Below are 130,000 nucleotides of genomic sequence, written 5' to 3' on the forward strand. Positions count from 1 at the left end.
CAAACCACCCCGAGCCAGGGACAGGGAGCGTTACAATCCTCTCCCATCACTACTTCCTCCTCCTCTCCGGTCCCTGGCAGACCTCCTCTCTCTCTCCATCAGCACCCCGCCCCCCTCCTCGGCCGCCCCTTGCCCCGCGCCCCCCACCTTCAGACAGAGGCGGAGAGAAAGACTGCTCAAACGCAAGCAAAGGTCGAAGGGCACTGAGGACCCCATGGAAGTCATCACACTGACATGACGCCACTGACTGATGTTGAACACTGTGTTCTAATCACGTCACAGGAACGTGAAGCCAAGGCAGAAGCATTAAAACACTGTAGAATGGTCACCGTATGTCCCTGGTTAAGATGCTGTTATCACTGTGAACCAGAGGCAATGCAGCATGATTCCTCCTCAGTGCCTCCTGGGTTTTGACCAGAGTGATGTCTGTCTGTGAATTCAGCTGAAGTGCTGCTCGATCTCTCTCTCACTGTAATCAACTCCACTGAAGACGAGAAATAGGCCAGTAAATTAGTTTTGAGCTGCTGAATTGGGAACAGTGGTATGACTTGTTATAAGCAGACATACCAGTGAGTTGAAGATGCAATGTCACTTGCTATGTCTGTGTGTGTGTATTAGAGATATATATATATATCACTCTTATGACACTGAATAACTTGATTATGTCACTAAGTGCTACAGGGAGCCCTCTGAGAATTCCTACCCATAATCCTCAATGGATGGGGAGGCCAGAGTTCATTGTTCTGTCACTGCAGAGGAATTCCACAGTTAACATACCTGTCATGTTTTGGTTCTCTTCCCATCCTCCTTCCTTTTTGAGCGAGAGGGTGTATTAATGTAGCATTCTAATTCTATGCTTGGAACTTTGTTGATGTGTACATAATGACATGCTGCTGCCGTCTCTATGAACTGATGGTTCTGTGTGAGCTGAAGACTTGTTTCCATCAACCACAGTGTATATCAGGGACTTGATGTAACAGATTACTTGAATACGATGCCATTGAAACGTGACGTAACTTTTAATTTAAGTTGTTGCTTTATTTTGTATTCCTTGGTTGTTTTTGTTTTGTACTGGTGTGAAACACATTTTTAATTATTTTATTTTTTATTTTTTTATGTAAAAAGCCATTGTATAGCAACTGAATATTCAGGCTCAGGTTGTTAGGCGGAGGATATCCAATCAGCTGTTTTCTTACTATTTTGTGTGCTTTATGTAGATGCTAGCATGGCACCCGGGAGGGTTTCTCACTTCTCTCCCAGAGGAAGAGGACCTGCCTTTTTTAAATGACATACTAAGATCTATAAAACACACTGTTTTGCATCCTGATGGAATCCGTGACCTCGCGGTCGATGAAACACACAAGCCCATCTGCAGCTTATCACTAATTGCTTCCCACATTTCCAAAACTTCCACTTCCTGCTGGAACGTAAACACATCCAGATTCCCCTTCTGCGTCACAGGCGGTCTCGCTGGTTACTCGATGGCCGAAAATCTAAATCAGGGGCTCACTCAGAAGGACAGTTAGAAGGTTACAGAATGTTTAGATGCCCATAACTGATCTAAACAGCACGTTTCTATCTGTTGTGCAGAGCAGGGAATGATGGAAGCTCTAGAAATCACATTTCTATCTGCAACAGTGTTAACTTCTGGTCCTTTTCTGTCGGTATGCTTTGAATGTGTACATTTTTACTATGGTTGTACCTTGTCCCCAACAGTTTTCATACTTGAACTATGCTGATACTACTACGGCTGTGTTCTGATTCTCAATGTTCTGGGCTTAGATATCGAGACACTTCCATTGAACACTGTGAAGCCTGGCTTTAGTGAGATATCTGGCAAGCATCTGAAATGTGTCTAAACTTATTATAGCATAAACATACCTTACTGTCGTCTAGTATTTTACTACAAATGGAATGAAGGGCTTAGTAGGAACCAAATGCATCTTCCTGACTGATCTCTTCTGAACTGTCAATCCCACTCACTGTATGGTCATCACTACTTTTATAGACAAAAGGATTCTTCCTTTCAACTTTGTATAGTTTTTTTTTTAAAGTGCATTTTATTTAGTCTTGTTCTTGCTGTGTTAATAAAGATGGATGCGGTCGGTGTGGAGTACTAGGTCATATTCATTAGGCACCAAACGGAAGTGGAGTACTAGGTCATATTCATTAGACACCAAACAGAAGTGGAGTACTAGGTCATATTCATTAGGCACCAAACAGAAGTGGAGTACTAGGTCATATTCATTAGGCACCAAACAGAAGTGGAGTACTAGGTCATATTCATTAGGCACCAAACGGAAGTGGAGTACTAGGTCATATTCATTAGGCACCAAACAGAAGTGGAGTACTAGGTCATATTCATTAGGCACCAAACAGAAGTGGAGTACTAGGTCATATTCATTAGGCACCAAACAGAAGTGGAGTACTAGGTCATATTCATTAGACACCAAACGGAAGTGGAGTACTAGGTCATATTCATTAGGCACCAAACAGAAGTGGAGTACTAGGTCATATTCATTAGGCACCAAACAGAAGTGGAGTACTAGGTCATATTCATTAGGCACCAAACGGAAGTGGAGTACTAGGTCATATTCATTAGACACCAAACGGAAGTGGAGTACTAGGTCATATTCATTAGGCACCAAACGGAAGTGGAGTACTAGGTCATATTCATTAGACACCAAACGGAAGTGGAGTACTAGGTCATATTCATTAGGCACCAAACAGAAGTGGAGTACTAGGTCATATTCATTAGACACCAAACGGAAGTGGAGTACTAGGTCATATTCATTTGACACCAAACGGAAGTGGAGTACTAGGTCATATTCATTAGGCACCAAACTAGGTCATATTCATTAGGCACCAAACGGAAGTGGAGTACTAGGTCATATTCATTAGACACCAAACGGAAGTGGAGTACTAGGTCATATTCATTAGACACCAAACGGAAGTGGAGTACTAGGTCATATTCATTTGACACCAAACGGAAGTGGAGTACTAGGTCATATTCATTAGGCACCAAACGGAAGTGGAGTACTAGGTCATATTCATTTGACACCAAACGGAAGTGGAGTACTAGGTCATATTCATTAGACACCAAACGGAAGTGGAGTACTAGGTCATATTCATTAGACACCAAACGGAAGTGGAGTACTAGGTCATATTCATTAGGCACCAAACGGAAGTGGAGTACTAGGTCATATTCATTTGACACCAAACGGAAGTGGAGTACTAGGTCATATTCATTAGACACCAAACGGAAGTGGAGTACTAGGTCATATTCATTTGACACCAAACGGAAGTGGAGTACTAGGTCATATTCATTAGACACCAAACGGAAGTGGAGTACTAGGTCATATTCATTAGGCACCAAACGGAAGTGGAGTACTAGGTCATATTCATTAGGCACCAAACGGAAGTGGAGTACTAGGTCATATTCATTAGACACCAAACGGAAGTGGAGTACTAGGTCATATTCATTAGGCACCAAACGGAAGTGGAGTACTAGGTCATATTCATTAGGCACCAAACGGAAGTGGAGTACTAGGTCATATTCATTAGGCACCAAACGGAAGTGGAGTACTAGGTCATATTCATTTGACACCAAACGGAAGTGGAGTACTAGGTCATATTCATTAGACACCAAACGGAAGTGGAGTACTAGGTCATATTCATTAGGCACCAAACGGAAGTGGAGTACTAGGTCATATTCATTAGGCACCAAACAGAAGTGGAGTACTAGGTCATATTCATTAGACACCAAACGGAAGTGGAGTACTAGGTCATATTCATTAGGCACCAAACGGAAGTGGAGTACTAGGTCATATTCATTAGACACCAAACGGAAGTGGAGTACTAGGTCATATTCATTAGACACCAAACGGAAGTGGAGTACTAGGTCATATTCATTAGACACCAAACGGAAGTGGAGTACTAGGTCATATTCATTAGACACCAAACGGAAGTGGAGTACTAGGTCATATTCATTAGGCACCAAACGGAAGTGGAGTACTAGGTCATATTCATTAGCACCAAACGGAAGTGGAGTACTAGGTCATATTCATTAGACACCAAACGGAAGTGGAGTACTAGGTCATATTCATTAGACACCAAACGGAAGTGGAGTACTAGGTCATATTCATTAGGCACCAAACGGAAGTGGAGTACTAGGTCATATTCATTAGGCACCAAACGGAAGTGGAGTACTAGGTCATATTCATTAGGCACCAAACGGAAGAAGACTGACACAGGGAGGGACTAAATAAGCTTTTTCTTTATTGGACAAGTTAGTTTTGGCTACGATATGACCTATTGAATAAGACCCTGTTTTATAAGTAAAAGTACTCTCTTCCCTCACTAAAAAGCTACTTCTCTCACTGAGGTCTCAAGCTGTTTTTGTTGGTAGAACCATAGCATTAGAATAATTCATTCTGTTTATGGCTCGAACTCTTCTCACAGCCATCACTGTCTAGCCCTCACTACTGGTTCATCTTTTAGGACTTATTCTTTGACATTATTTTGTGATTTGACTCCATTTTGGTCCTTGCTGCCAGAAAGCAGAGAGCTCTGAACACATAACTATGTTGCATATTGTAGCCTTGACTGGTGTACTGCACATGTTTCTATAGCGATACTGCACATGTTTCTATAGCGATACTGCACATGTTTCTATAGCGATACTGTGCATTTTTCTATGTACACAGAACTGTGCTGATACCAAACAACCACACTACTTGTCATTTCATTGGACATGAGAAATGTCCCAGTATTTTTGTTTATAAAGGGGCTTCTTTTATCAGATGAGCCATTGAAATAAACAACAAACGGAATATCTTCACTGAGTTGGTGTTTGTTTTTGTGCACCGGGGGGGCAGAAACCCTGGTCTAGCTGACTTAAACTGAGGGGGAGGAATATGAAGTGTCCCCCAGACATTTTTCTACAAATCAACTCTTCTCTTCAGTCCTCACACTCCACCCCCTCGTCTCATTCATCATTCAGCGTGGTCCGTGTTCTACGACATTCTGTCATGGAGGCCTATTCATCACACACTCAGACAAGAGTGTTTTATGAATGTTAACACACAGACGTCACACAGTGAAACATTACCATCCAATTAATTCCTTCCAAAATAATTGTCCATTATTTATATTTTTTCACATATACTATAGCTTCTGATGGGATCACTGGAGGAGGATATAGTGAGATCAAGTAGCAGGAGACACCAGACACACAGTGCATCTGTAGACTAGTGAAGAGACCAGCCACACAGTCCATCTGTAGACTAGTGAAGAGAACAGCTACACAGTCCATCTGTAGACTAGTGAAGACACCAGCCACACAGTCCATCTGTAGACTAGTGAAGACACCAGCCACACAGTCCATCTGTAGACTAGTGAAGAGACCAGCTACACAGTCCATCTGTAGACTAGTGAAGACACCAGCCACACAGTCCATCTGTAGACTAGTGAAGACACCAGCCACACAGTCCATCTGTAGACTAGTGAAGACACCAGCCACACAGTCCATCTGTAGACTAGTGAAGACACCAGCCACACAGTCCATCTGTAGACTAGTGAAGAGACCAGCCACACAGTCCATCTGTAGACTAGTGAAGAGACCCGCCACACAATCCATCTGTAGACTAGTGAAGAGACCAGCCACACAGTCCATCTGTAGACTAGTGAAGAGACCAGCTACACAGTCCATCTGTAGACTAGTGAAGACACCAGCCACACAGTCCATCTGTAGACTAGTGAAGACACCAGCCACACAGTCCATCTGTAGACTAGTGAAGAGACCAGCCACACAGTCCATCTGTAGACGAGAGATCTGTAGACGAGAGAAGACACACCAGCCACACAGTCCATCTGTAGACTTGTGAAGAGACCAGCCACACAATCCATCTGTAGACTAGTGAAGAGACCAGCCACACAGCCCATCTGTAGACTAGTGAAGATACCAGCCACACAGTCCATCTGTAGACTAGTGAAGAGACCAGCTACACAGTCCATCTGTAGACTAGTGAAGACACCAGCCACACAGTCCATCTGTAGACTAGTGAAGACACCAGCCACACAGTCCATCTGTAGACTAGTGAAGACACCAGCCACACAGTCCATCTGTAGACTAGTGAAGACACCAGCCACACAGTCCATCTGTAGACTAGTGAAGAGACCAGCCACACAATCCATCTGTAGACTAGTGAAGAGACCAGCCACACAGTCCATCTGTAGACAAGTGAAGACACCAGCCACACAGCCCATCTGTAGACTAGTGAAGACACCAGCCACACAGTCCATCTGTAGACTAGTGAAGAGACCAGCTACACAATCCATCTGTAGACTAGTGAAGAGACCAGCCACACAGCCCATCTGTGGAGACTAGTGAAGACACCATCCACACAGTCCATCTGTAGACTAGTGAAGACACCAGCCACACAGTCCATCTGTAGACTAGTGAAGAGACCGGCCACACAGCCCATCTGTGGAGACTAGTGAAGAGACCAGCCACACAGTCCATCTGTAGACTAGTGAAGAGACCAGCCACACAGCCCATCTGTAGACTAGTGAAGACACCAGCCACACAGTCCATCTGTAGACTAGTGAAGAGACCAGCCACACAGCCCATCTGTGGAGACTAGTGAAGACACCGGCCACACAGCCAATCTATGGAGAATAGTGAAGATACCGGCCACACAGTCTATCTGTAGACTAGTGAAGACACCAGCCACACAGCCCATCTGTAGAAACTAGTGAAGACCTCAGCCACACAGCCCATCTGTGGAGACTAGTGAAGACACCAGCCACACAGCCCATCTGTAGAAACTAGTGAAGACCTCAGCCACACAGCCCATCTGTGGAGACTAGTGAAGACACCAGCCACACAGCCCATCTTTAGAAACTAGCGAAGACACCAGCCACACAGCCCATCTGTAGAAACTAGTGAAGACACCAGCCACATAGCCCATCTGTAGAAACTAGTGAAGACACCAGCCACACAGCCCATCTGTAGAAACTAGTGAAGACACCAGCCACACAGCCCATCTGTGGAGACTAGTGAAGACACCAGCCACACAGCCCATCTGTAGAAACTAGTGAAGACACCAGCCACACAGCCCATCTGTGGAGACTAGTGAAGACACCAGCCACACAGCCCATCTGTGGAGACTAGTGAAGACACCAGCCACACAGCCCATCTGTGGAGACTAGTACAGTGGCGATTGGAGAAGCAGGGTGGGATGTGAAATAATGGTGCACATTTTTTTTTTTAAACAATCCAAATGACCTCAATGGCTCCTTCAGTTATCCCGGCCTTCCATAGTTCTGTTGGAGGATATGGTAGTCAGGTCAAATAACCCCGCTGTAGGGAGTGCAGTGGGAGGTATTGTGGGGTTGGTGTTAGAGCCAGTAGTGGATCATTGTCTCCAGGCTTTGTGTGTGAAGCTAAGACGCAGTGTGGCCGGCTTCCTTTTCATTTGTCTGTTGATGGAGAGGGTGTGTGTGTGTGTATATATACAGTGGGGAGAACAAGTATTTGATACACTGACGATTTTGCAGGTTTTCCTACTTACAAAGCATGTAGAGGTCTGTATTTTTTTTATCATAGGAATATATATATATCATAGGAATATATATATTCATGTTGGAGATTCCTCACCCTGTAATTGTCTTCATTGGGTGGCTGGTGTCTGTGTCCACATGCTTCTGAGGAATTTACTGGGGCTTCTTGAAGACACGCTGGGCAGGATCAGATGAATGTATTGTCCCAGGGATTAGATGTATTTAAAAGTTAAACCAACATTGACTACTAACATACATGTAAACAGTTTTGTTGATAATTCTGTGACTGTCCAGTTCATAAAACCAGTGGCCAAGCCTCTGGTGGGACCAGGGTTGGGTAAGTTACTTTTTAAATGTAATCCATAACACTTACTAGTTAGGCCTACCTGTCCAAAATTGTAATCAATAGCGTAGTTGTTTTGGTTTACGCAAAATTAGTATCGTAATGTCATTACTTTCATGCCGAGCCAGCCTTCAGCTGTCTCGAGACATTTCAAGATGCTTTGAGACATGTCTTGAGACATTTGCTGTTTTTAAGACGTGTCTTGAGACAGCCCATGCCATTTTGTGCCATGTCTTGAAGACATGCAATTCTATAGGACGTCTCAAGACACTGTTGTTATTTAGGTCTACATATATTGGGCTCCTGAGTGGCGCAGCGGTCTAAGGCACTACATCTCGGTGCTAGAGGCGTCACTACAGACACCCTGGTTCGATTCCAGGCTGTATCACAACTGGCCGTGATTGGGAGTCCCATAGGGCGGCCCAGCGTCGTCCGGGTTTGGCCGTCATTGTAAATAAAAATTTGTTCTTAACTGACTTGCCTAGCTAAATTAAATAAATTGACAGTACCTGACACATTTTATTCATGTCTATATAATTGAAAAAGAAGAAAATATTAAGGAAACATAAGATAAAAATAAAGAAAAGAATGAAAACCACTGACAGAGAGACAGAGAATACTCCAGAGAAGGCTGCCTAGATTGACTCTCTCTCTGGTTGGACAGCCTCATGTGGAGCCCTTCTCAGGGTCAAGGACACTCTTTTACATTTGAATGCAAAACCTTATCACAAAAGGCAAACAAAACATCATTAAAATACATGTGAGGATCACTCTGGCCTGCACTCATACTTCTGTTCATAATGTTTGGAATTTAGGATTGTTCAACATATTACATTCACGGAACATTCTTTAGTCAGCTGACAGTTGTTGCAAGTATCCAAACAGTCTGGCAAACCTGGAGGATTGACCATCAGATTTTCAACTTGAGGTAAGGAAGCAAAGCATTTGAATGTATACTGAACAAAAAAAAAACAACATTCAACAATTTTACTGAGTTACAGTTCATATAAGGAAATCAGTGAATTGAAATTAATTAATTAAACCCTAATCTATGGATTTCACATGACTGGGCAGGGGCGAAGCCATGGGTGGGCCTGGGAGGGCATAGGCCCGACCACTTGGGAGCCTAGCCCAGCCAATCAGAATGAGTTTTTCCCCACAAAAGGGCTTTATTACAGACAGAAATACTCTGTTTCATCAGCTGTACGGGTCGCTGGTCTCAGGTGATTCTGCAGGTAAAAAAGAAGGATGTGGAGGTCCTGGGCTGGTGTGGTTACACGTGGTCTGCGGTTGTGAGGCCGGTTGGGAAAAAAACTACATTGTTAGAGAAATTAACATTAAGTTACCTGGCAACAGTTCTGGTGGACATTCCTGTAGTCAGCATGCCAAGTGTATGCTCCCTCAAAACTTGAGACATCTGTGGCGTTGTGTTGTGAGAAATAAGCTTTTTGTGCGTATGGAAGATTTCTGGGATCTTTTATTTCAGCTCATGAAACCAAAGCTTTACATGTTGCGTTTGTACTTGTGTTCAGTACATGTTACTCCAGAATAATATTTTGTCAATATTAAGAATTATGTTGTTAACATCTTGTTTTAGCAATGCCACGATTTATATTGAAGACTCTGTTTAGCTAACAACTGTCATTAGCTTAGCTAAATAAACACAACATCTCTAATTCCAGGTTGATACATTGTTTAATTTGCCTATGGAATCCATGGGAGATCAGAGAGAGGAAGGGATCATGTCAAATTTTTCAACTTCAATGATATCTCAGCATTATCACCACCTTCAATCTTAAAGGTCATGAACAGTCAAAATAATGTTAAATTAAATCAGATGATATTTGGATGAAACCAGATCAAAGTATGATGACCGAAGTATGAATAATGACTGTTGCTTCTACATTGATAAAGTTAAATCATAAAGTTACTGGTTCCATCTAGAGGAAACTGCGTGGCAGGCTGACTACCTGTTATGCGAGTGCAGCAAGGAGCCAAGGTAAGGTGCTAGCTAGCATTAAACTTACCATATAAAAAACAATCTATCTTAACATAATCACTAGTTAACTACACATGGTTGATGATATTACTAGTTTATCTAGTTTGTCCTGCGTTGCATATAATTGATGCGGTGCCTGTTAATTTATCATTGATTCACAGCCTACTTCGCCAAAAGGGTGATTTAACAAGCGCATTCACGAAAAAAAGCACTAACGTTGCACCAATGTGTAACCATAAACATCAATGCCTTTCTTAAAATCAATACACAAGTATGTATTTTTAAACCTGCATATTTAGTTAATATTGCCTGCTCACAAGAATTTAATATTAACTCGGGAAATTGTGTCACTTCTCTTGCGTTCTTTGCAAGCAGAATCAGGGTATATGCAGCAGTTTGGGCCGCCTGGCTCGTTGCACACTGTGTGAAGACCATTTCTTCCTAACAAAGACAGTAATTAATTTGCCAGAATTGTACATAATTATGACATAACATTGAATGTTGTGCAATGTAAGAGCAATATTTAGACTGATGGATTCCATCCGATAGATAAAATACAGAACGGTTCCGTATTTCACTGAAAGAATAAAGGTTTTGTTTTCAAAATGATCGTTTCCGGATTTGACCATATTATTAATGACCTAAGGCTCGTATTTCTGTGTGCTATTATATTATAATTAAGTGTATGATTTGATAGAGCAGTCTGCCTGAGCGGTGGTAGGCAGCAGCAGGCTCGAAAGCATTAATTCAAACAGCACTTTCCTGCATTTGCCAGCAGCTCTTCGCTGTGCTTCAAGCATTGCGCTGTTTATGACTTCAAGCCTATCAACTCCCGAGATTAGGCTGGCAATACTAAAGTACCTATTAGAACATCCAATAGTCAAAGGTATATGAAATACAAATGGTATAGAGATAAATAGTCCTATAATAACTACAACCTAAAACTTCTTAACTGGTGCGGCAGGGTAGCCTAGTGGTTAGAGTGTTGGACTAGTAACTGGAAGGTTGCAAGTTCAAACCCCTGAGCTGACAAGGTACAAATCTGTCGTTCTGCCCCTGAACAGGCAGCTAACCCACTGTTCCTAGGCCGTCATTGAAAATAAGAATTTGTTCTTAACTGACTTGCCTAATTAAATAAAGGTTAAAAATAAAAAAGGAACCACCAGCTTTCATATGTTCTGAGCAAGGAACTTAAACATGATCTTTTTTACATGGCACTTTTACTTTTGCATTATTTTGAACATGTTTCATTATTTATTTGAGACTAAATTGATTTTATTGATGTATTATATTAAGTTAAAATAAGTATTCAGTATTCAGTATTGTTGTAATTGTCTTTATTACAAATATATATATTATATATTTTTTAAATCAGCCGATTAAATCGGTACCGGCTTTTTTTGGTCCTCCAAGAATCAGTATCGGATCTAATTTAAATAAGTACCAACATCGGAGAAGGCGTGTTTGCAAAGGGGCATGGTATATATGGCTAGATAGCTATGCTACTTGTGCTAAAATTTGACTGTAGAGTGTCAGCAAATATAATTGAAAGTTTACACTATTCATCAATGGCAAAGATACTTATATGTTTCTCCTTTCATCTGTGTCTGGTGTTAGTTACTGGCTAGCTAGGTCTTCATCTGTGTCTGGTGTTAGCTAGGTCTTCATCTGTGTCTGGTGTTAGCTAGGTCTTCATCTGTGTCTGGTGTTAGCTAGGTCTTCATCTGTGTCTGGTGTTAGTTTAATGGCTAGCTAGGTCTTCATCCAGCATGGAACAAAATTGTGTGGGGGGAGGGGGTTCCTTCAAAACTCTGACCCAGTTGTCATGCCAACACCTCAGTCAGCGCTGCTGTGAACCGCATCACAAGAGACTTACCAAACGGGAGATGTGTGTATATATATATAAAAAATAAAGAGCCTGCCTTTTCAAACTTCCTAGTAGTTAGTCGTGAGATAAAAAGCACTTAGTCAAATGTATCATTTCTATCCCCCCCAAAAAATATTATGGGTGATATTGGAGTCAATCAAAAGGCTATTTTACATGGGAATTAGAGTGACTGTCCAGGACCTTTAACATGCCTCAAGACATCAAGTTTATCTACTCTTGCTTAACAGTTGAGACTGCAATTCTGGGCTATTTTGTTCCATTATTTTAAAATAGAGAATACAATCTACATGTTATGTCAAATAAATCGCTGACATAAATGACAGAGAAATGTCTGGTGCATTTATGGATGACTTTGTCTTGTTGATCAGGGATCAACCAACCCTAGATACTGCAGAGTAGATTGGATTTATTTAGATTCATTGAGAGAAGTCATGACTATACATGAATCTGACTTTTTTATTTTTACATGTGGTTTGATAGTTATTGTGTAATGAACGCGGCCTGTTTCTCTTTAGTCAGGATACGAGGATGGAAGACATCAGCACCTCAAGGTAAGCTGTCAACTAGCAAATAAATCAAATGATATTTGTCACATGTGCCGAAAACAACAGGTGTAGATCTCATCGTGAAAATTCTTACTTACAAGCCCTTAACAATGTAGTCTAAAAAATAAAAAATAGAGTTAAGAACAAAAAAATGGCAATAAAATATGCTATATACAGGGGGTGCCGGTGTTGAGTCAATGTGCGGGGAGGGGGGAAGTGGAGGTAATATGTACATGTAGGTAGGGGTAAAGTGACTATGCATAGATAATAAACAGCGAGAAGCAGATCACTGCGTTGCAAAAAATAATGTAACACATGCAATGTTTGTTTCTTCCCATAAGAACAGACCGAGTGCTTAACTGATTAATTCTATTTTCAGACTGGACATACGATAAAGCTGGAGTCCTCTCTAGTGTCAAACATTATTCAGCCCTCATGGATGGTAGGCCTTTCTGCTTAAGGTGAGCTCTTTATAATTGAAGTACAAAAACATAACAGGATAGTCATGGTTTTGTTATTGATGTTGCTGAATGATATGATCGCTACGCTGAACAAAAATATAAAATATATTTACTGAGTTACAGCTCATATAAGGAAATCAGTCAAATTAAATAGATTATTTAGGCCCTAATTTACAGATTTCACATCACTGGGAATAAAAATAAATGTAAATTTAAAAACATTTAAAAAGTAGGGGTGTGCATCAGAAAACCAGTCAGTACCTGGTGACCTCCATTTGCCTCATGCAGCTCGACACATTTCCGTCGCATAGAGTTGATCAGGCTGTTGATTTTGGACTGTGGAATGTTGTCCCACTCCTTGTCAATGGCGGTGTGAAGTTGCTGGATATTGGCTGGAACTGGAACACGCTGTTGTACACGTCGATCCAGAGCATCCCGAACATGCTCAATGTGTGACATGTCTGGTGAGTATGCAGGCCATAGAAGAACTCAGATGTTTTCAGCTTCCAGGAATTGTGTACAGATCCTTGCGACATGGGGCTATGCATTCATGCTGAAATATGAGGTGATGCTGGCAGATGAATGGAACGACAATGGGCATCAGGATCTCGTCACGGTATCTCTGTTTATTCAAATTGACAAAAATGAAATTGTGTACATTGTCCGTAGCTTATGCATGTCCATACCACAACCCCACCTTCACCATGGGGAACATTGTTCACAACGTTGACATCAGCAAACCACTCGCCCACACGATGCCATACACGCTCGCTATCTGCCAGGAACAGTTGAAACCTGGATTAATCCGTGAAGAGCACACTTCTCCAGCATGCTAGTGGCCATCGAAGGGGAGCATTTGCCCACTGAGGTCAGTTACGACTCCGACCTGCAGTCAGGTCAAGACCCTGGTGAGGACGAAGAGCACACAGATTAGTCTTCCTGAGATGTTTTCCGACAGTTTGTGCAGAAATTCTTCGGTTATGAAAACCCACAGTTTCATCAGTTGTCCGGGTGGCTGGTCTCAGATGATACCGCAGGTGAAGAAGCTGGATGTGGAGGTCCTGGGCTGGCGTGGTTACAGGTGGTGTGCGGTAGTGAGGCCGGTTGGATGCACTCCCAAATTCTATTAAAAAAAACATGAAGAGTAGCTGCTGCCTTGGCAGGAACTACTGGGGATCCTTGATAAATGTTGTCAGTCCTGGGGGCCCCCCCGGGTGCAGTGGTAGGACCCCTTCTTTATTGTTTTGATGTTAAATCTGAAGACAAAGTAGAAAAGTAAGTCACTGTGTCTAGAGAGCAAACATACAAAGCTTTAATATAATAGGAATTATACTGAACAAAAATATAAACAAAACATGTAAAGTGTTGGTCCCATGTTTCATGAGCTGAAACAAAAGATCCTAGAAATGTTCCATACGCACAAAAAGCTTATACCTCTCAAATGTTGTGCACAAATTTGTTTACATCCCTGTTAGTGAGCATTTCTCCTTTGCCAAGATAATCCATCCACCTGACAGGTGTGGCATATCATGAAGCTGATTAAAACAGCATGATCATTATATAGGTGAACCTTGTGCTGGGGGACAATAAAAGGACACTAAAATGTGCAATTGGGATGCTGACGGCAGGAATGGCTGGGCCTGGCTCCTCCGTGACTGGGCCTATGCCCTCTCAGGCCCACCCATGGCGGTGCCCCTGCCGTCATGTGAAATCCATAGATTAGAGCCTCATGAATTTATTTCAATTGACTGATGTCCTTTATATGAACTGTAACTCTATACAATTGTTGCATGCTGCATTTATGTTAACCTTTGGCAGCGTTATCAGAAAGCACAGAATTTATTGTCATTGCTACGCAGACGATACATAACTTTATGTTGCCGTGTCACCAGAGGACTTATTAGACCGTATTAGTTATTTAAATACTTGGCTGGTTGACAACTTCCTCCAGCTAAATCCAGACAAGACTGAGGTACTTATTGTTGGAGCCAAAGCATAGAGAGATAATCTAGCCACACAATCGAATTCACAGGCAATAAAGATAAAACCAGGTTTTTAAAAAACTAGGTGTTATTTTAAATTTTGAACTAAATTTCAAATCACACATTAGGAATGTGACCAAAATGGCTTTTTACCACCTGAGTAATTTTGTCAAGGTGGGGCCTTTTCTCTCTTATGCATGGATGAGTCTCTCTGTATCAGCCTAGTGGTTAGAGCGTTGGGCCGTCATTGAAAATAAGAATTTGTTCTTAACTGACTTGCCTAGTTTAATATATGTTAAATCATAAAAAAATACAAGCAGGCTTGACTACTGTAATGCTCTGTCTGGTCTACCCAAGAAAGCCATTGGTCAACTTCAAACCCTACAGAATGCTGCAGCACAGGTACTGTCCAAGACCAGATGGAGAGGACACATTACATCGGTTGAGGTCTCTGCCTGTGAGTTTTAGAATTCATTTTAAGATTAAAGGCAGCCTTTAGTTATTACGCCCCCAGCCTCTGGAAGAGCAGCACTGCTGCTTGTAAGTAAATATTTCACGGTAAGGTCTACACTTGTTGTATTCGGCGAATGTGACAAATAAAGTTTGATTTGATCTGTGGACAAATTGAAAAGAGAGCTTAAAACATTTTTAGCTTTGCTTTTCCTTAGGGTGCTTTTTAATTGTTCCGTTTGTGTAATTTCGTTTTTGTTATACTTAATTTGGTTGTGAAGTCAATATTTCAGCTTTATTGTCATAGTTTTTATTTGCGACCTTGTGGGCCGACACGGTAGGAAGTTACGAACTCTTCAAATAAACAAACTGATGTAGTGGCACCATCTAGTGGAGAAAAAGAAACGTCAGTCGTGCCATTTGCAAAGTTGTGAACATTTGCATACTTCGAACGTTCCAACTACAACCAAGCCCCTGATTGGTCGTTTTTGTTGTCTTTAACTATGTGGTCGTCCATGATTGGCTGTAGTAATTTTTACCAACTATGAAAACATTATTTACAACTACAAGTTCAAAGCGATAATTTAAAAAAACGCTGTTTGAACTTAAGGTAACAATGAAAATATTACTTTCATATAGACGGTTATTTCAACAACAACAAAAATAGGACACGGTTAAAGTTCCTGAACTGAAAAGTAACATAGGAACTATTTTAGTGGGAGTTGCTGTGTCCTACCCGGATCAGGAAGATGGTTATCCAGGACCCATGGTGTCTTTCCCAGGCAGCAAAATGAGAGGTGTTGGTACATTTATCAGCAGACCACTGCCTTTCCTATTACTTCACTTTACTTTATTGAAATGCGATATAACAGACGGCAATGTAGAGCACTTAAAGCGGGAGCATTCGCTCATGAAACCGTACCAGGGTAAGTACGCTAACGGCATGTGATAATGATAGCTAACTTCTATATTGTCAATAACGTTAGCTGCAAGGAGCCAGTTATACTAATTAACTAGATAGTTTGCTAACTAGCCAAATAGTGTGCAACTGCAGCCCGCAATTCGGGGCGTTCCTGCATCCCATTGGTTCCGTCATAACATGCTGACCAGACCGCTCGCGCAAGTTGATTTTGACGCAATCAGGACACGCAGGTTGAAATATCAAAACGAACTTTGAACCAAACTAAATTAATTTAGGGACAGGTCGAAAAGCATTAAACATATGTCAATTTAGCTAACTAGCTTGCTGTAGCTAACTAGTTTTCACCACCCTAACCCCACTCTACAGATGAAACTCACCACCCTATACAGTGGAAACTGACCACCCTAACCCCACTCTATACAGAGGAAACTCACCACCCTATACAGGGGAAACTCACCACCCTAACCCCACTCTATACAGAGGAAACTCACCACCCTATACAGTGGAAACTGACCACCCTAACACCACTCTATACAGGGGAAACTCACCACCCTAACCCCACTCTATACAGAGGAAACTCACCACCCTATGCAGGGGAAACTCACCACCCTAACCCCACTCTATACAGAGGAAACTCACCACCCTATGCAGGGAAACTCACCACCCTAACCCCACTCTATACAGAGGAAACTCACCACCCTATGCAGAGGAAACTCACCACCCTATGCAGGGGAAACTCACCACCCTAACCCCACTCTATACAGAGGAAACTCACCACCCTATGCAGGGGAAACTCACCAACCTGACTCCACTCTATGCAGGGGAAACTCACCACCCTAACACCAAATCAAATCAAATTTTATTTGTCACATACACATGGTTAGCAGATGTTAATGCGAGTGTAGCGAAATGCTTGTGCTTCTAGTTCCGACAATGCAGTAATAACCAACAAGTAATCTAACTAACAATTCCAAAACTACTGTCTTATACACAGTGTAAGGGGATAAAGAATATGTACATAAGGATATATGAATGAGTGATGGTACAGAGCAGCATAGGCAAGATACAGTAGCTGATATCGAGTACAGTATATACATATGAGATGAGTATGTAAACAAAGTGGCATAGTTAGTGGCTAGTGATACATGTATTACATAAGGATGCAGTCGATGATATAGAGTACAGTATATACGTATGCATATGAGATGAATAATGTAGGGTATGTAAACATTATATAAGGTAGCATTGTTTAAAGTGGCTAGTGATATATTTACATCATTTCCCATCAATTCCCATTATTAAAGTGGCTGGAGTTGAGTCAGTGTCAGTGTCAGTGTGTTGGCAGCAGCCACTCAATGTTAGTGGTGGCTGTTTAACAGTCTGATGGCCTTGAGATAGAAGCTGTTTTTCAGTCTCTCGGTCCCAGCTTTGATGCACCTGTACTGACCTCGCCTTCTGGATGATAGCGGGGTGAACAGGCAGTGGCTCGGGTGGTTGATGTCCTTGATGATCTTTATGGCCTTCCTGTAACATCGGGTGGTGTAGGTGTCCTGGAGGGCAGGTAGTTTGCCCCCGGTGATGCGTTGTGCAGACCTCACTACCCTCTGGAGAGCCTTACGGTTGTGGGCGGAGCAGTTGCCGTACCAGGCGGTGATACAGCCCGCCAGGATGCTCTCGATTGTGCATCTGTAGAAGTTTGGGAGTGCTTTTGGTGACAAGCTGAATTTCTTCAGCCTCCTGAGGTTGAAGAGGCGCTGCTGCGCCTTCTTCACGATGCTGTCTGTGTGAGTGGACCAATTCAGTTTGTCTGTGATGTGTATGCCGAGGAACTTAAAACTTGTTACCCTCTCCACTACTGTTCCATCGATGTGGATAGGGGGGTGTTCCCTCTGCTGTTTCCTGAAGTCCACAATCATCTCCTTAGTTTTGTTGACGTTGAGTGTGAGGTTGTTTTCCTGACACCACACTCCGAGGGCCCTCACCTCCTCCCTGTAGGCCGTCTCGTCGTTGTTGGTAATCAAGCCTACCACTGTTGTGTCGTCCGCAAACTTGATGATTGAGTTGGAGGCGTGCGTGGCCACGCAGTCGTGGGTGAACAGGGAGTACAGGAGAGGGCTCAGAACGCACCCTTGTGGGGCCCCAGTGTTGAGGATCAGCGGGGAGGAGATGTTGTTGCCTACCCTCACCACCTGGGGCGGCCCGTCAGGAAGTCCAGTACCCAGTTGCACAGGGCGGGGTCGAGACCCAGGGTCTCGAGCTTGATGACGAGCTTGGAGGGTACTATGGTGTTGAATGCCGAGCTGTAGTCGATGAACAGCATTCTCACATAGGTATTCCTCTTGTCCAGATGGGTTAGGGCAGTGTGCAGTGTGGTTGAGATTGCATCGTCTGTGGACCTATTTGGGCGGTAAGCAAATTGGAGTGGGTCTAGGGTGTCAGGTAGGGTGGAGGTGATATGGTCCTTGACTAGTCTCTCAAAGCACTTCATGATGACGGATGTGAGTGCTACGGGCGGTAGTCGTTTAGCTCAGTTACCTTAGCTTTCTTGGGAACAGGAACAATGGTGGCCCTCTTGAAGCATGTGGGAACAGCAGACTGGTATAGGGATTGATTGAATATGTCCGTAAACACACCGGCCAGCTGGTCTGCGCATGCTCTGAGGGCGCGGCTGGGGATGCCGTCTGGGCCTGCAGCCTTGCGAGGGTTAACACGTTTAAATGTCTTACTCACCTCGGCTGCAGTGAAGGAGAGACCGCATGTTTTCATTGCAGGCCGTGTCAGTGGCACTGTATTGTCCTCAAAGCGGGCAAAAAAGTTATTTAGTCTGCCTGGGAGCAAGACATCCTGGTCCGTGACTGGGCTGGATTTCTTCCTGTAGTCCGTGATTGACTGTAGACCCTGCCACATGCCTCTTGTGTCTGAGCTGTTGAATTGAGATTCTACTTTGTCTCTGTACTGACGCGTAGCTTGTTTAATAGCCTTGCGGAGGGAATAGCTGCACTGTTTGTATTCAGTCATGTCACCAGACACCTTGCCCTGATTAAAAGCAGTGGTTCGCGCTTTCAGTTTCACACGAATGCTGCCATCAATCCACTGTTTCTGGTTAGGGAATGTTTTAATCGTTGCTATGGGAACGACATCTTCAACGCACGTTCTAATGAACTCGCACACCGAATCAGCGTATTCGTCAATGTTGTTGTCTGACGCAATACGAAACATCTCCCAGTCCACGTGATGGAAGCAGTCTTGGAGTGTGGAGTCAGCTTGATCAGACCAGCGTTGAACAGACCTCAGCGTGGGAGCTTCTTGTTTTAGTTTCTGTCTGTAGGCAGGGATCAACAAAATGGAGTCGTGGTCAGCTTTTCCGAAAGGGGGGCGGGGCAGGGCCTTATATGCGTCGCGGAAGTTAGAGTAACAATGATCCAAGGTCTTTCCACCCCTGGTTGCGCAATCAATATGCTGATAAAATTTAGGGAGTCTTGTTTTCAGATTAGCCTTGTTAAAATCCCCAGCTACAATGAATGTAGCCTCCGGATAAATCGTTTCCAGTTTGCAGAGAGTTAAATAAAGTTCGTTCAGAGCCATCGATGTGTCTGCTTGGGGGGATATATACGGCTGTGATTATAATCGAAGAGAATTCTCTTGGTAGATAATGCGGTCTACATTTGATTGTGAGGAATTCTAAATCAGGTGAACAGAAGGATTTGAGTTCCTGTATGTTTCTTTCATCACACCATGTCACGTTAGTCATAAGGCATACGCCCCCGCCCGTCTTCTTACCAGAAAGATGTTTGTCTCTGTCACCACTCTATACAGGGGAGACTCACCACTCTATACAGGGGAGACTCACCACTCTATACAGGGGAGACTCACCACTCTATACAGGGGGTTATTATTATTCAAATTAAATGAATGTTATAAAAGTGTATAGTATAAATGACAGTGATTTGTATTTGAACTTACTGCCTTCTCCTTATCTCTTTCAGCAGCATCTTTGTCTTTGGCTTTGTTTGCCTGTGCCCTGGTGGCATTCATACAACGTTGTGCCCACGTCTTGAAACGGTTACTCTCCCTACTCAGTTTTTTCCCCCCTGCCAAAGCCTTTGCATCTATTGCAGGTCAAAAATATGATATTTTACTATTAGGATGGGATAGAATATATTACCTTTAGGACGGGATAGAATATATTACCTTTAGGACGGGATAGAATATATTACCTTTAGGACGGGATAGAATATATTACCTTTAGGACGGGATAGAATATATTACCTTTAGGACGGGATAGAATATATTACCTTTAGGACGGGATAGAATATATTACCTTTAGGACGGGATAGAATATATTACCTTTAGGACGGGATAGAATATATTACCTTTAGGACGGGATAGAATATATTACCTTTAGGACGGGATAGAATATATTACCTTTAGGACTGGATAGAATATATTACCTTTAGGACGGGATAGAATATATTACCTTTAGGACGGGATAGCATATATTACCTTTAGGACGGGATAGCATATAATACCTTTAGGACGGGATAGCATATATTACCTTTAGGACGGGATAGAATATATTACCTTTAGGACGGGATAGCATATATTACCTTTAGGACGGGATAGCATATAATACCTTTAGGACGGGATAGCATATATTACCTTTAGGACGGGATAGCATATATTACCTTTAGGACGGGATGTCATTATTACTATTAGGATGAGATCATATATTACTATTAGGATATTATATATTACTATTAGGATGAGATATCATATTACTATTAGGATATTATATATTACTATTAAGATGATATTATATATTACTATTAAGATGAGATCATATATTACTATTAGGATACTATATATTACTATTAGGATGAGATCATATATTACTATTAGGATATTATATATTACTATTAGGATGAGATCATATATTACTATTAGGATGAGATCATATATTACTATTAGGATATTATATATTACTATTAGGATATCATATGGGGCGGCAGGTAGCCTAGTGGTTCGAGCGTTGGTAACCGGAAGGTTGCAAGATGGAATCCCCGAGCTGACAAGGTACAAATCTGTCGTTCTGCCCCTGAACAAGGCAGTTAACCCACCGTTCCTAGTCCGTCATTGAAAATAAGAATTTGTCCTTAACTGACTTGCCTAGTTTAATAAAGATAAAATAAAATAAATGATAAGGTCCTTGGACCTTGAGGAGTAACGGTAGGCTCCTCCTTAGCAGTACATCTTGGGCCCTGCTTGGGGTAGCCAACTCCACTCAACTCTGTTTTGTCTGCGTGGCTAATTCATAACTCTTAATTACATTGCATTACATTGAGCCATTGACCATTACATTGAGCCAAATGACCATTCCACTTGTGAGGGGAATGGTCTTTTGCCAAACTGCGCATAGTAATTTTGTATTTGAAAGATTCTTTCTTGTTTATATGAAAGTTAAGTTTCAAAGGTTTCCAAAACTATATTGCTAGTGAGGATTAATAATGTTTCTAAATGTTAAAACAGAGTGTTGGGATTGTAGTTCACATGGAGCCAGCTGTCCTCCATACCATCAACTGAGAACCCAAGAATGGGACCGGCTGTGGGCCCCCTTGGGTTCTTGAGAGCTGGGCAAGGGGTGGCAATGTGTAATTGATGAACAACGGAATTCTTCACATTCTTCTCCCATGTGTCCCTAAAATCCTGCTTGACTCTTCACCAAAATGTTGTACAGGTGTTGGAAGCAGCCCATCCAGTCAGTGGGACTTCTGGGGGAGCACGCTAGTCACCAGCTCGTATGTGCGCCTGACACCCGATGAGAGAAGTAAACAGGGATCCATATGGAACACAGTGGTGAGTAAGGAACTAGCTTCTATGAAATGTATTCTGTTAGGCATTACAGACAGATACACAAACAATAGTCCACTCCCAAATCCATTATAGCTTGATTGGAGAATATCTACATTTTAAACTGAATAGATAGGTCCAATTCATGGTTGAATTGATGATCCAATGTCATTGTGTTTTCTCTGTGAAGCCTGTTCATCTGAAAGACTGGGAGATGCACGTGCAGTACAAGATCCACGGGTCGGGGAAGAAAAATCTCCATGGAGACGGCATCGCCATCTGGTACACGAAGGAGAGACTTCATCCAGGTAATACTTCATCTTGCCAAAATAGAATCTTTGTCATCAATCACTTCCTCATTCCAGTACAAAGCTTTGGCAATCAAATCAGTAGACTAGTCTATGTGATGTGGTAGCACTGGGTTGCATTTGCCGTAATCACTTTAAGTCTCAGTCATGTGCTCATCATATCTCGAACTCTTTGCCTTCCATTCAGGCCCAGTCTTTGGAAACCAAGATCATTTTGTTGGCCTGGCTTTATTTGTGGATACCTTCTGCAATGATCTCCATGGGATGGATGTAAGTGCAGCGATCTGGCTGGTTGACTTGACGTGATTCTTCCCTTTGCAGGGTCTGTGTTTGGCAGCAATGCTAAGTTCCACGGTCTCGCCCTTTTTATAGACACGTACCATAACGATGAGGCGGCTGACGTGAGTTGATGCAGCTACATTTATCATTATTCTCCTGCGTTTCATGTCAATGTGATGGAAGGATTTTAATGTGATGTATTTTCTTTTGAGTTTCTTTCCGAAAATGACCTTTTTGTAGCATCTCCTTTAATATGTTGCATTCTGCTTATTAAACATTTTGAAATGCATGTACAAATATTTTTGCATCCGGCCGCGACTGGGAGGTCCGTGGGGCAACGCACAATTGGCCTAGCGTCGTCCGGGTTAGGGAGGGCTTGGTCGGTAGGGATGTCCTTGTCTCATCGCGCACCAGCGACTCCTGTGGCGGTGTTTCCTCAGAGACATTGGTGCACAAGATAGTAGCTACTAAAAACAATTGGATACCATGAAATTGGAGAGGAAAAAGGGGTAAAATTAAAAAACGAATAATTATATATATATTTTTGCATCACAGCGTAAGCTGTATTGATTGGTAACTGAGTCAGGACTAGGATCAAATAATTGATTCAAAATGTCTTATCTTTATTGAATATTGTTTTCTGTTACATCCCTTGTGTTTTACACTAGCGTTCCTTTCCCTACATCTCTGCCATGGTGAATAATGGTTCTCTGCCCTATGACCATGGGAATGATGGACGTACCTCTGAACTGGGAGGCTGCTCTTCTGAGATCAGGAACAAAGACCATGACACCTACCTCGCCATTCGCTACTCCAAGGGCAGACTCACGGTGGGAATCCCTTTTTAAGTGATATAAATTACTATAGTCTAGACATCTTGGACTGGTATCCTAAACACAGATGAGGCTTAACCCAGTCCTGTATGAAACGGCATGCTTTAATAGAGATGCTTCTTGGAGCATGCTTTTTGGTCCAGGACTACGCTTCATCTTTGTCTGGGAACCTGGCCTCTTGTGTTGTATATACATTTAATATTTTTTCTTCTTCTTTTATAAGTATAAGTTATGTAATTGACATGATACAATTCTATTCAAATAATGGCAATTGCTGAATTGTGCCATTCTGATCTCTACAGGTGATGATTGACATTGATGATAAGAATGAATGGAAAGAGTGCATTGACATTGGGGGTGTCCGCCTCCCCACGGGGTACTACTTTGGGGCTTCTGCTGCTACAGGAGATCTCTCTGGTAGGTTGGATATCAGGTTGTGGAGACTGATTATTGCTACAGTGGATCTCTGGTAGGTTGGATCAGGTTGTGGAGACTGATTATTGCTACCGTGGATCTCTGGTAGGTTGGATCAGGTTGTGGAGACTGATTATTGCTACAGTGGATCTCTGGTAGGTTGGGTCAGAGTGGATTAAATAGAGACTGATTCTTTCAAGATGTAGATCACATTTCTTTTTAGGTCTCGAACACAAATTTAAAAACTGCATGCTGAGAAAGATAATGCCTGACCTTGATTAAATTCTTATTAAAAAAAAACCTTGCTGTGCAGAGGAGTACACACAGATTGAACCAATTACTTGTTTGTCATTTCACAGTCTGGCGTTGTACATTTGAAGTCTATGGTGATTCATGCTAACACAACTCTCATGTTGCAGATAACCATGACATCATCTCTATGAAGATGTATCAACTGATGGTGGAACACGCACCTGATGAGGACAGTCTGGACTGGACCAAGATTGAGCCAAGCGTCAGCCTGCTGAAGTCCCCCAAAGGTAGGTTGATTTTATTCGATAAAGAAAACCCATTTCTGTTCTAACCAAATAGACAAAGATGGTATTCCATTTGACCACCGTTAAGTATTTGTCATCTTACTATAAATCATCTACGGTAGGTGAGTAGACTTGTTAGATTAAGAGTTAACCATGATCATTCTTCTTTAATTTTTCTCTTTCAAAGACAACATTGATGATCCTACTGGTAACTTCCGAAGCACACCTCTTACTGGCTGGAAGGTCTTCCTGCTTCTGCTGTGTGCTCTACTGGGAATTGTAGTTTGTGGTGTTGTAGGGGCTGTAGTCTTTCAGAAGCGCCAGGAAAGAAACAGGAGGTTTTACTGAGAGGAAAAACATATTTTTGTATGCGAGAGGTATTTGTAAAATGAACTGTTGTGAAAAATACAGATTCAGAAACACATCCAAAGTGAATTTTCTAAAGATTGTACAAATGTTTATATCTGCTGAAGCACCGCGATGATTACAGTCACTTATGGTATCGTCCAATGTTTGTGAAATAACCATGACTAATGGTTACTACCACGTATATGACGTGACCTTTTGATGGAGGCAGTTTGTTTTTATTCACACCCTTTCCCCTGTTATTTTTGTTTTCACGGTACAGGGGATACTTGTGAATTTGGATCAACCTGTAAAAAACACTGATTTGTTAAATAACTTTCAAATGAGATTTACTTTCACAACATTTTCTGTATGAGTTGATTTATTTTCACCTCGTCTTTTTATACCATTGGATTCTGAGTGATTGGACTGATTTTAAATATGTTTAGGATTTCATTTTGTTTTTTACATTGCTCTCTAACTGCTCTTGACTTTGAATTCAATATGGATGTTGGTAAGGATTTTGGGTACATTTACATTCGGTAAGGCCTACCTTGGGGGCTTTACAAATCTCTCCATGTGAGATTGCATCACATTTGACATTAGATCCATGGGAAGTGGTGTTTTTAACGATTCTGCATAAAGTGTCTCTTTCCTTTTGAGGTGGCTGCTTAAACACGGATTATTTGAGTAGTAAATGTCCCTTTACCGTGATTGAATGATTCAAACTGAACAAGGCCGTGTTGCGTTATCCTGTAAGACTCAATAAAACTGGTCTCCCCAAATTATTAAACTCCAGTGTCTTCTAATGTGTAGTCCTAAAGCTTTCATATCATTTTGTGTGACAGACGGTACACGTTAGCCCTGCACTTTTTCTAGTGAAGCTCTACTACTGATTAAACTATTTGATGTCTAAATTGAAGACGTAACCTATCGCTTATCATCGTCCAATCAACACTCGAGTTAGACTTGTGGTTATGGTAGTTCTAAGTAATGTTCTTCCGGTTTCATGATTATGCATACATTATTATTATTTTTAAATCCGACACTAACAATGCGAATGAAAATAATTAAGCCATCTAATTAACTGACTATCAGTTAATTATTTTCATTCGCATTGTTAGTGTCGGATTTAAAAATAATAATAATATATGCATAATCATGAAACCGGAAGAACATTACTTAGAACTACCATAACCACAAGTCTAACTCGAGTGTTGATTGGACGATGATAAGCGATAGGTTACGTGGCATTGGTGTCCGCGCAGACTCAGATCACAACATCCTTCGTCTATCATCGCCTGGAAGATGGTGGCAGTCAAAATGCAGTCTTGTGTGTTGTTAGTTTTGCTTTTGAACGTTTATTACACCTTTGTCTCCTCGCTGTACTTTCACATCGGGGAGACTGAGAAGAAATGCTTCATAGAGGAAATTCCGGATGAAACCATGATCATCGGTCAGTAACGTTATCTTGGGATTGCTATGCTATTTAGCCTCGGGAAGTCAGCTAACGTTAACCAGCAATCTAGTTAGTTAGCTAGAAAGCTAGCCAGCCAACATTAAATGTGTCTGTAAACTTACTTTTCAGTTGACTTGTTGACAGACTTGGCTAGCTAGCTTCTCAAATTCATGAGCAGGTTAGCTAACTAAGTTAACCAGCTAGCTAACGTTAGCTATACAAATCAAATACAGTTTTATTAGTGGCGTACACATTTGCAGATGTTATCACAGGTGCGAAATGCTCATGTTTCTAGCTCCAACAGTGCAGTTATATCTAACAAAAACCTGACACATGTCATATTGATGTCCTCAACTAGCTACAACTATCATGATGTGGATACTTTTAATAAATATAAACCATATCTAGTGTAACTACATTTTACTGTCGTACCATCCATATTGTAGGTCCTGAAACGACACCCTGACCTATCAGTTTACCCTCTAGCTAGGCACTTGTAAGGATAAGACCGGTAGAAGCAGTCATTGGCTGGCATGTGTAAACAATTACATTTTTGTCTCTTTTTTTTTAAAGGAAATTATCGTACACAATTGTACGACAAACAGAAAGAAGAGTACCTTCCTGCCACACAGGGTCTGGGGATGTTTGTTGAGGTGAAAGACCCTGATGAGAAGGTAGGATGCTACACTGCAACCAGTATCATTCACATCATATGGTATTCTCTTGAGAGAAGCCTGTGAGAATAATTAAAAACCAACCTACATTAAATTGAATAGTAATTATACTGAAAAAGTGTTGCTTTCTGTGTGTTTCCTGTTTGGACTCTAGGTGATCCTGTCTCGTCAGTATGGATCAGAGGGAAGATTCACCTTCTTTCTTCTTTCTGTGTGTTTCCTGTTTGGACTCTAGGTGATCCTGTCTCGTCAGTATGGATCAGAGGGAAGATTCACCTTCTCCTCTCACACCCCAGGAGAACATCAGATCTGCCTTCACTCCAACTCCTCCAAGTTTGCCCTCTTCGCTGGAGGAATGCTTGTAAGTACATTAGTGGGACAAATGTGGGGGGGAAAAGGCTATTGCACTCACAATGTGGGTCAATAAGAAAAGCTGATGGCAGGATACAATATGGGATGGGGGTGGTGTAAGTGTTTTGAAAGGGACAAATGTGGGGGGAAAAGGCTATTGCACTCACAATGTGGGTCAATAAGAAAAGCTGATGGCAGGATACAATATGGGATGGGGGTGGTGTAAGTGTTTTGAAAATACCCATGTTTATGTTCCTCTGAATTGCTGTGAACCACCCTCAGAGAGTTCACCTGGACATCCAAGTGGGAGAGCACACCAATAACTATGCAGAGATTGCAGCTAAAGACAAGCTGACAGAGCTGCAGCTGAGAGTGAGACAGCTGGTGGAGCAAGTGGACCAGATCCAGAAGGAGCAGAACTATCAGAGGGTGAGTACATTTTTAAATGTTTTTTTTTTTAAATTGAAGCTTTATTTAACTAGGCAAGTCAGTTAAGAACAAATTCTTCTTTACCACGGCGGCCTACTCCGGCCTAACCCAAATCAAATCAAATTAAATTTTATTTGTCACTGACACATGGTTAGCAGATGTTAATGCGAGTGTAGCGAAATGCTTGTGCTTCTAGTTCCGACAATGCAGTAATAACCAACGAGTAATCTAACCTAACAATTCCACAACTACTACCTTATACACACAAATGTAAAGGGATAAAGAATATGTACATAAAGATATATGAATGAGTGATGGTACAGAACGGCACAGGCAAGATGCAGTAGATGGTATGGAGTACAGTATATACATATGAGATGAGTAATGTAGGGTATGTAAACATTATAATAAGTGGCATTGTTTAAAGTGGCTAGTGATACATTTTTTACATCAATTCCCATTATTAAAGTGGCTGGAGTTGAGTCATTATGTTGGCAGCAGCCACTCAATGTTAGTGGTGGCTGTTTAACAGTCTGATGGCCTTGAGATAGAAGCTGTTTTTCAGTCTCTCGGTCCCTGCTTTGATGCACATGTACTGACCTCGCCTTTTGGATGATAGCGGGGTGAACAGGCAGTGGCTCGGGGTGGCAATGGTTGAGATGTTGTTGTCCTTGATGATCTTTATGGCCTTCCTGTGACATCAGGTGGTTTAGGTGTCCTGGAGGGCAGGTGGTTTGCCCCCGGTGATGCGTTGTGCAGACCTCACTACCCTCTGGAGAGCCTTATGGTTGTGGGCTGAGCAGTTGCCGTACCAGGCGGTGATACAGCCCAACAGGATGCTCTCGATTGAGCATCTGTAGAAGTTTGTGAGTGCTTTTGGTGACAAGCTGAATTTCTTCAGCCTCCTGAGGTTGAAGAGGCGCTGTTGCTCCTTCTTCACGATGCTGTCTGTGTGGGTGGACCAATTCAGTTTGTCCGTGTGTACGCCGAGGAACATAAAACTTACTACCCTCTCCACTACTGTCCCGTCGATGTGGATAGAGGGCTGCTCCATCTGCTGTTTCCTGAAGTCCACCCACGACCATCTCCTTTGTTTTGTTGATGTTGAGTGTGAGGTTATTTTCCAGACACCACACTCCGAGGGCCCTCACCTCCTCCCTGTAGGCTGTCTCGTCGCTGTTGGTAATCAAGCCTACCACTGTAGTGTCGTCCGCAAACTTGATGATTGAGTTGGAGGCGTGCATGGCCACGCAGTCGTGGGTGAACAGGGAGTACAGGAGAGGGCTCAGAATGCACCCTTGTGGGGCCCCCAGTAGTCGTTTAGCTCAGTTACCTTAGCTTTCTTGGGAACAGGAACAATGGTGGCCCTCATGAAGCATGTGGGAACAGCAGACTGTGATAAGGGTTGATTAAATATGTCCGTAATATGACGCTGGGCCAATTGTGCCCCGCTCTATGGGACTTTCGATGACGGCTGGTTGTGATACAGCCCGGGATCTAACCAGGGTCTGTAGTGAAGCCTCTAGCACTGCTTAGACCGCTGTGTCACTTGGGAGCCCAATTCTAACTCAAGTCTACATCAGCTCTTGAGTAAAGCCCTTGACACATTGGTAGTGTTTGCTTGCCATGAGTTCTTGGCACCTCTGAAAAGAGAGCTGGCTGTAATTTACAAACTGATTCTACATGTAGAAAAATACTAAAATAATGTCAGATGTCTACCGACAGGTGGTCCGTAAAACACAATGAGCAAAACGAACCATTTGGTGCAATGTTTTCTCCTTAAAATACCAGTCTTTTCAAGGCAGTTTGATTTAAGACATTTGCTGAATTCCATATTTACCTCTAGTTCAGATATCGATTGCCTTGGCTTGTGTGCTACTATTTGTATTTATAATTGCTCTGTCTTTTCCAGTACCGCGAGGAGCGCTTCAGGCAGACCAGTGAGAGCACAAACCAGAGGGTTCTGTGGTGGTCCATCGTTCAGACATTGATCCTGGTGGCCATTGGCTTCTGGCAGATGAGACATCTCAAGAGTTTCTTCGAAGCCAAGAAATTAGTGTAGACCTGCACTCTCATTTTGTTGTTTACCTGAGTCTGGGTTGGGGATCAAATCAGTAAACTCAGGAAGTGAACTTTAACTCTATTCAATTGAAAATTCTCCCATTGTTTTCTATGAGGCATTTTTCATTCATCAATTCAGGTTTTAAATTCACTTCCTGAATTGATAAGTGAAATGAACCCAACCCTGGTCTGAATGCAGTACTCAAACATCAGTCAGAATGTGTGTTTGCTCCCAGAAGTATATGTGCAGACTGGTGAAGTTACCATCCTATCAGTGAAAACCACCCAATTACTTTGCATTTTGATAGGGCTCTGCTTTTGGATTTTTAAGACCCTTTTATGACCTTGATATTCCCCATCCCTGTTTCTATAAGGTATCAGTCTGCAATTAGTTTTATTTATGATCCTCTACATAATGTTTTACTTTAGGCTGGGGAAAAAAATGTTTTTTTTACTATTGATGATATCAAACATTGTTCTTCGGAAAGTTAAAACCACTTGTATTTTTTTTTCAACACATGCTTCCCCCCATAATATATTTCTGTTTGTGACTGCCAGTCATATTATAGGCTGCATCTTTTCTCTCAAAATAACAGGTGTGTTTTCAAACTAATTAGATGATGTTCTCACTCTACATGCATTGTAATGGGTTTTTTGTTACTAGCTGAGAGAGAGCACCTATTTTTAGTTTAGAGCTGTACAACAGAAATGGTGACTTGATTTATGAAATGTATTTTTGGTCATGTGTGCATACTGGTCTTTGTATCTGGATGTTTTTTTATTTAGATTCAAATTAATTTACGTTTCAACCCCTGATGTATTTAGTGTCAGTCATGGTCTGTGTGTTTAGAAACAGAAAGACATCCAGCATATTTTTTTTTTTTTATGGAGATCTTGAAAATGTGGAACCTTCTCCTGTCTTGTTAGCCAGTATCTGTATTCACAAAGCACCTTGGAGTAGGCTTGCTGATCTAGTATCTGTTACCCCTTGCTATTCATTTTGATTTAGAAGTCTAAGCTGATCCTAGCTCAGCACTTCTATTCTGAGACGCTTACTGAATACGGGCTCGGTCTGTGTTTTATTTAATGGTCCATTTATAAAGCTGGAAAGTGAAACAAGAAACATGACATTTTAGTTAAAGGGTGGTGATAGTGTCTGTTAATATGGTAGTTCTATGGAAGAAAAAAAAGTAATGTGAAATACTAGCTATGCATTTGCTTAAGTGAGCAGTTCACACAGTTTCTCCCTAACTTGCTGAATACACTGCCAAAGATGTTCACTTATCACAATCCATTGACTTGATGATGGTCAAGTAAATATTGATTTAAAGAGATTTGCTTGTTTTTTTTCCCCCCATCTATACTGCATATCTAAGTGAACCAGGAGAGATGGTGTTTTTGGCTTCTGTTTTGTCCATTTCCTTTCTACAAATTCTCAAGTAGAGTTTTGAAGACACTGATTTAATTCAATAAAGAACTGCTGTCCAGTTAAACAGTTTGCTCCAGTTCTCATCATATACAAGGAGTTGATTTGTGGGTAAATATCAATTGTACACTTAAAGTATTTAGCCAGAAAGCAGTCTTTGCTTCTTGTCTATCATAAAACAATAAGAACTATACTGGATCATTTTTGCAAAAAATAAATGCTTTGTTCAGTTAATCTTTTTTTGTTTATCCATGATTATCCTAAAATTATTCCTAATTGTGTTAGTTCATTGGTGCTTTTTGTTGTTGCCTTTTGTTATGGTTAGATGTCAGAGGTTGAGTATGATATTAATTTAATTGATTTTAATGGTTTATTTTGGGTGGGGATATTTCAGATTCTGTCAATTTGAAAACTTGTCTAAATTGCACTCAAATATAAAGTTTTGTGACCTTTGGCTAGCTAGCTTGAATTACTATTTCCCTAGACACTTTGCCAAATAAAAATAGATCAGACGAAGGTCCATCCATAGGGAATGCGTTCTGTAGTTCCCCAAATGCATGGGAATGTTTAGTCTTGATCATGTGTTTCTCCCGGAGCAATGTCTTAGGCGAACTTTAGAAAAACAGGTTGTGATATTTTCTTGAGTAGAAGCTCTTTAGTCAACTAACGAATGATGTCAATGTAACTTTCGTATGGTAGTGTGTGAAACACACCGTTAATTATCGAAACAAATTATATTTGTATAGTTTGTTGCTAGACTTCTTTTGTTTCCCGAAATCCACGGGTCTCACTGTGCAGTAGGTCATGGAGGGTAGGAACAACATTTCCCTTGCTCCTCTATGTTGCCACGTGTCCACCCGGGTGCGTCTTCATTACGCCGATTCTGTTGCAAAACGTTTCTTAAACGGGACTGGACCTACCCGAATGTGTCCAATATAAACACCCGTTTTTTTAGCTGTAAAACTGTTTACAACAGTTTGGACTAATTATTACACCCCTGCTAGACAGCTCACTAGTCATTAGCCAGCGTCAAGCTAAAGCTTTGCCAATGTAACAAGAAAATGGACACGGGATGTCAGTAACCAAAGGCATATTGTGACATTTCGAGGAAAAATATGACAAGAATATCAGTTGGACATCGAAATCCGACTGCAAAGGAGAGAGCCAGGAAGAATGGAGAAGTTCGCTTGTAGAATCACGACAACAACATCCTCTTGTTTCACGAGTAGCTAACTTCTGTGCAACCTTGAAAGCTGTTGTCATTTGCAACTTTGAAAATGATGTATTCATCAAGAAGAAAACCAGTCCTCTATTTCAAAGAAGACAGAAGGTAAAACATAACGGTATCTCTAATGTTAACAATGAGAGATTATCCAATCCTAGACTGATTAGGCTAGACGAGGGAACAGATGTATGCATTTCAAGACATTAGCAAACTAGTCAAATGTGTCATTTTTTTAATCTACTAGTGAGGCCTATGTGAATCATAAAAAATACACTACTACTGTAGGTACACTAAAGCCTTAAATCTCTATTACATTGGGCCACTAGCCTATTTCTCAAAAACGTGTGAGAATTGCAGCCGGTGTAGATGGATTGCAGTCAGGTGTAGATGGATTGCAGTCAGGTGTAGATGGATTGCAGTCAGGTGTAGATGGATTGCAGTCAGGTGTAGATGGATTGCAGTCAGGAGTAGATGGATTGCAGTCAGGAGTAGATGGATTGCAGTCAGGAGTAGATGGATTGCAGTCAGGTGTAGATGGATTGCAGTCAGGAGTAGATGGATTGCAGTCAGGAGTAGATGGAGTCAGGAGTAGATGGATTGCAGTCATGGATTGCAGTCAGGTAGATGGATTGCAGTCATTGCAGAGTAGATGGATTGCAGTCAGATTGCAGTAGATGGATTGCAGTCAGGTGTAGATGGATTGCAGTCAGGAGTAGATGGATTGCAGTCAGGTGTAGATGGATTGCAGTCAGGTGTAGATGGATTGCAGTCAGGTGTAGATGGATTGCAGTCAGGTGTAGATGGATTGCAGTCAGGTGTAGATGGATTGCAGTCAGGAGTAGATGGATTGCAGTCAGGTGTTGAAGATGGTGCAAATATTTCACATCATTTCTTGGTATTGTTCAACCTCAAAGAAATGAAACACCAAAAGCACCTCGTCCAGAAGAGCGTAATCCGTGAGTAGTTGACTACAATAGAAGTGTGTTGCTCTCAGATTTGGTTGTGTGAAATAATCTCGGTGCATTGATTTTAGTTTGTTTTCTGGTAAAATTGCACGATAATATTTGAAATCAGCCATTCCTTATAATCTGGACGTAGCCAATGCATACAGTGTGTGTGGGTTTGGTTGTGCAAGCGTTTTAATGTACAATACTAATGCCTAACTTGAGTTATTGAAACATTTTAACTATTAGCTGTTTTCCAATGGCAATGTGATGTGTCTTTCAGCTACTAAACCGCTCACTTTTACATGCATGGCACTTGATCAATTTGTGGTTAAGGTGTGCATCATAGCATTGATTGACTATACTACATTTCTCAATATGAGACTTGCTATTACTTCTACTTTCAGATTCTGTTCTGAGAAATGCACAGTCTACAAACTATTTGGTCTGTGTGTGGTGCTGGTACTGGTCTCCCTCCTATGGCTCCAACTCAGCTGTACAGGAGACATGAGCCGGGTTGTAGTGGATGACGGACGCATCCCCCATCAGCCTTGTCCGCTGGAGAGACAGGCATCCGCTGCGGACGACCCTTCCTGGGGTCCTCACAAGCTGGCCCTCCTGATACCTTTCAGGGAGAGGTTTGAGGAGCTGCTGGTGTTTGTCCCCTTCATGCACACCTTCTTGAACAACAAGAAAATACTGCATAAGATCTTTGTAATCAACCAGATGGATCACTATCGGTAAGTGATGGAAGACGTTATGTTGCCCTGTTAGTTATTAGGCCTACAACAGAAGTGTTGTCTAATCTGAAGGCCACAACATATTCTATTCTGTTCTATCCTGTTCTATTCTATTTCAGTCCAATGGTTGTTGATGAATTCTGCTTGGCACAGGGGAACTATAGTCTGGATGTGTGCCTAGTTGATTTGCGCCTTACCAAAGAAATATTGACTCCTCCTGGAAGTAAATAATGAGTTCCACCCATATCTCACCGCAGGTTCAACAGAGCCTCTCTCATTAACGTTGGTTACACGGAGAGTGGTAACGACACTGATTACATCGCCATGCATGATGTGGACTTGTTACCTCTGAATGAAGCTCTGGACTATGGTTTCCCAGAGGAGGGCCCGTTCCACGTGGCCTCACCAGAGCTGCACCCCCTGTATCACTACAAGGCATACGTGGGAGGAATCCTGCTGCTCACCAAACAGCATTATCACATGGTAGGTTAGCCAATTGTTAAGTTAATCATTCGTTATCCATAATAATAGACAGCACTTCAAATCTCCAATATGTTCTTTTTTTTTCATGTACATATTAAAATAAAATTATTTGTCACATGCACTGAATACAACTGGTGTAGACATTAGAGGTCGACCGATTAATCGGATTGGCCGATTAATTTGGGCCGATTTCAAGGTTTCATAACAACAGGAAATTGGTATTTTTGGACACCGATTTTATTATCATTTTTTTTTACAACTTTATTTAACGAGGCAAGTCAGTTAATTTAAGAACACATTCTTATTTTCCATGACGGCCTAGGAACGGTGGGTTAACTGCCTTGTTCAGGGGTAGAACGACAGATTTTTACCTTGTTAGCTCAGGGATTCAATCTTGCAACCTTACGGTTAACTAGTCCAACGCTCTAACCACCTGCCTCACGAGGAGCCTGCCTGTTACGCGAATGCAGTAAGAAGCTAAGGTAAGTTGCTAGTTAGCATTAAACTTCTTATAAAAAACAATCAATCAATCATAATCACTAGTTAACTACACATGGTTGATGATATTACTAGTTTATCTAGCGTGTCCTGCGTTGCATTTAATCGGTGCGTATTCACGAAAAAGGACTGTACCTAACGTGTACCTAACCATAAACACCAATGCCTTTCTTAAAATCAATACACAGAAGTATATATTTTTAAACCTGCATATTTAGCTAAAATAAAGGTTAGCAGGTAATATTAACCAGGTGAAATTGTGTCACTTCTCTTGCGTTCATTGCACGCAGAGTCAGGGTATATGCAACAGTTTGGGCCGCCTGGCTCATTGCAAACTGTGAACTAATTTGCCAGAATTTTACGTAATTATGACATAACATTAAAGGTTGTGCAATGTAACAGCAATATTTAGACTTAGGGATGCCATCCATTAGATAGAATACGGAACGGTTCCGTATTTCATTGAAAGAATAAAAGTTTTGTTTTCGCGATAGTTTCTGGATTCAACCATATTAATGACCTAAGGCTCGTATTTCTGTGTGTTATTATAATTATGTGTATGATTTGATAGAGCAGTCTGACTGAGTGATGGTAGGCAGCAGCAGGCTCGTAAGCATTCATTCAAACAGCACTTTTGTGCATTTTGCCAGCAGCTCTGTTTATGACTTCAAGCCTATCAACTCCCGAGATTAGGCTGGTCTAACCGATGTGAAATGGCTAGCTAGTTAGCGGGGTGCGCGCTAATAGAGTTTCAAACGGTGACGTAACTCGCTCTGAGACTTGGGAGTAGTTGTTCCCCTTGCTCTGCATGGGTAACGCTGCTTCGAGGGTGGCTGTTGTCGATGTGTTCCTGGTTCGAGCCCAGGTAGCGGCAAGTAGAGGGATGGAAGCTATACTGTTACACTGGCAATACTAAAGTGCCTATAAGAACATCCAATAGTCAAAGGTTAATGAAATACAAATCGTATAGAGACAAATAGTCCTATAATTCCTATAATAACTACAACCTAACTTCTTACCTGGGAATATTGAAGACTCATGTTAAAAGGAACCACCAGCTTTCATATGTTTTCATGTTCTGAGCAAGGAACTTAAACGTTAGCTTTTTTACATGGCACATATTGCACTTTTACGTTCTTCTCCAACACTTTGTTTTTTCATTATTTAAACCAAATTGAACATGTTTCATTATTTATTTGAGGCTAAATTGATTTGTATTTATGTATTATATTAAGTTAAAATAAGTGTTCATTCAGTATTGTTGTAATTGTCATTATTACAAATACATTTTAAAAATCGGCCGATTAATCGGTAGCAGCTTTTTTGGCCCTGCAATAATCGGTATCGGCGTTGAAAAATCATAATCGGTCGACCTCTAGTAGACATTATCGTGAAATGCTTACTTAAGAGCCCTTACCAATGATGCAGAGTTTAAAAATAGTAACACAAGATAAATAAAATAAACAAATGTAGCTTTATACAGGGAATACCAGTACCAGATCAATGTGCAGAGATATGTACATGAAGGCAGGGCGAAGTGACTCGGCATCAGGATAGATCATAATAATTGTATGATTGTGGTGTGTTGTTTTAGCTGTGTCGTGTTCTGTGTTCCTAAAGTGCAACGGCATGTCCAACCGGTTCTGGGGATGGGGGAGAGAAGACGATGAATTCTACAGGAGACTAAGAACTGCTGGATTACAGGTAAACCAGGACGGTCCTTTACGTGTCACAAAGAGACAGAGATCGCTAAGAATTTGGGTTAATCCCTGAAAATACTCCAAAAATAATGATAAAGCCAATGAATGATTAGCGCCAGTATCTGACACCTCTCCCTACGTAGTAGAACAACTCAAGAGTACGTTTGCATGTAGATCAGCAAAACCGCTACCGCCACGTCTCTAAATACTATGAATAATATAATCAATCTGTCATTTTCTGTTTGCCAGCTCTTCAGGCCCAGTGGGATAAAAACAGGGTATAAAACCTTTCGCCACATCCATGACCCTGCCTGGAGGAAGAGAGACCAGAAGAGAGTGGCTGCACAGAAACAGGTAGAGATGCATTCACCTCCTACCGTGTTGTATTGCATTCTCAGATAGACAGATACTGGATTTATCTCTTTGGTTGTATTTCTAATCACAGTACTGACATTGTTTTTCTCTCCTCGTTTTTTGGAAGGAACAATTCAAGGTTGACCCTGAGGGCGGGTTGACTAACTTGCAGTACAAGCTGGAGTCGAGACAGGAGCTGACTATTAGTGGAGCCCCTGTCACTGTCCTCAACACCAAACTGGAGTGTGACACAGACAAGACTCCCTGGTGTCTGTTGAACTAAGATGGCCCCCATGATAGACCTATGCTGCCTCTCATCTGGGTTATGTTCATTATCTACCAAACGGAATAAAACAGGGAGGGACTACCTGAGCTTCTCCAATGAGAAACACTTGTTTTTGTGTGCCCTTATGAATATGACCCCGGTGCTACAGAGGGGTGCTGTTAACCCCTGCATGCTGTGCTACTTCGGGACAGTTTCTGGTCCTGAGGACATGGCTAAAACAAACAACCGCACCAGGAGACATGGGTACCATATTCTGTCCGGTCCAGAGAAGAGCCTTTGACCTTTGAACCCAGCAACGCCTTCCCTCATCGGAGAGATGGAATGTATTTATAAACTAGCTAAATGATATTGTCCTTTAGAACTGTGGTGTAGTCGTCTGACTTGCTTTCAGAACTGTGAGTGACTGGATCTCAAGCAGGCCTAACTTCAGGGTCTTTTAAACTACAGACACTTTGCCAATATTGACGACACACGAAAGGTGTACTGAAATCGTAAGCAAAGGCCTTTGTGTCTGTTTATCCAGGTGACCGACCAGGACCAACCCTGCTTAGCTTCAGAGGCCAACCAGCAGTGGGATGTTGGGTGGTCTGGCTCCTGGGTGTGGTACTAGTGGACCATTGCCTCTCCTTCAGTTGAAGTCTGCTATACTGTCTGGATTAATGTCTTATCATCAGAGTTAGTTTGCTATGAAAGGGTTTTCTTTCTGACATTGTAATGCACCGGGATTGGCATGCCACCTCCATGGTACATAGCGCTGTATTCTCATCCGGTATCCATTGTGACCCATCATGTACTCAACTAGTAGTGAGTTGAGTATCAGAGTGCCCTTTTAGATTTGTTGTTGATGGTAAAATCAGCTTTTAAGGTTTACAGTTGTGCTTTAGAAAGTTTTTAGAGAACGACTAGATATTATGAAAGTATGTTTAGGTAATGTCAAGCATATGTTACAACAGTTTGGCCATATACCATACTGCTGTAATGTCAAGCGTACAGTTGAAGTCAGAAGTTTACATACACCTTAGCCAAATACATCTAAACTCGGTTTTTCACAATTCCTGACATTCAATCCCAGTAAAAAATGCCCTGTCTTAGGTCAGTTAGGATCACCACTTTATTTTAAGAATGTGAAACGTCAGAATAACAGTAGAGAGAATGATTTATTTCAGCTTTTATTTCTTTCATCACATTCCCAGTGGGTCAGAAGTTTACATACACTCAATTAGTATTTGGCAGCATTGCCTTTAAATTGTTGGGTCAAACGTTTCGGGTAGCCTTCCACAAGCTTTCCACAATAAGTTGGGGGAATTTTGGCCCATTCGTCCTGACAGAGCTGGTGTAACGGAGTCAGGCTTGTAGGCCTCCTTGCTCGCACACGCTCTTTCAGTTCTGCCCACAAATGTTCTATGGGATTGAGTTCAGGGCTTTGTGATGGCCACTCCAATACCTTGACTTTGTTGTCCTTAAGCCTTTTTGCCACAACTTTGGAAGTATGCTTGGGGTCATTGTCCATTTACGACCAAGCTTTAACTTCCTGACTGATGTCTTGAGCTGTTGCTTCAATATATCCACATAATTTCCCTGCCTCATGATGCCATCTATTTTGTGAAGTGCACCAGTCTCTCCTGCAGCAAAGCACCCCCACAACATGATGCTGCCACCCCCGTGCTTCACAGTTGGGATGGTGTTCTTTGGCTTGCAAGCCTCCCCCTTTTTCCTACAAACATAACAATGGTTATTATGGCCAAACAGTTCTAATTTTGTTTCATCAGACCAGAGGACATTTCTCCAAAAAGTACGATCTTTGTCCCCATGTGCAGTTGCAAACCGTAGTCTGGCTTTTATATGGAGGTTTTGGATCAGTGGCTTCTTCATTGCTGAGCGGCCTTTCAGGTTATGTCGATATAGGACTCGTTTTTACTGTGGATATAGATACTTTTGTACCTGTTTCCTCCAGCATCTTCACAAGGTCCTTTGCTGTTGTTCTGGAATTGATTTGCACTTTTCGCACCAAAGTACGTTCATCTCTAGGAGACGGAACGCGTCTCCTTCCTGAGAGGTATGACGGCTGCGTGGTCCCATGGTGTTTATACTTGCGTACTATTGTTTGTACAGATGAACGTGGTACCTTCAGGTGTTTTGAAATTGCTCCCAAGGAAGAACGAGACTTGTGGAGGTCTACAATGTTTTTTTCTGAGGTCTTTGCTGATTTCTTTTGATTTTTCCCATGATGTCAAGCCAAGAGGCACTGAGTTTGAAGGTAGGCCTTGAAATACATCCACAGGTACACCTCCAATTCACTCAAATGATGTAAATTAGCCTATCAGAAGCTTCTAAAGCCATGACATAATTTTCTTGAATTTTCCAAGCTGTTTAAAGGCACAGTCAACTTAGTGTATGTAAACTTCTGACCCACTGAAATTGTGATACAGTGAATTATAAGTGAAATAATATGTCTGTAAACAATTTTTGGAAAAATGACTTGTCATGCACAATTTATTTTACCTTTTACAAGGTAGATGTCCTAACCGACTTGCCAAAACCATAGTTTGTTTAACAAGCAATCTGTGGAGTGGTTGAAAAACTAGTCTTAAGTACTCCAACCTAAGTGTATGTAAACTTCTGACTTCAACTGTATCGTACTGCTGTAATGTCATGCGTATGTTACAACAGTTTGGCCATATATCATACTGCTGCAATGTCTTTTTGAATGATTCGACAAGTCAATGGTACCCGAAAAATGTATTTGTACAATATTCAGTATTTATATAAAGTTATGACTCAAAACCCTGGGAAAAACTTGCACGTTGTCTTATTCTCATTATAAATGTCTTCATTGTACATATAATCAACACATCTGTATCGTATTTTCAATACTGAACATGATCCAATTGATCCATTTCAAGATCTGTATGACAGACCATTGTGCTTAGACTTTGTTATGTTGACGAATCTCACTATAATTGACATTGAAAAGTACTTGCTCCAGTTGAAACCTTCTGAGGAAATGCTAATAAGGATTCGTTAATAACTGATGGCACTTTTGCATGACAGTGTAAATGAAGTTGTGTCACCTCTTGTTTAGATTTCAGGTGCTTAAAGTGACCAGTGGCCTGTCATTCCTGGTGTGTCTTTTAATCTTCCTGGTCCAGTAAAACAGCCTTTGAAGTCAACCCTGCATTGTCCCGCTGGTTATAGACAAGCCACATTTTTGAATCCACTAGATACTTGTATCACTGCCCCAGAAGTCTACAATAAGCCTGTCTGAAATGTAGTATATGGTATTCTAGGTTTATAAAATCAGGCATAACTTGTTATGCATTTAAAGTCAGCTCAGGACTGCAGGAGTTAGGCCTATTTCTGCTTCATGACCATGAAACGTTTCATTATTGCATTTAAATAGCCTAGGGAGCAAGCTACCATAAATCCTGTCCATATGCGATTATCGTTGTATGCCTTGTTGTAGCCTAATAATTATAGAAAAGACTATAGCATATTTATTTCAGAAGCACAAACTAAGTCTTACTCAATGGCAACTTTGCCTAATTCTGGGGGCAGACGTTTCCCAAAACCCAATGGCATTCGTTTTCGATTAGATCGTGATTTCATTTGAATATCACAATGAAAACCTTTAGGCTTGTCTACTGAATCATGACTGGTGATTTGTCACTTCAGCCCCGCATGTAAAGCTCCTGTCTGAAGTATTTTGTCAGGTCATAATTGATCCATCGGCTCTTGGTCGACCAGAACACTGCACCATTTAGGAAAGGTTTACACTAATCTCCTCAAAGTAGTTTCTGACTCGATGCGACAATACCTCTCAGGCCCTCTGATCTATCTGTCGAGACGGGGTATAAAAGTCCTCGCCTCCCGCCTGGAGAAGGAGCCACATTGAGCCACACTCAACCGCGCAGCATGACGAGAGGAAGCCTGAGCGCGAGTTCCCTCAACGGGACATCTTCTTTCTCATTACCATCATACTTTCCTTTTTATGGTGGAGCAGCAGACATCTCCTCATGCTTGACAAACACGATTCCATCAACAACACAGACAAAAAAAGCGCGATCCTTCAGTATAGAAGTGATTAATTCCGTGGGTCCTTCCGGGGAAGCAGCCGCACAACAAGCCATGCACATCCAGCAACCAGACGGAGGCGCACTGCACCATCCGGCGATGCTGACTTGGGCGCATTTTGGAGACACAAATTCACTTCACCCAGTTTACTAGAGGCGTCTAAGTGGTTATAATCAAGTTCTGTAGAACGGTAAGATTTAAAGTTTAATTTATCTCGTAAATGTTTTTGACTTTTATTGTTATGGTCCAAGGGAGAGTAGCATACATTATAGGTCTCGCGTCGAATTGTTTTGTAAAACGGATGATCTGACTCCTCTATTAATTCCAAATGGAATAGGGGTCATTGGGATAATGTATAATTAAGAATATATAGCAAATTAATGTTTGTTTTCTCTCTGCAGGACAACCGGACAGTCTATAGGGGAACCTTCGTGCGGAGATCCCGCACTATCTACACACCGACAACCAGCTGACTAAACTAGAAGAGGTGTGCAGTAAGCAGCGGTACATGACCGGGACGGAGAAGATTCTTCTGGCCTCATCGCTGAGACTGGCCGAGACACGGGTCAAGGTCTGGTTCCAGGACAGGAGAACGCGGTGGAGGAAGGCCCACGGGGACATGGTCGGTGTACAGGAGAGACACGCTCACGGTGAAAAGTCGAGCAAGGAGGAGGATGAGTTGATTTCCGTGGACAATGACGAGTCATGGGTGTATTTTTTAAATATGTTTTATATTAGTAAATGCCTTGAGCCCACCACACACATTCATGGTGATTCTTGAATTCTTATTCTTGTCAAACAAGAGAGAATATAGCCGATATTTTACCACTGCGTGGCCTGGCATGGTATGCTTGTGCTCATCAGCTGACAACTAGGCTATGAGTCACTGAAGATTTAGCCATATAATTTGTGTAATGTATTTTATATTCCCCATATCACAACATTCCTTATGTGATTTAATTTTCCCCTGCATTCCTTTTACACCTGCAGTTTTTATTGGGTTTCCTTTCAGTTTTTGTGGCGGCATTTATCCACGTACCGAACCCAGGATATAGGCCTAGCTTTATACCGAACACAGGATATAGGCCTAGCTTTATACCGAACCCAGGATATAGGCCTAGCTTTATACCGAACCCAGGATATAGGCCTAGCTTTATACCGAACTCAGGATATAGGCCTAGCTTTATACCGAACACAGGATATAGGCCAGCTTTACGAACTCAGGATATAGGCCTAGCTTTATACCGAACTCAGGATATAGGCCTAGCTTTATACCGAACCCAGGATATAGGCCTAGCTTTATACCAAACCCAGGATATAACTACCGAACCCAGGATATAGGCCTAGCTTTATACCGAACTCAGGATATAGGCCTAGCTTTATACCGAACACAGGATATAGGCCTAGCTTTATACCAAACCCAGGATATAGGCCTAGCTTTATACCGAACCCAGGATATAGGCCTAGCTTTATACCGAACACAGGGTGTAAGCCTTCTGTACCAAACCCAGGATATAGGCTTAGCTTTATACTGAACACAGGATATAGGCCTAGCCTTGTACCGAACCCAGGATATAGGCATAGCCTTGCTGTTGTTTCTGTTCTTAAAATGTGGAATATTTTGTACTGATCACTGTCGCTATATTGTTGTTTTGACTGATATTCTTTAGCTACTTGATATGTAATTGTCTTGTATTTAAAAAAAATAAAAAATAAACCTTTGGCTTATAGATGTGAAATGATTAATAATATATAGGAAATGCCGAGTCCAAAACAGCAAGTTTGGATTTATTAAAGAACACACTATTTGCTGCAAATAATTATAGGCTACATAAATACATCATCCAAATCGACTAATTCTAATATACTCGGATGACAATAGTGTGATGGACACAAGACTGCAGATATAGCACCAAACTGAGTGACTAATGCATTATGGGCCACTACAGACTGTTTATTCGTTTTCAATGAGTTAAGAAGTCCCCCCGGGCATACTGGCCTTCACTTAACCAGGTATTATGTTCCTAGAAGCCAGGTGTGTGGAGGTAAAAGCTTAAAGTCAGACCCAGCACTGACATTCTTCTCCCTAATTGACCTTTATGGACTCGAGCTGACAGAGACAGGAAATGTTTGTCCGCGAGAGTAAATAAATCAGACAGTCCGGAGAGAGAGAGAGACAGCCATAAGGGGCACAAAACGTTCCACAATTTGAGCCTAAATATGCTTCAAGGTTAAATTCCTCCTCACGCCATTTGCACACACTGTACATAGACGTTTTTTTTCTATTGTGTTATTGACTGTACGCTTGTTTATTCCATGTGTAACTCTGTGTTGTTGTTTGTGTCGCACTGCTTTGCTTTATCTTGGCCATGTCGCAGTTGTAAATGAGAACTTGTTCTCAACTGGCCCACCTGGTTAAATAAAGGTGAAATAAAAAAAAATTAAAAAAAATGGCAATTAGGTAGTAGATGAAAGTTTACATTATGTAGTTATTAAAAAATAATACGTGTGAAATTAATTAACATTATATAATTAATAACTAATAAAGTTAAAGTAATTCGGGGTAAATAAAATAAAAAATAATATTGTTGAATTTAATTAGACTTTTTTTTTTGCTAATAGGTAATTATAGAGAATATCATGAATTCTATCCCAGATCTGATTTGAACAGAATATCAATATTATCTTAAAAAGTAAAAGTTTTTACTCAGCCCGCACTGACCTTTACTGAGACCATTAAAATCCACTAGAGGGCATTGACCACATAATAGTTTGTGTGAATGCATTGACATGGAGGCTACATGTGCCCTTTAAAAAGAAATGTATGTAGTTCTGTCATTGAGCTGTTCTTGTCTATTAATGTTCTGTATTAGGTCATGTTTCATGTTTTGTGTGGATCCCAGGAAGAGTAGCTGATGCTTTTGCAACAGATACTGGGGATCCTAATTAAATGCAAAATAAATAGAGCTCCCAAAGTAACTAATTAATTCACTTGAAATCATTCATTCACCACCAAATTAAATGCAAATGAAAATAAATTATTAAACCAGCACAAGATTTGACAAAATGATGCCCCTCAACTTTACCCTTGACAAATGTACTTAACTAGGGCAATACTGTAACTATTTGAATTGATAAAGTTATTATTAAAATACTGATTTAATATCATCAACAACAATGTATATTTAATAAGGGGACTGTTTTCTTCATTCCATTTCTCATTCAATGTACTGAAACCATGAAGGTAATCTGTAATGACCTGATGTTGTCCAAGAACGTTCCATTCATCAGAGTTCTATAAACTGCAAAAAAAAAAAAAATGTTTTTCATGTCTTTTATACTGTAGCTTACTATGTATAATAAAGTAAATGACAGGCATTTCCTATAACACATCCTATTTCTGTTCCTTTCTGAATAGAGTAACCTCATTCCTTGTAAAAGGGACTTAACTCCAGTTAGCTGATTCAAGGCCTACCATGCAGGGGGACAATAATCATATTTTAACTCAGCTTCACACCCCTGCGTGCCTACAAAAACTCCAGCTGCTTAATACCTCCTTTCAGACCAGCAAATTCTGTCATTAATTGCCAGAGGCAAAATTAATAGTTGTTAATGGCCACCTGAATCAAAGGCTCCGGGGCTAGATCTGCCAGTAAAACCTATTCATTCTATACAGGCGGATTGGGCGGTATAGGATTGGTATAGGGAACAAGAGGGGTGGAGAGTAAACTCCTTTGGGACTCAAAGGGCTCTTTGGCCCTTGGTGGTTCACATCAGCTTCCACAGAGCAGATCATGAAAGATGGAAGCAGGGGGCTTTTGTGGTTCGTCCTGATTATTTCTCCCCTGAAAGGACTGACATCTGTCCTGGGTTCCTGGGACTGGCTGTTCCTCTGATCTACTGGTACCCCCTCCTCTCCCTCAACAACATCTAAGATGGTAACTACCAAAAGAGGGAGGGAAGGTACCCTGGACATAATGTAAAGAGGACATATTTCCCAGACCTTTGACCTTAGTAAAACAATACCTCTTTAACTGACCTATTCTCAAAAGGAGTTTCATTTAGCAGACCTATAGGCCTATTCTGTAAAGGAGTATCAAATATCAGATCTATAGGCCTATTCTGTAAAGGACTTAAATGATTTTCAGTCATCAGTGGTTTTGGATGCCTTGACTAAAAAAAAATCATAGTAAACCTCAGAGATATTTTGTAGTTAATCCCTAGAATTATCAGGGACTAGTCTGATGACTAGTCTGATTTTTGATCTAGAATTAAATTGATCAATAAACCTACAGGTGCCACTGTCAGATATGGGCTATAAGATAGGAAATAGCAGAATGACTCATTTGTGTGAGAATCTTTTTTATGGTTTTCTATTACAAGGCTAATTTCCTAGATTTTAGGGACCATTTGGGGGACGGGACATAGGGAATAATAAACTTGTTATGAGTAAGTTATAATTAGTCAATCATTAACAAGAACATCTCATATTATGGTGCTTCTGATTTAATATGATATCACTTTGCAACATTTAAATAAACGTATATGGATAGGCTATTATTAGTCACAAGTCAATTCAATAGAGCATAAGTCACTCATTCAGACTAACAAAATGGCTGTCATCCGCTAGGCTACACGGTCATATCTGCGCATGCCCACCACACCTCTGTCACCGACAGTAGAGACCAGGTATTGAGTCTGACGAGTGACAGGCTCTTTCTCAAAGGCTTAGCCTACTGATCCTGGCTCCTAATACAGCACAGTCCAACAATGGTTTCCAGGAGTGATGAGACCGAGACAAGAGCCAGGCTGTCATAAACCTAAAGTAATCACAGACTAATAGATCTGACGTTGCAGTGGTAACTAGAACCGAAACTTGATTTTTGGCATATTGTTACAGCAGAGAAAACCGGACGATATCCTGAGACAAGTGACGGAGACAACTGAACCGGCTCTACAGGCAACCCGCTTCCAGACGTCCACTGATATTGGCAACGAGGTTTGCACGCGCAAGGAACTGCGAGTTATGGATTTCCCGGGAACTGTCCTACTGCTTCTGTTGTGAGGTTTTCTTCTGCATCACCTGTTTTATAACAGTGTTATTGAATATATTATTAGAAAGATATAAACTACAACCTATTTGATCATGTACCAACATAGTAAGAAATGTTTTACCATCGAATCCCTGGTTGGGAAAGATGTGAACTCTTCGACTACCGGCGACGAACCGATCAGACCTACAGCGCTGAGGTTCACGGAATCAATTCACCCGGCGCCCTTTGGGAGTTGTTTCCAGAACTCCGGCAGGACTTTATACAGCAGTCCAGACATGATGTTCCCTGACCCGGGCACACACACAGGGAACACCGGTCTGCCCCTGCATCCCCTCCAGCTTCCATCTCAGCCTTTCTTCAACCCGCATCAGAGAGACACGTTGAATTTCTACCCGTGGGTTCTTCGAAACAGATATCTCGGACACAGGTTCCAAGGTAAGCGAACAAGTACTTTAATTGAACGAATATTGCTAAATTATTTTAAATAATATTATATGTTTGTGCATATGCTTGTTATTGCACACGTATGGGGACATATTACGCACGAGCTAAATTACAATGACTGTAAGCATTAGAATTGAGAACTCACTCTATAGTTCCGTGATGGAAGAAATGTCCTCATGATCCCTGAACATGCAACATGTTGGTAGGGATGGTAATTTATTCAGGAAACAAAAAATGTCTAAAAACGTCGTAAACAAAGCAACAAAAACAGGATCAATGCAAATGACTGAAACTACTGTTTGCAGAGGACATCGTTTCAACATCCAACTATAGTTATTTTACTGATTAAGTTATAGGTCTATTCATTATTGCTACATTTTCTGAGATTGGATGCATTAAAATAAGCATAAAACAACGCACCCAGGCGTTGAACCCGCCGGTAGCTTAAAAAGCCTGTAAAAAAACATAAATGCATACTTTTCGTCCATTTCCAGTAGTGATTTTAAAAAAACCATTAATATATGTTTTAATTAAATGAAAGTAGACTATATTGTTTATTTTTATTAATTTACACATCGAAGCCATTGCACTTTCTTATAATACATGTTCCGATAAATTTAGGAGATCAATAGTCTAATATGTTTAATAATAATAATAATAATAGGGTAAATTCAATTAAATGTGTAAGTTGTATGCAATTATTGAAATAAAATAGGCCTATAATCAAGAATTATTTCACTTTTGCCTAACCATTCGTTTTAGGTTTTGCATCATTCAAAAAGTTAATTATAAGGAGTCGTGCAAAAAGTACCCAATTATCATACTTGAGTAAAAGTAAAGATATCTTAACAGAAAATTACTAACGTAAAAGTAAAATACGACTTGAATAAAAGTCTAAAAGTATTTGTTTTTTTTAAATATACTTAAGTATCAAAAGCACAAATATAAATGATTTCACATTCCTTATATTAAGCAACCTGGACGGCACGATTTTCTTGATTTTTAAATGTACGTATAGCCAGGGGCACACTTCAACACTCAGACATAGTTTACAAACGAAGCATTGTGTTTAGTGAGTCTGCCAGATCAGTGGCAGTAGGGATAACCAGGGATGTTCTCTTGAGAAGTGCGTGAATTGGACCATTTTCCTGTCCTGCTAAGCATTCGAAATGTAACGAGTACTTTTTAGGTGTCAGAAAATGTATGGAGTAAAAAGTACATTATTTTATTTAGGAATGTAGTGGAGTAAAAGTAAAAAAATATATAAATAGTAAAGTGAAGTACAAATACCCCAAAAAACTACTTAGTAGTACTTTAAAGTATTTTTACACCACTGATTATAAGGATTTTTGTTTCTCAAATATTTAGATATAATTACCGTAACTAATATTTAATTAGACAATTTAATGTTCAAAGTTATGGATTAAAAGTAACAAAAGACAGGAATAATGTAATATTATTAATTTCTAATCATAATAACAGAAATAATAAACAATAAACAAATAATAACAATATTATTTTATTGAAATTTGCTTTGTGTTCAAATTTTGATTTAAGGGCTAGATATTTCTGATAAGACAATGGACCAGATACAAAAGTCTTTAGGAACCAAATAAATCCATGAGAGAAATTGAATATTGGAAAATCTCAGGATTCAGTGACCAAAACTTAAAATCTTCTTACTCAAGCTATGTGCAGTGCATTCATGCAATATATGTTGAACATCCTTAATAACTGATGCTGGGTGGTCCTCAAAAAACAAAGCAATTTGTTAAACCAGACAGATCAATAACTTTCAACGCTCATCTCGTTAACTCAGTGGACAGCAGTAGTTAGCCACATCAGGTGTGCTCTCAGGTATGTTACACTCTGACCAATCAGCCCAGGGCTGTATTCACAGTGTCTCGGGGTATTAGTGCTGATCTAGGATCAGCCTTTTAGATCATTAATGAATGAGATTATGAGGACAAAGGAGGGAATCTGATCCTAGATCAGCACTCCTCTTCTTTACGGTCCTGTCCAGGCAACCTTCAGGGTGTACCTCAGTCAGGTAATCAGTGGGAGTCAGAGGTTGTTGTCACTGTTGCTCAGATCAGGATCTCAGATAAAGTGGCTTTGTTTACAGACACAGCCGATCCACTCACTGATGGTGTCCAATAACCATGAAAACTAGTGTTTAGACAAGGCTAACTACAGACCGGAGGAGTGAGAGGAGAGGATTAGCCATCATGACTGTCACTTACTGTTAGGGATGGATGGGAGATTTATTTTCTTTCATACTCCCCACACTTCTTGAGAGACTGAGAGACAGAGAGAGACAGAGAGAGAGAGAGAGAGAGAGAGAGAGAGAGAGAGAGAGAGAGACAGAGAGAGAGAGAGAGAAGTACAATATAAACAGGTTCGTAGGTCTTACACATGTGAGCAGCTCTTTATATTGGGGTGCATTTCAGTGTGTAATCTCTGGGGTACATTTGAGTGTGTATGAGATTGTTATGGGATTGTTATCATCAGGAAGGAGGGCAGACAGTTCATTCACCCATCTCATCTCCCAATGGTCTGATGGTCTGGAGGTTTGCTTTGACACATTTTTATTCATTAGGAGGTGTTGAATGTCAGGAGGTTAACTGATAGGATAACAGGGCATTGTAAACATTATTTTCCAAACATATTGGATAGTTCATAGAATACTCCTCTTTTGTTTTTGTTTCAGTCTTTGGTTTATAATCAGACAGAAAAACAATCAATCAATCAATCACTGAAATAAAGACGGACTGTGTGAGGAGGATAAAACATTATGATTACTTGCATATAAAATCTCATTATGATTACTTGCACATAAAATCTCATTATGATTACTTGCATATAAAATCTCATTATGATTACTTGCATATAAAATCCTAATAGATAAAAATGTTGTATGTAAAGAATCATTTATGCAGGAATTGATAGTTTCCTTTTCACATTCATTCATTAGCTCTCTACACGTATACTTTATAGTCCATTTAGTGATAAACGGAAATAGACCATCCTAGTCCTTAATAACAGCCATCCGGCTCCCTCTGTATTCATCCATCCAGGGTTAGAATGAGAGATTGGCCCCCACCACTACCCAGTGTGTAGCTGACTGCTGACAAGACCATTCTTGTTGGTGCCAAGGGACTGGTGTTATTGGTGATGAACACAGCTCTCTGGCTGGCGCTGCCATCTGCTCCCTGGTAGTCATGTTGGAGGCATGTTCCCCCATGTTCCCCCACCCGCTGACTACAGGCCAGAGTGTTGAAGGCTCATCGCCTGGAGGGTATTCCCTCTGTGGTTGGGGCTGAGCCTTACAGTTTAGGGTTAATATTCACAAAGAGTCTCGGAGTCGGAGTGTTGATTTAGGATCAGGTCCCCGAGTCCATATAATTATATTTATTATGCTCTATAAGGCTATATTGATCCTAGATCAGCACTCTTACTGAGTGGAGGTCTGAGCAGAACCAGCATTAGCGTTCAGGCCTAGTGTTCAGCCTGGTGAGTTCCTCCCCAGTCTCAGTCTTCTTCAGGGGGATGTGAGTGGAGGTGACGCCACTAACGCCATACAACAGCTGATGCCAGTCTGACTGTCTATCTGAGTGGCTAAACCACCAGCCAGAACTAGCATGGGGTTCACCAGTGTGTGATAGGAGGGAAAATTCTCAAGGAAAATCATATTGTTTATTTCCTTATCAATGCATTACTATATTAGATGAAAACTACAATAGTTACTGCTGTTAAAAATTAAGACTTTAATACGAGATATATTACATTACATTCTCCTAAATGTATTTAATTCGGCCTAATGCTGAGATTTACAAAATAAATGTACCACAAAATGGAGATACTATTTAGTTGTTTTATTTTAGGGCATGGACCCTAAAACCTTTATATCCTGTGACTTCTGTGACAGTATGGCTTGTTGGTGTTCAGTGCCCCTTGAGAAGCATTAAGCCCAAAGTTTTCATCACCTGCAGCTGCAGTGGATCTCTTTTTACATTCTCCTGTTCTACCAGAGTCGCGCTCCTCACATTCTCTCTCTTCAGAGGTGTCTCTATTGTTATCTTCTCTGATGTTCAAAGCATTTTCAGCACGCCAGCTGAAGATGGTTGTTAACGACAGTCCTGTGGCAGAAAATATGCATTCTTTAGTTAGCTAACACAGCTGAAGTGCTGGAGAGCATACCGTATTTGGTGCCGGACCCCAATATACTGTTATCCTTGGCATTGTTAGTGCTATAGCCTATTTATTGTAGCAGTAAGGGGTGCTACAGTGCCTTCAGAAGTATTCACACCCCTTGAGTTTTTCCACATTTTGTTGTGTTACAGCCTGAATTTAAAATGTATTACATTAAGATTTTGTGACACTGGCCTACATACAATAGCCCAAAATGCCAAAGTGGAATTATGTTTTTAGAATTTTTTACAAATGAATTAAAAATGAAAAGCTGAAATGTCTTGAGTCAATAATTATTCAACCCCTTTGTTATGGCAAGACTAAATCAGTTCAGGAGTTAACATTTGCTTAACAAGTCACATAATAATAGTGTTGAACATTATTTTTGAATGACTACCTCATCTCTGTACCCCACATACAATTATCTATAAGGTCCCTCACTTCGAGCAGTGAATTTCAAAAACAGAATCAACCACAAAGACCAGGGAGGTTTTTCAATGCCTTGCAAAGAAGGGTGCCTATTGGGTAAAAAAAAACACACAAAAAACAGACATTGAATATCCCTTTGAGCCTGGTGATGTTATTAATTACACTTTGGATGGTGTATCAATACACCCAGAACCCTACAAAGATACCATGAGGCCAATGTTGACTTTAAAACAGTTGCAGAGTTTAATGGCTGTGATAGGAGAAAACTAAGGATGGATCAACAACATTGTAGTTACTCCACAATACTAACCTAATTGACTGAGTGAAGAGAAGGAAGCCTGTACAGAATAAAAATATTCAATTTTTTTTATTAAAATAATTATTTTTCTTATTTACAATGACGGCCTGTGAACAGTGGGTGAAAGGCCTTGTTCAGGGGCAGAAAACAACTTTTTTTTTTACATTGTCAGCTCAGGGATTCGATCTAGCTACCTTTCGGTTGCACTCCCAACGCTCCAACCACTAGGCTACCTGCCGCCCAAAACATGCATCCTGTTTGCAACAAGGCACTAAAGTAAAACTGCATAACATTTGACTAAGAAATGTCCTGAATAAAAAGCGTTATGTTTGGGGCAAATCAAACACAACACATCACTGACTACCACTCTTCATATTTTCAAGCATGGTGGTGGTTGCCTCATGTTATGGGTATGCTTGTCATCGGCAAGGACTAGGGAGTTTGGAGCTAACCATGGAGCTAAGCATAGTCAAACTCCTAGTGGAAAACCTGGTTCAGTCAGCTTTCCAACAGACACTGGGAAACAAATTCACCTTTCAGCAGGACAGTAACCTAAGACATACGGCCAAATATACACTGCATTGACTTAACATGACGACATTGACTGTTCCTGAGTGGCCTAGTTACAGTGTTGACATAAATCTATGTCAAGTCTTGAAAATGGCTGTCTAGCAATGATCAACAACAAACTTAACAAAGCTTGATGAATTAAAAAATATATATATTATGCAAATATTGTACAATCCAGGTGTGCAAAGCTTTTAGAGGCTTACCCAGAAAGACTCACAGCTGTAATCACTGCCAAATGTTATTCTGACATGTATTGACTCAGGGGTGTGAATACTTATGGAAATGAAAGATTTCTGTATTTCATTTTCAATACATTTACAAAAATGTCTAAGAACCTGTTTTCACTTTGTCATTATGGGGTATTGTATGTATGTAGATGTGTGAGGATTTTTTATATTTTTTATCCATTTTGAATTTAGGCTGTAACACAACAAAATGTGGAATAAGTCAAGGGGTATGAATACTTTCTGAAGGCACCGAGTTTACAAAACATTATGAATGGCTTTTTCCATGACATAGAGCAATGGTCTCCAACCTTTTCTAGCATAAGAGCTACTTCAAAAAAAATGTAACATGTCACAAGTTACACATTTTTTTCCTAGTCATTACATAGGCCCATTCTTCTCTTCTCCCCTGCAACTCTTCCACGGCTCCTTGGTGTACAAGATGTGTTTTCTGTCAATATAGGTGGTAATATAATGGTTAATAAACAACTCTTCCCCGGGTCCTTGGTGTACAAGAGAAAGTAGTGCGCTGATTTTTGGGCAATATACCTTGTAAAATAACGGTTCACAAACAACTCTAAGGGAGGCCTTATAAAATCTGTGATTTTTTTCTCCCACATTCTGTTTAATATTTTCCCAAATTCAATATACCTTTCTCAGTTTTAGTTTTCCTGGTTTTAGTTTAGTTTTTCGCAATCAAAAATACAATTGTTCATAGAGAAACAACGAAATTTGACGTTCTGTGTTGATGGCAATGCTAAAATCATATCACATTTGTTTTAGGTCTGGAAGAAAACAAACAGATTCCGATTTTTTGTTGTTGTAATTCCCCTTTAATTGCGCATCTAGCGAGTGAGGATTGTGCCATCTAATGTGCTGCTCTAGCGATGGTTCTGGTGGCAAAGTTAGTAAATAACAAATAATAGATACAAATGATATACTCATGATATACTTCTGCCAGGTAAGCAAGCCTACTTTGCAGTTAACATTTAATTGAGAAGGTTTGGGGGAAAGTATTTCTGTCAACCCACAAGATGTTTATCACATCAAATCGCCACACACGGAGTGATTAAGAAACACGTGCACCACACAGGCATACAGGGGCAATATTGCTGGACATTAATTGTGTTAGGTTTGCCTTTTTAAACCAGTAGTAGCTATCCAGGGGTGGGATAATGTCAATCTTGCGTCGATAAGATAGTAGCTTGGAACTTGCTGTGTCTGATGTTTGTGAGATTTGTTAATGACAGTATGCGGTGGAACACATGAAAATCACTTTCAGAATTGTTTGGCAAACTACTCAGCGATTGACCTGTTGGAGACCCCTGAGACACAGACTGTCCAGGTGAATCCAGGTGAAAGCTATGGTCCCATATTCATGTCACTTGTTAAATCCACTTCAATCCGTGTAGATGAAGGGCAGGAGACAGGTTAAAGAAGGATTTTTAAGCCTTGAGTCAATTGAGTATGTGTGCCATTCAGAGGGTGAATGGGCAAGACAAAATATTTAACTACCTTTGAACGGGGTATGGTAGGAGGAGCTAGGCACACCGGTTTGTGTGAAGAACTGCAGCGCTGCTGAGTTTTTCGCGCTCAACAGTTTCCTGTATGTATCAAGAATGGTTCACCACCCAAAGGACATCCAGCCAATTTGACACAACTGTGGGAAGCATTGGAGTCAACATGGGCCAGCATCCCTGTGGAACGCTTTCGACACCTTGTAGAGTCCATGCCCAGAGGAATTGAATCTGTTCTGATGGGAACATGGGGGAGGGGAACATGGGGGAGGGGAACATGGGGGAGGGGTACATGGGGAGGGGAACATGGGGGAGGGGTACATGGGGGAGGGGAACATGGGGGAGGGGTACATGGGGGAGGGGAACATGGGGGAGGGGTACATGGGGGAGGGGAACATGGGGGAGGGGAACATGGGGGAGGGGTACATGGGGAGGGGAACATGGGGGAGGGAACATGGGGGAGGGGTACGTGGGGAGTGGAACATGGGGGAGTGGAACATGGGGGAGGGGAACATGGGGGAGGGGTACATGGGGGAGGGGAACATGGGGGAGGGGAACATGGGGGAGGGGTACATGGGGAGGGGTACATGGGGAGGGGTACATGGGGAGGGTACATGGGGGAGGGGAACATGGGGGAGGGGAACAACGCAATAGGACGGTGTTCTTAATGCTTTATACACTTGGTGTATATTCATCTGTGCATGTAGAAAAACATTGTTGTAGCATTGTTTTGAATAGAAGCTGAGGAAACCTGCTATTAGCTATTATTACCTGGTGCTAATAAGAAAGATTATTTCTTTATTTGATATATTAGGATCCCCATTAGTCGATGGCGACAGCTAGTCTTACTGGGGTCTGACACATAACCAAAAAGACATTACAGACAAAAGACTTTACAATTGACACACATTTGGGGCGGCAGGTAGCCTAGTGGTTAGAGCGTTGGGCCAGTTGCTGAATCTAATCCCTGAGCTGACAAGGTAAAAATCTGGCCTTCTGCCCATGAACAAGGCGGTTTACACACTGTTCCCCGGTAGGCCGTCATTGTAAATAATAATTTGTTCTTAACTGACTAGCCAGGTTAAATAAATGTAAAACATTAATGTGTGTGTGCATCTATCAGTTACACATACATGTCAGTTCATACACACAACAAGTAGGTCACATGGGGGAGAGGTGGTGTTGCTGTTCACTTCCGCTACATAAGATGGAAGGAAGTTCCATGCACTCATGGCTCTGTATAATACTGTACCTTTCCTTGAATTTGTCCTGGACCTGGGGACTGTGAAAAGACCCCTTGTGGCATATCTGGTGGGGTAACTATGTGTGTCAGTGCTGTGTGTAAGTTGACTATGCAAACCATTTGGAATTTCCAACCCGTTAATGTTTCCTATAAAAACAAGAAGTGACGAAGTCATTGTTTCCTCAACTTTCAGCCAAAAGAGACTAGCATGCACAGTATTAATATTAGCCCTCTACAACGAAGAGCAAGACGTGCCGCTCTGTTCTGGGCCAGCTGCATCTTAACTAGGTCTTTCTTTGCAGCTCATATGACTGGACAATAATCAAGACAAGATAAAACTAGAGCCTGCAGGACTTGCTTTGTGGAGTGTGGTGTCAAAAAAGCAGAGTATCTCTTTATTACAGACAGACCTCTCCCCATCTTTACAACTATAGAACCTTTTGACCATGACAGTTTACAATCTAGTAATTTAGTCTCCTCAACTTATTCAACAGCCACACAATTCATTACCAGATTCAGCTGAGGTCTAGAACTTAGGGAATGATTTATACCAAATATAATGCTCTTAGGTTTAGAGATGTTCAGGACCAGTTTATTACTGGCCACCCATTCTAAAACTGATTGCAACTCTTTGACTTTTATTAGCTGTGGTTGTTGATGCGTATATGGTTGAATAATCAGCATACATGGACACACATGTTTTGTTTAATGCCAGTGGCATGTCATTGGTAAAAATATAAAAGAATAGAGGGCCTAGAGAGCTGCCCTGCAGTACACCACACGTTACATGTTTGACATTAGGGAGGTTTTCATTAAAGAAAACCCTCAGAGTTCTATTTGATAGCTCTGAATCCACTATATGGCAGAGGTTGAAAAGCCATAACATACGTTTTCTCAACAACAGTTTATGGTCAATAATATAAAAGGCTGCACTGCAGTCTAACAGTCCTTTGGAAATGTTTTTTTTGCAGCAATTCAACCGTGAAGGCCTGATTCACACAGTCTCCTCTGAACAGTTGATGTTGAGATGTGTCTGTTACTTGAACTCTGTGAAGCATTTATTTGGGCTGCAAATTCTGAGGATGGTAACTCTAATGAACTTATCCTCTGCAGCAGAGGTAACTCTGAGTCTTCCATTCCTGTGAGGGTCCTCATGAGAGCGAGTGTCATCATAGCGCTTGATAGTTTTTGTGACTGCACTTGAAGAAAGTTTCAAAGTTCTTGAAATATTATGTATTGTCTGACCTTCATGCCCTAAGGTAATGATGAACTGTCATTCTCTTGAATTATTCGAGCTGTTCTTGCCATAATATGGACTTGGTGTTTTACCAAATAGGGCTAACTTCTGTATACCACCCCTACCTTGTCACAACAGAACTGATTGGTTCAAACGCATTAAGAAGGAAAGAAATTCCACAACTTTTAAGCAGGCACACCTGCTCATTGAAATGCATTCTAGGTGACTACCTCATGAAGCTGGTTGAGAGAATGCTGAGAGTGTGCAAATCTGTCATCAAGATAAAGGGGGGCTATTTGAAGAATCTCAAATCTCAAATCTATTTTTATTTGTTTAACACCTTTTTGGTTACTATATGATTCCATATGTGTTATTTCATAGTTTTGATGTCTTCACTATTATTCTACAATGTATAAAATAGTTAAAAATTAAAAATAAAAACCCTTGAATGAGTAGCTGTTCTAAAACTTTTAGTGTTGTGAAACGGTAGAGTATATGCATCTGTTGGTCACAGATACCTTAATAAAAAGGTAGGGGCGTGGATCAGAAAACCAGTCAGTGTCTGGTGTGACCACCATATGATGCATGCAGCACGACACATCTCCTTCGCATACAGTTGATCAGGCTGTTCATTGTGCCACTTCAATGTTGTCCCACTTCAATGGCTGTGCTAAGTTGCTGGATATTGGTGGGAACTGGAACATGCTGTTGTACATGTCGATCCAGAGCATCCCAAACATGTTCAATGGGTGACATGTCTGGTGAGTATGCAGGCCATGGAAGAACTGGGACATTTTCAGCTTCCAGGAATTATGTACTGATCATTGAGACATGGGGCCGTGCATTATCAAGCTGAAACATGAGGTGATGGTGGTGGATGAATGGCACGACAATAGGCCTCAAGATCTCATCAAGGTCTCATCAAGGTATCTCTATGGATTTAAATTGCCATCAATGAAAGGCAATTGTGTGCATTGTCCGTAGCTTATGCCTGCCCATACCATTACCCCACCCCCACCATGGGGCACTTTGTTAACAACGTTGACATAAGCAAACCACTTGCCCACACACACTGTCTGCCATCTGCCCGGTACAGTTGAAACCGGGATTCGTCCGTGAAGAGCACACTTCTCCAGCGTGCCAGCGGCCATCGAAGGTGAGCATTTGCCCACTTACATACGTTGACGACGCCAAACTCCAGTCAGGTCAAGATCCCGGTGAGGACGACGAGCATGAAGATGGTTTCTGAAAGTTTGTGCAGAAATTCTTTGGTTGTGCAAACAAAACAGTTTCATCAGCCCTCCGGGTGGCTGGTCTCAGATGATCCCGCAAGGGAAGAAGCCGGATGTTGAGGTCCTGGGCTGGCTTGGTTACATGTGGTCTGCGGTTGTGAGGGCGGTGGGACATACTGCCAAATCTTCTAAAACGACATTGGTGGCAGCTTTTAGTAGAGAAATTAACATTCAGTTTTCTGGTTACAGCTCTGATGGGCATTCCTGCAGTCAGCATTCCAATTCTCTTGTGCACAAACTTGTGCACAATTTTTGTTTTGTGCATTTGGAACGTATCTGAGCTCTTTAATTTCAGCCCATGAAACATGGGAACACTTTACATGTGGCGTTTATATTTTTGTTTAGTATACTTGGGGCTCCCAAGTGGCGCAGCGGTCTAAGGCACTGTATCTCAGTGCTAGAGGCATCACTACAGACACACTGGTTCAAATCCAGGCTTTATCACAACCGGCCGTGATCCCATAGGGTCTCACAATTGGCCCAGTTTGGCCGGTGTAGGCTGTCATTGTAAATAAGAATTTGTTCTTAACTGACTTCCTTGGTTAAATAAAAAAAATACTTCAAGAGGTTTTATTGAGTCTAGCCTAAGAAAAGTATTCACAAAGATTTATGGAATAACTCACTTTAAATTACAGTACTATTAAAATGTGATTCATGTCTTGGTTACGTTGGCACACCTATGCAATGTCCTATTTAAAGTTTCTTATTTTGAAACACTTTGATCTGAATAGCAAACATACATTTCTCTCACAATAAACATATGCTTATAAAAAATTAGGCACTTGAGCAAATTTCAGGTTTGCTGAGTGCAAACTTCTGTGCAACTTCCAGCACACGTTTGCTGAGGCTGTACCCACTTTAAGTTACTGTTTCAAAAAGTATTCTACTGTGGCTATTTGATCATAATGTAGGCTTAACAGAGTAGCCTACCATCAACAACAATTGAGAAATTGTATGTTGTTCAATATAGGACTACACTCCGTGAGTAAAAATAAATAAATAGACATTACCCTGTTTATCCACTTCTCCTTCAGACAAGGAGGTGACTGAACATGTTGTGGTGTCGATGCAGGAAACCACTTTACAAAATTAAAGATCTTTATTATTCCCATACTATAATTACAGAGAATCAGACAAATGATTCTACCCTCTGCCTATTGGCTACTTAGATCATAATTAGAGAGAATAAGACAAATTATTCTACCCTCTGCCTATTGGCTACTGAGATCATAATTACAGAGAATCAGACAAATTATTCTACCCTCTGCCTATTGGCTACTTAGATCAGAATGACAGAGAATCAGACAAATTATTCTACCCTCTGCCTATTGGCTACTTAGATCATAATTACAGAGAATCAGACAAATTATTCTAAACTCTGCCTATTGGCTACTTAGATCATAATTACAGAGAATCAGACAAATGATTCTACCCTCTGCCTATTGGCTACTTAGATCATAATTACAGAGAATCATACAAATTATTCTACCCTCTGCCTATTGGCTACTTAGCTTATTCAAGCATGTCTCAAAATACAACATGGCCCCTTAATTAAAGACAAAAAAAAAACTTTTACCTGACTCGCTTTTCAAAGATGTACAGCTTTTCTTCTCTTGTAGGAAGAAATCACTCCCCCATTGCTGACTACAAATAATATATAACTGGGATAATAACTCACTAAATAGCAAGGATATGAACAAATGTCCACATTTGGCTACATGTAGCTCTCGCTTTGATCTCAAAACAAGCGCATCTACTCATGATCGCTCATCCTGTAAACACAGTCCAGTTCGAAGTGAATGGCACAGATCCATATATGGCAATGGTCTATTTACATATAGGCCTACTGCAGCTCTGATTGGTTATGCCGCACTGGTCTGGTCTGTGTAGAGTACGGGGCCTGACTCGTGCCTGATAGTGTTTAACTAAGTTGGAAAACTCTAGAAAGTTGAGTGAAGTTCAATCTAGTGCGTCTCTCTGTGCGGTAGTCCCAGGGGTGCGCACGAGCGCAGCTGAAGGCCTCAGTTTAGCTGAACTCGGCTAGCCGAACTGAACGAGTGTGCTCACAAACTCCCTTAAAAGACCGTCGCTTGAAAAATGAGAAAATAAGCAGCAATGGTAAAAGACCTTCGCCTGAAAAATGAGAATAAAATCAGCAATGGTACTCTTTGTCCCTTTTGAGACGCCATAGCCAGTATACACTTCCTCAAAATAGTCAGAATTAATCTAAGATAACTCAAGAAATGTGTAATAAATTTGGACGTTTAGTCGCGCAATTTTGCATCTAACTAAGATGTTGACCAATCACCGACGAAGAGGCGTAGACTTCGGCTCCAAACTTCGGCTTGCTTCCAGAAAAAAAATGTGTGTTCCCGAACAACCGAAAAAACCCTCACCGAAGTCCAAAACAAACAAAATGTCGTCATAATATGTGCACGAACTCTACCGACCTGTTTCAGCTGGGAAGAATGCAGACACCTTTATTATTAGAGGGAACACTGGTCATGACCTTGATATATCAGAGGGTTTTTTTCTCTTTCAAATGTTCTTCTCTCTCTCTCTGTGTGTGTGTGTGTGTGTGTGTGTGTGTGTGTGTGTGTGTGTGTGTGTGTGTGTGTGTGTGTGTGTGTGTGTGTGTGTGTGTGTGTGTGTGAGGAACCAATAGGCTCGTTGTTGAAAGTCCCTGGAGATGGATGTCGTCCATGTTGGCTGAACCAACATGTCAATCATTCAACTCTACTATTTCCTAACTGTGATGACATTCAAACGTTATGTGTAATGCCTACAGCATATCATCTCCTTAACGATAAATCTGTCTACATACTAGAACAAGCATGTGGAATGAGGTGTGGTGGCATTGTGAAATGGAGGGATAATGTCACAACCAAACATTAGTAGCGTTTACCTGTACATTAATCAATTACTCACGTTATGGGAAAGTGTTATGAATGATGAGTCAAGTGAAGATGCCCATCGGGGCACATTGATATGGCTGATACTGGCCTAGAGAGCAAGATGCAATGTGCTTCAACACTGATGTCCTGCTTAGCAACATGCAATACATATCAACGCTGATGTCCTGCTTAGCAACATGCAATACATATCAACGCTGATGTCCTGCTTAGCAACATGCAATACATATCAATACTGATGTCCTGCTTAGCAACATGCAATACTGATCAATACTGATGTCCTGCTTAGCAACATGCAATACATATCAACACTGATGTCCTGCTTAGCAACATGCAATACATATCAACACTGATGTCCTGCTTAGCAGTATGCAATACTGATGTCCTGCTTAGCAACATGCAATACATATCAACACTGATGTCCTGCTTAGCAGCATGCAATACTGATGTCCTGCTTAGCAGCATGCAATACATATCAACGCTGATGTCCTGCTTAGCAACATGCAATACTGATGTCCTGCTTAGCAACATGCAATACATATCAACACTGATGTCCTGCTTAGCAACATGCAATACATATCAATACTGATGTCCTGCTTAGCAGTATGCAATACATATCAATACTGATGTCCTGCTTAGCAACATGCATGCATATACTGATGTCCTGCTTAGCAACATGCAATACATATCAATACTGATGTCCTGCTTAGCAACATGCAATACATATCAACACTGATGTCCTGCTTAGCAACATGCAATACATATCAACACTGATGTCCTGCTTAGCAACATGCAATACATATCAACACTGATGTCCTGCATGCAATACATATCAACACTGAGCAACATGCAATACATATCAATACTGATGTCCTGCTTAGCAACATGCAATACATATCAACGCTGATGTCCTGCTTAGCAACATGCAATACTGATGTCCTGCTTAGCAACATGCAATACATATCAACACTGATGTCCTGCTTAGCAACATGCAATACATATCAACACTGATGTCCTGCTTAGCAACATGCAATACATATCAACACTGATGTCCTGCTTAGCAACATGCAATACATATCAATACTGATGTCCTGCTTAGCAACATGCAATACATATCAATACTGATGTCCTGCTTAGCAACATGCAATACATATCAACACTGATGTCCTGCTTAGCAGCATGCAATACATATCAACACTGATGTCCTGCTTAGCAACATGCAATACATATCAACACTGATGTCCTGCTTAGCAACATGCAATACTGATGCCCTGCTTAGCAGCATGCAATACATGTCAATACTGATAGCAGCATCAATACTGATGTCCTGCTTAGCAGCATGCAATACTGATAGCAGCATGCAATACATATCAACACTGATGTCCTGCTTAGCAGCATGCAATACATATCAATACTGATGTCCTGCTTAGCATGCAATGCAATACTGATGTCCTGCTTAGCAGCATGCAATACATATCAACACTGATGTCCTGCTTAGCAGCATGCAATACTGATGTCCTGCTTAGCAGCATGCAATACATGATCAGCATGCACTGATGCCCTGCTTAGCAGCATGCAATACTGATGTCCTGCTTAGCAGCATGCAATACATATCAACACTGATGCCCTGCTTAGCAGCATGCAATACTGATGTCCTGCTTAGCAGCATGCAATACATATCAATACTGATGTCCTGCTTAGCAGCATGCAATACTGATAGCAGCATGCAATACATATCAACACTGATGTCCTGCTTAGCCTGCAATACATATCAACACTAGCAGCATGCAATACATATCAACACTGATGTCCTGCTTAGCAGCATGCAATACTGATGTCAACACTGAGCATGCAATATGCATATCAATACTGATGTCCTGCTTAGCAGCATGCAATACATATCAACACTCAACACTGATGCCCTGCTTAGCAGCATGGAATACTGATGTCCTGCTTAGCAGCATGCAATACATATCAACACTGATGTCCTGCTTAGCAGCATGGAATACTGATGTCCTGCTTAGCAGCATCAATACTGATGTCCTGCTTAGCAGCATGCAATACTGATGCCCTGCTTAGCAGCATGGAATACTGATGTCCTGCTTAGCAGCATGCAATACATATCAATACTGATGTCCTGCTTAGCAGCATGCAATACATATCAACGCTGATAGCAACATCAATACTGATGTCCTGCTTAGCAACATGCAATACTGATGTCCTGCTTAGCAGCATGCAATACAATACTGATGCCCTGCTTAGCAACATGCAATACATGTAGCAGCATGCAATACTGATGTCCTGCTTAGCAGCATGCAATACATGTCAATACTGATGTCCTGCTTAGCAGCATGCAATACATGTCAATACTGATGTCCTGCTTAGCATGCAATACTGATGCAGCATATCAACGCTGATGTCCTGCTTAGCAGCATGAATACTGATGTCCTGCTTAGCAACATGCAATACATATCAATACTGATGTCCTGCTTAGCAACATGCAATACATATCAATACTGATGTCCTGCTTAGCAACATGCAATACTGATGTCCTGCTTAGCAACATGCAATACATATCAACACTGATGTCCTGCTTAGCAACATGCAATACTGATGTCCTGCTTAGCAACATGCAATACTGATGTCCTGCTTAGCAACATGCAATACTGATGTCCTGCTTAGCAGCATGCATATACTGATATCAGCACTGACTGATGTCCTGCTTAGCAGCATGCAATACATATCAACACTGATGTCCTGCTTAGCAACATGCAATACTGATGTCCTGCTTAGCAGCATGCAATACATATCAACACTGATGTCCTGATGTCCTGTCCTTAGCAACATGCAATACATATCAACACTGATGTCCTGCTTAGCAACATGCAATACATATCAACACTGATGTCCTGCTTAGCAACATGCAATACATATCAACACTGATGTCCTGCTTAGCAACATGCAATACATATCAACACTGATGTCCTGCTTAGCAACATGCAATACTGATGCCCTGCTTAGCAACATGCAATACATATCAACACTGATGTCCTGCTTAGCAACATGCAATACATATCAACACTGATGTCCTGCTTAGCAACATGCAATACATATCAATACTGATGTCCTGCTTAGCAGCATGCAATACTGATGTCCTGCTTAGCAGCATGCAATACTGATGCCCTGCTTAGCAGCATGCAATACTGATGCCCTGCTTAGCAACATGCAATACATATCAACACTGATGTCCTGCTTAGCAGCATGCAATACATATCAACACTGATGTCCTGCTTAGCAGCATGCAATACATACCAACGCTGATGTCCTGCTTAGCAGCATGCAATACTGATGTCCTGCTTAGCAGCATGCAATACATATCAATACTGATGTCCTGCTTAGCAGCATGCAATACATGACTTAGCACATGCAATACATATCACTGATGTCCTGCTTAGCAGCATGCAATACATATCAATACTGATGTCCTGCTTAGCAGCATGCAATACATATCAATACTGATGTCCTGCTTAGCATGCAATACATATCAATACTGATAGCAGCATGCAATACATATCAATACTGATGTCCTGCTTAGCAGCATGCAATACATATCAATACTGATGTCCTGCTTAGCAGCATGCAATACTTATCAATACTGATGTCCTGCTTAGCAGCAACATGCAATACATATCAATACTGATGTCCTGCTTAGCAACATGCAATACATATCAATACTGATGTAGCCATGCAATACTGATGCAACATGCAATACTGATGTCCTGCTTAGCAGCATGCAATACTGATGTCCTGCTTAGCAACATGCAATACATATCAACACTGATGTCCTGCTTAGCAACATGCAATACATATCAATACTGATGTCCTGCTTAGCAACATGCAATACTGATGCCCTGCTTAGCAGCATGCAATACTGATGTCCTGCTTAGCAGCATGCAATACATATCAATACTGATGTCCTGCTTAGCAGCATGCAATACTGATGTCCTGCTTAGCAGCATGCAATACTGATGTCCTGCTTAGCAGCATGCAATACATATCAATACTGATGTCCTGCTTAGCAACATGCAATACATATCAATACTGATGTCCTGCTTAGCAACATGCAATACTGATGTCCTGCTTAGCAACATGCAATACATATCAATACTGATGTCCTGCTTAGCAACATGCAATACTGATGTCCATGCAATACTGATGCAACATGCAATACATATCAATACTGATGTCCTGCTTAGCAACATGCAATACATATCAATACTGATGTCCTGCTTAGCAACAGCAACATGCAATACTGATGTCCTGCTTAGCAACATGCAATACATATCAATACACTGATGTCCTGCTTAGCAACATGCAATACATATCAATACTGATGTCCTGCTTAGCAGCATGCAATACAAATCAATACTGATGTCCTACTTAGCAGCATGCAATACTGATGATGCCCTGATGCTTAGCAGCATGCAACACTGATGTCCTGCTTAGCAGCATGCAACTGATGCTTAGCAATACATATCAATACTGATGTCCTGCTTAGCAGCATGCACTGATAGCAAATCAATACTGATGTCCTGCTTAGCAACATGCAATACTGATGTCCTGCTTAGCAGCATGCAATACTGATGTCCTGCTTAGCAGCATGCAATACTGATGTCCTGCTTAGCAGCATGCAATACTGATGTCCTGCTTAGCAGCATGCAATACTGATGTCCTGCTTAGCAGCATGCAATACTGATGTCCCGCTTAGCAGCATGCAATACTGATGTCCTGCTTAGCAGCATGCAAATCAATACTGATGTCCTGCTTAGCAGCATGCAATACTGATCAATACTGCTTAGCAGCATGCAATACTGATGTCCTGCTTAGCAGCATGCAATACATATCAATACTGATGTCCTGCTTAGCAGCATGCAATACTGATGTCCTGCTTAGCAGCATGCAATACTGATGTCCTGCAATACTGATGTCCTAGCAGCATGCAATACATATCAACACTGATGTCCTGCTTAGCAGCATGCAATACTGATGTCCCGCTTAGCAGCATGCAATACTGATGTCCTGCTTAGCAGCATGCAATACATATCAATACTCATGTCCTGCTTAGCAACATGCAATACATATCAACACTGATGTCCTGCTTAGCAGCATGCAACACTGATGTCCTGCTTAGCAACATGCAATACATATCAACACTCATGTCCTCCTTATTCAGTTCTTTATCCTCCTTTTGAGGTGTAATTGGACAAGCTATTAATCACAAACAACACCAAAGCCTACAAACAAACCATTAGTATCAGTTTGCTGAGTTGTACAACAGTTAGTATACTATAGTTAGTATACCGCAGTTAGTATACTATAGTTAGTATACTATAGTTAGTATACTATAGTTAGTATACTATAGTTAGTATAGTATAGTTACTATACTATAGTTAGTATACTATAGTTAGTATGGTATAGTTACTATACTATAGTTAGTATACAGCAGTTAGTATACTATAGTTAGTATACTATAGTTAGTATACTATAGTTAGTATACAGCAGTTAGTATACTATAGTTAGTATACTATAGTTAGTATACTATAGTTAGTATACTTAGTTAGTATACTATAGTTAGTATACTATAGTCAGTATACTATAGTTAGTATAGTATAGTTACTATACTATAGTTAGTATACAGCAGTTAGTATACTATAGTTAGTATACTATAGTTATTATACTATAGTTAGTATACTATAGTTATTATACTGTAGTTAGTATACAGCAGTTAGTATACTATAATTAGTATACTATAGTCAGTATACTATAGTTAGTATACTATAGTTATTATACTATAGTTAGTATACAGCAGTTAGTATACTATAGTTAGTATACTATAGTTAGTATACTATAGTTAGTATACTATAGTTTCTCTCTTTACCGGTCTCTTTACACATACAACAAGAGCTGCTACGGTGTCATTCCTGTCTGTCAACCCTAAGTCTAACCCTTCACTTTCTCTCCTTCCTCTCCTCTCTCCAGATGAGGACAGCAGCCCAGAGAACCTACTCCTTCATGGGCCTTTTTCCCGCAAGCCGAAGCGCATCCGGACAGCCTTCTCCCCCTCACAGCTCCTCAGGCTGGAGAGGGCCTTTGAGAAGAACCACTATGTGGTGGGAGCAGAGCGGAAGCAGCTCGCCAGCGGCCTCTGCCTCACGGAGACACAGGTGAGTGTGATGAGGGGACTCAGCGATGTTGAACGCACCCTAAACCCCTAGGGCCTAAAAGCCCATTTGTGCTTGATCCGAAAATGTGTTCGGAGGCTCCGGATGGAGGGTGTGACACAATTGTGGCGCCTCTGGAGGCTTGCGGAGGCCAAATCGAACTCTGTACCGCATCGTTATGCTCCTTCGTATAGCTCCGTATAGCTCCGCATTGACATGATTGGTTGACGGTAGGTCCAGCATGAACATAAACTCACTTCCTTGACAACTTCCTTGACAACAGCTCTGCTCAGCGAAGTGCAAGAAGTATACATGCCCTGACTTTAGAGGCCGTATCATAGTAAATGCTGTATGGCCACTGCAGAATGCGGATTTATCTTGCAAAGCCTTTAAGGCATGGCTGCATTCCAGAGCGCTGAAACAGGAGATATGAGTAGACTCGTAGTCAGAACTCCACAACACCCCCTCAACCAACGTATAGCAAAACCAGGTTTCTTAACCACAAGTTGTTTGTCCTACGGTAGCTATCGGGATGGGCAAGGTGATGTCAATAAATTATGTAGTAGATTTCACAATTATTTATGACTTCATTTCACTAATCAACATCAGAAACACGCTGCTGATAAACAGCAATTTAGGCTTTTCGCAATCCTCTCATGCAATATATTATACATTGGGAATACAGTATTGCGATGTGCTGAACTTTTAATTTCAAAGGAATTAGACCAATAATTGAATCAAGCTTGTAAATGTGAAATAAAAATTACAACCAGACAATGCCTGAAACATGAGATAGAAATATGTTGCTATTTGCAAACAGCTGTAAAGAACGAGAGTATGTGAAGCCTTAGGTAAAGGCAATGTTTGCCAGTGTTATAGAGACAATATGGAAGCAATAACAGGTTTACACCATGTGAAATATTGTGTTGTCATTGTTGCTAGGACACTTTGAAAAAAGCTTTGCTTAAAAATCATAGGGGAGACACACGCAGACACTTTTATAACTAGTAACGTACATTTACTGAAGAAAATGTGTGTTTCACATTTCACAAATAGTAGTAGTTTTTACAAAAAGCACATTGATACTATATATTTTGCCAATGTTTCTTCCAGTATTAAACGTGATGTCTCTCCTTTCTCTCCCAGGTAAAGGTTTGGTTCCAGAACAGGAGGACGAAGCACAAGAGACAGAAGCTGGAGGAAGAGTCACCTGAGTCACAGCAGAAGAGGAAAGGAAGCCAGCACGTCAGCCGCTGGAGGGTGGCTACGCAGCAGGGCAGTGGCCCTGAGGACATCGATGTCATCTCAGAGGACTGACATACGTCGTGGTTGTCACCTTGATTAAACCATCATAAATCATTTGTCATGAATGCAGACTGACTGACTGACTGCTGACTGACTGTGTCGGCAGTCTGTGTGCTCCTCTGAACACCTGGTTTGACCTTTCAATGAAAACGATCACTGCTTTAAGTTGGACAGAAGAAGGCCAAGTTCATCATTTTTATTACACAGCTCTGACTGCTGTAAACGTGGTGGACATCTGCATTTTGGTCTATGTTGCTTGCCGTAGCAGCACAAATGACTGAAGAGAGACGGTTTGACTGAGAGGAATCCATCCAATACAGTTGGTTACTCTATTGTCTACCTGAACTTGAGATTGTCCTTCCCTCACACTCACATTTAACAAAAACATTGTCATTGTTTTAGCGTTTTCAGTTTGTTGTGTAATTGTACAATGCTAAATATGCACAATATGTTTGAGGTCAAAAATAAGCCATTGGTATGATAGCTATAGAGGAACCACCTAGAACCTGCTGATTCTGTTTAGGATTTTGTTTGTCTTAATTAGTCTTTACACCAGTCCCACTGACAAGTAGGTAACCACCACTACAGACAATACATCAGATGCCACATTACCCTGAGATATGTTTTGGGGTCTCACATTGGAATAGTTTGGACAATTTAAATTGTAGGTATTTATGTGCATCTAAAAATGTTATTCTATGCATATTATGTCCTGGTTTTGTTTTTCTCTGTATGTTTAAAAGGCAGTTTTTGCCTAGTTTGTTACTCTTTAAATTCATTGCAAGTTTGTTTTTTTGCCCTTTGACAAATATTTGATCAATTCTACTGAGACCATGTAGAATGTACAGTGCAGGCACATTACAACTTGTCCACAAGAATGACATGGAAAAACAAATGTACCTCAATACTACATTTATTTCAGCAACCATTACAATTCCTGTGATATCATGTTATGTAGCACTTCGTAGTGGAATATATATATATATATATTTTTATTTGTTTTAAATAGATGTTAGAAATAACGCACTATAAGTAGGCCTACACTTTGATTTTCTTTGAACCTATGCCCCGAGAGTGAACGTTTTTTGTACTTTCTGTGTGTGGTCAGATGACTTTGGAAAATAAAAAAACATCAACATAACATTATTTGTACAATACTACTGATATGTTATGTGCGAGGATGTCTAAGCGTTAATTTTATGACCTATTTTCAACATCTATAATTGTCGACACGTGAAACTACAAACACGTATCGGTTAAATGACAACGACACAGAACTTGAAAAAGTAAATTGATTCACGACGATTTGGTATTTGTTATTTGGTCTACATCTTTTTAGAACAGCTGTTAATATTTTTGTGAACTGCGGTTGAATAGTCTAAACTACTGATCAGCATATTTTTGTGACATGTATAAATTATTTTTTTCTTTTTTATAAAAAAGTACAGAAAGCCTAGTCTAGCCTATATACAGAGGCATGGTTATAGTTTATAACGCTTTATCTTGTGTTGTTAAACGTGTTATCCATAAGAAACCCAAATGGTCTGTGTTTTACTCATCTTTATTCAGTCTGCAGATAGCCTTTATTATTAGGCCTATCCAAAATTATACATTGGCTATAATAGGGTTATTAACAATTAGCCTAGATTATTAATACACCTTTTGACGAAAACATTAAACATAAGGAGGTTCTTTAGACGGCAGTAGGCCTATTAAGTTAGGGCCAATCCTTTTTCAATGTATTCTCCGTCTGGACTTGTGCCTGTAGATCTATAATCTGTAACTCAACGAGACACTGGATAGGTTGCGATGAGTGCAGGGCCAAATACGACGACACGTTCAAAGCGATATGTGAAGCAAGTTTAACATAACTCGGTGTCAATACACACTCTGTTCCGTCTCGTGCTCTTCAAAGGACATCTTTCACCAGAAATATTGTTGTGCCAGAGATGTTTTTCTTTCCGGACACACCGAAGGACACATGCAACACTTACAACAGCAAAAATAGAGAATGACAAACGCAAATTGATTAGCATCCTAGGCCATAACACTTCAGCCGAAAGAGTTTCCAAAAAGGTAGGCCTATGTCAGACTCAGAATCAAACGCATATTTTTTATTCCAATTTTTGCCATGCATGAGATGAGGATATGCTGCTATGGGAAAACAACTTCACTGTTCCGTTATGCCGACACACACAGACGAGTAACGGCTGAGAAATAGACAATCACAGCAAGACATGTGTCGGGCCAAACGGACATGATCAACCCAACAACAGGTCAAAACCCGTCCCTGCTATTATTACTAACATGACATTTCCTCCTTACTAAAACGGCTTTCTTTGGGGAATAGAGACAAGTCTAGCGTGAGCCATAGTATTAATCAGTGATATATGGAGCATAGTCCCTGAGTGGTCAATCATTTAGAGCCGTTGTTCTTCATACTCAAACTGTCCCTAATTTCATTCTACGTTTTATTATATTCTATGTCACCATGGTTGTGTTTGATATTCAGCTTGTATTAATGTAGATTGATGAAACGTTGCTTGAAGGGCCTCTGCTGGGCCTTCGGTTCTGTGTTTTACCAGCTGGAAAATTAATTCATATCACCTTTATGCGTTGTGATTTACACCTGCTAATTCTTCAAGCCCCGAGCAATTGAGAGGTGTTAGATTTGCGTCATTTTCATCACCTTTTTACAATAGACAGCCTCATTATCGGCAGATAGGCGCATAAACTGTGAACAAAATCTAGGAGCAAACTATTCATATTCTCGGTAATTGGGACTTTAATCTTTTTTTTCAGGGTACAATTACATAGTCAATTACATACTTTCAGACACATCGATGATACGAGCATTGAAATAGGGATAGAAAAATCCGCCAAGGCAACATGATTGCCAGGATTTTGTTGTTACATTGATACAGTTGTTTCTGTTCTGCTTGACGCATGAGTGGAATGCAAACCAGCTCTCTTTTAGTAATTCTAAGTAATCTTATTTGTACTGTTGGAATGGGGATTAATCTATAGTATATTTAGTATAGTATAGTTGATTATATTATATTATTGACTGGGTGGTTTGAGCCCTGAATGCCGATTGGCTGACAGACATGGTATATCAGACCGTATACCACGGGTATGACAAAACAGCTCTAATTACATTGGTAACCCGTTTATAATAGCAATAAGGCACTTCGGGGGTTTGTGGTATATGGACAATATACCACGGCCAAGGGCTGTATCCAGGCACTCCTCATTGCGTCGTGCTTAAGGACATTCTTTAGCTGTTGTATAGTGGCCATATATCACCCCCCCTCCGTGCCTTATTGCTTAAGTATAGTGTAGTACAGTATAGTATATCATAGTACAGTATAGTATAGTACAGAATAGTATGGCACACTGTAGTATATTATAGCATAGCACGTTGTAGTATATTATACCACAGCATAGTATTACATTTGTATTACATTACATTTGTATAGTATAGTGCAATAAAGTCTGGTATAGTATAATATTGCATAGTATAGTATAGTAGTATAGTACATTACATTATAGTACAGTATAGTACAGTATATTATATTTTATTTTTTATTTATTTTATTTATTTATTTCACCTTTATTTAACCAGGTAGGCCAGTTGAGAACAAGTTCTCATTTGCAACTGCGACCTGGCCAAGATAAAGCATAGCAGTGTGAGCAGACAACACAGAGTTACACATGGAATAAACAATTAACAAGTCAATAACACAGTAGAAAACAAAGGGGGGAGTCTATATACAATGTGTGCAAAAGGCATGAGGAGGTAGGCGAATAATTACAATTTTGCAGATTAACACTGGAGTGATAAATGATCAGATGGTCATGTACAGGTAGAGATATTGGTGTGCAAAAGAGCAAGTAAATGAATAAAAACAGTATGGGGATGATTTAGGTGAAAATGGGTGGGCTATTTACCAATAGACTATGTACAGCAGCAGCGATCGGTTAGCTGCTCAGATAGCTGATGTTTGAAGTTGGTGAGGGAGATAAAAGTCTCCAACTTCAGCGATTTTTGCAATTCGTTCCAGTCACAGGCAGCAGAGTACTGGAACGAAAGGCGGCCAAATGAGGTGTTGGCTTTAGGGATGATCAGTGACATACACCTGCTGGAGCGCGTGCTACGGATGGGTGTTGCCATTGTGACCAGTGAACTGAGATAAGGCGGAGCTTTACCTAGCATGGACTTGTAGATGACCTGGAGCCAGTGGGTCTGGCGACGAATATGTAATGAGGGCCAGCCGACTAGAGCATACAGGTCGCAGTGGTGGGTGGTATAAGGTGCTTTAGTGACAAAACGGATGGCACTGTGATAGACTGCATCCAGTTTGCTGAGTAGAGTGTTGGAAGCCATTTTGTAGATGACATCGCCGAAGTCGAGGATCGGAAGGATAGTCAGTTTTACTAGGGTAAGCTTGGCGGCGTGAGTGAACGAGGCTTTGTTGCGGAATAGAAAGCCGACTCTATAAAGGGGAAAGGAGAAAGGTGTATACTTAGTCAGTTTTAAAACTGAATGCATTCTACTGAAATGTGTCGTCCGCATTTAACCCAACCCCTCTGAATCAGAGAGGTGTGGAAGGCTGTCTAAATCGACATTCACATCTTCGGCGCGCGGGGAACAGTGGGTTAACTGCCTTGCTCAGGGGCAGAACGACAGATCTTTACCTTGTCAGCTCTGGGATTTGATCCAGCAACCTTTCGGTTAGTACAGTATAGCATATTATAGTATAGTACAGTGCAGTACAGTATGGTATTGTATAGTAAAGTAGTATTGTATTGTATAGTAAAGTAGTATTGTATTGTATAGTAAAGTAGTATTGTATAGTAGAGTAGTATTGTATTGTATAGTAAAGTAGTATTGTATAGTAGAGTAGTATTGTATTGTATAGTAAAGTAGTATTGTATAGTAGAGTAGTATTCTATTGTACAGTAAAGTAGTATGGTATTGTATAGTAAAGTAGTATGGTATTGTATAGTAAAGTAGTATGGTATTGTATAGTAAAGTAGTATGGTATTGTATTGTATAGTAGAGTAGTATTGTATTGTATAGTAAAGTAGTATGGTATTGTATAGTAAAGTAGTATGGTATTGTATAGTATAGTAGTATTGTATTGTATAGTAGAGTAGTATTGAATTGTATAGTAAAGTAGTATTGTATTGTATAGGTAAGTAGTATTGTATAGTATAGTAGTATTGTATTGTATAGTAAAGTAGTATGGTATTGTATAGTAAAGTAGTATGGTATTGTATAGTAAAGTACTATGGTATTGTATAGTATAGTAGTATTGTATTGTATAGTAGAGTAGTATTGTATTGTATAGTAAAGTAGTATTGTATTGTATAGTAAAGTAGTATGGTATTGTATAGTAAAATAGTATTGTATTGTATAGTGGAGTAGTATTGTATAGTAAAGTAGTATTGTATTGTAAAGTAGAGTAGTATTGTATTGTATAGTAGAGTAGTATTGTATTGTATAGTAAAGTAGTATGGTATTGTATAGTAAAGTAGTATGGTATTGTATAGTATAGTAGTATTGTATTGTATAGTAGAGTAGTATTGTATTGTATAGTAAAGTAGTATTGTATTGTATAGTAAAGTAGTATGGTATTGTATAGTAAAGTAGTATTGTATTGTATAGTGGAGTAGTATTCTATTTTATAGTAGAGTAGTATTGTATAGTAAAGTAGTATGGTATTGTATAGTAAAGTAGTATTGTATTGTATAGTAAAGTAGTATTGTATTGTATAGTAGAGTAGTATTGTATTGTATAGTAGTATGGTATTGTATAGTAAAGTAGTATTGTATTGTATAGTAAAGTAGTATTGGATTGTATAGTAGAGTAGTATTGTATTGTATAGTAGAGTAGTATTGTATAGTAAAGTAGTATGGTATTGTATAGTAAAGTAGTATTGTATTGTATAGTAAAGTAGTATGGTATTGTATAGTATAGTAGTATTGTATTGTATAGTAAAGTAGTATGGTATTGTATAGTAAAGTAGTATTGTATTGTATAGTGGAGTAGTATTGTATTTTATAGTAGAGTAGTATTGTATAGTAAAGTAGTATGGTATTGTATAGTAAAGTAGTATTGTATTGTATAGTAAAGTAGTATTGGATTGTATAGCAGAGTAGTATTGTATTGTATAGTAGAGTAGTATTGTATTGTATAGTATAGTAGAGTAGCATTGTATAGTATAGTAGAGTAGTATTGTATAGTAAAGTAGTATTGTATTGTATAGTAAAGTAGTATGGTATTGTATAGCAAAGTAGTATTGTATTGTATAGTAAAGTAGTATTGTATTGTATAGTAAAGTAGTATTGTATTGTAAAGTAGAGTAGTATTGTATTGTATAGTAAAGCAGTATTGTATTGTATAGTATAGTAGAGTAGTATTGTATAGTAAAGTAGTAATGTACTGTATAGTAAAGTAGTATGGTATTGTATAGTAAAGTAGTATGGTATTGTATAGTAAAGTAGTATGGTATTGTATAGTAAAGTAGTATGGTATTGCATAGTAAAGTAGTATGGTATTGAAATAGTAAAGTAGTATGTTATTGTATAGTAAAGTAGTATTGTATTGTATAGTAAAGTAGTATGGTATTGTATAGTAAAGTAGTATGGTATTGTATGGTAAAGTAGTATTGTATTGTATAGTAAAGTAGTATTGGATTGTATAGTAGAGTAGTATTGTATTGTATAGTAGAGTAGTATTGTATTGTATAGTATAGTAGAGTAGTATTGTATAGTAAAGTAGTATGGTATTGTATAGTAAAGTAGTATTGTATTGTATAGTAAAGTAGTATTGGATTGTATAGTAGAGTAGTATTGTATTGTATAGTAGAGTAGTATTGTATTGTATAGTAAAGTAGTATTGTATTGTATAGTAAAGTAGTATGGTATTGAAATAGTAAAGTAGTATTGTATTGTAAAGTAGAGTAGTATTGTATTGTATAGTAAAGCAGTATTGTATTGTATAGTATAGTAGAGTAGTATTGTGTAGTAAAGCAGTATTGTATTGTATAGTAAAGTAGTATGGTATTGTATAGTAAAGTAGTATGGTATTGTATAGTAAAGTAGTATTGTATTGCATAGTAAAGTAGTATGGTATTGCATAGTAAAGTAGTATGGTATTGAAATAGTAAAGTAGTATGTTATTGTATAGTAAAGTAGTATTGTATTGTATAGTAAAGTAGTATGGTATTGTATAGTAAAGTAGTATGGTATTGTATGGTAAAGTAGTATTGTTACCAGTAGATTTATTATATTCTGTTCCAGAGCCATATATTTAGAAAGTTGGGCCAATTTATTATATTCTGTTCCAGAGCCATATATTTAGAAAGTTGGGACAATTTATTATATTCTGTTCCAGAGCCATATATTTAGAAAGTTGGGACAATTTATTATAGTCTGTTCCAGAGCCATATATTTAGAAAGTTGGGACAATTTATTATAGTCTGTTCCAGAGCCATATATTTAGAGAGTTGGGACAATTTATTATATTCTGTTCCAGAGCCATATATTTAGAGAGTTGGGACAATTTATTATATTCTGTTCCAGAGCCATATATTTAGAGAGTTGGGACAATTTATTATATTCTGTTCCAGAGCCATATATTTAGAGAGTTGGGACAATTTATTATAGTCTGTTCCAGAGCCATATATTTAGAGAGTTGGGACAATTTATTATATTCTGTTCCAGAGCCATATATTTAGAGAGTTGGGACAATTTATTATATTCTGTTCCAGAGCCATATATTTAGAGAGTTGGGACAATTTATTATATTCTGTTCCAGAGCCATATATTTAGAGAGTTGGGACAATTTATTATATTCTGTTCCAGAGCCATATATTTAGAGAGTTGGGACAATTTATTATAGTCTGTTCCAGAGCCATATATTTAGAGAGTTGGGACAATTTATTATAGTCTGTTCCAGAGCCATATATTTAGAAAGTTGGGACAATTTATTATATTCTGTTCCAGAGCCATATATTTAGAGAGTTGGGACAATTTATTATATTCTGTTCCAGAGCCATATATTTAGAAAGTTGGGACAATTTATTATATTCTGTTCCAGAGCCATATATTTAGAGAGTTGGGACAATTTATTATATTCTGTTCCAGAGCCATATATTTAGAGAGTTGGGACAATTTATTATATTCTGTTCCAGAGCCATATATTTAGAAAGTTGGGACAATTTATTATATTCTGTTCCAGAGCCATATATTTAGAGAGTTGGGACAATTTATTATATTCTGTTCCAGAGCCATATATTTAGAGAGTTGGGACAAACGTTAAGAACATTTTCTAATTCTAGACATTCACAGCATTGTTTAAATATTCCCCATGTTATGTAATGCGGAGCTATCATGGCTACCATACAATGTTGTAGTGCCATGTAAATACATCATAATGCAGAAACCTCAATGTCCCCAGCTCTCTAAATATATTGCACTGGTCTGTCCAAATGCCCTCAGTTCAGTTGTATCCTTATGAACCCTGTGAGTGGTTTTATTCAGGGGAAAACATTTATACACTTTCCTGCTACCTGCCTCCTTGGTGTTGCCATGGAAATTGGAAATTTATAGGGACAAATAAAATACCAGATGGTAGAATGCATGTAGGTGCACAGAATGATCAGCTTTGTTCAGTAGCCACCATATCTCAAGAGAAATCAAGAGAGAGATTTATTGTTATGATTATATTATGCTGTTGATATTTATTATAATAATTTAATATACTAAAGTATTTAATGTCTGGATTCCTTATTTTCATATCCCATTTTACATTTACTTTTATGTAGGTTAACTTATGCACACAACAGAGTAGTTGTGTGCAGCCAGCCATACAGCTGGCAGATCAAGAGGCCTATAACTACTGTATATAATTAAGTATTAGAACCCTAGAACTAGAGACTAGAAATATATAATGACATATTAGAACTCTAGAACTAGAGACTAGAACTATAGAATTAAATATTAGAACTCTAGAACTAGAGACTAGAACTATAGAATTAAATATTAGAACTCTAGAACTAGAGGCTAGAACTATAGAATTAAATATTAGAACTCTAGAACTAGAGGCTAGAACTATGGAATGAGCTATGAGTGTTCTTCTTTCTGCTGATTGAAAGATGTAATCATCTTTATTACTAATTAGTGACTGACAATCCCACGAGGCTCCATTATGAGACCTCTGTTTGTCTGGATGTCAAAGACAAAGACACAAACACAGCTCACATTGACATGACCTTAGATAGATGGATGGAAAAGTTCCCTGTTGCTTTTCTCAAGTAAAAAAAACAACAACTCTTCTTTCTTATTCAAATGTTTTTCTCAACCATTAGGTTTAAAATAAACACCATGAAGTGAAAAGAAGTTTGGTTCCTTTGTTGAAAGTCAGATAAGGGTTGTCAAGGGTTGTGTGAAAATGAATATGCCTTACGGTGTAATAGTGTTGTGAAAACTGGCGGAAGTGTAGGCTATTAGTAGCAGTTTTTATAATGACCTGAGTGATTGCAGTAATCAGAAAACGACACAACCCCCAGTACCTCTGTGTGTGCTTATGTGTGTGTGTGCGTTAGTGTATGTGTGTGCATTAGTGCACTGTAAAAAGTCATTAGTTCTGCTAACAATTTTATTTGGCGGAAACCCGCTGCCTAGAACCATTCGAGTAACCCAACTCAAAGTACAGTGCCTTCAAAAATGATTCACATTGACTTATTCCACATTTTGTTGTGTTACAGCCTGAATTCAAAATGGATTCAATTTGTATTTTTTCCTCACAACATCTACACACAATACTCCATAAGGACAAAGTGAAAACATATTTTTAGAAATGTTTGCAAATGTATTGGAAACTAAATCCAGTAATATCTCATTTCCATAAGTATTCACACCCCTGAGTCAGTACATGTTAGAATCATCTTTGGCAGCGATTACAGCTGTGAGTATTTCTGGGTAAGTCTCGAGGAGCTTTGTACACCTGGATTGTACAATATTTGCCCATTATTCTTTTAAAATTCTTCAAGCTCTGTCAGATTGGTTGTTGAACGTTGCTAGACAACCATTTTCAAGTCTTGCCATAGATTTTCAAGCAGATTTGAATCAAAACTGTAACTCGGCCACTCAGGAACATTCACTGTCTTGTTGGTAAGCAACACCAGTGTAGATTTGGCCTTGTGTTTTAGGTTATTGTCCTGCTAAAAAAGGTGAATTCATCTCCCAGTGTCTGGTGGAAAGCAGACGGAACCAGGTGTTCCTCTAGGATCTTGCCTGTGCTTAGCTCCATTCCATTGTTTTTTTACCCTGAAAAACTCCCCAGTTATTGACGATTACAAGCATACCCATAACATGATGCTGCCACCACTATGCTGGAAAATATGGAGAATGGTACTCAGTAATGTGCTCTATTGGATTTGCCCCAAACATAACACTTTGTATTCAGGACCAAAAGTTAATTGCTTTGCCAATTTCTTTGCCTTGTTGCAAACAGGATGCATGTTTTGGAATATTTGTATTCTGTACGGGCTTCCTGCTTTTCACTCTGTCAATTAAGTTAGTATTGTGGAGTAACTACAGTGTTGTTGATACGTCCTCAGTTTCCTCCTATCACAGCCATTAAACTGTTTTATAGTCACTATTGGCCTCATAGTGAAATCCCTGAGCGGTTTCCTTCCTCTCCGGCAACTGAGTTATGAAGGACATCTTTATCTTTGTAGTGACTGGGTGTATTGATACACCATCCTAAGTGTAATTAACAACTTCACCATGCTCAAAGGAATACTCAGTGTCTGCTTTCTGTTTTGTTTACACATCTACCAATAGGCGTCCTTCTTTGCGAGGCATTGGAAAACCTCATTGGTCTTTGTGGTTCAATCTGTATTTGAAATTCACTGCTCGACTGAGGGACCTCATAATTAATTGTATGTGTGGGGTACAGAGATGAGATAGTCATTCAACAATCATATTAAACACTATTATTGCACACAGTGAGTCTATGCAACTTATTATGTGACTTAAGCAAATGTATACGACTAAACGTATTTAGGCTTGACATAACAAAGTGGTTGAACACTAAGATTTTCATTTGTAATGAATGAGTAAAAAATGTCTAAAAACATAATTTCACTTTGACATTTTGGGCTATTGTGTGTTGGCCAGTGACCAAAAATTCCAATTGAATACATTTTAAATTCATGTTGTAACTTATTACACATTTTGATACTTAATTAGCAGCCTTATTCTCAAATTGATTTCCCGCATCAATCTACACACAATACCCCATAATGACATCACAATACCCCATAATGACATCACAATACCCCATAATGTCAAAGCAAAAACAGGTTTTTAGAAATCTGAGCAAATATATAAAAAAATACAAAACTGCAAAATCACATTTACTTAAGTATTCAAACCCTTTACTCAGTACTTTGTTGAAGCACCATAGGCAGCAATTAAGGCCTTGAGTCTTCTTGGGTATGACACGACAAGCTTGGCACACCTGTATTTGGGGAGTTTCTCCCATTCTTCTCTGCGGATCTTCTCAAGCTCTGTCAGGTTGGATGGGGAGCGTCCCTGCACAGCTATTTTCAGGTCTCTCCAGAGATGTTCAATCGGGTTCAAGTCCGGGCTTTGTCTGTGCCACTCAAGGATATTCAGAGACTCCTCCTGAAGCCACTCTTTGTTTTGGCTGTGTGCTTAGGTTCGTTGTCCTGTTGGAAGGTGATCCTTCACCCCAGTCTGAGGTCCTGAGTGCACTGGAGCAGGTTTTCATCAAGGATCTCTCTGTACTTTGCTCCGTTCAACTTTCCCTCAATTCTGACCAGTCTCCCAGTCCCTGCCGCTGAAAAACATCCCCACAACAGGATGCCAACACCACCACGCTTCACCATAGAGATGATGCCAGGATTCCTCCAGACGTGATGATTGGCATTCAGACCAAAGAGTTCAATCTTAGTTTCATCAGACCAGAGAATCTTGTTTATCATGGTCTGAGTCTTTAGGTGCCTTTTGGTAAACTCCAAGCGGGCTGTCGTGTGTCTTTTACTGAGGAGTGGCTTCCGTCTGGCCACTCTACCATAAAGGCCTGATTGGTGAAGTGCTGTGGAGATGGTTGTCCTTCTGAAAGGTTCTCCTATCTCCACAGAGGAACTCTATAGCTCTGTTCGAGTGACCATTGGGTTCTTGGTCACCTCCCTGACCAAGGCCCTTCTCCCTCGATTACGAAGTTTTGCCGGGCGGCCAGCTCGAGGAAGAGTATTGGTGGTTCCAAATATCTTCCATTTAAGAATGACGGAGGCCACTGTGTTCTTGGGGACCTTCAATGCTGCAGACATTTTTTGGTACCCTTCTCCAGATCTGTGCCTCGACACAATCCTGTCTCGGAACTCTACGGATAAATTCCTTCAACCTTATGGCTTTGTTTTTTGCTCTGACATGCACTGTCAACTGTGGGACCTTATATAGACAGGTGTGTGCCTTTCCAAATCATGTCCAATCAATTGAATTTACCACAGGTGGACTCCATTCAAGTTGTAGAAACATCTCAAGGATGATCAACGGAAACATGATGCAGACTCAAAGCGTCTAAGGACATAAGGTATTTCTGTTTTTATTTTTAATAAATTAGCTAAAATTGATAAAAAACTGTTTTTGTTTTGCTGTTATGGGATATTGTGTGTAGATTGAATTGATTATTTATTTGATCCATTTTAGAATAAGGCTGTCAAACAGTTCATAAAACACTAAACAGTTTAGTATTTAGAACTAGATAACCATATTGGTTCTGACCTTCGGAACGGTTTCAGACCTATTGCATTTATGTATTCTGAATTATAACGACTGAAGTTACTTAAACATTCATATTTGTTGTAGTGAACATACACATTTTGAGTCCCTTCCATTTAAATTATAATTATAATTATAAAAAAATTTTTTGTCAAGTGTAATAAGTTCTGATAAGTCATTTTCAGTGGTCTTGTCTTAATGTTTAATATTGTTTAATGTACAGTATTTGACGATTTGTCATTTGAACCCACCTTAGCAGACATTGTTTCTTCCTCCTCAGGATGCTGAAAATATGGGCATGGGCCCTCAGATCCTCAAAAGGTTCTACAGCTGCACTGTTGAGAGCATCTTGACTGGCTGCATCACCGCCTGGTGTGGCAACAGCTCGGCATCCGAGGCGCTACAGGCGCCATCCAGGACTTCTATTCCAGGCGGTGTCAGAGGCAGTCCTGAAAAATTGTCAAAGACTCCAGCCACCCTAGTCATAGACTTTTCTCTCTGCTACCACATGGCAAGTGGTGCCGGAGTGCCAAGTCTGGGGCCAAAAGGATCCTGAACACCTTCTACCCCAAAGTCATAAGTCTGCTGAACAGTTAATCAAATGGCTACTATTTACATTGACCCTTTTATCATTCATTTTTGTATCTTAATTTTTTTTGCAATGATTCTATTCACATTAACTAGACCCAACACACACACACACACACACACACACACACACACACACACACACACACACACACACACACACACACACACACACACACACACACACACACACACACACACACACACACACACTCTTCACATCTGCTGCTGCTACTCTGTTTATTATCTATCCTTGTTATTGGGATTTTATTGTGTTACTATTTCCTTTTTTATTTAGCAAAATTGTTTCTTACTTTTTAACTCTGCATTGTTGTTAATGGGCTCGTAAATAATATAAATCAAATAAATCAAATCAAAAATCAAATCAAATCAAATTTGATTTGTCACATACACATGGTTAGCAGATGTTAATGCGAGTGTAGCGAAATGCTTGTGCTTCTAGTTCCGACAATGCAGTAATAACCAACAAGTAATCTATCTAACAATTCCAAAACTACTACCTTATAAGCATTTCACAGTAAAGTCTACACCTGTTGTATTCAGCATTTCACTGTAAGGTCTACTAAACCTGTTGTATTCAGCATTTCACTGTAAGGTCTACTACACCTGTTGTATTCAGCATTTCACTGTAAGGTCTACACCTGTTGTATTCAGTATTTCACTGTAAGGTCTACTACACCTGTTGTATTCAGCATTTCACTGTAAAGTCCACACCTGTTGTATTCGACCCATGTGACCAATACAATTGGATTTGTATTGTTGAGCAGATTACTCATTTCATGAAGCATCAAGCACTACAGGATACTGAATTAACCTCTGCCATTAAGAGTGGTGCATATGGCCTTGTGGATGGCGGGAATGGCTTGTCTCGTTATTTAATGTCAATTTGCTTGATGGTTTTGATATCCATTCATCATGATCAATTACAACTCATAGCACAACAAGCTGCTTAATACTATTTTAGAAATATACTTTTCTTTCTTCAAACATGCATACACCATTGTGTAAAAGTATAATAAAGTTTTTAAAAATCCAATGACCCACAATCCTCTAAAAACAGAGACAAATGGCAGTATTACAGTGTATCCCAATTGTTTACACACTAAAATTGGCCCATGAGGCACAATGACCCAAACCTGTAACTAGTAGAACCAGACAACACATCTGCAATACTACATGTTTTGCTTTACACTCATAATCTAACAAACATTTGGCAAAACACAACACACAATTCTCTACCTTTGGCACAACCTTCACAACTAAAATGTATTGTGTGAAAAGGAAAAACAACACTGTTCAACAAGCTAAGATCAATTACCAATTTATCACTTACTCTCTTCACATGTGCCAACACTAATTGTGTAAATGTTCACTTTACAATCAGACCTCTGGTATGGATAAAAAGGCCACTTGCGTGTGTTTGGAGAACAATGTAAGCAAACTTGGCAGACAGAGGTAGAGGTAGAGGTGGAGGTGGAGGTGGAGGTGGAGGTGGAAGAAGACCAAGAACAAGGAGAGTAATCTCTGAGAGAGGCTGGTCAAAAATGTTTCAACCTTGAGAGAGGCTGGTCAACCATGGTGTGACCTTGAGAGAGGCTGGTCAACCATGGTTTAACCTTGAGAGAGGTTGGTCAACCATGGTTTGTCCTTGAGAGAGGCTGGTCAACCATGGTTTAACCTTGAGAGAGGCTGGTCAACCATGGTTTAACCTTGAGAGAGGTTGATCAACCATGGTTTGTCCTTGAGAGAGGCTGGTCAACCATGGTGTGAACTTGAGAGAGGTTGGTCAACCATGGTTTGTCCTTGAGAGAGGCTGGTCAACCATGGTTTGTCCTTGAGAGAGGCTGGTCAACCATGGTGTGAACTTGAGAGAGGTTGGTCAACCATGGTTTGTCCTTGAGAGAGGTTGGTCAACCATGGTGTGAACTTGAGAGAGGTTGGTCAACCATGGTTTGTCCTTGAGAGAGGCTGGTCAACCATGGTGTGACCTTGAGAGAGGCTGGTCAACCATGGTGTGACCTTGAGAGAGTGTGTTTGCGTGTCAGAGAGTGCAGCCCAATCTGAGCCGCTTCACCGTAGCGTCCATCTTCTGGACGTTCCACAATGAGAAGAGGTTTGTACTGCAGACATCGGACCTCTCTACTACTTTTACTACTTGACAGTAGCACAACATAAAGCACAGTGAAGACTGTAGATTCCAATACATACTGTAAAGGGAAACAAAGCAAATGGTTCATGTATAAATGTATGTATGAAATTGGGAGCTATACTACTTTGTAACATGTTTATCGTGTATACTGTATTACTGTAGCGTTTACTGTACTGCAACGCTATTTTGTTTTTGTAGAACTGAAAGACGACCACCACGCACGTGGTGGTAGAGCGCGTCTATTCACAGGAGAACAGGAGGCTGCCATTGTGCAAATGGTAGTTGAACATAATGCCATAAGACTGCGAAAATCCAACAACAGATGATTGAAAACCCTGCCATCTTCCATAACATCAGAGTGAGCTTGTCAACCGTAGCATGCATCCTTAAGAAACACAATCTCCGGATGAAGCAAATCTACAGAGTCCCATTTGAAGGAATTCCCAAAGAGCGAAGGATAAACAGGTACGGAATATGTGCAAGTAAACAATGTAGTATTATAACACTCTTGAAACATTAGAGACTCGTTGATGTTGCCAGTGAACCTTTCTATACAGCAATTAAAGTATTTACTATCATTTCAGAGATTCATGGAGTTGGATGCAAGTCCCATCCCCCGGGAACTCATACTCTTAGATGAGGCAGGATTAAATTTAGCAAAGATGAGGAAGAGAGGAAGGAACATCATTGGTCAACACGACATTGTTGAGGTACCTGGCCAGTGCAGGGGAAATGTCACCATATGCGCAGATATGAGCCACAATGGGGTCCTCCACTGCCATGCCACCCTTGGACCATACAACACTGCCCATCTCCTTAATTTCCTGAACACCTTACATGACAATCTTTTTCAGCCAGAGCAGAGAGACGCCAGGTGAACATGAGCAGCAAATGTATGATCTAATTTGGGACAATGTGAGTTTCCATCGGGCTATTCAGGTCTACAACTGGTTCCATGACCATCCCAGGTTTACAATTCTCCAACCATATTCCCCATTTCTCAATCCCATTGAGGAGTTGTTTTCAGCATGGCGGTGGAAGGTTGTCACGCCTGCTCCCGCTCTCCCTCCCTGGCGCTCGAAGGCTCCAGGCTCCCCAGCATTACGCACTCCAGCCACCATCAATACGCACACCTGCCTTCCCCTTGTCACGTGCATCAGCAATTATGGGACTCACCTGGACTCAATTACCCGTGTCATTACCTCTGCTACTGGCTTTCCGGATGGTGGTGACGTCGTGTCCGGGGGACGCGTCCGATGGAAAGAGGGGTGCCTAAGACAGTTCATCGGGCTTCCACGCCCTAGCTGGCTCGAGAGGTTTTCTTGTCCCAGTTGGCTCGGCAGGCATCCATCCCACGTCAGGCCTCAGTCCGCTCGCCCGGGTTTTATGCCTCAGCCGACTCGCCAGGTGTCTACGCTTCAGCCGGCGCATCAGGCGCCCACGTTCCAGCGGGTTCATCAGGCTGTCTCGCCTCAGTCGGTTCGCCAGGCTCCCACACCTCAGCCGGTTCGCCAGGCTCCCACACCTCAGTCGGTTCGTCAGGCTCCCACGCCTCAGTCGGTTCGTCAGGCTCCCACGCCTCAGTCGGTTCGTCAGGCTCCCATGCCTCAGTCGGTTCGTCAGGCTCCCACACCTCAGTCGGTTCGTCAGGCTCCCACACCTCAGTCGGTTCGCCAGGCTCCCACGCCTCAGTCGGTTCGCCAGGCTCCCACGCCCCTGCCGGTTCGTCGGGCTGTCACGCCCCAGCTGGCTGGTCCAGCTCCCAGGCCTCGGCCGGCCCGTCAGGCTCGCCCAGGCAGGACGCCGGACTCAATCACCTGTGTCATTACCTCCCCTATATCTGTCTGTTCCCCAGGTCTGTTCCCTGCTTCAGGATTTGTGTTTGTTTGTCTTTGCAAACCCGGTTCTGACTCTGTCTCTGTCCTGTTTGTTGTCTGTTCCATATTAGATGTTCTACTCCCCGTACCTGCTTCTCCAGCGTCGGTCCTTACAGAATGTGTATGATCACAAACTCCATGAACGTATGGCCCTTCTCCAGGCAATGGAGGAGGCCTGTGGTGACATTCCAGCAGAGTCATGTCAGGGGTGGATGTGTCATGCCAGAAGATATTTCCCCCGCTGTCTGGCCTGTGATATTGATGAAAATCTGTGGCTAGACCAAAACAACAGACATTACTGATTTTGTTTTCGCAATGGAGTATTTGTTTCTTGACTTATGACTTATGATTTGACTGTATTTTGACAGTTTCTTTATCTATTCCGTACAGTTGATCTAACATGCAGTACAGTAGTACAAATAGGCCTATTTTTATTCCTCTGCATATGCATTTTTACTGTATGTGTGCTTACAGTATGCTGTTTGACATGTGTTGAGTTGAAATATAAAACGGACATTTTTGTATTTGTGTTCCTTTCTTCAATGTACAGTATAACAACAAAATATTAGTCTTTACACTGAAATTGGTTCTGATAGTAGTGTTTTGAATATGTCACATTAGTGTGATCTTGGTTGTCACTTAGTTAGATTCATTTGACATGTGTGTGTGTGTGTGTTGATGTGTCAGTCTAGTGTGTGTGTGTGTGTGTGTTTGTGTGTGTGTGTGTGTGTGTATGTGTGTGTTGACGTGTCAGTCTAGTGTGTGTGTGTGTGTGTGTGTGTGTGTGTGTGTGTGTGTGTGTGTGTGTGTGTGTGTCTGTCTCACTTTTTAAAATTTTGAGCAGGGAGTACATGATTTTGATTGCTGTGTTTCATTTTGAAAAATGTCTGTGGGATTTGGGGGTAATTGGCTAACTGTTTTGTGTTTCGTTTTTAGAGTTTTGAGTATCTGAGATATAGTGTGTTAACAATTGGGAAAAACTGTACGTATTCATCATTTGCAAAAATGTGATAATTCTATATCAGCACAAGAACAACACAGATAAATCAAGTGTTCTAATATCTTTTTTATTTTTATTTATTTATTTTTATCCCTTTTTCTCTCCAATTTCGTTGTATCCAATTGTTAGTAGCTACTATCTTGTCTATTCGCTACAACTCCCGTACGGGCTCGGGAGAGACGAAGGTTGAAAGTCATGCGTCCTCCGATACACAACCCATTCAAGCCGCACTGCTTCTTAACACAGCGCGCGCATCCAACCCGCAAGTGTTCTAATATCAATGTGTCTGACTACTACTTTATTATTTAAGTAAGACATAAAACATAATAGAATCTAGTCATAACAACTTATTTTAATAAATGTTAGATTGACTTTAAAATAATTATAATTATAATAATCCTAACTTGTAAAAATCAATGACTTTAGATTAGCAGAATAAGCGTAAATAAAGTTACATTTTGTCAATAAGTACCACTTATATGATTTGAGTTCTAGAGGCAGTTGGAGATGGTTGAGTAACCACTACTCAATTGCTTTAATGAGTTAGACAATTACTTTTTACAGTGTGTACTTGTGTGTGTGTTAGTGTATGTGTGTGTGTGTGTGCATGAGTGCATGTGTGTGTGTGCATTAGTGTGTTTGTGTTAGTGTATGTATGTGTGTGTCCTGTTGATTAGAAAACAGGTCAACAGCTTCCACAGGGATAATTGTGATAATTATTGTGTTATTGATCAAAATGAGATTAATTAATACACGTATCCTGTGTTCCTATTTTAGTACTGATTTTATAATCTAGCAAATGTAGAAATGCAACAATTAAAATAAGTCAAATCTATATAATTAGTTATGGTTCCTCCTAGGACCCAGTAGTTATACACTTATGTACACGTGATTAATGCTGTTATGATGATTAAAGTCCTTCAGATACAACCAGCCTGCAGTAGAGGCAAGAGAACATGAAACTAGTTGTGTTTGGATCATGTAGCATGAGCTACTATAAAGATCTGCCAGGGTAAAGGACTAAGATAGGTTAGCAGGGTTAAGAGTTAAGATGGGTTAGCAGGGTTAAGGGTTAAGATAGGTTAGCAGGCTAAATGGATAAGACAGGTTAGCAGGGTAAAGATAGGTTAACAGACAAAAGGGTTTAGATAGGTTAGCAGGGTAAAGGGTTAAGCTAGGTTAGCAGGGTTAAGATGGGTTAACAGACGAAAGGGTTTAGATAGGTTATCAGGGAAAGGGTTTAGATAGGTTAGCAGGGTAAAGGGTTAAGATAGGTTAGCAGGGTAAAGGGTTAAGATAGGTTAGCAGGGTAAAGGGTTAAGATAGGTTAGCAGGGTAAAGGGTTTAGATAGGTTAGCAGGGTAAAGGGTTAAGATAGGTTAGCGTGTTACGGAGTGGAAAGCCCCAAATCTTCCCCCCGTGTTACGGAGTGGAAAGCCCCAAATCATCCCCCGTGTTACGGAGTGGAAAGCCCCAAATCTCCCCCCGTGTTACGGAGTGGAAAGCCACAAATCTTCCCCGTGTTAGGGAGTGGAAAGCCTCAAATCTCCCCCCGTGTTAGGGAGTGGAAAGCCCCAAATCTTCCCCCGTGTTAGGGAGTGGAAAGCCCCAAATCATCCCCCGTGTTAGGGAGTGGAAAGCCCCAAATCTCCCCCCCGTGTTAGGGAGTGGAAAGCCTCAAATCTCCCCCCCGTGTTAGGGAGTGGAAAGTTTCCCTGACACGTGACAGTTCTGCCACATCAGTCTTACTGCCTTTATCCACATTGGATGTATTGTATGAATATACACTGTATGTATCATAGTATTGTAAACTTTTGGTAGTTATTTTGTCTGAGAGGAATTGTACAATATATATATTTACATACTGTATACAGTACAGGTTAATGTAATCCTTTTGTTATTGTATAAAACATCTATTATGGATTTGATTTGACTGGTTTGATGTTTCAAGATCAATGCATAATACATATTTGATTTCATATAAGAGTAGAATCATGCTCTGTGATGTCTGACATTGACTGAAGTAATCCAGGGAATATTTACGTGATTGACAGGGTTGATGATGAAGGCGAGTGTAATGATGGGTGTCTAGAGTTATGTTGAGACAGGAGAGTGGAGATGGATGTCTGGAATTGTGTTGAGACAGGAGAGTGGAGATGGGTGGGCACCATGCAACCGATGGGTGTCATGACTTGACGCAGGGAACTTCCAGAATAGTTTGAATTTCTTCTTCTACTGCGATCAAATGTTTGTCCTTGGTGCAGTGGTGGGCCTTCTATTGGTCAACCTCAATCATAAGACCATAAAGACACCGATGAGGATAGATATACTGGAGTTGAATAAAGACAGTATGACCTCGTTTGTTTTGGGGATTTGGACCCTTAGAAAGCCAGAGATAACATTTATAATATTTAATTCACATAACGTGCATTTTGATAAGTTCAACTTTTTTTTTAGACAATCTGATTTGATCAAGATAAGTGGCATGATCAGACATAACCAACTACAGATACAGGAAGTTAGATATTAGTTCTTTGTGCTAAGTTAGATATTAGTTCTTTGTGCTAAGTTGGATATTAGTTCTTTGTGCTAAGTTAGATATTAGTTCTTTGTGCTAAGTTAGATATTAGTTCTTTGTGCTAAGTTAGATATTAGTTCTTCGTGCTAAGTTAGATATTAGTTCTTTGTGCTAAGTTAGATATTAGTTCTTTGTGCTAAGTTAGATATGAGTTCTTTGTGCTAAGTTAGATATTAGTTATTTGTGCTAAGTTAGATATTAGTTCTTTGTGCTAAGTTAGAAATTAGTTATTTGTGCTACGTTAGATATTAGTTCTTTGTGCTAAGTTAGAAATTAGTTATTTGTGCTAAGGCAGATATTAGTTATTTGTGCTAAGTTGGATATTAGTTCTTTGTGCTAAGTTAGATATTAGTTCTTAGTTATTTGTGCTAAGCTAGATATTAGTTATTTGTGCTAAATTAGATATTAGTTCTTTGTGCTAAGTTAGATATTAGTTCTTTGTGCTAAGGCAGATTCCATACTGTACCATTCAGTCAATCCTGCCTGTCTTTATACCTTGTGCCATAGCATTACGTGCAACAGGCACCTCAACTCCTCCACCTCCATTCTGTCTGTCTGGGAACACATGACCAGCTAGATTTGGAGCTCAGAAATGGCTGCTGTGGATGTGATGACACCATGACAAGAGCGGGTGTGATTTACAACCCAAATTATGTAATAATTACAGGTTGACACGACCCGGGGAGCTAGTTAGCTGCTTTACAGACTGGAAGGGCCTGTTTCTTCGCCTGACACCTGTTTAGTCTGCAGTTATAGGCTACAGGGTACTTGAGAAAAGGACAGCAGCTCTAACCAATTATAGGGTGCTGCCAGTCAGACCCAGATTGCAATTCATTGGTTTTAGGAATCAGAAAAAGAGGCTTTAAAGATGCAGTCTCTAACTTTTTTGTTAACAATTTCAGCCAGTAGATTTGAAAGTGGTGCACACGGGCCAAAAGTGGTCACTGTTTTTTGTGTACTATGTCATCAGATTGTGTACTATGTCATCAGATTGTGTACTATGTCATCAGATTGTGTACTATGTCATCAGATTGTGCACTATGTCATCAGATTGTGCACTATGTCATCAGATTGTGCACTATGTCATCAGATTGTGTACTATGTCATCAGATTGTGTACTATGTCATCAGATTGTGTACTATGTCATCAGATTGTGTACTATGTCATCAGATTGTGTACTATGTCATCAGATTGTGCACTATGTCATGATTGTGTACTATGTCATCAGATTGTGTACTATGTCATCAGATTGTGTACTATGTCATCAGATTGTGTACTATGTCATCAGATTGTGCACTATGTCATCAGATTGTGTACTATGTCATCAGATTGTGTACTATGTCATCAGATTGTGTACTATGTCATCAGATTGTGTACTATGTCATCAGAGTACTATGTTGTGTGCACTATGTCATCATTGTGCACTATGTTGTGTACTATGTCATCAGATTGTGTACTATGTCATCAGATTGTGTACTATGTCATCAGATTGTGTACTATGTCATCAGATTGTGTACTATGTCATCAGATTGTGTACTATGTCATCAGATTGTGTACTATGTCATCAGATTGTGTACTATGTCATCAGATTGTGTACTATGTCATCAGATTGTGCACTATGTCATCAGATTGTGCACTATGTCATCAGATTGTGCACTATGTCATCAGATTGTGCACTATGTCATCCATTTCGTAAAATATGTTATATCCTGCATTTTTTGTTGTTGTTGTTGTTGTTGCAATTCATACTATAATTTACAAATGTGTTGTGCTTAATGTCCTGGAGTGTATCTTTAATTACAGTATAATGAATGTAGAAAATAACAAATAAATATGCCACTCTGGATAAAAATCTGAAATATCTATTCTAAAGGGTCAGCGGAATAAGGATTTGATTGTGTGTGTGTGTAGCTGAGTCTTCCATCTCCTCAGGAGCAGTGTGTTGGCGATACGCTGTAGTATAGAGTGTAGTTGTGATCAGACTAACACCATTCAGACTTATCTGAACATGTTTATCTCTGCCATTAAAACAAACACGATCTGTCTACACTAATCACAACACACTGACAGACAGTCATTTTAGCTATCACTAAGCATACAGTAACTGACATTTTGGATTGACCCAGAATGTCAGAACCAGATAGCCAAGTGTACTTAAAGTGCTATCTTAATGTAAGGAAGATATATAAACATTACTTTTATTTCTCACTCAATATGCCTAACAACTATTTCAGACATAATAAACCTGTATTTACTATCGTTAGAATAACACTGATTGGACGAGAATAAATCACCCATAGCAACCCTTAGGAACCCTTGCTGCCGGAAAACTCTGTAGAACAGGACTCCTTTAAGGACGCTGAAAGCCACAATTTTAAGTAAAGACTTTTGATTCTTACTTTGCTCCTATTCTATACTTATATTACAGTAATAGAATGTTTTCTGTTCCTAATGTATCCATAGTCTAGGTCAAACTGGGTCCTAATGTTTCTTATACAGTAGCCTACTATTGGCCATGCCAGACCAAATACTTGTTTGCAATCACAACTCTGAGAAACAGACATTCTCACTTTTGGCTCAGACCTTGACTGACAGTTGATTAATTGAGGACGTTGTCTGTTTATAGCAGCAACAGTTTTGCGTGGCTTTTAAGCAGACTTACCACTAATTAAGTCAATGCTACAAGACTTTTAGCCAAAGCCACTTTGTGCGTTATGTTCACTGTGGTGGGGTGTAAAAATACCACAGCTATTACTGTATCATATCTAGCTGATGATTAATAAACATTGATGAGAGCCTTCTCTTCCCCTGCCAACGCCTCTCCTGCAGACTCCACCGTTAAAGGAGCAATCTGGGATTTGAAAAACAACAAAGCGACCACACGTTTTTGTAATCAGCTGAGGGATGGGGCTGGAGAAATGTAACGACTCACAAATTCATAGATGGAGCTACGGTTGAAAGGACTGATCATCCGTGAAATAGAATATTATTATTATTATTGTTATTATTATTATTATTATTATATATTTTGAGTTCTGATAGGGTGTAGGACATTTGAACTAAGCTCATGAGGCGTTATAAGTTATATTATTCAAGAATAAATGACTAAATATCATTCATTTAAAAGACCAAAAATGGATTTACCAATCCCGGATTGCCCCTTTAAACTGACACTCTTCCCCATTAGCACTTCTAACCCTCCCACACAGACAGACAGACAGACAGACAGACAGACAGACAGACAGACAGACAGACAGACAGACAGACAGACAGACAGCGAGAATCAACACTCGACAGCAGGTTTCTTCCGATGTGATCACGCATCTCTTGGTTGTGTTCTGTTGCTGCATTACTATCTAAAGGGACCGGCCTAGAAGGGCCTTGTTATATTCTATATCTTGTATATAGAAACCACTGACAAAGATGCTCATCCTTTCATGGATGTGTAAGACGGAAGTCTAAATCTAAGGTCATTTTTTGATGATCTAACCTGACCATTATCTAAAACAGGAAATCAAGACGGAAGGAAAACAACTACTTGTACTCCTCTCAGAAAGCCAATAGACTGTATATGTCTACCCATGATGGAGATTCAGGGTTAGAGTGTATGTCTACCCATGATGGAGATTCAGGGTTAGGGTATATGTCTACCCATGATGGAGAGTCAGAGTTAGGGTTGAGGGTTAGATTTAACATAAGCACAGCTGCACCCAAGCTGGAATGGAGCTCCACCTCCGCAAGGGTGAGACAGGAGAGAGGGTGAGACAGGAAAGAGGGTGAGACAGGAGAGAGGGTGAGACAGGAAAGAAGGTGAGACAGGTGAGAGGGTCAGACAGGAGGGAGGGTGAGACAGGAGAGAGGGTGAGACAGGAAAGAGGGTGAGACAGGAGAGAGGGTGAGACAGGAGAGAGGGTGAGACAGGAGAGAGGGTGAGACAGGTGACAGGGTGAGACAGGAGAGAGGGTGAGACAGGAGAGAGGGTGAGACAGGAGAGAGGGTGAGACAGGAGAGTGGATGAGACAGGAGAGAGGATGAGACAGGAGAGATTGTGAGACAGGAGAGAGGGTGATACAGGTGAGAGGGTGAGACAGGAGAGAGGGTGAGACAGGAGAGTAGGTGAGACAGGAGAGAGGGTGAGACAGGAGATAGGGTGAGACAGGTGAGAGGGTGAGACAGGAGAGAGGGTGAGATAGGTGAGAGGGTGAGAAAGGAGAGAGGGTGAGAGAGGAGAGTGGGTGAGACAGGTGAGTGGGTTAGACAGGAGAGAGGGTGAGCCAGGAGAGAGGGTGAGACAGGTGAGAGGGTGAGACAGGTGAGAGGGTGAGACAGGAGAGAGGGTGAGACAGGTGAGAGGGTGAGACAGGAGAGAGGGTGAGACAGGTGAGAGGGTGAGACAGGAGAGAGGGTGAGACAGGTGAGAGGGTGAGACAGGAGAGAGGGTGAGACAGGAGAGAGGGTGAGACAGGAGAGAGGGTGAGACAGGTGAGAGGGTGAGACAGGAGAGAGGGTGAGACAGGAGAGTGGGTGAGACAAAAGAGAGGGTGAGACTGGAAAGGGGTGAGACAGGGGAGAGGGTGAGACAGGTGAGAGGGTGAGTCAGGTGACAGGTTGAGACAAGTGAGAGGGTGAGACAGGAGAGAGGGTGAGACGGGTGAGAGGGTGAGTCATGTGACAGGGTGAGACAGGTGAGAGGGTGAGTCAGGTGAGAGGGTGAGACAGGAGAGAGGGTGAGACAGGTGAGAGGGTGAGACAGGAGAGAGGGGGAGTCAGGTGAGAGGGTGAGACAGGAGAGAGGGTGAGACAGGTTCTTGGTTGTTTCACTCCAGGTGAAGGTTGATGATGTGAGTTCTGGTAAAGTTCTGAAGGCAAGGTTCTCTACTGTGTTATTAATTCACAGACATACCACACACACAGACTACTGTAAGTTATTCATGGCTGTAGGCAGAGGCTTGTTCCACTGCTGTCTAGTCAGGCCTTTGTTGGGAAGAAGTCTTTGGTCTTTTTAGGTGGTATGATTGGGATAAAACACCACCTCATCATCACGTTGTGGTTTCTTTTTTTATCAACGTTCAAATGTGAGGAGGGGTAAAAGCACCTAGCTATCTTAGATATGGAAAGAATTTGCATTTGCCCCAAGTGGGTATTGACTTAGAATGTTCAAAGTGGAGAGATCATGAGGTATCGTGTGAGAGAGTTTTTTAGTATCTAACACTTGTTTCACAACGTTCACTAATTGCTGCTTTAAGCAGGCGAGGAGAGAACATTTTAATGTCAGGCCTGCAGGTTAAACCAACGTTCAACACTCTCAGCGTCCCAAATGGCACCCTATTCCCTTATAGTGCACTACTTCTGACTAGGACCCATAGAGCTCTGGTCAAAAGCAGTGGACTAGGGAATAGAGTGCCATTTTGAATGCACATATTGTTCCAAAGGACGAGCGCCTGCTATCCTTTAACCTATCTACAGTAGCTACCTTATCCCCCCTTTAACCTATCTACAGTAGCTACCTTATCCCCCCTTTAACCTATCTACAGTAGCTACCTTATTAACCCCCCTTAACCTATCTACAGTAGCTACCTTATCCCCTTTAACCTATCTACAGTAGCTACCTTATCCCCCTTTAACCTATCCAGTAGCTACCTTAGCGCCCCCCTTTAACCTATCTACAGTAGCTACCTTATCCCCCTTTAACCTATCTACAGTAGCTACCTTATCCCCCTTTAACCTATCTACAGTAGCTACCTTATCCCCCTTTAACCTATCTACAGTAGCTACCTTATCCCCCTTTAACCTATCTACAGTAGCTACCTTATCCCCCTTTAACCTATCTACAGTAGCTACCTTATCCCCCTTTAACCTATCTACAGTAGCTACCTTATCCCCCTTTAACCTATCTACAGTAGCTACCTTATCCCCCTTTAACCTATCTACAGTAGCTACCTTATCCCCCTTTAACCTATCTACAGTAGCTACCTTATCCCCCCTTTAACCTATCTACAGTAGCTACATCACCGTACCAGCAGCTCTGTGAATTCCACAAGTCACGATGAGACTTAATACAGTGTTATTATTCTGTAATTATGTAAAGTGTTGTCTGATGAAAAAGAACCCTTAAACATTGTAATCGCTGAAGGTAAATTGACACTGTAAGTCTTGGCTTTGAGTAAATGATCCTTTAATTCATGGCTGAACCCGTGATACACAGTAGAATGTAATAGAATATAAACTATTGGTAGTCAATATAGCTATTAATAATATTGGGATAATTTATTCAAGGCCCAGCTTTACCGTATCAATTTACCTTCAGAGATTATAATGTTTAAGGGTTCTTTTTCATTTTAAGGGTTCAGGTCAAGAGGTTAAATTTGGAATTATGTGGTGATACAGTGTAAAGACCACAATAACACATCCAAAGTGAAGTGATTTCCGGGAGCTTTTATGATATATTAATGATTTAGTTGATGAGTAAATGAAGAACAAACTGAGATAATAATAGGCTCAAAACAAATCTCATTAAATAAGCAGAGAACAAATACCCAGAAGCCTATTGAAATCTCAATTAGCATTTTGGCATCATTTCACTATTCTTTCCCAGAAATGTAGCCTACATCGTTTATACTCTGAGCATCGCTAATTAATTGTCCCTCTAAACAAGATGATTTTTATTCTAAGGAGGAAAACTTCCTCCTTAGCACACCTATGCTGCGTGAGCTTCCTAATTAAAAGTGGAATCTTGTACATTTTTACATCCGCAAGTGATGGTTCTCTTACCGAATATTGAGCAAGGTAGCAGTGTGTTAATTAATGTTATAACGAGAGGAGACAACAAGTTCAACGTCATCTCATTAGTGTCACGCCTGTTCCCGGGGCTCGAGGGTGCCAGGCTGCCCTGCATTACGCACTCCTGCCTCCATCATTACACACACCTGCCTTCCCTCGTCACGGGCATCAGCGATTATTGGACTCACCTGGACTCAATCACCTGTTAATTACCTCCCCTATATCTGTCTGTTCCCCAGCTCTGTTCCTCGCTGCTGCATTAATGTTCATATGTCGTTGTTAGCCGTGTGCTGGCGCTGTTCCTGTCTTGTTACCTGTCTGTTCCTAATTAAATTTTGACTCCCCGTACCTGCTTCTCGACTCCAGCATCTGTCCTTACACATTAGCATAAAGTGCACCAACAGAAACCCCTATCGAGTCTCCCTTACAGGCTGGGTTCGAGCCCTGAATGCTGATTGGCTGACAGCCATGGTATATCAGACCGTATACCACTGGTATGACAAAACATTTATTTTTACTGCTCTAATTATGTTGGTAACCAGTTTGTAATAGCATTAAGGCACCTCATGGGTTTGTGATATATGACCAATAAACCACGGCTAAGGGCTGGATCCAGGCACTCTGCGCTGCGTCATGATTAAGACCAGTCCTTAGCCATGGTACATTAGCCATATGCCACACCCCCCCGTGCCTCATTGCTTAAATATTCACCTCAGGGCATATCGCCTTTTTAGCTTGATAAGATAAAATCACATAAATTATAAAACATAATATAAAATATTTAGATATGAAAGTAGGTGAAAAGGTCTAGTGCTTGTCCATTGACAAAGTAACATTTGTAATCAACAAACATCTCAGATGATTTTGTTTTATTTATTTTTATTTAACTAGGCAAGTCAGTTAAGAACAAATTCTTATTTACAATGACGGCCTGCACTGGCCAAATGACGCTGGGCCAATTGTGCGCCGCCTTCTGGGACTCCCAATCATGGCCGGTTGTGATACAGCCTGGATTCAAACCAAGGTGTCTGTAGTGAACCCTCTAGCACTGAGACGCAGTGCCTTAGACCGCTGAGCTACCCGGGAGCCCAAAAGTTGGAGTGCTGGTCTTGGATCAGGTCCCCCATCTTCATTTAATCTTATTCATTATGATCTAAAAGGCAAGGAGGTAGGAGGTTCCCATCCCCAACGTGCATGTTAAGCAGCAGCAGGAAGAGGTAGGAGGTTCCCATCCCCAACATGCATGTTAAGCAGCAGGAGGAGGAGGTAGGATGTTCCCATCCCCAAGCCACACATCCTGCAAATTAGCAGCTCAATTTCCATCCATTTCCCTCCCATAGTTTGGACAGCAGACAACAGAGTGGAACGTCAGGGCCTAAAGAGGATGGCCAAGGACGCAGTGGTTGAACAAGGATGGCCGCCTGTGCCGCCTCAGATTCAAAACAACCTAGGGGTGGTTATTACAAGGAAGGATTATCCAAATTCTCCCTGCATGCTCTGTTAAGTTTTCCCTTTGTCGTCTCTCACCTCGTGACAGTCAGAAGCACTCTCAATATGGCCTCTTATGGGTTGTACAGCTGACTGTACTAGGTCTACGTGACTCATTCCTATACCAGAACATTCTGACCTAGTTTAACGCAGACATGATGTGTTTTATGAACCTGGATACTGGTTTGACGTAACAGCTAGTTGTCTAAACATTTTTTTGTGCAGACACATCAAACTCAACTCAAACATCTGTTGTGTCAATAGCTGACTGTGAACCAGGCCATCAAGGATAATTAGTGTATAGTCACTTATCTTCAGTAGGCTACCAGACTGCATGTAAGAACACAGAGATACATCGATGCATTTCTAAAAGTTGTAATCATAAGCATATGTACCAAAGTCTGTTCTGTTATTTTGAGGCACGCTAATCACCAAGCAGAAAGCTACATTTCTATGGTCTCGTCTGTAAAAAAATAATTAAAAAAAAACGTATGAATCTGGAAGGATTTCACAGCTAATAATTCATAAGCGCTTGTTAATCTCACTGTAGGAGTCTAATTAACGCATCATTAAAAGCATAATTTTGATAATTATAATTTCTCACGTTTTAAATGAGAGCGGCACACAGAGCCGGGTAGAGAAGAGAGGGACGTGTGTCTAGTCGAGTTGGAGCCAGTTTATTGGGTGGCTGAAACAGAAGTTAAAAGGGGTGGGAGGGTGAGGAAACAAGCTTAGGTTGTGTTTACCAGACAAGAAAAGCTCAAGAATACAAGGCCTGAACAGAGCAGACGTTTATTGTTTTAGAAGTGGATCCGTAGAAAAAAAACCTGCATACTATGTACTCATCGTCGCATATTATTTAGTGAGTACCGTTTAGAGAAAAGTATGCAGTATGCCTGCAGTACAGTTCTCGACTGCCTGAGTAGGTGGGGCGGGACAGAGTGCTGGTGGATTTTTCAAAATTCAACAGAAATACATCGCATTAACCAGCCTGATAATAGCTAATTAGCAATTTGATTAATTTCTCTAAACTCTGAATAGAATTGGAATGGAAGTATAGTCCTACTCAGGCTAGTTATAGACCTACTCAGGCTGGTTATAGTCCTACTCAGGCTGGTTATAGTCCTACTCAGGCTGGTTATAGACAGACTATCACATTCAACCTAATGGAGTTAAAGACCTACTCAGGCTGGTTATAGTCCTACTCAGGCTGGTTATAGACAGACTATCACATTCAGGCTAATGGAGTTAAAGACCTACTCAGGCTGGTTATAGACCAGACTATCACATTCAGGCTAATGGAGTTAAAGTCCTACTCAGGCTGGTTATAGTCCTACTCAGGCTGGTTATAGACAGACTATCACATTCAACCTAATGGAGTTATAGACCTACTCAGGCTGGTTATAGTCCTACTCAGGCTGGTTATAGACAGACTATCACATTCAACCTAATGGAGTTATAGTCCTACTCAGGCTGGTTATAGACAGACTATCACATTCAACCTAATGGAGTTATAGTCCTACTCAGACTGGTTATAGGCAGACTATCACATTCAACCAAATGGAGTTCTATACCTACTCAGGCTGGTTATAGACAGACTATCACATTCAACCTAATGGAGTTATAGGCCTACTCAGACTGGTTATAGGCAGACTATCACATTCAACCTAATGGAGTTATAGACCTACTCAGGCTGGTTATAGGCACATTCAACCTAATGGAGTTATAGTCCTACCCAGGCTGGTTATAGGCACATTCAACCTAATGGAGTTATAGACCTACTCAGACTGGTTATAGGCAGACTATCACATTCAACATAATGGCGTTATAGACCTACTCAGACTGGTTATAGGCACATTCAACCTAATGGAGTTATAGTCCTACTCAGACTGGTTATAGGCAGACATTCAACCTAATGGAGTTATAGACCTACTCAGGCTGGTTATAGGCAGACATTCAACCTAATGGAGTTATAGACCTACTCAGGCTGGTTATAGGCAGACATTCAACCTAATGGAGTTATAGACCTACTCAGGCTGGTTATAGACAGACTATCACATTCAACCTAATGGAGTTATAGTCCTACTCAGGCTGGTTATAGGCAGACATTCAACCTAATGGAGTTATAGACCTACTCAGCCTGGTTATAGACAGACTCACATTCAACCTAATGGAGTTATAGTCCTATCACATTGACTGATACCGTAACCCATAGCCCATTTATCCTATTTAAAACGGACTGGAGACAGAAACAGTTCATTTGGTTCCATTTCAACACCTTTATTAGTCCAACCAAAGTGCTGTAACATATATAAATGAAGTCAAATAGCCTCGTACACTATTGAAAATGTTCAAATCAAAAGGCTATTGCGCAGACAATCGTGGACAGTCAGGTGCATCGCAAATTCATTTCTTCAGAACCGCTGGGCAGTAACATAATAAACTAAAGCACTGATAATTGGGAACGAGATCAGAATGTCTGCTAAGGCTTGATCCATAAATTAAACAATGAAATAGGTAGCCTAGCCTATATATGTTCAAATCAAACGAACTGATTAACATGACATCATTAACACAGCCACATCCCGAGTCTCCCGTGCCAACACATTCAGAAATCAAAAGCTCGTGTAATTTTTACATTACCAGTCAAAGGTTTGGACACACCTACTCATTCGAGGGTTTTTCTTTATTTTTTTATTGTTTTTTTCTACATTGTAGAATAATAACATTGTTACTCATGTCGTAACCAAAAAAGTCTTAAACAAATCAAAATATATTTTATATTTGAGATTCTTCAAATAGCCACCCTTTGCCTTGATGACAGCTTTGCACATACTTGGCATTCTCTCAACCGGGAATGTGGCAGGTAGCCTAGTGGTTAGAGCATTGGACGAGTAACCGAAAGGTTGTAAGATTGAATCACTGAGCTGACAGGGTAAAAAAATCTGTTGTTCTGCCCCTGAACAAGACAGTTAACCCACTGTTCCTAGGCTGTCATTGAAAATAAGAATTTGTTCTTAATTAACTGGCTTGCCTAGTTAAATAAAGGTAAAATAAAAAATGCTTTTCCAACAGTCTTGAAGGAGTTCCCACATATGCTGAGCACTTGTTGGCTGCTTTTCACTCTGCGGTCCAACTCATCAAACTATCTCAATTGGGTTGAGGTCGGGGGATTGTGGAGGCCAGGCCATCTGATGCAGCACTCCATCACTCTCCTTCTTGGTCAAATAGCCCTTACACAGTCTGGAAGTGTGTTGGGTCATTGTATTGTTGAAAAACAAATATTAGTCCCACTAAGCACAAACCAGATGAGATGGTGTATCGCTGCAGAATGCAGTGGTAGCCATGCTGGTTAAGTGTTCCTTGAATTCTAAATAAATAACTGACAGTGTCACCAGCAAAGCACCTTCACATGATCACACCTCCTCCTCCATGCTTCATGGTGGGAACCACACATGCGGAGATCATCCGTTCACATACTCTGCTTCTCACAAAGACACGGCGGTTGGATCCAAAAATCTCACATTTGAACTCAAATGACAGATTTCCACAGGTCTAATGTCCATGTCTCATGTTTCTTGGCCCAAGCAAGTCTCTTCTTGTTATTGGTGTCCTTTAGTAGTGGTTTCTTTGCAGCAATTCGACAATGAAGGCCTGATTCATGCAGTCTCCTCTGAACAGTCAATGCTGAGATGTGTCTGTTACTTGAACTCTATGAAGCATTTATTTGGACTGCAATTTCTGAGGCAGGTAACTCTAGTGAACTTATCCTCTGCAGCAGAGGAAACTCTGGGTCTTCCTTTCCTGTGGAGGTCCTTAATGAGAGTCAGTTTTATCATAGCGCTTGATGTTTTTTGCGACTGCACTTGAAGAAACTTGAAAAGTTCTTGACATTTTCCTGATTGACTGACCTTCATGTCTTAAAGTAATGATGGACTGTCGTTTCTCTTTGCTTATTTGAGCTGTTCTTGCCATAATATGGACTTGGTCTTTTACCAAATAGGGATATCTTCTGTATACCATCCCTACCTTGTCACAACACAACTGATTGGCTCGAACACATTAAGAAGGAAAGAAATTCCACAAATTAACTTTTAACAAGGCACACATGTTAATTGAAATGCATTCCAGGTGACTACCTCATGAAGCTGGTTGAGAGAATGCCAAGAGTGTGCAAAGCTGTCATCGTGGCAAAGGGTGGCTACTTTGAAGAATTTCAAATATAAAACACTTTTTTGGTTACTACATGATTCCATATGTGTTATTTCATAGTTTTGATGTCTTCACTATTATTCCTCAATGTAGAAAATAGTAAAAATAAAGAAAACCCCTTGAATGAGGAGGTGTGTCCAAACTTTTGACTAGTACTGAAGTTTGAAATCTCTGATGAAGACCAAGAGAACAATGAACACTTTCCAATGAGAAAACACGAATGAGCTTTTAAAATAAATACTTGTTTTAAAAGATGTATCCTACGATGCAATACTTGGGATTATTTTAAGTAGAACAAAAACAATTTAGCCTACATTTAAACACCAACGCAGAAGCTTCGCTATTCGGCATCTTCCCAATTAAGTAGCCCGGTTTTGATTGGCTACTTGAAGAGAACAAGGGCCTGTCACTCGCAGCCCACTTCTTCCAATGCATTGTGGAACAGTGTGCATCTAATTCTGCTAGATGAAGAGTTGAGATGAGCACAACATCTGCCAATTAAACCATCATTGATACAAAAAAATCACACTATAACATTTTTTTTTTCACATACTGAGAATGCGCCATGAGTGATTGCGTTGTTTCCTGCTATTCGTTGATGTCAGTATCACATCCCCATTTCTAATTATCAGCTGTTGTCAAAGCCGAAATTAGTATGACATCCCGATATTTAAAGTATTCTCCATTTTTGAAATGTCGCATACTATTAAACTGTATTTCTTTGCATACTCGAAGGGTCTACTATTTAGGTCTCATGTAGCCTATGGGTATTGGGACTCGGTCAGTGTCTCGTCGCTGTTGAGGAGCTTCCGTTGTCAGGTCCATGGCCATGCCTCTTCCTCTGTGCTGTGGTTGGTGTAAATGATCAGGATGACATTGTTTCAGATACTTCTCTGGTGCAAATGATCAGGATGACATTGTTTCAGCTACTTCTCTGGTGCAAATGATCAGGATGACATTGTTTCAGCTACCTCTCTGGTGCAAATGATCAGGATGACATTGTTTCAGCTACTTCTCTGGTGCAAATGATCAGGATGACATTGTTTCAGCTACTTCTCTGGTGCAAATGATCAGGATGACATTGTTTCAGCTACTTCTCTGGTGCAAATGATCAGGATGACATTGTTCCAGCTACTTCTCTGGTGCAAATGATCAGGATGGCAATGTTCCAGCTACTTCTCTGGTGCAAATGATCAGGATGACATTGTTTCAGCTACTTCTCTGGTGCAAATGATCAGGATGACATTGTTCCAGCTACTTCTCTGGTGCAAATGATCAGGATGACATTGTTCCAGCTACTTCTCTTTAGATTGTACAGTATTAAAGTGCTACTTTTGTCATGAGGTGGAAAGGTGACAAGGTCTCGGTGTGGTAATGAGCAGGAAGCAGGATGCAGAGGCAGAACACAACATTTATTTTAAGGCTTGGTTTTCCATCTTTCTAATTTCAAAACATTCTAGTTTCGCCATTCTGTTCATTTGGTTTGTTTCCAAATGTTTAATAAACATAACATATCTGATTGTTTACCTATAAAACATTGCTAGTTACAATCCCACAGACATTTTATTTTTCAAACCTTTATTTAACTAGGCGAGTCAGTTAAGAATAAATTCTTATTTTCAATGACGGCCTAGGAACAGTGGGTTAACTGCCTGTTCAGGGGCAGAACGACAGATTTGTACCTTGTCAGCTCGGGGGTTTGAACTTCCAACCTTCCGGTTACTAGTCCAACTGCTCTAACCACTAGGCTACCCTGCCACCCCATACAAACCATACAAACCATACAAAGGGGAGACAGGAAGTGATGCAACCCAAGAGACAGGCATCCAGCTACTCAAAGATCTCACTTCCGCTCAAACAACTCCAATAGCTGTGTGCTTTTACCAAAATAAGTCATCACCTGCTCTGGCAAAAAACAACAACTATGCTGCACTATGCCTCCAGACTGCATTCACTTCCAGTGGGCAGCCTACAGTAGGTAGATGTTAACTCAAAACTAGGTCACATGACCAGCTCAAGTCACATGACCAGGAAATTAACCAATAGAAATGCTTGTTAGGTTGAACATGCAAATCAGTCACACCTGTGCCACTTTCCGTATGATACTTTTTAAAGATGTAGATGTTGGCTGTTTACATTCCAGATATAATGTGCATATGGCCCCTGATTTATAGTATGTATTATGTCATCGAAAGGTGTGGCGGTGTAATCGTCATCCCAACAGCAGCTCCCATGATGCACGGTGGCAGTCGTCCAAATCAATGATTTCACTTCCACCCTCAGCACAAAAATGTAATTCTGTGTCACTCATCAGACGTGTGAAAAGGTATCAACCTCACTCAGCTGTCCTGTACCTCCAGATGCATCACGCACCACATGGACTGTGGGACACAGCCTGGACGAGTCACAAATGGCACTCTATTCCTTCTTTAGTGCACTACTATTGACCAGAGCCCGATACGCCATGGTCAAATGTAGTGCACTGTGAAGGGAATAGGATGCAATTTGGGATATAGTTCCTGTCTGTCTGGAAGGACGTTGCATCCGCCTCCTGTTTGTATGGGACCTTGGCGTTGTACTGTAACTCTCCCACAGCACACAGTGTGGTTAAATACTTGATTTAATACATTTCTCTCTGAAAATAACACATCTTCACAAACCTACCAGCAAAACATTCATCTTTATCTCCATTCCAACTTATTGGTATGTATAAACACATCTACCTGCTTAACCATATCTTTACATAATTTACTATACCTTCAACCACCTAACTATATCATCACCTGCCTAACTATACCTCTACCTGCCTAACTAATGTCATACCTTCACCTGCCTAACTACACCTTCACCTGCGTAACTATACCTCTACCTGCCTAACTATACCTTCACTCGCCTAACTATACCTCTACCTGCCTAACTATACCTCTACCTGCCTAACTATACCTTCACCTGCCTAACTATACCTCTACCTGCCTGACTATACCTCTACCTACCTAACTATACCTTCACCTGCCTAACTATACCTCTACCTGCGTAACTATACCTCTACCTGCCTAACTATACCTTCACTCGCCTAACTATACCTCTACCTGCCTAACTATACCTCTACCTGCCTAACTATACCTTCACCTGCCTAACTATACCTCTACCTGCCTGACTATACCTCTACCTACCTAACTATACCTATACCTCTACCTGCCTAACTATACCTCTACCTGCCTAACTATACCTCTACCTGCCCTAATTACACCTTCACCTGCCTAACTATACCTCTACCTGCCTAACTATACCTCTACCTGCCTAACTATACCTCTTCCTGCCTAACCTCACCTGCCTAACTATAACTCTACCTACCTAACTATACCTGCCTAACTATACCTCTTCCCTCTACCTATACCTCTACCTGCCTAACTATACCTCTACCTGCCTACCTGCCTAACTACACCTTCACCTGCCTAACTATACCTTCTAACCTACCTAACTATACCTCTACCTGCCTAACTACATAATTGCCTTACTATACCTTCACCTGCCTAACTATACCTCTACCTGCCTAACTATACCTCTACCTGCCTAACTATACCTCTACCTGCCTGACTATACCTCTACCTGCCTAACTATTCACTATACCATTCCAACTTATTGGTATGTATAAACACATCTACCTGCTTAACCATATCCTAACTATACCTTCACCACCTAACTATATCTCACCTAACTATACCTCTACCTGCCTAACTATACCTTCACCTGCCTAACTATACCTCTACCTGCCTAACTATACCTCTACCTGCCTAACTATACCTTCACCTGCCTAACTATACCTCTACCTGCCTAACTATACCTCTACCTGCCTAACTATACCTCTACCTGCCTAACTATACCTCTACCTGCCTAACTATACCTCTACCTGCCTAACTATACCTCTACCTGCCTAACTATACCTCTACCTGCCTAACTATACCTCTACCTGCCTAACCTACCTCTACCTGCCTAACTATACCTCTTCCTACTAACTATACCTCTACCTGCCTAACTATACCTCTACCTGCCTAACTATACCTCTTCCTGCCTAACTATACCTCTACCTGCCTAACTATACCTCTACCTGCCTAACTATACCTCTACCTGCCTAACTATACCTCTTCCTGCCTAACTATACCTCTACCTGCCTAATTATACCTCTACCTGCCTAACTATACCTTTTCCCACCTAACTAAACTTTCACCTCCATAGATGTGGGGGTTGTATAATGTAGAGGGAAATATAACTTTTTCACTTTTTCTAAAACTCTCCTCCTATTGGCTTCAGAGCTGAAACCAGTCTTATTACACATCTTTTGTCTCTCCCTCCATCACACTTGGTGCCTCTCTGGAGGTGAGAGCTTCGCCACCTCAGGTGTGGAGACATTGTAGCGTTTTCTGTGTCACCCCCATTTTCCAAAACCAAACAAGTGTTCTGTATAACAAACGCTGTAAGCAAACTGTGAATTACAACAAGAAAAATAACGGAAGTTAGTTAGAATAGAGAAAGAAAGTTCTTAAACGTGTATGGGATGTGTGACTGTCCTAATACAGACACCGTACATCTGAAATGTTGTATTATAAGTAGCAGGATACATTCTGTGCAGTCAGACTTGTATTTCTTAATTGTCATTCTCTTCTACCTAGACAGGGGAAACCTGTGGTCTCTCTGACACGTCTATCCTGGGGAACCTGTCGTAAGGTGGGGAGGTCGACCAGAAGAACACCCTGGAGCAGACCGGGAGTCTCAGAGTCCGCCTCTCTCCGCTGGCCTCTCCTGAGTCCAACCTGTAGCGGAGACGCCTCAGTCTGGCACGTAAGGAGGACCTGAAAGAGACCCTCCTCACCCTCCCTTGGGATCGGGAATGTTGGAATGGGAACATTTGGAAGCTACTGGAAGTCTGAGTCCCGATGGCGTTCCCTGATGTATACATCTCCCCCAGGGGACCCTGACGGGAGCTGTGTCCTCCTCCTGGGTCCAGAGAACACTCCCTGGCCATCCTCCAGGTCTCCAGTCTCACAGAGGATTATGGATGCAGGGGAATAGGATACTGGTCTGAAGGTATTTCTAAAATCTGGGTTGGGAAAGAGGAGAGAAGGTGAAAGTGAGAGAGAGAGAGAGAGAGAGAGAGAGAGAGAGAGAGAGAGAAAAGAGAGAGAGAGAGAGAGAGAGAGAGAGAGAGAGAGAGAGAGAGAGAGAGAGAAAGAGAGAGAGAGAGAGAGAGAGAGAGAGAGAGAGAGAGAGAGAGAGAGAGAGAGAGAGAAGGTGGAAGGGAAAGAGAGTTTTACACTTGTCTATTGTCTGGATGTAATTCTGGTGACCTCTCTGTTTTCTGTCCTCCATCAGAGCTCAATAGCTTTAATGCAAAGCACACTACACTACTGTCCCTCCTCATCCCATCAAATTATATGGAAGTATACAATTACGAATTTGATCCAGCAATTTTTTTCAAAAAGACAAAACCATACAAGGACAACATACCAGCAGCAGTGACGCAGTCTGGGCTGTCTGCTGACTCCTGAGGGCTCACTGGTGCAGATGGTGGTGGAATTGAGTCCAGCACTCCAGAATTCTCCTCTCCATAAGATGGATGGATTGGCTCCCGATGCTTTACCACCAGCTGCACACACCATGGAGCGGGCCTGTCACTCACTACTCAACACACCAATCCCCCAACACCATGGAGAGGGCCTGTCACTCACTACTCAACACACCAACCCCCAACACCATGGGAGAGGGCCAGTCACTCACTACTCAACACACCAACCCCCAACACCATGGAGAGGGCCAGTCACTCACTACTCAACACACCAACCCCCAACACCATGGAGAGGGCCAGTCACTCACTACTCAACACACCATCCTCAACACCATGGAGAGGGCCAGTCACTCACTACTCAACACACCAACCCCCAACACCATGGAGAGGGCCAGTCACTCACTACTCAACACACCAACCCCCAACACCATGGAGAGGGCCAGTCACTCACTACTCAACACACCAACCCCCAACACCATGGGAGAGGGCCTGTCACTCACTACTCAACACACCAATCCCCCAACACCATGGAGAGGGCCAGTCACTCACTACTCAACACAGCAACCCCCAACACCATGGAGAAGGCCTGTCACTCACTACTCAATACACCACCAACCCCATGGAGAAGGCCTGTCACTCACTACTCAACACACCAATCCCCCAACACCATGGAGAGGGCCAGTCACTCACTACTCAACACACTAACCCCCAACACCACGGAGAGGGCCAGTCACTCACTACTCAACACACCAACCCCCAACACCATGGGAGGGCCAGTCACTCACTACTCAACACACTAACCCCCAACACCACGGAGAGGGCCAGTCACTCACTACTCAACACACCAACCCCCAACACCATGGGAGGGCCAGTCACTCACTACTCAACACACCAACCCCCAACACCATGGAGAGGGCCAGTCACTCACTACTCAACACACCAACCCCCAACACCATGGGAGAGGGCCTGTCACTCACTACTCAACACACCAACCCCCAACACCATGGGAGGGCCAGTCACTCACTACTCAACAAATGTGTCGTTCTGCCCCTGAACAGGCAGTTAACTCACTGTTCCTAGGCCGTCATTGAAAATAAGAATTTGTTCTTAACTGACTTGCTTAGTTAAATAAAGGTAAAATACTGACCTGAACAGAAGGTGGTGAGGTGTGTGTCACTCTCCCAGCTGATGTGGCTCTTTGTGCAGATGGAGGAGGCTTGGTGGGGGTTTGGGAGGGAAGGCTGGAGGTTTGGGAGAGGCTTCTGGAGTAGGAGAGAAGGTTGGGTCTGGGTGAGAGGTTGGCAGTGGGATGGAAGGTTGGAGGTTTGGGAGAGGCTTCTGGAGTAGGAGAGAAGGTTGTGAGTGGGTCTTGGTGAGAGGTTGGGTCTGGGTGAGAGGTCGGCAGTGGGATGGAAGGCTCCTAGGATCTCTATACAGCCTGAAAGATACTTCCACGTCCTCACGCTTATTTGGCTTCTTCCTCGGCTCAGAATTTAATTACATCCTGTACATTACATCATCCTGTACATTACATCATATTACATCATCCTGTACATTACATCATATACAGTACATCCTGTACATTACATTTCATATATTACTGGTCCTCTGTAACTCAGTTGGTAGAATATGGCTCTTGCAATGCTAGGACAGTGGGTGCGATTCCCGGGACCACCCATATGTAGATAATTTATGCATTGATTCATGACTGTAAGTCGCTTTGGATAAAAGAGTCTGCTAAATGGCATATATTTACATTACATCAGTGGGAATCAGTTTTCCTCAACGTAACCTTTGCTCCCATCCTGCTTCTTGACAACATCCTCCAGCCTGAAGCTCACAGTACCCAGGAACTTATCAGGTAGAGCCAGTAGGGAGCGTCAGTGGTGGATGGACAGGGTCAGGGCTGAGGCGGTGGCATCCCAGGGGGCCGAGGAGGGCAGGGGGAAGGTGAGCTCACAGTACCCAGGAACCTATCAGGCATAGCCAGTAGGGAGCGTTGGTGGTGGATGGTCAGGGTCAGGGCTGAGGCGGTGGCATCCCAGGGGGCCGAGGAGGGCAGGGGGAAGGTGAGCTCACAGTTCCCAGGAACCTATCAGGCATAGCCAGTAGGGAGCGTTGGTGGTGGATGGTCAGGGTCAGGGCTGAGGCGGTGGCATCCCAGGGGGCCGAGGAGGGCAGGGGGAAGGTGAGCTCACAGTACCAGTGGGGGGATCAGGGTATCGTGGATGACAGGGGTGGTGATTCTCCTCTGCCCCAGCTGGAGGATAGCGTAAGGGTTGCTGCCCCGTTGGAAGGCCTTAGCTCTGAGGCCAGTGGCCCTCGACACAGTCACAGCCAGGTGGGAGGGGGGAACTTCACTGTACCCTGAAGTCACTGCCAGATTGACCTGTGCTCTGCTACCCTCACTCTCCACCACAGGGCCTGATCTCATCCTGCAGGGGATGAGGGTTAGAATTAGGGTCAGGAACCCTACTGTGTGTACAGTATCTTATAACTCATCATTCCAAATAGTGAGTAAATCTGTGTAATTATTCTAGTCCAGTCTTAGTTCTGTTTCCATACCTGTGTTTGGCTCTCACCCATCAGCCGATACTGAATGACTCCGGAACTTTGAATTATTATCAGGAGTTAGTGATGTCATAATGGATTCTCTATGGTTCTACCCGAGGCTCAACATTCTGTGTTCAGTGAGTAATATGGATATTAATAGCGGTCTGCTCTCATACACACCATCCTAAGCCTAATATCTTTTGAATCGAAAGATAACAATCTCCAGCTCTTTTGAGTTCTGGTTAACCAGTTGCCACAACATTGTCTTGAACAACCTCTGAAAACATCACTTCAAAAACACCTACTGATTGAATTATGATTTCAGAAATGAGGTTGTAACGTGTAAACAATAATTAGTCACACCAGTTTCATGTCCATCTGTCTCTTAGATAAATGGTGTAGCCACAAAAAGAAAGTTTAAACCTCACACTGCATCACACGAATACACTAATTAGTTGCTAGTGAAGCTGTTGACAGAACGAGGCATTTTGGATATAACACACAGGATACAGCAGAAAACTTTCCATCCTGTGTCACGGATGTTTGAAAACCTACAGTAGATTTGCTGATAGTTCAGTGGCTGTGTTTATGTGTTACCAGGAACAGTAATGACCTCGGCTGGCCAGGCACTGCAATATTGCATACCTGATTACCTTCCCAATCCTCCCGCTTATAAATGTGTCTTTGGTTCTGGAGGGTCAGTGTGATCTTATGTAGTAGTTGGCTCTGTATGTGGGACCAAACCACCCCCACCCGCACCCCTCCCCTCTCCTCCTGTCCCAGTCCTAATCTTGGAGCAGAACACTGCCAAGCCAGGACACCGGAAGAACACTGGTCTGTTGTGGTTGGATGACGCTCAATGCTCAAATCTCAGACCGCCATAGTAAGAAGAAAAAGGCAAAATGAGCGTTTAGGCGCCAGTGTGAATTGCCTTTCGCACCAGACAGATTTTCGTCTCCCCATTATGGTTCCAGCTAGCGTTCTTAGTGCTGCGCGTTGTGTGGATTGCACATGCTCCCCCCCGTTTAATGAGGCAGCATTAGCCAGAGAGAAGCAGTAATTAGACCAAGCGTCAGAGACGAGGAGTCAGGGACAGATGGCATGCAAAGACAAGTCTCTCTACCCTTTCTCCTCAGACTTCTTGTCCCTCTCTCAGAGGGGAGACAGACGTGTCACTTGTCATTCTAACCTGCAGTATGTAATCATCTGTTGATAGTAATATAAGAATGTATGATGAGATGGTATGTGAGCAATTGCTTGCTTGTCCTGCCTGTCATTTTACATGCTTAGCCTGTTCAAGAAGATTGAAGTATTTAGGTCTAGGTCTATAGAAAATATAATTATAATTGTCTACTTCATAGCCTTGTTGTTTTTATTAGGGTGCAGTCTGGGAATTCAACATTTCTAGCTGTAGTGAGGTGTTGATTGGCAGCGATCAAACATGAATTTTGAGAATACATTTACCAGTAGCTAAAAAAACAACAACACGTTTCTCCCAGGTGTTATTGACACTGATTCCTAATGAACACAGTATCAGTCTGTGATTCAGGTTTCTTCACCGGTTCAGTTGAGGAAAGTCTCAGTAATACATGCTCTGTGACAATGCCTGTCCTCGCCTGACGCTACTGAACCCTGTTAGAGTCTCTAGTTTTGACTGTACATAATGAGACGACGCGGGACCTGTCTGCGTCCCAAATGCCACTGTATTCATAGGGTCCTGGTGAAAAGAAGTGCACTATGTAGGGAATAGGGTGCCATTTGGGTCGCTAGCTGGGACACTTTAACATGTGTTTTGTTAGTGTATTGTTTATGGTAATTTATAGTTCATGTATTCAAATATTGCAACTTGTTCTCGGTTAGCCCCGTAGCACATTGAGTTAATTAGACTGTTAAGAATTGTGTTGGAGAAAAGAAGTGAGTGAAATATTGTTGACAGCCAATCAACATCTCACTTCGGTACAGAACAGTGTAAATACTATGACAAATATATGTATGACATAATATTACAACAAGCCATGCACATAGCCTTCATCAGGGAGTACAAAAAAAAGGAATACAATGTCCTCTTTTAAACAGCTTTTCCAATTAGCCCTAATTGGAAGAGGGAGTGGTTACACAATTGATTGGACACACCTAGTAAGCAATACCATACACATTAAAAGGTGAGATACTGTAGCTATCATAAAAATACAACTCCAAGCTAGAAGTATCATAAGACTAAAAGGTAGTTCTAACCTTAAATATGACTGGGAGAAGTGTCAAGAATAATAAAGTCATATATTCCAGAGTACACTAGAACACAGCAAAACATGAACAACAACAGTCTAAACATAGCTGAGGGCAATTGAACTCCCTGACGAAGGCCATGCAGCCGAAATTTTAATTAAGCCGGCATTTTAATTAATTGTATGAAGAGTGCCTTGGTCCTCCTTTCTTTTTGATGACCAATTTACCCCTTTTACCAAAGAACACCTTCTATCTACCAAAATGTACTATTGTGGACCTTAGTAGCGCTTCCCTTCCTCCTCTTTCTACGAGCCATGCACATAATTGGGGATTTATCAGAATCACACCAATAACAAAACTTCCGTAAAAAACAGATTTATTTTATTCAATAAAACTATTTGTACTTATGATTCAAAGGTCATATCAATGTCTAAAGTACGGAGCTGTAAATTACTTAAATAATTCTAACCCTAGCTTCATGTCCAAACCCTCGGCTCAACCCCAACCCCAACCCCAACCCTAGCCATTACCCTAACCCTAACACCAACCCTAACCCTAACCCTAACACTAACCCTAACACCAACCCTAGCCATTACCCTAACCCTAACACCAACCCTAACCATAGCCATTACCCTAACACCAACCCTAACCATAGCTATTACCCTAACCCTAACACCAACCCTAGCCATTACCCTAACCCTAACTAGACCTAACCCTAACCCTAACACCAACCCCAACCCTATCCATTACCCTAACACCAACCCCAACCCTAACCCTAACCACTACCCTAACCCTAACCCTAACACCAACCCCAACCCTAACCATTACCCTAACCCTAACACCAACCCTAACCCTAGCCATTACCCTAACCCTAACACCAACCCTAACCCTAGCTATTACCCTAACCCTAACACCAATCCTAACCCTAGCTATTACCCTAACCCTAACACCAACCCTAACCCTATCCATGGTCCCCCTAGCTGTCCCCTATCTGGTCCCCTTAGCTGTCCCGTCTCAGGGGTGCAGCTGGCAGGCAGCTCAGGTGCTGGATGGACGGCCAAACACAGCACACATTACTCACACTAGGGGCCAAACACAGCACACATTACTCACACTAGGGGCCAAACACAGCACACAGCACACATTACTCACACTAGGGGCCAAATACAGTACACATTACTCACACTAGGGGCCAAATACAGTACACATTACTCACACTAGGGGCCAAACACAGCACACAGCACACATTGCTCACACTAGGGGCCAAACACAGCACACATTACTCACACTAGGGGCCAAACGCAGCACACATTACTCACACTAGGGGCCAAACACAATACACATTACTCACACTAGGGGCCAAACACAGCACACATTACTCACACTAGGGGCCAAACACAGCACACATTACTCACACTAGGGGCAAACACAATACACATTACTCACACTAGGGGCCAAACACAGCACACAGCACACATTGCTCACACTAGGGACCAAACACAGCACACATTACTCACACTAGGGGCCAAACACAGCACACATTACTCACACTAGGGGCCAAATACAGTACACATTACTCACACTAGGGGCCAAACACAGCACACATTACTCACACTAGGGGCCAAACACAGTACACATTACTCACACTAGGGGCCAAACACAGTACACATTACTCACACTAGGGGCCAAACACAGCACACATTACTCACACTAGGGGCCAAACACAGTACACATTACTCACACTGGGGGCCAAACACAGTACACATTACTCACACTAGGGGCCAAACACAGCACACATTACTCACACTAGGGGCCAAACACAGCACACATTACTCACACTAGGGGCCAAACACAGCACACAGCACACATTACTCACACTAGGGGCCAAACACAATACACATTACTCACACTAGGGGCCAAACACAGCACACAGCACACATTGCTCACACTAGGGGCCAAACACAGCACACATTACTCACACTAGGGGCCAAACACAGCACACATTACTCACACTAGGGGCCAAATACAGTACACATTACTCACACTAGGGGCCAAACACAGCACACATTACTCACACTAGGGGCCAAACACAGTACACATTACTCACACTAGGGGCCAAACACAGTACACATTACTCACACTAGGAGCCAAACACAGCACACAGCACACATTACTCACACTAGGGGCCAAATACAGTACACGTTACTCACACTAGGGGCCAAACATAGTACACATTACTCACACTAGGGGCCAAACACAGTACACATTACTCACACTAGGGGCCAAATACAGCACACAGCACACATTACTCACACTAGGGGCCAAACACAGCACACATTACTCACACTAGGAGCCAAACACAGCACACAGCGCACATTACTCACACTAGGGGCCAAACACAGTACACATTACTCACACTAGGGGCCAAATACAGTACACATTACTCACACTAGGGGCCAAACACAGCACACATTACTCACACTAGGGGCCAAACACAGCACACATTACTCACACTAGGGGCCAAACACAGCACACAGCACACATTACTCACACTAGGGGCCAAATACAGCACACATTACTCACACTAGGAGCCAAACACAGCACACATTACTCACACTAGGGGCCAAACACAGTACACCTCTACCGGAAGACTTTAGGGAAACTCTCACACACAACACATCCAGACACACAGAAGACACACGTACGCAAACACTCACACACAGGCATACAGGCACACAGGCATACAGGCACACAGGCATACAGGCACACAGGCATACAGGCACACAGGCATACAGGCACACAGGCATGCAGGCATGCAGGCACACACAAATTAAAATGTGACATTCTAGCTTTGCATTTTGTTTATTTTTCTTCCCTCTTTGTCAGTGCTCTTCGAGCCCTGTCTTTCCAACCCTAACCCTAACCCTAACACCAACCCCAACCCTATCCATTACCCTAACACCAACCCCAACCCTAACCCTAACCACTACCCTAACCCTAACCCTAACACCAACCCTAACCACTACCCTAACCCTAACCCTAACACCAACCCTAACCCTAGCCATTACCCTAACCCTAACACCAACCCTAACCCTAGCTATTACCCTAACTCTAACACCAATCCTAACCCTAGCTATTACCCTAACTCTAACACCAATCCTAACCCTAGCTATTACCCTAACCCTAACACCAACCCTAACCCTAGCTATTACCCTAACTCTAACACCAATCCTAACCCTAGCTATTACCCTAACCCTAACACCAACCCTAACCCTATCCATGGTCCCCCTAGCTGTCCCCTATCTGGTCCCCTTAGCTGTCCCGTCTCAGGGGTGCAGCTGGCAGGCAGCTCAGGTGCTGGATGGACGGCCAAACACAGCACACATTACTCACACTAGGGGCCAAACACAGTACACATTACTCACACTAGGGGCCAAATACAGTACACATTGCTCACACTAGGGGCCAAATACAGTACACATTACTCACACTAGGGCCAAATACAGTACACATTACTCACACTAGGGGCCAAACACAGCACACAGCACACATTGCTCACACTAGGGGCCAAACACAGCACACATTACTCACACTAGGGGCCAAACACAGCACACATTACTCACACTAGGGGCCAAACACAATACACATTACTCACACTAGGGGCCAAACACAGCACACAGCACACATTGCTCACACTAGGGACCAAACACAGCACACATTACTCACACTAGGGGCCAAACACAGCACACATTACTCACACTAGGGGCCAAATACAGTACACATTACTCACACTAGGGGCCAAACACAGCACACATTACTCACACTAGGGGCCAAACACAGTACACATTACTCACACTAGGGGCCAAACACAGTACACATTACTCACACTAGGGGCCAAACACAGCACACATTACTCACACTAGGGGCCAAACACAGCACACATTACTCACACTAGGGGCCAAACACAGCACACAGCACACATTACTCACACTAGGGGCCAAACACAATACACATTACTCACACTAGGGGCCAAACACAGCACACAGCACACATTGCTCACACTAGGGGCCAAACACAGCACACATTACTCACACTAGGGGCCAAACACAGCACACATTACTCACACTAGGGGCCAAATACAGTACACATTACTCACACTAGGGGCCAAACACAGCACACATTACTCACACTAGGGGCCAAACACAGTACACATTACTCACACTAGGGGCCAAACACAGTACACATTACTCACACTAGAGCCAAACACAGCACACAGCACACATTGCTCACACTAGGGGCCAAATACAGTACACATTACTCACACTAGGGGCCAAATACAGTACACATTACTCACACTAGGGGCCAAACACAGCACACAGCACACATTGCTCACACTAGGGGCCAAACACAGCACACATTACTCACACTAGGGGCCAAACGCAGCACACATTACTCACACTAGGGGCCAAACACAATACACATTACTCACACTAGGGGCCAAACACAGCACACATTACTCACACTAGGGGCCAAACACAGCACACATTACTCACACTAGGGGCCAAACACAATACACATTACTCACACTAGGGGCCAAACACAGCACACAGCACACATTGCTCACACTAGGGACCAAACACAGCACACATTACTCACACTAGGGCCAAACACAGCACACATTACTCACACTAGGGGCCAAATACAGTACACATTACTCACACTAGGGGCCAAACACAGCACACATTACTCACACTAGGGGCCAAACACAGTACACATTACTCACACTAGGGGCCAAACACAGTACACATTACTCACACTAGGGGCCAAACACAGCACACATTACTCACACTAGGGGCCAAACACAGTACACATTACTCACACTAGGGGCCAAACACAGTACACATTACTCACACTAGGGGCCAAACACAGCACACATTACTCACACTAGGGGCCAAACACAGCACACATTACTCACACTAGGGGCCAAACACAGCACACAGCACACATTACTCACACTAGGGGCCAAACACAATACACATTACTCACACTAGGGGCCAAACACAGCACACAGCACACATTGCTCACACTAGGGGCCAAACACAGCACACATTACTCACACTAGGGGCCAAACACAGCACACATTACTCACACTAGGGGCCAAATACAGTACACATTACTCACACTAGGGGCCAAACACAGCACATTACTCACACTAGGGGCCAAACACAGTACACATTACTCACACTAGGGGCCAAACACAGTACACATTACTCACACTAGGAGCCAAACACAGCACACAGCACACATTACTCACACTAGGGGCCAAATACAGTACACGTTACTCACACTAGGGGCCAAACATAGTACACATTACTCACACTAGGGGCCAAACACAGTACACATTACTCACACTAGGGGCCAAATACAGCACACAGCACACATTACTCACACTAGGGGCCAAACACAGCACACATTACTCACACTAGGAGCCAAACACAGCACACAGCGCACATTACTCACACTAGGGGCCAAACACAGTACACATTACTCACACTAGGGGCCAAATACAGTACACATTACTCACACTAGGGGCCAAACACAGCACACATTACTCACACTAGGGGCCAAACACAGCACACATTACTCACACTAGGGGCCAAACACAGCACACAGCACACATTACTCACACTAGGGGCCAAATACAGCACACATTACTCACACTAGGAGCCAAACACAGCACACATTACTCACACTAGGGGCCAAACACAGTACACCTCTACCGGAAGACTTTAGGGAAACTCTCACACACAACACATCCAGACACACAGAAGACACACGTACGCAAACACTCACACACAGGCATACAGGCACACAGGCATACAGGCACACAGGCATACAGGCACACAGGCATACAGGCACACAGGCATACAGGCACACAGGCATGCAGGCATGCAGGCACACACAAATTAAAATGTGACATTCTAGCTTTGCATTTTGTTTATTTTTTCTTCCCTCTTTGTCAGTGCTCTTCGAGCCCTGTCTTTCCAACCCTAACCCTAACCCTAACACCAACCCCAACCCTATCCATTACCCTAACACCAACCCCAACCCTAACCCTAACCACTACCCTAACCCTAACCCTAACACCAACCCTAACCACTACCCTAACCCTAACCCTAACACCAACCCTAACCCTAGCCATTACCCTAACCCTAACACCAACCCTAACCCTAGCTATTACCCTAACTCTAACACCAATCCTAACCCTAGCTATTACCCTAACTCTAACACCAATCCTAACCCTAGCTATTACCCTAACCCTAACACCAACCCTAACCCTAGCTATTACCCTAACTCTAACACCAATCCTAACCCTAGCTATTACCCTAACCCTAACACCAACCCTAACCCTATCCATGGTCCCCCTAGCTGTCCCCTATCTGGTCCCCTTAGCTGTCCCGTCTCAGGGGTGCAGCTGGCAGGCAGCTCAGGTGCTGGATGGACGGCCAAACACAGCACACATTACTCACACTAGGGGCCAAACACAGTACACATTACTCACACTAGGGGCCAAATACAGTACACATTGCTCACACTAGGGGCCAAATACAGTACACATTACTCACACTAGGGCCAAATACAGTACACATTACTCACACTAGGGGCCAAACACAGCACACAGCACACATTGCTCACACTAGGGGCCAAACACAGCACACATTACTCACACTAGGGGCCAAACACAGCACACATTACTCACACTAGGGGCCAAACACAATACACATTACTCACACTAGGGGCCAAACACAGCACACAGCACACATTGCTCACACTAGGGACCAAACACAGCACACATTACTCACACTAGGGGCCAAACACAGCACACATTACTCACACTAGGGGCCAAATACAGTACACATTACTCACACTAGGGGCCAAACACAGCACACATTACTCACACTAGGGGCCAAACACAGTACACATTACTCACACTAGGGGCCAAACACAGTACACATTACTCACACTAGGGGCCAAACACAGCACACATTACTCACACTAGGGGCCAAACACAGCACACATTACTCACACTAGGGGCCAAACACAGCACACAGCACACATTACTCACACTAGGGGCCAAACACAATACACATTACTCACACTAGGGGCCAAACACAGCACACAGCACACATTGCTCACACTAGGGGCCAAACACAGCACACATTACTCACACTAGGGGCCAAACACAGCACACATTACTCACACTAGGGGCCAAATACAGTACACATTACTCACACTAGGGGCCAAACACAGCACACATTACTCACACTAGGGGCCAAACACAGTACACATTACTCACACTAGGGGCCAAACACAGTACACATTACTCACACTAGGAGCCAAACACAGCACACAGCACACATTACTCACACTAGGGGCCAAATACAGTACACGTTACTCACACTAGGGGCCAAACATAGTACACATTACTCACACTAGGGGCCAAACACAGTACACATTACTCACACTAGGGGCCAAATACAGCACACAGCACACATTACTCACACTAGGGGCCAAACACAGCACACATTACTCACACTAGAGCCAAACACAGCACACAGCACACATTACTCACACTAGGGGCCAAACACAGTACACATTACTCACACTAGGGGCCAAATACAGTACACATTACTCACACTAGGGGCCAAACACAGCACACATTACTCACACTAGGGGCCAAACACAGCACACATTACTCACACTAGGGGCCAAACACAGCACACAGCACACATTACTCACACTAGGAGCCAAACACAGCACACATTACTCACACTAGGGGCCAAACACAGCACACATTACTCACACTAGGGGCCAAATACAGTACACATTACTCACACTAGGGGCCAAACACAGTACACCTCTACCGGAAGACTTTAGGGAAACTCTCACACACAACACATCCAGACACACAGAAGACACACGTACGCAAACACTCACACACAGGCATACAGGCACACAAGCATGCAGGCACACAGGCATACAGGCACACAGGCATGCAGGCACACAGGCATGCAGGCACACAGGCATACAGGCACACAGGCATGCAGGCATGCAGGCACACAGGCATGCAGGCACACAGGCATACAGGCACACAGGCATGCAGGCACACAGGCACACAGGCACACAGGCATGCAGGCATGCAGGCACACACAAATTAAAATGTGACATTCTAGCTTTGCATTTTGTTTATTTTTTCTTCCCTCTTTGTCAGTGCTCTTCGAGCCCTGTCTTTCTGTCTGTCTGTCTTTCACACACACCTGTGATGCCCCAGGGCTAGTCCATCGTCCCCCACTAACACACACACACACACACACACACACACACACACACACACACACACACACACACACACACACACACACACACACACGCAAACACAACACACACACACACACACACACACACACACACACACACGCAAACGCACACACACACACACACACACACACACACACACACACGCAAACGCACACACACACACACACACACACACACACACACGCAAACAAACAACACACACACACACACACACACACACACACACACACACACACACACACACACACACACACACGCAAACACACACACACACTCAAACACTTACACACACACACACACACACACACACACACACACACACACACACACACACACACACACACACTCAAACACTCAAACACTTACACACACACACACACACACACACACACACACACACACACACACACACACACACACACACACACACACACACACATGCAAACGCACACAGCACCCTCTTTCTTGTGTCTACATGGTGAAAGAGCAGAGCATTGCCTTTTGAAGTGTCTATCCAGAATGCCTTTCTCACAATATGCTCTAATAGAACTCTAGGTTGTCATGTCTGACTGATGTGTCCTGTAGAGACTCTATGCAGCTTTTGGTTCAGGAACAGTTAGCCTATATAACTATCTATTGGTTCTAGATATACACATTGATTTCCATGACTGTCTGAGTCCACGATAAAACCTACAGTACTTACCATGCTACCAATACCAGCGTATGATCATCAGCACCTGGGACTGCAGGAGATGTGCGTGGGTGTGGGTATCAGGAGGAGTGCCCACTACCCAGAGTGCCGTGCGACAGCAGTGCCCGCCCAGCCCGCTCAGCTTTGGCACCTCAGCTGCCGGCCAGGCCTGCTGATGAAGAGAAGGTGTGTGTATGTGTTTGTGATGAAGAGAAGGTGTGTGTGTGTGTGTGTGTGTGATGAAGAGAAGCTGTGAGGGGAGTGTTAGTAGCTGATAATGAAGGTATCTTGTTGTCACCACAGATTACTTGCTCAGGGCTTTCCATTGGAGGAGTCTGCCTGCTGCAGAGCTTCACCCCCCACCCCCCACCCCCTCCACCCTCCTCCACCACCCCAGGGCTTGGCACCTCTAGCAGGGACAGGAAGGTATTTGTACCATGCTCCCTTCAATCACCACCCAACGCCCATATCCCGCTGTTCACTGCAAATGATAATATTTTGCCTGATGACTGATTTAGATTCTACCTCTCTTGTGGATAATAACATTCTGGTAGCAACAAACAAAACTTTCACTGTGAAAAATGAAGCTCATTTGAACACCATAATTCAACAGGGCAAATAAACATACAGAAATATAAAAAAAACAGGACATCAATGTTTGTGCAATGTGTAATTAAGCCAGTTGATAGGATGATCCACTTTCAGGGACAAGCTGATATCATTTACAAAGTCTGCCTGTTTAGGCCATTTCTGAATGGTTCAATGGAAGAGACCAGGAGTCTGAATAGCAGAGTATTGTTCAAATCAAATGTATTTATATAGCCCTTCGTACATCAGCTGATGTCTCAAAGTGCTGTACAGAAACCCAGCCTAAAACCCCAAACAGCAAGCAATGCAGGTGTAGAAGCACGGTGGCTAGGAAAAACTCCCTAGAAAGGCCAAAACCTAGGAAGAAACCTAGAGAGGAACCAGGCTATGAGGGGTGGCCAGTCCTCTTCTGGCTGTGCCGAGTGGAGATTATAACAGAACATGGCCAAGATGTTCAAATGTTCATTAATGACCAGCATGGTCAAATAATAATAATCACAGGCAGAACAGTTGAAACTGGAGCAGCAGCACGGCCAGGTGGACTGGGGACAGCAAGGAGTCATCATGCCAGGTAGTCCCGAGGCATGGTCCTAGGGCTCAGGTCCTCCGAGAGAGAGAAATGACAATACAAAAGATTGATTGGCTGAAGTCCCAGATTGGGTCCAAATGAGAGTGTACCATAGTGTTCCCCAGTGTGCTGTAGCATTCCCAGTGTTCCATAATGTTCCCCAGTGTTCCGTAGTGTTCACAGTGTTCTGTAGTGTTCCCAGTGTTCCATAATGTTCCCCAGTGTTCTGTAGTGTTCTGTAGTGTCCCCAGTGTCCTGTAGTGTTCCCAGTGTTCCAGAATGTTCCTCAGTGTTCCGTAGCGCCCCCAGTGTTTCATAATGTTCCCCAGTTTTCTGTAGTGTTACCAGTGTTCCGTAGTGTTCCGTGTTCCATAGTGTTTCCAGTGTTCCATAATGATCCCCAGTGTTCTGTACTATTCCCAGTGGTCTGTAGTGTTCCCCAGTGTTCTGTAGTGTTCCGTGTGTTCCATAATGTTTCCCAGTGTTCTGTAGTGTTCCCAGTGTTCTGTAGTGTTCCCAGTGTTTCATAATGTTCCCTAGTGTTCCATAATGTTCCCCAGTGTTCTGTAGTGTTCCCAGTGTTCCATAATGTTTCCCAGTGTTCTGTAGTGTTCCCAGTGTTCCATAATGTTCCCCAGTGTTCTGTAGTGTTCCCAGTGTTCCATAATGTTCCCCAGTGTTCCGTAGTGTTCCCAGTGTTCCATAATGTTCGCCAGTGTTCCATAATGTTCCCCAGTGTTCTGTAGTGTTCCCAGTGTTCCGTAGTGTTCCCAGTGTTCTGTAGTGTTCCCAGTGTTTCATAATGTTCCCAGTGTTCCATAATGTTCCCCAGTGTTCTGTAGTGTTCCCAGTGTTCCGTAGTGTTCCCAGTGTTCTGTAGTGTTCCCAGTGTTTCATAATGTTCCCAGTGTTCCATAATGTTCCCCAGTGTTCCGTAGTGCCCCCAGTTTTCCATAGTGTTCCCAGTGTTCTGTAGTGTTCCCAGTGTTCTGTAGTGTTCCGTAGTGTTCCTAGTGTTCTGTAGTGTTCCCAGTGCTTCATGGTGTCCCTAGTTTCCGTGGTGTTCCGCAGTGTTCTGTAGTGTTCCCAGTGTTCTGTAGTGTTCCGTAGTGTTCCTAGTGTTCTGTAGTGTTCCCAGTGCTTCATGGTGTCCCTAGTTTCCGTGGTGTTCCGCAGTGTTCTGTAGTGTTCCCAGTGTTCTGTAGTGTCCCCAGTGTTCTGTAGTGTCCCCAGTGTTCCGTAGTGTTCCCAGTGTTCCATAATGTTCCCAGTGTTCTGTAGTGTCCCCAGTGTTCCGTAGTGTTCCCAGTGTTCCGTAGGGATGTGATCCACCCACTTCCCCTTCACTAATTGCTTTTTTAATGGGGCTGCCTTTTCCTTGTATCACCCACTATTAGTACCTAACATTAGACCACTTCTACCAAATCAAAAGATACCTGACCCTTTGGGTCCTGGATCACAGACGGAACAGATCGCAGACTAGACTGCTGGGGAAGAAAAAACAATAACAACTTTGTTTTGAAGTGTACATCCATCCCACCAGTGAAGCGGATCATTTGAAGAAACCATATGCACCGGCATCTGCTTTCTCGTGACTTCTAGCAAACTGAACGGCAGAGTATCTACAGAGTCTAGAGAAGCGCTGTGCGCTGAGCCACTGTTTTTAAATGGAATAGCCATCTGTCTCTCTTTTCTTCAGCAGTGAGAGCTTTTCTTGGCACGAAGGGACAAGCCACTCTTCTACGACTTTCTGAAATAAAGGAGTCTCCACAGACAAGCTAAGTGTCAACTGCTCATTCAACTGTAATCCCAAAAGTAGAGGGACAGAAGAAAACAGTCTTCATTGGAAGTCCGACAAAATACAGATTGTAAAAAAGGGGTCCAGATATGATGCTTATGACACTGCCAGCATATGAGGTCAACTGAATATTATCCGACACACATGGCTTATACACTGTTCTGTTCACACCAGAAAGTTGATCTGACCATTTAGCCCTATTCACGTTAAAAATACTTTTGTGGCATATAGTTGAGGCATTAGTACGTTGTGGTACGTTACCTCGGCAGGTGGCCTAGCAGTTAAGAGCATTGGGCCGGGAACAATAATAATGATAATTATAATCATTCGGTTGGTGCTTATATTCATCCTATTTAACACATGTGCAAAGTGTTCATTAATATGCACATGTGAAAGTTTGCTGGGTCAAATCCCTGACCGAAGGGAAAAATCTGTCCATGTTCCCCTTGAGCAAGGCACTTAACCTTTAATTGCTCCTGTCACTCTGGATAAGAGCGTCTGCTAAATGACTCAAATGTAAATGTAAGTAATACCCTCCTACAATTCATCCTAACCTATCATCACCCACTCTACTCTACCCAGATTGTCCCTAATGCCACAAAAGGAAATGGAGTTAAACACTGGAGAGGAAATGAGAGGAAAAGTTCAATCAAAGCCTTAGTCTCTGTCTCTTTTCAGGGTTATAATGGCTAGCTGCTAATGAGGGCTACTGCTATAGCTTGGACTGAATGGGAGAGGAGGGACTCTTGAGAGCCTGCTTCACTCTGTCTATTTAACTGTCTGTGTTCAAGCTAGACAGTACATGCTGTCCGTGACATGAAATGCATATAGTGAGTAAATGTGTAATTCAGTATACTGGAAATGGTGGCTGGTGGTGTTGATAATAAGTCCACGTTGTAATCACTCGATAAGATAGTAAAGATGTCCCATTCCACTGACCTCCCTTCCGTTGAATTATTAGAACAGATGTCTTTATTTACTAATAGACTCAACTTTGTCTATTTTTCGTTAAATTGCATAGTCCCGAAAGTAAAAAAAAAAAAACTGCTTTTCAAAGCTTTGTTGGCATTGATAACTCTGCTAATGACACTATGAATACAGGAATGTTCCACTCACCTTCAGGGCAGAGAGGAAGTGACCAATACAAGCTTTTACTAATTGATGAAAATAACACCCTGAGCCCCCTGTCACGGCCCAGTAAAGAAGCGAGGTGTTGTGAGAGTCGGGGCTGACAGGGGGCTTCTGCAGGTGCCTATTGTTTGTACTCACCATGAGAGGTTTAGTTTAGGAGTTGGAGGGGAGGCCACTCTCCATAAGGGGTTAAGGAGTAGGAGGGGAGGCGGCTGGTTTGAACACGACCACTAGAAAAGGACCAGGGTTGGATTAGCTTGTTCCCATCGGTATGGGGCTATTCGTTTGGTAACGTCATTAGACGGCATTAAAGCGGTTTGCTTTTTCTTCCTTTATTCCCTCCAAACTCCCACAATGCCCTTGGGGATTAGTTGACTAGCAGCTTTAATTGACCGACTGCAGTCTCTCTATATTGATTGGACCGCAAAATGATGTTATTCCTTAGCTGCCGTTTGCTTTGATGGACTAGGAACAAGAGAGGACAAACTGATTAGTTACACCTCATAAAAAAAGATTTTACACTTTTTCTACTAACATTTAAATGTAAAAACGGACTATGTATTTACATGTAATTGTAAACTGAAATGTTGAAAATATAAATAACGTTTTTTCCAGTGCTACAATAATGTCCAATACTGCTCTTTGCTCGATCTAATATTCCCAGGGACTTCTGGCTAAAACCGACACTTTTACTGAAACGTTGATTAATTAACGTGCATTGTCCCTGTAAACATAAACATGTACTCAAACTCAAAGAAATGAAAACCTCTTTGAGGTAATATGTTGCCTCCTAGACATTATATTATTAAGTAGGAAAGAACAGAGTAGAGGGGACCTTGTCCACATCCCTCACAACAGTAATGACAACTGGACCGAGTCACTCAGCAGTATACTTTTTAACGCCTTGTTTTTACCTGCTGCTAAAGTGCATCCTTTGTCCTGATCTTTTCCACATTCTGATTGCACCCGCATTTTCTCAACTATATCTACACATGGTATTAAAATGTGTCTCATATTCATCCACTTTGTCCACATTGTGACCATATTTCCTGCAAATTATTTGATAGCTATTCTTTATAAATTTAATAAATAATAATAATAATAATAATATATATTATATATATATATATATATATATATATATATATATATATATTTTTTACATATTATATATATTGAGGCCAGAAGTTAATGGTGGCATCTGTCAATGATTTCAGAAGGTGGGATAATTAGGATTTCAATGGTTTCTCTGTCCATATCTGTCTACACTTCTCTCCATCCTCCACCCTGTTCTCTCCACCCTCCACTCTGTTCTCTCCACCCTCCACCCTGTTCTCTCCACCATCCACAGGCCAGACCCATGCCAGACCCGGGCCAGACCCGGGTGTGCTCGGTTGTCAAGGCGCTGGTGGCCAAAATAAATAGCTGCTCCCAATTAAGATTCTAACGGGTTGTTCTCGTGTCTACTCTGAAGCCTCAGCCACTTGACATGTGAGGTTGGGAAAGAACTTGACATGTGGGGTTTGACTCTGCTGTGAAGAATCAGACATTTGACATGTGGGTTTGACTCATGTGGGGTTTCTCTCTGCTGTGAAGAATGCTGGGGGTTTGACTCTGCTGGGAAAAATCAGACATTTGACATGAGGTTTCTCTCTGCTGTGAAGAATCAGACACTTGACATGTGGGGTTTCTCTCTGCTGTGAAGAATCAGACACTTGACATGTGGGGTTTGACTCTGCTGTGAAGAATCAGACACTTGACATGTGGGGTTTGACTCTGCTGTGGAAGAATCAGACATTTGACATGTGGGGTTTGACTGTTGGGAAAAATCAGACATTTGACATGTGGGGTTTGACTGCTGGGAAAAATCAGACATTTGACATGAGGTTTCTCTCTGCTGTGAAGAATCAGACACTTGACATGTGGGGTTTGGCTTTGACTCTGACTGTTTGACTCTGCTGTGAAGAATCAGACACTTGACATGGGGTTTGGGGTTTGACATGTGGGGTTTCTGCTGTGAAGAATCAGACACTTGACATGTGGGGTTTGACTCTGTGAAGCTGCCTCAGCTACTTGAAGAATCAGAATCAGACACTTGACATGTGAGGTTTGACTGCTGTGAAGAATCAGACTGACAGCTACTTGACATGTGAGGTTTGACTGCTGTGAAGCCTCAGCTACTTGACATGTGGGGTTTGACTCTGCTGTGAAGAATCAGACACTTGACATGTGAGGTTTGACTGCTGTGAAGCCTCAGCTACTTGACATGTGAGGTTTCTGGGCACTTCTGGGCACTCCTATGAATTACACCGGTTGGTCCACTCAAGAATTATACATAAGCTCTAAAGACACAGGCAATATTTGACATGTTCATTTGATATAATATGTTCTGGCAAATTGCTTAGAGTGGAACTTGACACCTACAATTATCACAGGCATATAAACTGCAAATGAATCCAAGTGGCACAGCACTAGGCAGATACTAAGACAAGTTGAGGTGTTTCCATATGCTGCCTCGCTGACTGACTTCAGATGTCCTTGCCAACATTACAACCGTACCTATTTAAAACATGTTTATGCTGCTTAGGCAGTGTAATAAGCACTAACAAATTAGATGATTTAGCAAAAGTGAATGGGAATGAGTCCTTGTGTATTCATCATTTAATTTGAAATCAGCAAAAGTGTCCCTAAACTGCGACCCTAGTGTCACTAAATGTAAACTAAGCAGTACAGGGACAGGTGTTTTGGGATATGGCTAAAGGTACTCGCCTCTCTCTGTAGATAATTATAGTGTGGCTAATGACTGATGCCAAGCTGCTGTACAGATGGTGATATGGTGGTCGCAGGACAGACAGTTGCTGCTCTGCTCTCGTTGGAAATACAGTGCATTCGGGAAAGTATTCAGACCCCTTGAGTTTTTTCACATTTTGTTACGTTACAGCCTTATTCTAAAATAGATTAAATAAAAAAAATCCTCATCAATCTACACGCAATACTCCATAATACCACAAAAACAGGTTTGAATTTCTTTTAGCAAATTTATTGAAAATAAAAAACTGAAATATCTTATTTACGTAAGTTTTCAGACACTTTGATCATCCTTGAGATGTTTCTACAACTTGATAGGAGTCCACCTGTGGTAAATTCAATTGATTGGACATGATTTGGAAAGGCACACACCTGTCTATACAAGGTCCCAGAGCAAAAACCAAGCCAAGAGGTCGAAGGAATTGTCTGTAGAGCTCTGAGACAGGATTGTGTCGAGGCACAGATCTGGGGAAGGGTAACAAACAATTTCTGCAGCATTGAAGGTCCCCAAGAACACAGTGGCCTCCATCACTCTTAAATGTAAGAAGTTTGGAACCACCAAGACTCTTCCTAGAGCTGGCCGCGACGCGCAACTGAGCAAATTGCGGGAGAAAGGCCTTGGGTTAGAGAGGTGACCAAGAACCCGATGGTCACTCTGACAGAGCTCCAGAGTTCCTCTGTGGAGATGGAAGAACCTCCCAGAAGGACAACCATCTCTGCAGCACTCCACCAATCAGGCCTTTGTGGTAGAGAGGTGAGACGGAAGCCACTCCTCTGTAAAAGGCACAGGATAGCCAAAAGACACTCTCAGACCATGAGAAACAAGATTCTCTGGTCTGATGAAACCAAGATTGAACTCTTTGGCCTGAATGCCAAGCGTCACATCTGGAGGAAACCTGTTGAAGCATGGTGGTGGCAGCATCCCTACGGTGAAGCATGGTGGTGGCAGCATCCTTCTGTGGGGATGTTTTTCAGCAGCAGGGACTGCTCCAGAGTGCTCAGGACCTCAGACTGGGGCAAAGGTTCACCTTCCAATAGGACAACGACCCTAAGCACACAGCCGAGACAATGCAGGAGTGGCTACAGGACAAGTCTCTGAATGTCCTTGAGTGGCCCAGCCAGAGCCCGGACTTGAACCCGATTGAACATCTCTGAGAGACCTGAAAATAGCTTTGCAGCGATGCTCCCCATCCAACCTGACAGAGCTTGAGAAAATCTGTAGAGAAGAATGGGAGAAACTCCCCAAATATAGGTGTGCCAAGCTTATAGTATCATACCCAAGAAGACTCGAGGCTGTAATTGCTGCCAAAGGTGTTTCAACAAAGTACTGAGTAAAGGGTCTGAATACTTATGTAAATGTGATATTTCAGTTTTTATTTCAGTTTTAATCAATATGCAAACATTCCTGAAAACCTGTTTTTGCTTAGTCATTATGGGGCAATGTGTGCAGATTGATCAGGGGAAAAAAGCAATTGAATCAATTTTAGAATAAGTTTGTAATCGGGGGGAAGAAGAAAAAAAGTCAAGGGGTCTGAATACTTCCTGAATGCACTGTACATGTCAGTAATACCAGTAGTCTTAAAATAAATGACTCTGTTGATAATCACATAGGATCTCTATTAGAACTGAGAGCGAGAGTGAGAGAGAGAGAATGGTTAGTGAGCTCATGAGTTCTTCTGCAAAAAAATATCGGCTAAATGTAGATAAACTTGAATTTTTTTGCAAGGACTTATACAGGATACTGACCTCAACATTAAAACCTTCAATCCAAATCAAAATTCCACACCTAAAGCCTTGATTTTGGACTAAATTACCTGAATGGATTCT

General features: G+C 41.7%; 5 protein-coding genes across 8 annotated transcripts in view; all 5 read left to right on the plus strand.

Annotated features, from left to right (window-relative positions):
• LOC112220679 (cyclin-J) overlaps positions 1-2,107 on the plus strand; it is a 90,542-nt gene extending 88,435 nt beyond the window's left edge. The window contains exon 6 of the mRNA XM_042303429.1: positions 1-2,107. This exon is cut by the window's left edge and continues 567 nt beyond it. The gene's annotated coding sequence lies outside the window, so the exon portion shown is untranslated.
• Positions 2,108-15,896: 13,789 nt separating this feature from the next.
• Positions 15,897-25,503, plus strand: LOC112221275 (vesicular integral-membrane protein VIP36). Of its 2 annotated transcripts, none has more exons than XM_024383448.2 (8): positions 15,897-16,157; positions 21,888-22,006; positions 22,191-22,308; positions 22,630-22,709; positions 23,256-23,417; positions 23,723-23,837; positions 24,254-24,373; positions 24,558-25,503. In XM_024383448.2, exons 1-8 carry the CDS (start codon positions 15,998-16,000, stop codon positions 24,716-24,718), a joined length of 1,035 nt encoding a protein of 344 aa, XP_024239216.1. In that variant the 5' UTR covers positions 15,897-15,997; the 3' UTR covers positions 24,719-25,503. The 2 variants fall into 2 exon arrangements, with proteins under 2 accessions (XP_024239216.1, XP_024239215.1); XM_024383447.2 differs by lacking the exon at positions 22,630-22,709 and adding an exon at positions 22,496-22,578 and having other exon boundaries at positions 15,914-16,157.
• Positions 25,504-25,983: 480 nt separating this feature from the next.
• LOC112221273 (transmembrane emp24 domain-containing protein 9) lies at positions 25,984-31,182 on the plus strand. Its single transcript, XM_024383446.2, has 5 exons — positions 25,984-26,171; positions 26,748-26,848; positions 27,084-27,209; positions 27,482-27,628; positions 29,541-31,182. The coding sequence occupies exons 1-5, from the start codon at positions 26,024-26,026 to the stop codon at positions 29,688-29,690; spliced, it is 672 nt and encodes a 223-aa protein (XP_024239214.1). The 5' UTR covers positions 25,984-26,023; the 3' UTR covers positions 29,691-31,182.
• An 815-nt stretch (positions 31,183-31,997) lies between these two features.
• On the plus strand, positions 31,998-38,422 carry b4galt7 (xylosylprotein beta 1,4-galactosyltransferase, polypeptide 7 (galactosyltransferase I)). Of its 3 annotated transcripts, none has more exons than XM_024383443.2 (7): positions 31,998-32,445; positions 33,255-33,296; positions 33,692-34,024; positions 34,282-34,507; positions 36,626-36,709; positions 36,955-37,059; positions 37,187-38,422. In XM_024383443.2, exons 1-7 carry the CDS (start codon positions 32,393-32,395, stop codon positions 37,340-37,342), a joined length of 999 nt encoding a protein of 332 aa, XP_024239211.1. In that variant the 5' UTR covers positions 31,998-32,392; the 3' UTR covers positions 37,343-38,422. The 3 variants fall into 3 exon arrangements, with proteins under 3 accessions (XP_024239211.1, XP_024239213.1, XP_042159365.1); XM_042303431.1 differs by lacking the exon at positions 31,998-32,445 and adding an exon at positions 32,480-32,868 and having other exon boundaries at positions 33,051-33,296; XM_024383445.2 differs by lacking the exon at positions 33,255-33,296 and having other exon boundaries at positions 32,001-32,445.
• A 7,713-nt stretch (positions 38,423-46,135) lies between these two features.
• On the plus strand, positions 46,136-69,633 carry LOC112220683 (homeobox protein EMX1-like). The gene is made up of 3 exons (XM_024382515.2): positions 46,136-46,905; positions 66,867-67,051; positions 68,195-69,633. Exons 1-3 carry the CDS (start codon positions 46,563-46,565, stop codon positions 68,363-68,365), a joined length of 699 nt encoding a protein of 232 aa, XP_024238283.1. The 5' UTR covers positions 46,136-46,562; the 3' UTR covers positions 68,366-69,633.
• The last annotated feature ends 60,367 nt before the right edge of the window (positions 69,634-130,000 follow it).

This window comes from Oncorhynchus tshawytscha, linkage group LG21 (assembly GCF_018296145.1).
Source record: "Oncorhynchus tshawytscha isolate Ot180627B linkage group LG21, Otsh_v2.0, whole genome shotgun sequence".
In the NCBI taxonomy this organism is placed as follows: domain Eukaryota; kingdom Metazoa; phylum Chordata; class Actinopteri; order Salmoniformes; family Salmonidae; genus Oncorhynchus; species Oncorhynchus tshawytscha.

What these genes read in the sequence shown, in the direction of transcription:
- LOC112221275 (XM_024383447.2), top strand. Translation starts at nt 15,998, where the DNA reads ATGGTGTCTTTCCCAGGCAGCAAAATGAGAGGTGTTGGTACATTTATC. An exon ending in ATGATCTCCATGGGATGGAT is followed by an intron (nt 22,579 to 23,255) that starts GTAAGTGCAGCG and finishes GTTTTACACTAG; the next exon opens with CGTTCCTTTCCCTACATCTC. An exon ending in TGCTACAGGAGATCTCTCTG is followed by an intron (nt 23,838 to 24,253) that starts GTAGGTTGGATA and finishes CTCATGTTGCAG; the next exon opens with ATAACCATGACATCATCTCT.
- LOC112221273 (XM_024383446.2), top strand. Translation starts at nt 26,024, where the DNA reads ATGGTGGCAGTCAAAATGCAGTCTTGTGTGTTGTTAGTTTTGCTTTTG. An exon ending in GGATGAAACCATGATCATCG is followed by an intron (nt 26,172 to 26,747) that starts GTCAGTAACGTT and finishes TTTTTTTTAAAG; the next exon opens with GAAATTATCGTACACAATTG. An exon ending in TGAAAGACCCTGATGAGAAG is followed by an intron (nt 26,849 to 27,083) that starts GTAGGATGCTAC and finishes TTTGGACTCTAG; the next exon opens with GTGATCCTGTCTCGTCAGTA.
- b4galt7 (XM_024383443.2), top strand. Translation starts at nt 32,393, where the DNA reads ATGATGTATTCATCAAGAAGAAAACCAGTCCTCTATTTCAAAGAAGAC. An exon ending in TATTTCAAAGAAGACAGAAG is followed by an intron (nt 32,446 to 33,254) that starts GTAAAACATAAC and finishes TCAACCTCAAAG; the next exon opens with AAATGAAACACCAAAAGCAC. An exon ending in GAGTGGCTGCACAGAAACAG is followed by an intron (nt 37,060 to 37,186) that starts GTAGAGATGCAT and finishes GTTTTTTGGAAG; the next exon opens with GAACAATTCAAGGTTGACCC.
- LOC112220683 (XM_024382515.2), top strand. Translation starts at nt 46,563, where the DNA reads ATGTACCAACATAGTAAGAAATGTTTTACCATCGAATCCCTGGTTGGG. An exon ending in TCTCGGACACAGGTTCCAAG is followed by an intron (nt 46,906 to 66,866) that starts GTAAGCGAACAA and finishes TCCTCTCTCCAG; the next exon opens with ATGAGGACAGCAGCCCAGAG. An exon ending in TCTGCCTCACGGAGACACAG is followed by an intron (nt 67,052 to 68,194) that starts GTGAGTGTGATG and finishes TTTCTCTCCCAG; the next exon opens with GTAAAGGTTTGGTTCCAGAA.